A 141028-nucleotide genomic window follows, 5' to 3' on the forward strand; every position below is an offset into this window, starting at 1 on the left:
TGGGGTATCATATAATATCTCATTAGATGCCATCTTTTCAGGTTGAAGAAATGCAGGAGACGCGTGTTTCTTCGTCCGTCAAATATTTCCTTGCTACCGACGACTGTTTGGGTAGGTGATGTAGTTTGATGTAGGTTTGCAGCTTCAAAATGAAGGACCCAGAAGTTCCGAAAAAAAGTGGCATTGTATCTTACCCAAGAGGGGTCCACTCCAATGATTTTCAATTTTTACTGTATAATCAAACTAACTTTTCGAGAATAAGAGGGGAGCCCCCCCCCCCCTAAATCCGCCTATGGGTTTTGCATAGTGTATTGAAACATGTGTACACACATGTACATTGAACTTTCGTTCTGTTGAACCCAGTCGTAAATTTGTAGTTCAGCACAATTCATTTAATTATTATTTTAGGCGGCATCTTAGTCACACAAAAACACATATTATATGTAATTCAAGTGAATCGGGCTTCACATGAACTTCACACAAACTTAACATGAAATTGATATGATTTTCAGGGGAAATTCACGTCACATAATGAATTTGATGTGAAAACTTGGGATGGCTCAATTCGCAACTTCACCAGAAATCTATTCCAATTTTTAATATTTGCTTTATTCAGTTTCCAGTTATTTGAAAACCATGTGAAATTATTTGCCGGTGCATATAAGGGTAACAGCAAAATTACCGAACACTAATCCGATTCATAATCAAGTAAAGTCCAAAATAAATCTGGCAAAATAGATATTACACCACCGGAGATGCATGTATCGCAATGGTCCTGACTTGGTGCAGGCATTTCAAACGAAATGGTGGATTATTTTTTTTTTGGCGGAGTGGTAAATTTCGGTCGGGCGAGGAAAATATTTTCTTAACATTTTTTTTTCAGCACTAGATATTTGGTACGCAACGGCTCCAGTATGAGGCCCCATTATCAGGAAGGAAGTGTTCATTGAAATTAAAGAGTACGTGACTTAAAACAGGTACTGTAGTAGGGATTGTCCTGGATTCCAGTCAGATAAAAAACGTTATGGGAAACATTGGTCTAATCACAGGAAATCTTTCATGATTTTCCATATATGTGAGAGGTATCAGGATTAAACGTAATTTCTAAATGTTATTAAAAACACGCTATTATCTCCAGATTGATTGATTGATTGTTGGGGTTTAACGTCCGAGCAGCAATATCTCAGCTATATTCAGACGATGAACATGAAATGGATAATAAATGAAAATGAAATGATGATGAAATGAAAAATGGGATGGGACACAAGGATAACAGGGTCGACAAATTTTTATTGCCACTAGAAAAAGGGAGGGATGTGTAAGGTCGGGCAATTTAGCCTCCTGTGGCAGAGCGCAAAGGCTCCTACTCCTGTCGAATACCGCAGCAAGGCTCTTTAACGTGCAAGGAACGTGGCATCTTTCCCAACACGGTGCACTACTATGGTTTGCGGTCAGGTTTTCCGTATTATAGCCTGACAACCCCAGCATGTAACACGCCAAGGGTATCCCATTCCACCACCTCAGGCACACATCCCAGTCGCTCTGTGGGCAGAGCGCGTAGCCCCGGCTAGGTATCTGAGCACTATTTAGTCGCCTTTTACGACAAGCTTAGCGCTGCTGCAGGCCTATTCTTTTGACACCCGGACCTGCATATTATCTTCAGTAATACCACTGTTTATTTCCATATGTAATTATTTGTTTATAGCAATTTCGTTATTTTTTTTTCAATAACGCCCTTACTATTACTGTAGACCTAGTCATCGGAAAGACATTTCGAAATGTTGTAGATTAAGATAGACAATCTTACTTGTATTCACATTGTCCGTCCATACGTCCGTCCTGAACCTTAAAGAAGAAGAATTTTCGATGGATTTATCTCAGTTTCTACCATACAAGTGATAATATTTTGGAACCCTTGCTTTCATGAATTGTTAATACATATCTATACGTGTATTATGTCAGATTCGTATAAAAACATTCAAATTCTCAACATCGCGGGCGGCATCTTTTGTATCGGCGATCCTTTTCCTTGTTTTTATTTTTTGTCTACGGGCATTTCCACTTCGCGTTTTTTTTCTGTTCTTTTACACAATTTATTTTAATAACTTAAGTCTTTGTTCCTTTTTATTCATGTTGCAAGTCCTTGGGGTTTTTCCAAGCTATATATATATATATATATATATATATATATTGCATGGAATATTGCCACGAAAGGATATGGGTTTTGTGAAAAAGTCGACCCCGTCAAATGAAACTTTTATAACTGAGGGGACCTGCTTTATGTAATAATGACTTAATTATAGTATTTTTTCTTAAACTTCTATAGAAACATCTACCCACAAGTTTTGCAGTCAATGAAATTTCTATATGAGTTGCTTAATATCGGTTTAATGTTTAAATCCAGAATAAGTCAGTTGTCATAATAATTGATATAGTTTACAATACAATAATTATTCAAAAGTATGTTGTGATCTCTGAGCGTATAAAAATCACAATTTAATAAAACATAAAGCCTGTTTTACATTGTAAACACCAACTTGCTAGACACACGTGCTGAAACATATGTAAACCTGTTAAAAAGAGTGTTTTATTTATTGATTTGTGGCATCCTATTATAGTATTGATTTCAACAACAGGGGGCGTTCCTAGAAATTTTATATATCGCCGTGGAAACCAGTCTTTTACGTCAATAATTCGATTTTCTGCCATATCCAATAATTACCAAAATGTGAGGAAGAAAAACTTCAAGATTGAAAGGAAACACAACACGAACTTGAGAAATTGACAAGACGAGTTATCAATCACGTTTAACTTCCTTATCAGAACTGAAATTGACAAGAGGAACACATACACACATAAATAAGGTAAGAGATTACATGTTTATTTCAATAGGGATAGGAATTGTCAAATTATGATTTCCAGTATAGCTTCGCATTGTATAGCTTTCTAATCTACTTCCATTGTCATTCAAACTAGGATGCCATATGGTAGAAATGGGACCAATACATTTATTTATATATCTCATATTTTCAATTTATGTACAAAAGACTAAGTTTGGATTACAGCGTCTTCGCTATTTGATATTAGTATTTCATATAAGATTTAAAGGTCATTTTAAAAATTAGTCGTGTCTTTATTCATTATGAACTTATGCATGGGAATACTTCATTCAGTGTATACATGTACTTGTAAACACGACCCCGGTGGCTTCTACCGGTGTGCGAATTATTCATGTACAATGTACCTAATAACATAATTCGGCTGATAAGATATAAGGGACATGTTATGACCGCTATGTACACATTTTTTTCCTGTCATTAAATTTGATTTATGTCTACGTAGAGTTTACCTTAGTCCTCAATATTAAAAACTAAGGAAAAGGGGATGTATACGATTCTCGTACTGAACTACATCCGTATTTTTCTCAGCGTTCTAAAGTTTGATTACATATGATACCACTTCTTGTTATCATGATTGTTTTTAAACGATCAGGATTAACATCCGTTTTATTCGGATAACACTGATTATTATCAACTTTGTTGTATCATTTTTCAATTGCATTGTTGACAATTTGCGTTTCCTACACATGAAAAAAGAAAGAAAGAAAAACTGAGTACGCGTATATACATAAAAACAATAAATAAAATATGCGGTTATAAGATACGACATTTGTTTGATAGATGACATGGTCCCTTTAATTATATCTACAAGCCACGACACTCTTTCCCTCGGGATACAAGCCATGATGGCTTTATCCTCGTTGCGAATTCTATTTTTGATTGATTGATTGATTGTTGGGGTTTAACGCCCGGTCAGCAATGTTTCAGCTATATGCAGGCGATGAACATGAAAAGGATGATAAAATGAACATGAATGATGATGAAATGAAACAAGGGATGGGACACAAGGATAACAGGGTCGACCAATTTTGATTGCCACTAGAAAAAAAAGGGGGATGGGTAGGGTCGGACAATTTAGCCTCCTTTGGCGGAGCGCAAAGGTTCCTACTCCTATCGCACACCACAGCAGGGTTCTTTAACGTGCGAGGAACGTGGCATCTTTCCCAACACGGTGCATCACTATGGTTTGCGGTCAGGTTATCCGTATTATAGCCTGACAATCCAGCATGTAACACGCCAGGGGTAGCCCATTCCACCACCTCGGGCACACATCCCAGTTGCTCTGTGGGCAGAGCGCCTAGCCCTTGGCTAGGTTACTGAGCACTATTTAGTCGCCTTTTACGACAAGCTTAGCGCTGCTGCAGGCCTATTCATTTTACACCCGGACCTGCACGGGGCTCTATTTTTGAATTGCAATGCGCTATTAAGACATGATTTAAACCTGATTAAAACTTGTTATATTTGTAAGTTGCATGTACGATGTATCGTAGACAGGAAGAACTGATTCTATGCAAAGTTTAAGGATCTATTTACATTAAAAGGGAACCTTTGAATATGGCCTCTGTTTATAAAAAAAATAATTTTTTTTGTTAAATTTTTACGTTAACCCAGTATTTTAGCTTTCAGTGGTATCGTAATTGTATGCGATAGAACTTACGATTTTTTAATTAAATGAAGAATAGATGGTACCCCGGATCATTAAAAAAAATCGCTTAAATTGATATATCCCTAGAGAGTATTATAAAGCATCCTTATTACTACACGGCATGAACAAATATGACAATGTTGTCTTTGATGTACCAGTTCTTTCCGTTAAACTTGATGCTATACAGATGTTATAGTAAGTTCATTCTTATTATGTCTTTGAACTTTTTCGTCAATTCTATCTCGATTTTTGTTATACTTAATTTAATTACTGCAATAAAAGCAACACAAAAGATACCTTTTTGTAAAAACCTTGTGCAGAGAATGCCCGTAGTCTTCACCAAAAACAGCTATGACTGCAATAAAAGAAAATGACTTCTCGTTTTGTTGTTTTTTTCCATCAAAATGGTGTAAGATCTAGAGACTAGTTAAAGTTATTTTGATGCTTTTCAGAAAAAAAATAGAACCTGTCTTTATCATTGTTTTCACAAGTACATTGCAACGTTAATTCTCTTGAATGAAACTGTTTTGTACTATTACATGTACATGTAATTTCTTCTATCTGTCAACAAACAAAGACATCAAATAAAATGCATTTATTCTGAGATGAATGTTGAGTATTCCTAGGGCACAATTAAAGACGGCAATTTGTGAATTATTTTTCATCTACTGATCCTTACTGAATGCTAAGCCGGCTTTTTTCGATCATTTCGATGTCCTGATCCTGGTATATAAAAAGTCTAAAATGTATGCATTATTTTTCATATATTTTATCCGTGTGAACGAGAGGATCTGAGGTGCAATATTTTTTTTCTTTTGATTGTGTTAATATTGTTTATATTTCAGACAAGTAGATTATGGGCCTACTATGGGCCTTTTCGACGATTATGACCGTTTTGGCGGTCCATGGGTTCGAGACGAAGAAACTTGACATGCTGATGCCGGGAGTCTCCCCGAAGAATGTGAGTGAAAATGGTTTGGCAAATAATATACCTTGTCATATTTATCTGAAAAAGACTTAACTTCATTTTATGTTTTGCCCGATTGTCTGCAAATGTTATCCTCTTAAAAGGATATACGACTCACAACATTTATTCAAAAAATGGTATTTCAAATTTAATGTCCATGAACATAAATTGTGTATAGGTTAGAGACCACCAATTAAACCAATGAGCATTTGGAACGTGCGCAAAAATAGTCATGCGCACATGCCATTCTGAGGATTGTGAGCTGACATACGTAGAATCATGCTGATATATAGTCCTCTGCAGGTTAAAGTTAAGGTAAAGTCCAGAGAAGCCATTGAATATTGTGAAATTAGCATAGAAGCATAGAAGTCTATGGGAAGTGGAATTAGTGGTTTCTAACCTATATACATCACGTAATACGTATCATCGGGTGGGGGGAGGTGAAACTTCTAAGCTCGGTACTGGATCGGACCTTGTGTTTTAAACACATATCTTCCCATTCAATTTAAAAAGTCATACCTAATCCTGCATTATCAATGTAAAATCAAATACCATAGCTATTATTATACCCTCGGATTATACACCGATATAATATATAATATATTTGACTACTGCCTAGATTTTATCAGTTCATTTTACCCTTTATTCATATTTAATTTGCATGTATAATCTGTAGTGGTAATAAAACCTTGATATTATCACCTATAACAGTCGCTGTAGAGTAAAACCCAGGAAATCGTGATTGGAACTAGGAGCAGGATATCCAAAATCTGGGGACATACACTAGACCAACAAACAAACAAAAAATCACTATAAATAAAAATGTACACAGATTGTCCCATGAATAAGTCAATAATCCAGACCCCACAAACACCTGGAAATATAGACCGGGTGCATGGGTAGGGTAGCGAGTCTCTCAGGGATGTCAAATCAGGGTTAAGGGAGATGGCAACTACTACATTGTGAACACACCTGACTCATTCGTATCAACATATATTAATTTGTAGATAACTCAATCATCTTTTCTATCGACTTAAAAAATATCCTTTAGGTATATACATTTTTCATGTGTCTACGAAGCAACACCCAATATCCACCCACACCATCCAACCCTTCCGGATGGTCAGTGTATGCCGCCTTTTAAAAGAGCTGCATTTGTACATATTTCTAATGTCCGTTAGTTATAGGCACAATCTCTCTGTAACATTTAAGAGTCATGAAAAGAAAGAAGATTCCATTTAAAATCAAAAGAGGCAATTCAGGGACAAGGACCACACATGGCAACCCACACACACAAACACACACACACACACAACAAAGAACATAAAAATGTTATGCGGTTTCCCATAATAAAACTGAAATTTTTATTTTACTTCTTTACAACAAATTGTTTTACATCATTTATCATATAAGATGGATGACACACACACATGTTATAACACTTGTTTTTTCTCCCATTTTTTACAGGCTGACGCATATTTATGTATACCTCTGAAAATGTCGGATTTGAACACATATATAGGTACTTAAATATTAAACATTTCTTGTTTTGGTCGTTAAGGCATTTGTAAAGGCCAGGGACTAACCATTTGGGTTTGTAAAGGCTTGGGAACAACCATTTGGGTTTGCAAAGGCTAGAGATAAACCATTTGTGTTTGTAAGAGTAATCAAGGGAACCAAGGTTATAGCGGTAATCAAAAGAATGTAATCCAGGGACCAAGACCAAACATGGAAAACAGACAAACACAACAAAGAACATAAAGTAATTAAAATCATACATACAAAGTAACAAAAGTAAATGAGCAACTCGGACTCCACTAAAAACTGGGAGCATGGACCAGGTGCACCGGTAGGGTAAGCGTCCTCTGCTTTTCTAGAAACACCCGCCGAATTGCCCATAAAAAGTAAAGGCTTGGGAGCAACCATTTGGGTTTGTAAAGGCTAGGGAGCAACCACATGGGTGTAAGAAGGTGCGAAAGCATACATATTCGAGAAAAGTTTGCTCAAATTTTCATGGGGGTGGGGGGGGGAATATCAGAATGAGAAAAAATGTAGAAATGAGAAAACCATAATGAATAGGACATAAAAGTGAAAACGATAATAAATCCAGAAAATATAGTAAGATCCGCACCACTAAATTAAATGCAGCTTCTTTTAAGAAAATCAAATATAAAAATATATTGCCCTTTTATATGAGAAAGGGGAATATTCTTTTTTTGTTTTGTTAATATCAAATGTATGCTGCCTGAAAATTTTATTCTTAGGTGCATCTTAATGTCACGCAGTAGAGATGTCAATTTCCGCCCTTAAAATCCGACAAAATATCATTAATGAGTTTCTTATCCATATCAACTAAACAGATCTTCAGATATCATCCTAAAATGAGACCTATTGTGTTTGAAAATTAGATGTGATTTTAATAACCACTACCAGATACCTCAGGCAATCTGATAAAAACACTCTCTCACTTTGCTGCTTTCACTCAGGTGTTCCGTAGTCTAATATCTGGAGGAATTGAGAAGTTAGACTTAATCTATTATAAATATTAATTTATATCTTGCACGAGTCATAATTGCTTTTCATTATAACCATTTTTTTTTCGTCTAACTATTAGACATCTTTAGTTTTGTGTATACATTTAAAAAGATCAATAACAAACACGTCTCCATGCAGAGCTATGCACAGACAAAAAGATACGATTATGTCATAGAATTTTCTTCAATAGGCAAGTATTCTCTGAAATGTATTTGTTAAAAATAGAGATTTGATTTAAAAAAGAAATTCTATGGGCAAAAGTACTTTTTAGTAATTGTTGCTTCAAGGTGGTATTCCGGTTTGCCTTTTCTCTGACTGAAGATTTTTTGTAACGTTCTTGACTTCCCTTTCAAGTCTCGCACGGACGGTCCTTTCTCTAAAACAATAATCATTTTATATGTCTGATATGCTGGTCGTATTATATGCATTATATGCGTTTTTTAGTTGGTTACGAACCTCATGCCAACAAAAGAGTTGCTCACCACATGTTATTGTATGGGTGTGAGGAACCCGGAATACCAGGAGCTGAAGTTTGGTAAGTACTGTAGACAGTTCCCATAAGTTTTATATATTTCAACTCCACTAAATTCTTATAAGCAGAAAAGAAATTGGAGTGTTTGTCTGCAGCGAATTCTGGAACTTTAATTTTTTTACATTATATACAGGTGTCTACATGTAAATACATATTTACTACAGGGGTTTTTCGTCACTTCACTATGTCGGCCTTATTTTGACAGTGGGAGCATATTCCAATGAAGTACGTTAATCAATAAGGGAAAAACAAAATTGCCGAACACTAATCCAATCCTTAATCAAATCAAGCACAAAAATAAATCTGACATAGTAGATATGACACCACCCGAACCGCAATTGTCCTGGCTTGGTACGGACATTCCAAACAAAATGGTGGGTCAGATCTAGGTTTTTACCTCCCTTTTCCACTGCGGGGTGAATTTATTTCTCTCTTATACTCTTAACAAAATTATTTTTTACAGGAACTGTGGTGGAATGGAACACCCATCATATAAATCAGCAGGCACATGCAGCATGGGTAATAAGGGTATCCTCTACGCCTGGGCCTACGACGCACCCAGTCTGACGCTTCCTAAAGGTAAACGATTCATTTCTTATAGTTAATTTTCCATCGTTTACTTCATATATTAAAATAATAAGATGATAGTATCTCTTGCTACTGGTGATTGTACCATTTTCAAGTCTGAACAAAATGTGATTCTAAGCATACCATGTTACTGTGGGCAATAAGAACCTATAACGTGTTAAATGAACGAATGCCCGGTTTCATAAAAAAAAATGTCATAATGAGATTTTCCTCAATCCTTCCTCAACTCAAATTTCGACCAATCGGATTACTTGAAATTGAAGATTTGAGGAAATTATCAACTTGAGAATTTTTTTTATGAAACCCAGGCCAGTTATATAATTTTGTCTATACCACAAGATTCTATATAGTATGGTTAATACTAGAGCCATGAACATATTATTGATTAATCTTGTTCAATGTGGCCAGAAACATCACCAACATATACAATATAATGCACACCGTATACATGTTATATGATCGATCTAAAGTAGTCATGTAACTAATGCTGCAGGGGATGCACCATATGTTTGATGGTTTTACTGGTAAATAAAATGTCAGCGTTTCTAAATTCATGACTGCATTGTTCTTTACAGGATCGTTTACAAACTGTTCAATCTGATACAGTGGGTAGTAATCGATTTTGTTAAAATTTGTTTAAATCCTGTTTTGGTGTTCCTTATGTGTGTATTTATACATATTTTCTGAATTTTCATGTACAAATACATGATCACGTACACATTCTAAAATGACGACTTCCGGGAATGTAATTTATATAGAAAACTCGGCCTATGGCATTCTCGGATGGAAACCAATGATATTCATGTAGTTTTAATTAAGATTGATTACGTTTATAACCTGGTTCCAGGCTATTGTTTCTATTTATCCACCCACGCGTGCTCCCAGAGAAACTAACCAATCGATAATAATGGTTTACGATAAAAGAACGTGACCAAGCGTAGTTAAGCGCCATTGAAGTTCCTATATTGATCAAAACCTCTAGGTTCCATAAATAGACTTCTTGTGGAACAATAGAATACATTCGGACTCTTATAGATTTTCGGGGGTGATGTTGATAGCAATGACGCCACAATTTATCTTAATGAAGATGATTATAAAACTAATTGATTGAGGATTTGTTTTCGTGTAGAACAACTTTACATGATTGAATACACATGTGGCTATTCCGACGAGCTACTCTTCAATTTTCCTGGATGTTTTATCATGAATAATTAAACAGAACCAAAAGCGTTATTTTGAATCTCTTTTGATACGATTAATTTATATTACCCTTCATTCGACTTTAAGTCACAGAGTTGAAAATACAATAATAATAATAATAATAATAATAATAATAATAATAATAATAATAATATTCAAAATTACTCAAGTCTTGAAATATTCAGAAGATACACGAAAGTACAAATACAAATACAAAATTGAAATGGTAAGGCCCCAAGATACTAGTGATTCTTTTCTTCACTAACACATGAAAATTTCTGTTAATGGAAAAAAGAACATACTTGTTATATCTCCTAGCTCTTGATGAAGATATTTTCTAGATTTTTTAAAAGGTCTAGTCTTGGGTTTTTCATATACTAGTAAAGAACACATATCTGACTTGAAGGGTTAAAATAAAATTTGGAAGACATAAAAGTGCAGGACAAGAATACTGCCGGAAACATGCTTAAATTGTTTCTACAATTGAAGTGAAGGTTCAGAAGATTAAAAGATATTTACTTATACTCAGAGAAAATCGTTAATATCTAGAATAAAAAATTATCAATAATTCAGAATCCACATGTTAGAATGAGGAATGGCATGTGATAATTAAATAACATTTCCTGTAGTGGCGGCCATTTCCTTGCAACATTCGATTTTTACGTATTACGACTACCTGTTATTGCCTTTTAGATGACTTTCTGTCTTGCATGTAACTGAATAGGGTTTCGTAATTAATTTTATGACAAAAGAACTGAGTATATTGCTTGTGTATAGCTCAATATGATAGCTCTTATTCTTGTCTCCGTTTGATATTTCATGCTTGCCCTGATCAAGAGGCATTAAGATATAACAAAAATGACAAAGAGAAGGACAGATGGAATGAGTTCATGTTCACTGTGTACAGTTGAAAAACTACATATACATATACCATGTATGAGGGGTTCAAATTGAACATACCTTTATGGGTTGTTTTATTGTTTTATTTAAATTCAAAACGGCTAAAATGCTTAAAACATAACACAATCACAGAAAATGACCCCTTGCCCCCAACATACACAGAAAACGAACATATAAAACATATAAAATGTTTGCCAATTTTTTAACACGCTCAAAACAGAGCACAATAAATGTATAAATAGAATTGACTGGATACAAGACCATCAAAGTGGTAAGTCATAAAACATACACCTACAAAACTTCCTTGCTTCATGACACTGAAAGGAAAATTGAAGAACTGATATTATAGAGTTACATGGCGTGATTAGATCTCTTCATCGTCCTAATCAGTAAACGTTTTTCTTCAGATGTTGCCTTTAAAGTTGGTGGAGATACTGGAATCAATTATCTTGTTCTTCAGGTTCATTACAAAGATGTTTCTGACTTTTTACCACCAAGTAAGTTAATAGCCTTATGTTCAGATCATATATCACACTACATCTTCAATGCTATAGGGTTTCCTATAACGATTCTCACTCCATTATTGCTTTCATGTGATTTCAAAACAAATGACAAACATATGTTTTCCATGAAAGACACATGTTTCGACAAAAGAAAAGAACTCCTCGTGAAAACATATACACATATCAACAGGTAAAACATATTTTCCATATGGATTTTGTGATAAAAGGGATATTAGGAAAATATATAAATTCAATTTTGGTTTTTAATGCAAAAATCACACATATCTCATTGATGATTTTTAATACATATATCCATCACTGTCCATATGCTTTGATACCACTAACAAGTGGTCAGTTTGAATATATTATATATAAATTAAATATTTTTTTCAGAGAATGGTATCGACAAGTCTGGTATCACTTTGATAACGACAAAGACACCGTAAGTTAACAAGTAAATGCTTCTATAGGAAATCAACTGTTGTATTTTCCGTGGCTATGATCTAATTCGGAATAAAACGGAAAATCAGTGAGAAATTATAGCCCTATATATAACAAGGCAAATTAAAAACAAATGCAAGACGACAGAAATTCACTGTTAAGTAAAGTATAGTTGCGTTTCTTTATACTTTTAGTTACTTTGAAGGGGATTCTCATGAAATTAGTGTTTTCATCTCTACAAGAAATCAGAAAGTATTTTTTCTTTTGGATTATTTTCACTGCATATTTTTTCCTCTGTTTCTTCAAATCATATCCGTTTATATTTTTTAGTATGCCAAACAGAGCAGGAGTTATGTTACTGGGCACCGGTGGGGCCATACCACCCCATTCTGTCGGTAAGTCTGTCACCAACACTTAGTTAAGATCTAAAAAAATATCGATTTTATTTGCAAAATATCACTTGCCAGTTTGTTCAATGAGACATCAAAAAGATCGTTTGTGTTTTTATGACCGATGAAAAAGAAAATTTGATTTCGTCATTGAATCTATTTATGACTTCACTGTTCATTGAACAAGAGCATTTTTCATAAAAATTCACACGTTTCATGGTTTGAAATAAACCTCAAAAGTATATTTACTACGTGTAAAAGGATTTAAACAAAAATACAATTTAACAGATGTTCAAGTACATTTAGTTTAGTTTAAGCAATATATTATATAATTACAGGAGCACTACCAACTAGCATATGCATTACATTCCGATAGGATTAAGAAACCTTACATAAATCTTTCTCCTGAAAAGAAAATATAAGTTTTACATGATTAAAGTATAAACAGTTACAGAAAATCTATATAAATTCCCTAAAATGAAAAAAAAAGAAAGATAGCAATCCAAGGAAGACAATCTGATGGATCAATCCGTAACCACGTGATCAGTACAAACACACTTGTGCTCCCATTCTTACTGTGTGCATTTTTGTGTATTTGAATAAACAGCAAAATTAAACCAAACAAGTTTTACAAACAATAGAAAAAGGAACTGATATGGTAAAACGCAAAAAAAAAAAATACCATTGTATAACCTTTATAGAAAAAGTAAATACCTACAGAGATCACCAAAAGGTCTTCAACAAGTGTTTACACACCTTTAAGTAAGCCTTGAAAGGCCCCAATAATGAAAGTTATACAATCCACGGTAACAGAGCGATGACACTTCTTCAAAATATACTTAAATGTCAAACAGACACCAAGACACATTTATGACTGTGATAGGCACATGTATTGGTTGGGGTTAAAATAGTTTTATAAGGTCTTAGTTGTACCATGTTTAGTTCAGTGAATAGTATAAGAATAAAACACGTATTATGTTTATTTTTTAGAATACATGGAAACTGCATGTCAGTTCAATGAAGAGTTTACTGCCTATCCATTTGCCTACAGAACTCATGCCCATACTCACGGTGAGTACCGATGTTTAGAAATCTGCAATTTTTATCCTTATGAGACTCATGCCCTTACTCACAGTGAGTAACCATATGAGACTCATGTTCATACTCATGGTGAGTACTGATATTTAGAACCCTTTGCAGGTTTTGTCCTTATTGAACGAGTAGCACCAGTGTTAAGCGCATTTTTATGACATACATACAGACCGCATGCCTATTCTTAAGATAAGTATAAATTTTTAGCACCAATTTTCCCCATTTTCCTACAGAACTCGTGTCCACCCTCACGTCGAGTCCAATTGTTGAGCCACATAGTCTATCTAACCAGTAGCATTCTGTTAATCATGAGAACAGCCTTTAAAGCCCGTAAAGGTTCTGAAATATTCGTAAGTATAATGTAGTCCATGATCAACACTATCGTATCAATTGTTTATATTTTCAGGTCGAGTTGTGTCTGGTTATGTTGTTAAGGACGGCGTATGGACAGAAATCGGCAGAAAAGACCCAAGAAAGCCCGAGGTAATCTAATTATAACCTTATTTTGATGATGTGTAATACAGAATTCACGGTAAACAACAAACAAAACAATACAAAAGAGCAAACAATACTAGCAAAACAATATTTCTTTTCGTTTTGTCTTGCCCATTTCTCATTTAAGAGCGCAATATTGTCCAATTTTATAACGAAATCAATGCAAAGAACTCCTTTAATAGTTTTCCAGCTTTGATCAATTAAAAATGTACTGTCATAATGGTTTTAGTAATAAAAACAATACTCCCTATTTCACGGACGTAATAAGGGCCTTCAGTTGCCAAATGGCGTTCATATTTTTAAAAAAATGTAACGATATATATGTTTTAAATTGAAATATCTCCCTTTTTATTGTAGATGTTTTACAACGTGACAACACCGGGAATAACCATAAAGCCAGGAGATTACATGGTAAATAACTCAAGTTTACTAGAAAAAATCATATAAATCAACGCTACATACAAAAAAATTTGCAAAATATATCTGAATTTTGCTATTATTTGAAAACTATTGCGCATATAAAAATACGTGGGCCGAATGAGACTCTTGTGTTGTTACTCTAAAGTCAATTGTGAACAGACAAAAGTGAATTTTGTTCAACATAAATGAGTTCAGATTAACAAAATTTATAACAAACTACAAATTTTCAATTTTGTGAGACAAAAGACTATTTGGTGTCACAAAAGTCAATTTTGTGAGACAAAAGTCTATTTTGTGTCACAAAATATTCAATTTTGTGAAACAAAATTCAATTTTGTGTCACAAAAGTCAATTTTGTATGCAAATTAGTTACAGAATCCTTTGAATATGCAAATGAAACCTCTCATCACGATTTTGTAAGAAGGTTCCTCATTAGATATAGTAACCGCGGGTCTCACAGACGCAGATTTCCGATTACTTCGAGCAAGGACATATCATATGGGTTATGAGCTACAGGGGCGGATTCAGAATTTTAAATTAAGGGGGGGGGGCGCACAGTTAAAATTTTTTTTTAGGTTAAATTTTTGAAATATTCTTCTAGAGTGAGTGAAATGCAGATATCTTTTTGTTCTAAAATTAGCGTTTCAACCTAAAACCGCCTAAATCTACCCCTGACAATCCTTGCTTTGCAAATTTTAGTGGGGGGAGGGCGCAGCCCGCCACGCCCCCGCCTGAATCCGCCCCTGAGCTATTGTGCAAAAGTAAGTAATACATAATAAAGTATTACTTTTGCAGAGTAGCGCACCAATCATATGATATTCCCTTGCTCGAAGTAATCGGAAACCTGCGAGACCCGCGGTTACTATATCCAAATGAGATGCCTTCTTACGAAAATCGTAATGAGAGAGAATTTATTTGCATATCCAAAGGAATCTGTAAACTATTTTGCATACAAAATTGACTTTTGTGACACAAAATTAGATTTTGTGACACAAAATTAGATTTTGTGACACAGAATTGACTTGTGTGACACAAAATTGAATTTTGTCTCGAAAAATGAATTTCGTCATTACAAAATGAAGTGATCATAAAACAAGTCTGTGTAACATAGTTTTGTACGACAAAAATGATTTTGTTATGGCGGAATTCAATTTTGTGTACACAAAATTAATTTTGATTACAAAAGATCGTCCCGTTCGGCGCCCCGTAAATACTAACACGACGAATTAATATAATCGATTTTTTTTGTTGCGCAATACTTAGTTTCCCAACAATGGCGATTGATATGGATATTGATGAATATTAAAACATGGTTTGAAGAACACATTTTAAACTTAAGTTTTTTTTAGTTTCAAAACTATAAACACGGATAGGACAGAAGTTAATCAAACTAGCGAGATCGAGGCCGTATACTTACAAATTACATAGAAAACTTATAATCTTACTACTTAAGGATTAAAAAGAAGTGTGTTTATAAGAGCATGAATGTTATCGCATTTCTGGTAAAATAAAAGAAACAAAATCAATAGCATTTAAAACAAATCTATACTTTAGAAGGAATGATGAATAACTCTGGTTGATTTCAGACTGCTCGTTGTACAATGGAAAACGACGAAGACAGAACAGTTAGTGTCGGGTAGGTAAACAAATAACGTTAAATAATTTAATTTCAACGACGAAGTACACTTTTAAATGATTTTACCGAACAAATTCTTATTCCACTGAAAGGTCCTGAAAAACAAATACATATGCATAATGTTTCTCTAGATGTGTATCTCTATAAAAATCTTAGTTCATTTAAGGAATGACTGTTACATTTTTTCGGTCTATTAGAAATAATAACCTCAAGCACGTGCACACTAGATAACCCGCATAGCATGTTATTTTCAAATGTACACAACAGGCATTGAGGTTATTTCAAATAGACCGAAAAAAAATATAACAGTCATTCCTTATAATTTGATTTTAGTGTCAAAATTTAAGGAGTAAATCAGCAAAATAGGTTGATGATGTAACAGCCACATTATAAAATTTAGTCTTTGAGCTGATGGACAATTTTTCATCCAATCAGAAATCATGTTACACCTGAAATTAAATTATTTAATTTCAGGTGTAATATGATTTCTGATTGGATGAAAAATTGTCCATCAGCTCAAAGACTAAATTTTATATCAGTATTTTCGCGATGGTCAGAAAACCGCCAAAAATACTTGAGAAACTGAATTTTAACACTTTATAACACTAATCATTTTTTGAAAGTACGAAAATTGATACATGCAAATATGTTCACTTGACTCAATCCGTGACTAAATAGCAACCGCAAAAATCAAAACGTTTAGAGTAGTTATTTGTCAGTGTAGATTTATATACGCATTCTTTTTAGGTCCACTCATAACGACGAGATGTGCAATTTCTACATCATGTTTTACACACCCGGGACCAGAACAACTCATCGCACATGCTTCACTGCTGGTCCACCAAATTACTACTGGGATAAAGCAGGGGACGCAAGGAAGTTCAAACCTGATAATGTCCCAAAAACTGCAAGCATTGAACCGGAAACACGTAAAGAGTACAAGATAACAACGAGGGATCCTATCGTTAAGCAGGGAGGCACAATTGACGATAGACTAGTTGATTCAGTTGCCAGTATGAGAAAGCCAAGTGGTGATGATCGTGGCTTTATAGACTTACTGAGGAGGCTTGACAAGGCCTACAGAGAGCAGTATAGGGATCCAGGATTCTAGTCAATATAATTTCCATGAAAACAACGGGTTGTATTCAGAAGAAAATATTTATTGATTGTTATTTGTTATTTTTTCTTTGTTGATAGAATTTTTAATCGGCTTTTGGTAGTGGTATGGCTTTTATTTGTTACATATTTGAGAAAATCCACCGATGTGTTGACTATGATAACTGTGATTTGAATCATGATTATTAATATTTAATGCTAAATTTGATTAATTCTTATAAAATGATCATTATTACTTCGATTATTTTAGAAACAGATTTAAAGATATTCATAATATGTATCTTCATAAACTATACGGTTTGAGTTCTAGCCTTGGTCCATTTTGTTGTTCTTTTTAGAATTAGAAATTTTATATTTTGCTTTTTATGCTGACTAGTAAAACATTTAAGTTTTGTAATTTATTCGAAAGTATGGAAAGAAATAATTTTTTAAGAATAAATTATTTTTTAAATCTTGTCTTAATCATAGATCAGAGGTTTTCATATACTTAGTTCCAACATTATCTGTTTCTGGGATTAATAATGAAGATTAATGTCATTGTAATGGTGTGTTGTTTGATGTTTCTGATTTTTCGGGTTTTGTTATTTCCATCACGCATTTCTTTCGTAAAACACCTTTTGTGGAAAAAAAGAAAAAAAAAATTAAACACCGACGTGCCACTGTAAAGGAGGGATATCAAAGAGTGGTAATCTATGGACAAAACAAAACACGTTTGAGAACAGATAAAAATAACAGGGAGGAAAAAATAACATAACACACAGAGACTTCTTGAACTTCGTTGTTGGAAAATATATGACAAACATTAAAATACTCATTGTATAGAAATCCTTTCTTTGGAATATCTTCTAGTGCTTTTGATCACCATCTTATACCTACGTTGATAAACAGTTACAATGAAAATATCTGCACCCTTGAGCCATCCAGACAAATTCTAACTTTCTAACTATCAAAAGTTTTTTATTGTGGAAAATGTACAAGGTATTATGCTTGAAAAGTACAATGTTCCCTTTAATCCGACTATTTACGAAATGTCAAATACTATAATTTAATGGCAATATGTCCCCGCTGGGATACAATATACAAACAAAATCAAGCATAAGTTTGTATAGAAATTTTCTTATCATAAAAGAACATCTATTGTTTCAGTTTTATGAAACATGACATGTTGTGTTTATTCAGAATATTAATTATACCTCAACAAAACAAGCGAGGTGACCCTTGGTCTTTTTATATGTTTCAACTACACTTCTGGCGGAATGAAATCATGAAGCAGATTTAATAGTTCTTAAAAATTTAGATATTAACAAACAGAGTGTCTTCCATCCAAGACATGACGGGATCATACTTGACATTTCTTACCGTTCTCTGTGTATTTCTGCATTTATCCTCCAGTGCTGATACTCGTCAAATCATCAAAACTATACGAGATTCATTCGCTTGTCGTAAGAACAATCCAGGATTATCAGTAGCTATTGTGAAAGATGGACAAATCGTTTATGCAAACGGATTCGGTGTCCAGTCTCTGGAAAGCAAGAAACCTGTTAATAAAGATACTCTGTTTGGAATTGCTTCACTGACAAAGGCTTTCACAAGCACTCTATTAGCTAAACTCACCGATAAAAACGTAAAGTAAGTGTATAATGCATTTGCAATTAATATCATTGAAATAAATATGATAAACCAAATACTAAAAAGTTTTTATTCTAAATCACTGTTACTTTTCATTTTACATTTTTTGTTATGATAAGATAATGTGTCCATACTGAGCTGTTTTTATTGAGTAGTCATAATTTAATAACAATACATTTACAACCTCGTGATATACTGCCACTTACTGCATAAAACATTTTGTTGTGACGTCATAATAGCTTCAATGTTTTGAAATTGCCAGGATATTACCTGCGTCAATTAAAAAGTTTGTCTGGTATGGTATTACAGTATTAATTTTCATCTAAGGATTTGACCTTTTCTCTCTTTATAGATTTTTTTTTCAAAATGACACCGGACAGGCGTCCAAAATTTTTGCATAAAGAATGTAGAATATCTGTTATCTATCCAAATATACCTTAAAATTCTTCATTTACGACATAGCTTTAATTAGATAATCTCAAATCCTGGTTATTCTTTGTTAACATAAAATTTCATTTTGATATCAATAAGATACATTGTATTCTTGAATCTGTTTAAAGCCGCAAATAGCTAATATTTTTTTTCTCATGTGTCACACTGCGCACGCGTGTTTCAGCCATAACCAGAGGGTATAAACAAACATATGCATTTCGTGATGATAGTTTACTCTATAAACTTGTTTTTGTCATCTGGTCATTTGTCATAACATCAACCACAACGAATTTTAACGTATAAAGTCAGCTCCTAATATCATTCTATTCAAAATATTCCCAATTATTCAAATAAATCGTACGTGAATTAGGATAAATGACAACGCAGGCTAAATGGGGCCTATCTTACATCGGGACCTGCTGGTATGAATCGTCGGCCGAAGAGAAATATTCTTAATATAGCTCTGTAACAAACTTTACGGATTCATTATATTTTCTGTTTATTATTTTAAATACTGCGTTGGTAATATGCAGTATTCACTAATTTGTTGATAAAAGCGTTTGAAAACGGGAAATGCAACGCTGTGATTGAAAAGAGTCATCAAAGGGACCAAGGTTTGAGCCAAAATCAAAAGAATACAATCAAAAAAGAGAAAAAAAACAGGGAAACAGACGCAACACAATAACCAAAACACATACAAAGAAACAAAGGTATATGAACAACTCAGAGTCCACTAAAAACTGGGAGCATGAACCAGATGCACTGGTAGAGTAGAAGTTCTCTGATTTTCTAGAAACACCAGCCGAGTTGCTGATAAAATGTCAAGTCAAACGAAAGAGTAAAAGAAAACTGATACGGTGAACAAATCGGTTCTCAGTGCAGTTGGAAACACCATAACGATCCACGATTCATCATGACGACCATAAAACTTGATTACTTGTAGCAACATAATCTTGTTCAACTTGTTAAGTCATTATGTTCTGCTGCAACATTAACTTCACGACCAGGCATGCAACAACATGTTTAAGAACGCCTATACACCAACAACGAACCCTGTATTGGCGTCCCTTTCTTCCCAGAGTCAGTCTAAATTGCTAGTTAAGTTATATATTCTGTTTGTATACTATCAATTACCATAATTTTATTTATTTCCTTGAAATAAATTTCATTATGTTGATTTATTTTCTAGAACCTCACCAACTGTAAATTCTGTTTACTTCTGCAAACTATATAAATCCAGGCAAATAACAGGTATTTTAAGAATAAATGGACAATTACACTAGCATTGAGACCCCTTTACTTCCTTCCTTTTTCCCTTGAATCCCCAAACATTGTAGAAAAAATATTAAAACACAAACTACAACATACAACGAACTTTGATAATGAGGTTGTTCCATTTAATTTCACAATTTGTTGACGTAAGTTAAGTTACAAATCACAGGGAACATCGACCATGTGTACTGGTAAGGTAAGAACTGGGATCATAGACCTGTTGCCGTAGTAGGGTAAACAGTTTGTAATTAAAATGACACAGCGGGGCTAAATTATTGCAATACACTATTACAAACCTTTTTGTATTTCAGTTACAGTCTAAACACACAGGTAGCAGAATTCTATGGTAACAGCCCAGTGTTTGATGGGTACTTTAGATCAAAGTTTGCTTCTATCAAAGATTTGTTGTCACACAGAATGGGTATACCAATGCATAACTTCATCAGATTCGATAGTTCACTTACAAGGAGGAATCTTATAAGGTACAGCACCTGAATGGGGTAAAAGAAATTTATTAAAAAAATAGGATTTGGGGTATGAAGCAAGTGCGCATGGAGCAATAGAGGATCTGGTAAAGGAACCTATGGAATAAGAATTAATAAGGCACTTATTGATAATAAACAAATAATCGTAAAATGTTTTATTTATTGTAATGATAAAAATCAATTTCATGAAATGTACAATCAGAGTCTTTAACGGGCAGGGTACTACATTACAAATCAGTTTGGAAAGAGAAAAGAGGCAATGGGATATGGGAATTCGAACAAATGTGGAATGGAAAGAGTGACAGTTTTACCCGATAGAGAAACTTCATCTTTTTACTGAATGTCCTTTACATCCAAACTAAATATAAAAATCTCAATTTTATATAACTATTGCAATTTTCGGTATGCTGTTGTCATGTTTCAAGGAAGAACATCCCATCAGCAGCAAAAGAACCAAATGCCAAAGGTCATGGGAAGGTCGAAATCCAAAACTACATTATATCAGAGAATATTTTCAGTGATGATAAATGTAAGAGATGTTTATTTTATTACTGAAACTCGAAACATGTAGAAGTCTCTAGGTCCTTTATAAAACACGTTTATCAGAAAATGGGCGACTGGTATGTTTGGATTATCAATGTCTTTTTTGTTTCTTCTCATGAAGTTACAGAGCTTAATTTAAGCTTGTACCATAGGTGTATTTTATTTAAGTTTGTAATTAATATTGACAGAACTAATATAAGCAAACACATAATTTAAATTCGAATTACATTTATTATGCTACGTTGTCTTACAGATTCTTTGCTTAATTATCTGAATTTATTCGAGGACGAAAGTCTTAACAAAAGTTCAAAACTCATTTTAGGCGACTCAAAGTACTGAGACCTCGAGGAAGATTTAGAGACAGTTTCTACTATAGTAATATCATGTACGGTCAAGCAGCACGAATAGCAGAGAAGATAGGGCGAAAAAAATTCGAAGATTTAATTACAGATGAGCTTTTTGTACCCATTGGAATGACCAAATCTGGATTCTTTACTACTGCCAACGAAAGTATGATTGAATTAGCCCAGGGTTATCTTGACGTTTACGGCGAGCTTCATCCTGTTCCCTTTCAACTATCAAAGTAGGTATTTATTAGTTTAAAATTATAATTGCCATGTTTTTTTTTCTGGAGCCTGTAGAACCACAATCATTTCTAGTTGGTCTGCATTGGGTAGTGATGTGTTGTTCACATAATCTCACTTGCATTGACAACTTATTTTTATACAAATTTACGGTTTCCCACACTCAACGTAGGTTCCCGATAGAGTAATGATCGTTCACCCAGTTCGTTATAATGTGAACCTCTCCATACAAGTTTATATAAGAGGATTACCACATATTGACGTAAATTACATATTTATAAACTTCTTCGTTTAAGAATCAAACAAAATTTATATAAGGTGTGGAAGAGTAATCAAGGGAACAAAGGTTATAGCGGTGATCAAAAGTGAAGGAAAAAACGCAGAGATTTTATTGCACTATCCAAGTATTTACACCTAATACCATTAAAAAATACCATCAAAGTGTTTGTAAAGTTTTCCTTTCTAATAAATTGATAGGTCAAATTTAGTTGAAATGCATTGTTAGAAAAATGAAGGGGAAATCTTCCTGCACAATTCTCTATACAAGCAGTCAAAAATATCTACTCACAGATGCTTCGGAGAAATTAAAATAGTTTTTCAGTTGTTTTCTAGATGTATTGAATATATAGTTTAGGCAAAAAGACCAAATTGAGAATTATGATGTGCCACCCACTGTCTGATTCTTACACAGAATGGTAGTTAAAACTATTCACACAAACACTAAAGTTTCTGCAATGAAATATATTAGGATTGTCTTTCTTTTACCACAAAAATAAACTATTTAGGTTCAGCTCGTAGGTCATGTCAATAAGTAATTATTCTCTTTTTTGATGGCAGTTTTCGTCTTCCTTACATGGCTTTATTCGAAGAAATCTGAGAAAACACACTTACTCAGACATCTGATTACCTTTTCTGTTGGTCGTTGTTTGTCTTTCCTTATAAGCGCTTTAAATGGCTATAACATGTCAACTTTATAATCAATACATTTACGTTGTTCGACGCAATGCAGGACTGCACTACAATTACAATTTTCATCGTAATAGAATGCCCTGTCTGGTCTACCAACTTCGTGATACTCAGTTCCAAAGATTCCGTCGGACATTGTACAATATTTCTGCAGTATAAACATGAATGATAAATCTGAGTGTACGATGGGGAATTTAATTTGCATTAATTTACAAGTGATTATGCGGTTGTAACATTAAATATGTCAAGATCACAAATAGCGCTGATCAATTTTATTAGCGGAAAAGAAAATCAAATTACTGAAAAGATTATACTCATTTTTTTTAAATACATATATTTCAATCTTAAAAGGACATTAGTTATCTAGCGTGTTAAGTGCGTAGATAATAAAAGCTGTTTCATATGAAATATTCTACGAGTCGTTTTGTATACCCAATATAGCAGATAGATAGGGTGGTGACATGAAAAGCATATGTACAACATTGCCAAAATTTGGACATTTTTTCTATTTTCAAATTTTGGATGCCCTGTAGAGTCCTGCCTGTGTTCAGTGCGTATTTGCCTTTGTGAGAAGTTAAATATTCGGTCATCGGTACCACAGAAAGGTACTTAATGATATAGCATATCGATGAAAAGTATAGGAAATTAAATGGTCATCTTGTTGAAATATGCACGGTTATGATTATTAAATACTCATGCTAAACTTGAATCGCTAAATATTTTAGAAAGTGGAGTGATCTTTGTGGAGCTAACTGCATTTTAAGCAGCGCAGTTGATATGGGTAAATGGATGATGTTTCAACTTAGCCACGGTAAAAACAAAGATAACAAGCGGATAATGAGGGCAGATGCTTTGGAAGATACCCACAAACCGGAAAACGTCCTGTCCCAATCGTCCTTGTCCAAATACTTCACCAAACCAAAAGTCCCCGAGACGTTTAGTCAGACTGGTTATGCCATGGGCTGGAGAACAGGACACTATAGGGGTATGGTAAAAACTAATCATACATTTTAAAGCCTAATAAGTGCACTCGTATTGAATTTTGATACTAATCAACTGGTGTAGTGTTCCTATTGATATATAAAAATATAATTGCGCTTAAAAATTTGATAGCTACTGTCCCCTATTACGGTCATGAATATCGACAAAAATACGGAAGTGTTAGCAAAGGGATGATTCAAATACGTCAAAATAAAATAGTATGGCCTAAACGTAGACACAGTTCCATAATTTGTGGTAAAACGGGTAAAAAATGATAGTTTTACTTTGGGAACTTAAGAATTTCGTTTTGGAAAACCTTCAAGAGTTTTCAAGAGTCGATTTTTCCTTGTTTGTTTTCCTTTGGTTCTTATTGTTTTGATTTTTTCACGATGTTGTCTGGTAAAAGGATTTCTCCTCGTGTACATCATCGGTGGAACTCTTTTTTCTTGTTCTCCCTATTGAAGACGTTCAGCATAGTCTTATTATTAAAGAGCTGTCAACTTAAGACAAATTCAAAATAAGAATTAAGTGGTTCATTTGAAAAAAAAACACATATTTTAATTTTTGAAGCAAGTTTGATTGAGGCGTTTTATTTATGGAATTTACACTTTTTTCATACAGACCCTCTAATAAGATGCTTGAGATGTAATATATGTTGACCGTCCTTAAAAGTCTACGCCGAGAGGAAAAAAGTGATATTTTTGCCCATAGTTAACTGACTGCACAGTACTTAAGTGGACGACTGTTTGTTTCAAGTTCCTGTTTCATAAACTTAATAACAGACCACACGATTTATAATTTAATCCAATTATGTAAAGTTATATTTTGCAAATTCTATTGTTGTGGCAGGTGATTACATTGTTTACGGTACTATTCTTTGATTTTTACTTCAGGATATAATATGCTGACACATACGGGTTCTTCATGGGGCTACAAAAACATGATAACAATGTTTCCTGACACGAACCTTGGTATCTATACCGCTATGTCCGGTGATGATGAAGACTTCTTCTATCGGTACAGCCTACACCAGTACTTAGCAGATATGTATCTTGGAGAAACTCCATGGCTTAATGCTACAACAATTTGTTCATTCCCAAGTCCTTGGTTTCCACCCAAACGGAATAGAACGAAACCAAATATAAGTAGAAACCTTCAACCTCAAAGAACTCTTGATGAATACTTGGGCGTCTATGAAAATCCGGCTTATGGTAAAATAGAAATGTTTATCCTTGATGAGCCAGACGCAAACAATAAATTGATTGCTGAATTCGGCTATGTTGATTTAATTTTGTATCCGAAGAAGACAAAAGACGAATTCTTCTTCGAAACTGATGGAATTGCAGCAAAATTGATTAATTTCGGAACAGTTCAATTCAAGGAGGAAAAAGGTATTATCACAAAGATGAGAATACCGACATTTGAACCTAAAGACCCTCCGATATTCAAAAGAATACATACACCTCAACCAATACCAACAGAACCAGCCAATCAAGCAGGGACAGTTCCACCACAACCAAGTCCCCCAGAAATAACAACAACACCTTTTGAACCATTAAAACCAGTGAAGCCGGAAACCGTTATTAAAAGCTCACCAAAATCTAACCCAAAAGTAATAAACCAAACGCCACCAGACCGACAAGAGAGGCAAAAGGTAAACGATAGACAGCAACCTGAAACAGTAACAAAACCAAAATTGCCTGCAAACCAACCTGTTGCTACAACCGAGGATCTGACAAAGAGTTCTAAGCAAGAGGCAGCAAATTCTAATGTGAACGCGCCTGGCATTGAAGAAGCTACTGTAGCAAAAACCGAAGAAAGAATTGTAGAATCTTCTGCTCCTCTAAGTAAAAGACAAATTGAGAACATTCCTAAAAATGCGGCACAGGAAAATCCAAGAAAAAGCGTCAATACGGAATCAATAATAGATCGAAATCCCGAAACTCCCTCAGAACCAGAGACTCAATTGCAGAAGGCTAGCGTAGTACAACAACCTGAAAATGTCAATCCAGCACCTGTGACTGAACAAGAATTGGCACAACCTACAGAACAACCAACACAAAAACGGACAAAAACAAGAACTTCAAGGCGAAGAACTAAGACGGCAGTTCCTATGACAGAACCTGCAGCTGAAAATGTAAATGTGAACACAAAAAAAGAACCTACTGAGAAGAAGAGTGATACGACGTTCGTAAAATCGAAAAAAAGAACAAGAACCAGAACAACAAGAAAAAGGAAATTACCAAAAACTGAAGGAAATCCAGCAGTATAGCATATAAAATATAAACTTAAGTAATAAAAGCCTAAAATTTGAAGGTATTGAATCGCATGCAGCGTGTTCTGAACCATATTTAAGCTTCCAGTTTATATCCTGAGCAAAATACACTATGATATATATATATATATATATATATATATATATATAGAGAGAGAGAGAGAGAGGGAGAGAGAGAGAGAGAGAGAGAGAGAGAGAGAGTCTAAATCTGGTATGTATGGACAAATAACTAAAAATGAACCAGCACTTGAGGGTCTTGAATTTGAATATTAGGCAACACAAAACCATTCAAAAATGAAACGACCAAGATGAGTAAATCATATATTATTCTAAAAACCGACCAGCTCATTAATTACAACCAAAGCATATATATATGAAAACAAAATAGATATATACTGAAATTGTTCAATTTGATTAACCAAAATGCATATCTATTGGTAAGATACAGTCATTGGCAGTATATTACACTTCAGCTCCGCCTACTTCCCTTCCCTTGCATGAAAATATGTTAATCGTTTCGTCACTATCGGGGCCATAGGTGGGGAAGAAATGTACCAAACACGTCATATAAAAATCTAACTTATTTTAAAATGATTAAGATAGTGGTATAAAAACAATAATAGTATATTGACTAGAAATAAATATGATAGACGAATTTTACACTAATAAAAATAAAACGCTTGGCAGTATCTCGTGTATTACTCTGATTGTAAGCCGTATCCGTATGTCGTTTTTTTTTCAAGTCAATACACAATCATTGTCTGTATACAAATGTATGGTGATGGTAAGCTTTTTTGGATACTACCGAAATACCAGTTTAATTATATCATACATAGGGGCTTTCCCTTAGATACCCTGGATCCAAGGGAGGGGCAACACCTTATACTCGCTAATATTGGTTTTATTAGAATTCACTGGAGCGGAGCCACTCTTAGGCCAATCAGCACCCGTGACCTTTCGGAATATCTGATTCTGCAACTGCTCTATTTAAGTATTATGATGAGTAGTTTGCATGGAGACAACAATTAAAACAAATTGGATAGGTATAAAAAATTAACTGGAACGTTGACCAAAGAAGAATCTCAATGATAAAATGGAAGATAAAGAACTTGATGCAACAATTTATTATATAATACAAGACATTTGTGTATCATTCTGGTCTCCAAAACAACATTTAAACAAACCATAAAGGATACAGCTTTCACACTCTCATTTTCTCCATCATTCGAGTACATACATATAACATTTCACTAAGACAAGCTGTCCAAACACAACATTACTCTACGGTAGATCGAACTTGAATTGATTAGGGAACGTTAAGTCAGTAAGCAAGTATACGCAGTGTTATAGGAACGATCTACCTTATATCAAAAAATTCATCAATGTAGACATCACAATTTTACACTTTCTTTTATAAAGGTAAATTGATATTATTTGTTTGAAATACTATTGCACGAAGCGGGCTGGATTTAAACCTAACTTCTTTAGCGTTGTTGGTACCTTACTGAAAAAATATCGTATTTAACAATTCTGAAGGCATTTCCTACTTTACCAAGTTTTATAATATATAGTGTACGTTGTAAGATTGTTCAAATAACAACTTAACATGATATTAACTTGTATTTAACTTATTTGTAATTTTAAATCTCAAAGTATTTTTCTTTGATCATTCATTATCTGGGTTAAGCTGGCCACTAATTTAGAGATTGATCTTGTTCTTTTCTTTAGTAATCTTCATAGTATTGATCGTCGTCGGAAGTAACATTACTTTTGTCGGTCTGGTTGTACGTCACGTATTGCACTGGACACTTGTCGTTAAGTATCAGTGACTGAAAAACAAAATGAGAGAAAATAATATTGATCGACAACTTTGTTTACTGCCTGATACTGATTGATATCGGCAATTTTCAATGACAACGACTATGACGTCGCCAATAAAATGAATAATGTAAGCTTTGATAGTAATATTTACTAGGACTTCAGAACTGCCGTTATTTTGTTAATAATACGCTTCCTAAACTGAGTAAATGGTTATTATTACATCCGTTAACGTAGGTATGATATATGGAAATGTCAATGGGTTTTGTAAAACGTTCGACATACTCCTGGTTGCTAACGTTTCAAATAATACAAAGATGCATTTATGACAAATCAGATAATTTTGACAATATTGTTTTTTTCATTGTCCATTTTACGTTTATGAATAAAATAGTCATATAAATTTGATATGCAGGTATGTGTAGAATTGATTCGGATTCGGCATTACCAATATTTTAAATACCATTTTGTTAAGTTATCTTCAGCTACAACTTTTTGACACAATATTGATTAATTATTCATAAAACAAGCAAAAATTTAAAAAAAGCTTGGTATTCTGTTTATAATTTGATGCATATAAAATATTTAACAAAAAATAAGGCAAAAATACTGGAGAATAAATCTTATTCTCTATGTATTTGCCATCAAGACATTTTGACACCTTTTTTTAAAAGATTACTCATTGGAGTTATCTGTCTTTGCACATACAATATTGACAACTTACCATCTTTTCTTCTCTTCCGGGAGGGTTTCTGATAAATATCAACAACGGTGCATAAAGCAAATTAATAATTGCAATGATCCATAACATCCTAAAATAAAAAACAAAAAACATATGCAGCGACATTAAATTAATAATAAAAAAAAAACCAATATTCTGATTAAATTATCCGGTCCTCTGATATTAAACCTAGAAGTTATTGATTGTTTTGGTTGTGATACTGTTGTGAAGATGTAAGACAAAGAACGAATAAAATTAAGGCAAAACAATGGGTGCATGGCTATATAAATGATTATGTAACTTTAGTGGATCTACAAGAATATAATAAATTTCATCATCGTCATGCCATTTTACGAGAGAAAAGTGTTTTTGTTTGTTCCATGAAATAAATACGGATTGTCTTTCTTTTAACATTAAGAATAACTAATTTGAGTACGTTTGAAAACAACGATAAGTCCCCGTCTTAACTTAATTCGTACCAATTGAAGCCCATATCTTTTACTATAGTACCACTTAAAGCTGGTCCTGAAATAAAAAAAAGTAAATTTGTGATGCAAAAGTATCAACGTATTATGGTAAACGTACTCCAAATACAGGCAATACTTAATTCTACTAAGAATCAAAACTTTTACATGACAAATGTTCAAAAGACTCAAAGTACACGTTTTCAGGGCGGATATTTAACTTAACGGTTATGAAATTTTGGAAATTAAATGTTATTAATGTAAAACATAAAAGGATTTTGGTGAATATCTGATGAAAGAAAACTAAGAAATAAGACTTTTATATCGATAAGCACTGACTGGTATTCAGGATACAAACAACACTGAATTTTTTTTAACATCAACTATTGATAAAGACGTAAAGAATTTCATAAACAATTGTTTTCGTCACTAACAAATCCATTATCTTCAAAAACTGTAAATTTAAATACTATTTAGTGCAAATGCTACTTCAATTTTGTTATTACAATATATATGCGATTTTCAACTTGATAACGTGACAAAAACACACACCCGTCATGTTAGAAATGTCAACCTTTTTCTGTTTTATCAAACAAATCAACTTTTCACAATATAAAACTGTCGCAATTAATTCTGAATAAACTATTTCATTGTAAATTCCGTGTCATTTACTAGTATTATACATCACACTGACTTACCTACAGCAAAACCTACACAGAAAGCAACATCTGCAATAGCATAAACACTGCCATACACAGAAACATGTCTCAAATCTACTAAATATCCCATGTGAGGCATCATGGTGGAATCAACCATACCTATAACGAGAGAAAGAGAAATATAAAAAGTATAAAAGGTGCCGAGAGCCTTTGACGTCCTTAGCTTGGGATTCTTTCGAAACGTGACTGACAGCGGACATTAGCGAAGAAGAACTGCAAATATACAAGTTCTCAAAACAGGAATAAACTTTCAATTTGGCAAGCATAAATGAAAATGGGAACGGTTTATTGAAACCTACATGTATTTGGACAGTATAACACGTTTAGTTCATATGATTCAGGTGTTGGATTCTTGTCTTCCATGCAATGCAAGGAAGACAATCTTTTTTGTCATGTAATGCTATATTGTGTATAAATTTCTCGTATTTTGTAGCATACGATAACAGCATTAAAAGTGTATTTTCTTGGAATTTCAAATTTACATAAAACGTAGCAGCTAGATAAGAATTGAATATGTTAAATACTAAGTTCGGTTGTTATCTAACTTGTGCAAACAGTCCTCTTCAAACAGTTTAACCTAAGAAATAACTGTAATCTACTGACGGAATTTACTGCTACATTATAACAATGTCCTGTAAGAATATGGTTCACAACAAATATCACGGAATTTACTGCTTCATTTACAATTATAGATTTTCTAGATACATTAAACTTACCTATGGCAAAACCTAATCCAAAATTAGGTGCTATTAAATGATATATATTTTTAGAGAATGGTATCTGAAAAATAACAAAGAAGATTTAAATTAAACCTTATTATTCACTTTAATAAAGAAACGACATTTGTATTTGTCTCACGTTTTACGATATTCTTCCAATCTTGAATATATGAAATCAAATTTAGATGATAAAATTGACCAATTCGGATTAATTATCTAAAATTTATTTATTGTTGGATTACGACGTATCTATTTTTTGTCAGTTACATGAACAACACATTTGACATTTTAAATAAAAAAAGAGTCCCTGCTTCGAGTCCGGATGATTGTCCGATACCTTTCTTTTTTTTTAAATTGTCTTTTGTTTTAGAATGTCCTTCTTTGTTTTGTCATGTCTATCATTTAAGGGGCTTTGATGTTGAAATTTTGAAATGAAATATTTTTGGCAATAATGATTAGATGGCGAAGTCTTTAAAGCTATTTGTACTTACACATATAAGAGATATTCCGATTACAATCATACCAATGAGGGCAGATAACCACCTGAAATAAAATGTAATTTTATACAATTATACATCGAAAATAAAACAAAATAGAAATACGAAAGAATGATCAAGGGAACCAAGATTCTAGCGGAAATTAAAAGAATGTAATCTAGGGACAAAGACCAGACATGCAAAACAGACACACACATCAAAGAATAAAAAATGACCAAAATAGTACATACAAAGTAACAAAAGTAAAACTCGGACTCCACTAAAAAAAAAGGCAGCTTGGACCAGGTGCACCAGTAAGGTAAGCGTCCTCTGCTTTCCTAGAAACACCCGCCGAGTTGCTAAATGTTAAAAAAGTCAAGACCAGGGTAGACGAAGGAGGAAAGGAGAACTATGGCACGTGGAACAAATCAGTTTTCGTTATGCAGATTGATATACCGTGACGATTGATGAGGGGCTCATAATGTTATAGAAGCTTTATTATGAGAAGTCTTGAGCGGTACAAAAAGTCTGCTTAGTTACCACAAGCTCTGGCATAACGTATGAGTTTTAGTACGAAAACTTCATACACAGGTGATGAAGGGATGTTGCCACAGATGAAAGGATAGTTAACAATAAGGAATGAAAAGTCATCGCGTTTCGTATAATTTGGCCAATAGTTTTCCTTTACCATCGATCTTTCAGTGAAGGTCGGTCAAGACATGAGGCTAACTTCACAGTGTTTGTAGTATCTTTAACTCAAGTTCTTTGGGTAGATGCAATATAGTAAATTTCCGAAACTAGGATTGTTTAATTATAACACGCCAACTATATAGTGGAGACTGAGATTAAAGATTCATGCTAAATGATTATCCTTCATTTGGATCAGATCAGCTATAGGAAGCCTCATAAGAGTGAAGGAATAGGTCAGCAACTAGAGAAGCACATTTTTCCCATTGGAATGCCGACCGTTTGTTGTAAAATGCGTCCACCACACTGAAAAAATATGTTATCAATAAAATATTTCAGCATTTTAAAAACTTCTTCGGTATGTTTGGAAGATTATTTGGAATTATTTTTACAAATTATGAGAAATCTCTACCAAGAACGTTTTTGTATCTTGGTGTACCGTCTTTTTTTTAAGTAACAGCGATGAATAATATATAATAATAATGAGATTAAATTATTTCGTACCTGCCAATTTTGTGGCCAATTGGTCCAAATATATTTGTTCCTATTAAGTAAGAAATACTAGCTGGTAAAAATGCAATACCTGTAAAAGAAGTAAAGAAATTAAAACAAAATTAAACGTAAATAAACAAATTTTTGTCTACGTAATAATTTTAAAAATGGCAGACAAATTAGATTAGAAGAACTACGGAAAATACGGAAAAGTTTCTTATTGACAGTAGAAAGCAGATGGAATAGAAGAGAAGTAAAGTAATCAAAATTATGACCAAAAAAAATGAAAACCTCTTATCATTACTATATATGGATCTGGTTAAATGTTGACCTTTTATACTAAACTGTAGATGGTTAGTTATTGGTAAAATCGTGATACATCTATAAACCGGAATCAGCCCACATTAAGGTGCACCAATAGCATGATATTATTACCGGAATCTACCTAACAGCTCCCATTAAGGTGCACCAACAGCGTGATATTATTACCGGAATCTACATAACAGCCACCATTAAGGTGCACCAATAGCGTGATATTATTACCGGATTCTACCTAACAGCTCCCATTAAGGTGCACCAATAGCGTGATGTTAGAATACTGCTATTTACTAAATTTATTGTAAGAAGCTCACAATATAGACTTTGCCAGGTCTTAAGTTTGGTTATCTATCTCTGCTGGCATCCATCAATAAATCCATTTAATCATATGCGATACCGAACATCCCTACAAAATTTCATCAAAATCTACTACAAGTTTAGCACACGAGAGATGTAGACGACATAAGTTCAATATCTGATTTTTAATGCTTACATAATCGTAGACTTTTTTATACTGACCCTGCTGCAATTCATCTGCATTCATCGTGTCATACATCCATATGGGTAACGATGGTTCCATCATGGCAATACCCATATTTGCGAATGTGATAGATCCTAAATAAAACACATTATAAGCTTATAATCTGTTTAGATTGAAAATGGACTTTCAATACACCTTATGTAAAATTTTATAATAATACCATGCAGTTGTTATTGATAGAAGCAGAGATTATTTTCAAAAATTAACAAATGCAGATATGTTATTCTTTCAATTATATATTATAACGTCTGTTACATATCATCAGGCACATTGGAGTAAGGCGAAACGCATAGTTGAAAAGAAATCGGGTGAGTTGTTTTTACCAAAGTTATTCCTGAGCAGTTTTTGGAAGCAGGCAACATCATTTAGTTTAAAGATAACTATTTTAGGAAACCAAATATATAGTAATTAAGTAAAATTAAAAACAAAATGTTGCCACGAACGACTACGATTTAACTAAAATTATTTTCTTATTTCTCGACAGCAATCAATTTGGGAATGCTCAACAAATGTGAACACTTCCTTGTGTACATGATCAACGTATGATTCTTTGAAAACACATCTTGTATGAGCTTTTTGGCCTTCTTATGTTATTTCTTCGAATAAATTGTAAAAAAATATTAAAGTTAATCTTACCAGCAGCTATGAGTATATACGGATCTTTGATGAGTGTTCCGAGAGACTCCCCTTCGTGAGACTCTGGCTTTACTGATGGTTGTAACGCAAACATCTGAAGTACTACAAAGAAGATCGGGATATACAATAATAAAGAGTGGTATTATTTTTCCACTCACTGAAAGAACCCGCTTAGAATATGATAGAATTCATGCCCATAATTCGCATAGTAAAAAATGAAATGTACCAAATCAGAAACATAGTAGCATCTTTCATTTGTTCGGTTTTTATTTATTTGCCATTCCATATCATATACTACTAAAGTAGCACTCCAGCTTACTTAAGTGTCAGAATTTTGCTAAATATAACGGTTTTGGAGATAATTGTGAAAAGCTTCTGTCTGACCCCTATGTTTTATTTTTAGAACCGGCAGCTATGTTTTGTCAACGGATCAAAAATCCCCACATCAGTTCTTTGCAACATACCCTAAAGACCATTCACACAAAGTTTGGTTTTAATTGGTCAAGCAGTTTCAAAGTTTTGAAAAAATGTTAAGACGACGGACGCCAAGTGCTGTCAATAGCTCACATGGCCCTTGTCCAGGTTACCTAATAAAAAGTAACACATGCTTTGAAAAATAAATAAAATAAAAACTAAACCGTAGAATACCGAAAATAAAAACTAAACCGTAGTATACCGTAAATAAAAATACTCAGTATCCGAAATGAATTAATTCATAAACTGAATTGGCTATCCTAGAAAAAGAAAGTAGTATTCTCTTATTTGGGCTTCAAGATCTTTCACACAAAATAAATGTAGCAATCGTTGAAAAAGATTTTACATTTATCACGAAATCAAAGCCTTTCCTCGTCGTTTAAAATACGTTGAATCGTCGGGTTCGAAAATGAACTATTACATGTCATACTTATTGTATTAGTTTTTATTGTTACATTTAACGTCTGTTAGGTTGTTTGACTTTATATCCCATAATTGTATATTCTTGTAGTATGTGATATATTATATTAAAAAAAAACATCACGGGAGACTTAATAAATTTTACTAACTTGTGTCCTTTTCCATTTGCTCCAGTTGTGCAAATCAAATTGTTATAAAAATAACCCAAGTTCAGCGAAATGCATTTTAATATTCATTCGTAATCAATAACTTCACCAGAATATCAGAAACGTCGACTTTATCAAGCCTTAACTTGCGTTATGTAATTAGTATAATTATAATTTTTATAGACAAACCATTTAGTTTGGACCAAAGTAACATTGGATAAAACTCAACGTATCGCGATAATCGCTGAACTCAGATTGGTTTTAAATACCGAAGGTTACACGAGATGCATTGAATTTCATGATTTATTATACATATTCCGATGGAGAACATCGAGGAAAATGCAATTACCGTTAAGAATTAAAAGCAATCTTTTCCAAATCGGAAGTTATATGTTAGCTGTTTTAGTAGAGAATCTCAAATGAAGAGAGTTTCTAATGCGATCTGTCTATGCTATAACGATTGAATCAATATTGTGAAATCAAATATCACCCATCGAATCAAATCAAATAAATAAACCGCTTCTTTCAGTCTTATTCATAAACATTTTCATTAAAGGAGTTTGTATAATTGCTAAGGTTGAGTAAATACCACGCACATCATCGCAGTTTATATGTGGTTTAGGGACACATATGCGTTCAAACAAAACTTCAGGTCGAATTCTAACGTTTGTAAATGTCAGCATCTGCGGATTTAAAAACTTGAAGATTTCGTGACAAACTTTTTTGTAACTCAATTAAATAAAAGGGTACATTCACGCAACTATTTCGGAGAAGTATTTAAAGAAACTGTTTTAAGGCTAATTTGTACTTTTCGACACCCTTATCATTTCAGTGCGATATGATAAATATTTAAATAAACAGAGTGCTATTTTATCCTTTATAACAATATTCCATTTAAATGAATCAACATGTGCAGTAAAAGAATGATTTTAGTGTGTTGCTTGCCCTCGCATACATTTTACTTGGGCTAAAAAATATTGTATTTTGTGAACTTTCCTATTAAAACCTTATTTTGTCTAGTTGAATATACAATAGTTATATTATCAAAAGGCATATATAAATTTCTAGATATGACATAAGTAGTCATGTACATGTATGAAATTACTTTGTGCACCTAGAGCTTCAACTCCATGACACCATCGATAGCAAAACATCATTTCAAACAAACATTTAAGCTTTGTTATAAAAAAGATATTTGGATGAATATTAGGGGAAAATAAATACTTCCAGGTAACTTCTCCGGATCAGATGGTCATGCATTAACGATATATTATAGAATTGTGCCACTGTACAGTTTTCCAAGCTGTTTTAATTGTTAAAATCACTTATGGATTGAAGTATTAATTTTGTGATTTAAATCACACTTGTTTATCTAATGATAACTACACTTTGACTACAGGAAAACAAAATGATCATTTGTGGACAGAAATGACTGCAGTTTCAAACTGTATAATTTCATTAATTTTTAGAAACCAGAGCTGTTTTACAAAGACAACCACTAATGGAATAGGTCTGAATCAATATTTTGGAATCAAATATCTTTTATCAAATGAAATCAAATAAATAAAATGCTTCCCTTGCCCCACTCATAATTGTATATGAGGGATAAATTTACATAAAGCTTGGCAGATCCCTTTCATACCAGACAACCGTTGTTTTTATCCATTAGGTGTCGATCCTTGATTTACGTATACCATTTAACTTTAGAATCAAATGTCAAAAAGGGACGAAGTCACTGTTTAAAAATATTTGTTGAATTTTATTGCTTAAATTGAGTTTTCTGTAACTTAAGTAATTGATAAAATTTACAGTGATATTATTTGCATTTAAATTAACCGTCCGTACAAAGCACGACACGTGTAATTTTGCCCACAAGTAAGTATGCAATAAAACATCGATATTAAACCTTTAAAGGTGTGTTTGTACTGCATATTTTGCGACTATTCATATAAATTTATTAGTGTTCCATCTAATTTGTAAATAATGGTATTGTGCAATATTTTAATAGTGTGTGTGTGTGTGTGTGTGTGTGTGTGTGCTTGCTTTGGTATACGCTTCATTGTGTGAAACAAACAGACGTTACAGTACTTATTGATAGGAGTAAAAATGGAGGATAGTACCTCATTAATACAATATAACTGCTTTACTTGCATTTTGGCGAAACGGAATATTTTGTCAGCATTTTTAATATATGACATTTTGTACTTAACCCTTGTCTGTTCGTGTATATTATTGAAATAAGAACGACAAAAGAAATTAGTTCCGAATTTAACGGCAATTAGGGACTGAAATAGTATGCTGATTAGTTTGACAAACTTTCTCTACACGAACATTAGATAAATATTAGATATAAGACTATTAGATAAATAACTTTAAGTTGAACTAACCTCCATCTAATAAAGCAAGCGCAGCTAAAACTAAAAATGGCGCTTCCTTTCCGGCAAACTCATACATAAAACCTCCAAACGTTGGACCAACTGGAAAACAGACGTAAAATAATTTTTATAATATGAACAAAGTACCAAAATTAATAATTGCAATTCCATTTATGTACATAATGTTTTTGTTGTTGTTCTGATTGGTCAAGTGGGTGTTAGGGACAACATTATATATAGTTTATATGCTGTTGCTGGTCAACACAATATGGCATCGGGAAAATAAAACGCTGTATATTAAGGCTGAATTATGATATTAACGCCCCGTACATATGAACATTACGTACTGAACTCAATTTTCTCGGAACTTATCAACTTACAAAAATTACAACATTCACCTAAAAACTGAAGACCGTTCGATTAATGTCATGATGAATGGTTAAATGTTGTAAATGAAGAATATAAAAAAAAGCATTTGAAGTTAAAAGAGTTCGTTTTAAACTGCTTTTATTCATTGAGATTTGTTCCATTGATATACTGCAAAAAAGAAAGTTACTATTTGAGTTTAAAAGATATAAATTAAGCTGAGTAATTTTGCCTAATTCATCAAACGCCATCCCTATTTGACTCACATAATTTTACGTTTTCTGCTTTAAGTTTTCTTTTATTGCAAATTGATTCCATCAAGTTAAATTTGTCAATTGATGTTTACATTTGATATAAAAGACAACCATTTTGCAAGTTCGTAACATTTTCTGTAGTAGAGCAATGTCATTTTTATATATTTAGCTCTAATGCAAGTACGATCGTGGGTAAATTGCACGATATTTTTACGTTTACGAACCATTTGGACTTACTTATGCACGATACATGTAAAAAGGTTTGTAAACTATTTATGAACCCTAACTGGATAAACATTGCAGTATGTAAGTTGATAATTTGTTGTAGAAATTTGAATTAAACATATTTCCTACTCAGTACAATAAACACAATTTCCACGATCGTAACAATGCCAAAAAGCCAGTGTCAAACGCCGTAGACGCCATATTGATTTGATCAGCAACAGACACTCTTAGTTGTGTTGTAAAAAACCAAAATATCATCACTTTAAAAATAGAAATTTACTTTCAAAATGTTTTATCAAAAGTATAATTTGATAAAAGTGTGTGCATTACCGAGAACTCCCATTGCAAGACCACCTAGAGCTATACCCATGGCATTGCCACGTTCTCTGTCATCAGGATATCTCTCAGCTAACATTCCCATACCTAAAATGAAGAGAATTTATTACATTTCTGGGGTAGCTTCTACATGGTTTAAGTAACTCTCCAGATTGACATTTGACTAACTCAATAAACAGCCTGCTTCTTTAATATTGAAAACCTGTGCAATCTTTAAGCCAAACATCAAAGCTTTGTTACGATCACTTTTTTCCAAACTTAGTAAAAGTATACACAGAAAAAAATGTGCCCCATATGATAATCATATGATGCTCAAGTCATATGATAATTATATGATAATCATATGATAATTCACATTAGATAGTCATACTATAATCATTTGATTCTGGCTTGAAACCATACAATACTAGTAATCATATGTTTGATAAAAACATGATTCATATCCACGATAAACATATGTAAACTAATATATATATATATGTGTGTGTGTGTGTGTGTTGTAAACCATCGGATTCTCATGTGTAGCATTTTTACTGTTTTCAACCAGGAAATAACCAAATTAAAGATTAAAACAAAAAGACCATTGGTATTCCACAGCACAGAATCTACAAAAAAAAATGGACATCTATTTATATTCAAATTTAAATAATTGTAATATAAATACATAAAAAAATATATATTGTGTGCTTCTGATGAAATTTGACTCGAAATTTGAATTATGTAAGAGTAACCAAGATTCTAGCCGAAATCGAAAGAATTTCATCCAATGACAAAGACCATACATGGAAAACAGACCCAAACAACAAAGAACATAAAATAACCAAAATAATACATACAAAGTTACAAAATTAAATAACTCGAACACCACTAAAACTGGGAACATGGACCAGGTGCATCGGTAGGTTAAGCGACCTGTGCTTTTCTAGAAATACCCGCCGAGTTGCTCATAAAAAGTTAAGTCCAGGGTAGACGTAAGAAAAGGAAAGCCGTGACTCGTTGAACAAATCAGTTTGTGTAGATTGATACACCGTAAGTTCCACGAGTTCATGATGACGACCATAGACAAAATAAGCTCATAGAATAAAGATATTGTTAACTTTGGAAGAAATTAATATCAACCATGTTTTCGTGGTGTTTTATCACATGGTGGAATGTAAGCCGCATGATTATTGTACTTGGAAATTATAAATCGAACTTTAAACTTGTAGATAAATGAAATATATATGTCATTTTAGGCAATGTATATGTGTTTAATTTAATGTAAATTTAAGTTCAGCATCAACGTAACGAATACGTTAAATAGTGAACTGATGCATGTTTTTGGTGATTATATACTTTGCAAAACCTATAAATTACTTAGAATATTTGTTCGCTACATATAACCTAATCCCAGTGCTTCTATGTATAATTTTATCATTTATTTGATTAAAATATTATGCTTTAAGATTATAATTCATAAATTCGATGTATTTTCAAGTTAACTTCAAGCTAGCACGTCTTTCTGAAATGGACGCAGATTCTAAAAAATGTTACGAAAATAGCAGAAACAATACTTAATTAAATGGTGAGTAAAAATATGAAGATATTTTGTATTGTTTAGAAAGCAGAGGACGCTTAGTATACCGATGTACCTGATCCATGCTTCCAGTTTTTTTTGTTTTTTTGTTGTTCATTTATTTTTTTATTCTACGCAAGTCTATTTGTTATTTCATGTTTCTTTTTGAATGTGTCTATAGTCTTTTCGTCTAGTTGATTATGTTCGGTTCGACCCTGGTGCTCCTGATTTCCCTTAAAAATGAATTGAAATAATGACCCATAGGTACGTAAAAAGGGGTATATATAGACTATGAAGAAAGGAAAATGAAAAACAAGGTAGGACAACTAGTTTAATGCTTTTTCTTCCAAAATCTCTTCGTGAGCCAATACACGTGTGTGGAAACTCTGAGTGCATTGACACTTTTGCTGATACAAATGCTAGTAAGATACCTGCTACACTGGAACACGATGATCCTATGCCTTGGACAGCTCTTGCTATAAATAATATTGTGTAATTTTCTCCAAATGCAAATACTAAAAAAAAAAAAAACAGAAACAAATAAAAGTTCAATTAACTGAAAACGCACCTTTCATGTGATTATTGAAAGTTATCATATAAGGACATTTTTATTATACTTTTGGGCATTATTTTGTAATGACTTTGGAGGTGTACAAACAAGATACAACTTATTAAAGAAATCAAGAACCGCCAATAGAAAAAACGGGTATGGTGGAAAGCAACAAATGCACCAGAGTTTTAACTTAAATACAAAATAGTAAATACTTTCAAGATTGTTATCAATATGAAGCAAAACCGAATGGTACTCGGACTTGATACTCCTTTTGTTTAACACAAATCCAGATTGTAAAAAATCACGTTTTATCAGGATTTCTTTGAAGGCTTTTTTTTCATACTTAAATAAGTGTTAATTTGGCGACAGTGAAATTGAATGTTAAATATAACATGTATAAATGAATTGGATTTTTTGCTAAAAGTTGCTAGAATAATAGGATCATTAATTCAACAGAGTGAATAACCACAAAATTATCACGAGTGCCGAAGAACGCCTAGATTTCACGAGTTAAATCCTCACGCGTTCTTGGCACGAGTGATCATATTGTGGTTATTCACGATAAACAATTGATTATCCTATTTATTATACCGATTTTCTTCATAATTTATCCATATTTTCAATATGAATTTTAAATTCTGTGATTGGCGGATTGATATCAAAGTTGTGACGTCTTGGCGGGAGAAAGTCCGAGAGTGAAATTACCGAATTTATTTCACAGTGTGAATTATCGAAATTTATTACACTGGGAATATTCGATAAAACACTGCTATAATAATACTAGACTATTACATGAAGACGTCTTGATATTTTTTACAGGGATTTCAATAGTATTTTGTCTTTACATTAAAACTGTAATAAAACGCATTACAACAAATGTCTGATTAAGACAGTAATTAAGTGTATAAGCGTTTGTAAGAATCGGGCAAAATGGGAAAAATCAGAAACATGCATGTTATAACTCCACCGATGTGACAATAAAATATCACTCAAGGATGCTTTCTCTATTTGAAAAGACCACTTTTTGATCTCTGCATCACTGGATTTGCTCAGAAATTGTTCAATAGAATGTTAGAAAAAAATGAGTTTTTGACAGTTATCTGCCCTTGAAATGTTTATTTTCAGTGCATTTCAATGAAATTATAACTCAATGGTCCAGCATGATAAGGAAAATCTTGTCTGTTCTCCCTCATTCTGATGGTGCAAATAGTCAAATTACACTGTTTTTAAACCTTGTTTCACCTACTGCCTGATTCTTACGGGGACTGAAACTTAAATATTTACTGTCATATGGTAAAAGCATTTAAATTATTGACTATGCAAACACTACTGCCGCAGCGCTCATTTAATATTGCAATTTTGTCATTTTAGTCTGAAACGCGATTTAATTCGAGATAACTTACGCATGGATAATGTTGAGCGTTCATATGCTAGATGGGTAAATCAGAGAATAAAAAATAAAAATCTTCGAATTTAGAATATACTTACTAATTGTGGAAACAAACATAACAAAGAAACCGGTAAACAGTGGTATTGTATATCCGATCCTGAAACCAAAGATTAAAAGAAACTGATTTTATATCAATGAGCACCACTTTTATCGGTGTGACATGACCAGTTTCATGTGGAAAACAAACCAATAACGCTGTCTTTATTGTTGCATTTGGCCCTTTTTTGTATGTTTAATTGCAGCTCAAATATCTTATTTTCATTTTTGGAAACTCTTGCTTTAGGTGTATATGTTTTATGTTTGCTTAATGTTGTATCTATGCTCTGATGTTATATACATTTCTACGAAGTAGTTATTGTTCTTCAGTGGATGTTGTAAGTCCAGAATGCAACACACCGGAAAGATAAGTTTTTGTCATCAAACTTCGATTACTCACCTATTAGTTAGTGGTCCAATGAAAGGATTGGTTACCAACTGAACTATGGCTTTAGACGCAAACATTAATCCCACACGAACATTCTCATTACCTAGCTCAGCTTTTCGTATCATTGTAACAGTTATAGTTTCGTACGTAGTCAATGACGCTGATGTTGAATTTTCACACAATTCTATTGGCACTGTTTCATTTTTACATATTTTTGTAGCATTACTTGGAAGCGGTCGTGATACATTCATGTATTCAAACGGGTAATCTAGTTTCCGTAGGAAGTTAGGTACTATTGGTACTGAAACAAAATAGATGTCAGATACAAGACGGGAATGTCGTGGTGTAACAAAACAGTGCCACATCTTTGCATTCGAAATTTTATAAAAGGGATCTCTCAATTTTCCAGTGATACAAACCAATATATGTCAACTGCACAACATAAATATTTAAATTGGGGAAGTGGTGTTTGACCGTTAAATTACAAAGTTGATGGGTCTTGAGTGCGCAATTCAAATAATTAAATACTAAATAACGTTTTGATTAAGAAAAAGAAAATAATTCAGACTATAATCTATTACACTATATGAAATATTCCACACTTTTTTTAACTGCTTTTAAGGGTAAAGTATCCGTTACCAGGTTATTTCCTGTAACCCTTTTCAAAAATTATGAATATACATTAAATCTTATTAGATCTTAATTTGAAAGTTAATCTATGAGAACTTACACTATAACAAATGTTCCAAACTTTCTGTTAACCGCCTATAAATGTCCTTAACCAGGTTGTTTCGTATAATCTGTTAAAAAACACCGAATTTCTAAAGATGGTAACAGCTATAATTTATCACCATGTACTTACCTACTGTGGTAAGAAGCATATTATCCAGGAACAGAGCGATGAAAACTATAATAAGGACCAGCTTCCGAGACTGTCGACATTTTGTCAAACATCCGGAAAACTTGGCTGGTGATACAAAATCTTTGATGATCATAATGTCTATGTATAGTCACTGCTGCTGAAAGATAAGAAAATGATAAAAAATGGAACACAGATTGGTCTTTAAGACTCAGTGTCTTACTTATTTTTATCTCCTATGAACAAGGGTTCTATGGAAATCCACATGTAACTGTCTGTTTACTTAAACATTTAAAAAAATGTCATAATAAAAATATGTATACTTTCCAGCCATGATTCTTAGCCGGAGTGCTACTTAAATAACTATGATTTGTCCATTTTATTCTCTTTTTTCAAATTTATAAACATTATGGATATCGGTTGTTGTTGTCTGTAGACCTCATTTAAAACTAGAATGGTCTTTGGTTTTGGTTTTATATTCTTGGTATAATTTTATTTTATTCTATGTGGTTTCATTTGCCCTTTTCACGGTAAGTCCACTTTTTCCATTGTTTTTTTTATAACAAGTGTGGACACAGACTGGTAATGCCCGAGTGGCAAGTATGGACCCAGATTGGTATAGCCCGAGGGGAAAGTATGGACGCAGATTGGTATTGCCCGAAGAGCAAATTAGAACATATATACGTTTTGTCTTGAATGTGTTTTCATTGTCTAGAAAACTCCTCCATTTATTGATATCAATAATTGAATTGTGCGCATATTCATAAATATCCATTAATATGTGTTACTAAATAAATATCAATAAATGGGGAACAAATTCCACAATGGCTTGCCATAACCATAAGACAAATCATATACATATTACAATGCTTCTTCCTTGAAGATGTACTTACATGGATATGTTGAACTCGATATGCCATGTTAAAGATTGACCATTTCACTTTTTGTTGGTTAGCTTGGTAAAATTCTGGTCTCTTAGTTTTTTTTAAAATTAACAGAAACTAACAGTGTGTTATCTGTCAGTTACATGGAGGGCCCTGATTTTAAAATGGAAGGGGTCATAAACTCAAATAGGAGCATTCCTTTGGTAGTTAGTAAAATCATATCAACATTTCATGACAATTGATCAACCATAACTATAAAGTCATCACACGATAACCGTGTGAATATGGACAACGACGACACGGACGCCGCCGATGACACTATTATATTAAATATAAACATATATATATATGCAGATTCGGGGTTTGGACATGCTCCATTTGCTTTTCCCTAAAGGCCTGTCGATTACTCTTCCTTAGGACCAAATTAGTAGTTTGTGATTTGCTAAGAATTAACATCTATAAGGTCTTTGGTTTTACACGAGTCCTAGTTCTATAGGAAAAGATGATAAAACTGCATAATGAAAAAAAAATTCCCACTTACAGCCGCCATGTACTCAACAGAAAACATTTTTGATTGAGTGTATGTTGTTACTCGTACATCTATGATCATACAGTAAATCTAACTGTGTAATTTAATATCAATGTCTATTAAATACTCGAAGGAAAACATCTGACCTCACTATGGGTATAAAACATCATCTGACATCACTATGGGTATAAAACATCATCTGACATCACTATAGGTATAAAACATTTTTTAAGAACATTACGTGTGCAATGTATTTTAACTAACATGCATATATGTGTATAATATCATAATAAAATGAGCTCAGAAAAAGAGATTACTACAACCTCATTTTTATTTCCAAAACTATTTCTCCACTTGTTATGCAAAAGCTCAGATGTTGAAAATTAAATTTGACCATTTCCAATGGAGAGATAATATTAAGGGAGAATCTTGAGTAATTTCAAAAGCCAGTTAAACCTTTATGTACTTTTGTACATGTATAAAACATACTTAGACTTGACGAACCCGTCGTACAGTTCATAAACTATTTACACACAATAACGTGTACATAAAGTCACGTCGAAAAGTTCATATACATGATAATTTATACGCGTACTGTATGGAACATAACCTCCTAAAAGATATGTAAAAGGAAGGTCCAAGTTTTCCCTGCAGCAAAATGTGAAGAAATATGGACCATATTCAACTTGTGTTCTTAATAAAATGCAATTTGAAGAATCTACATACCTCATGGCTTCATGAGCATTTTTCCATTGAAAAAATATTTAACAATTTGAAAAAAAAAATCGATTTAAGAACCGATTTGGATATCCAAAACCCAAACTCATATTATTTGTATATATTTCGTCAATTCCTCCATACCCCAACTAAGTCAGCAAATAGTTTGCCGGACAACCTCTAGCACTGCTGTAGAGACCATCCGCTTAGGCCTGAAAAAATGTTATATTTCCGGTAACCCTACCAACCCTCTTTCACACCTCTACCTACATATTTTTATTTTTAATTTTGAAAAAAAAAATAAGTAAAAAAATTTCAGAAAAAAAGACGAAAATAAGGCCAAAGATGTCTATCGTAGATGAAAAAAACAAGGAGTTAGAAATATTGGTTGTTTATATTTAGAATAGATTGTAAACACATATGCCGTAAGTATGCTTTTGGTCGTGGATAATCCATTTGGGATTCGGTACTTGAGATTGTTTTTGACCACCACCGTCAAAGCAAAAAAATATATCAAGCGCCGAATTCCAAGATGGATTAGTCCGTGCACTAAGTCTAGTCATGTTTAGTCTTAAAGTTTGCTTATTTTATTTACGTTGTATTCTGAGTTTGGTGTCACTATGTCTTATTTCATTTCAAGAAATGAAAAAACAAAATCCCTATATCTACCAACCCTACAAAATTTGAGAATGGTGACCGGAAACCTTATTTTTTTCGGCCTTGGAGATTTTTCATCAATTGGGTGGCATGTATGCACCAAGTTGTCTTACACGCACTGAAAAGTGTGGATTTTATCCCAAAAAGTATTTCGCTGGATCAAAGATTCGGCAAATGCTGTAGGCTGTACAATACACTAACATAGCGTGCAGATCACAAATTGGATCACTAGATCACGGATCGGCATTAAATCGCGTGATAATGAATTTAACAAATGAACGTGGTCACATGACAACTAATTTCCCCGAATACACCATGACCCACATTCACGGGTATGAATATGCAGAGGGTCTGTGTAAACGCTTTCAATTGATGCTTTACACAGTCCGTGTGGGACCCTAAATGATAGCCAATGACTTAAAAAAAAACCTCTCAGTCCGTCATATGTTACAAATATCACATACGTGTGCAAACCGGGGCTAACAGTATTGAGTATATATGTTAGCACGAAAACGAAAATTAAACCAAATATAGGAACAGTCAGTTGATGGTCAGCGTCACTCATGTCTTGCAAATGATTGGTTAATACTGTATCACGAAATTTTCGGGGAATTTTTGTGGTTTATATCTACGAAGACAACCGAATTATCGGCTAGAAGCAACGATGTCCTAGCTTTATAATACACGGAATGAAGGGTGTTACGGATATACGGAAAGTGCTATCTTTTTCAACTTTGTTATCGTGTTGTTTAAACATAGCGTCTATCGACTCCTAGTCATTTGCAGTACTGTTGTATTTGTAGTGAAAGCTAGCGAAGCAAATAAGGCTAATTAGGGATAAAATGATGACGTTTACAGCAAACGACCTGCCACCTTTTGAAACGTGTGTCATATAAACATTACTGATCAATTATTAGTATCATTCGAAATAAACGTTGAAAACTTTGAAAGGAGATTAAACATATTAGAAACACGTGATAGAACCTGAAGAAAAGTATCAAAACATTCGGAAGCTAATTGACTTATTGATTGGTCTGTTTAAATGCAAATATTCCTATGTTGAATATATAAAGTCAAATATCGCCATGTTCCATTATTTTATTCAAACATCGAACCTTTTCTTCGGCGCTACTGACGCAAGTACTGCTTATGTCCACTGAACAAAATTGTAATGAAAAACCGGAAGTTCTTAAAAGACGTTCGGGGTGCAATATTCAGTTTGTACTTGGACACCCTCGCATTTAGTAAATTGAAAATCGATACCTCTTCGGATAGGAACATTTAATGTAAGCTATGTATCACGGGTAGATCAAAGTCGAGATTGTATCATTTAAAAATACCGCATCATTTCAGTTCATATGAATTTAAAAGCTCTGTGTTGGCTGAACATTTTCTCACATGTTTGATTTAAAAAAATCAGAATCAAGTTGCACTTTGCGACTACTTTTGATGAAGAATTTAATTTTAAATGCATTATGCATTAGACTGTACGTATTTATAGTTAAAAAGTCATTAACATTGATCTTGTCAGAGAAATGCTTCCATTGATGCTATGACTTCGTATCAATAAATGTCTTGTATAATAGCGAATAACTTTAACGTTTTACATATTTGTCAATTAAGAATACGTCGCAAAGACAGCATTAGACTGAAACCCACAGTTTCGTAGATTTTTACATCCTTTCTTATGCTCAAACATTGCAGTAATAAGTCTGTTAATAAAAGGCATTGACCAACGCAAACAGCAATTAAAGGGTTAATTTCACATCAAATCGACTTATTTTAATTTTCATTTGAAACTTATGTCTTTTGGTAGCATATTCATTTATAGTAACATGAATTGTTAAGTTTTAATAAAAAGGAGAAAATATAGATGTAATAAATGGATCACGTCAAGTTTGTTTAATCGAGCACTGGCTAAAATTTGTGAGTGTGATTCTGTATATGAATACTCCCTGATAACTTCATTGACAAAAATGTTCGGTTTGACTTTATTGTTTTCAACACATTTAAAATTTATATATTAGGGTTCATACGGGATATAATTTCAAATGAGTCTATTATCAAACAGATCAAGGGAGAATACTTTTGTAAATTCTTTTTGTCGTCTCAGATAAGTTGAACCCTCGTAAACACGAATGGAAGAAATAATGTGTTCATGGCAAAAGTGACCGCTGTTATTTAAAAACTTGTAAATGATTACCGATATTAAAATGAAAAAAAAAGATAAACGTACAAGTGAATCCAAGACCGTGTCATTTAATTTTGTTGTTATCCTAAAACATAGCCGTATCTTCTTTCATTATGTGTCATGAAACTCAATGCTTTTCATAAAACAATTCATTTTTTCTTGTGTAACAAATTAAAATCAAAACTGCCTTTTTCCTTTGAGAGTAATATTATAAAATAATGGAATATGACATAATAGAAAATGGCCAATGCTAAATCTTCCTTCTACTATCAAAACTGAATCTTCCTTCTACTACCAAAATTAAAAAAAGAAACATTCCAGTTTAATATAATGATCCTTTATTTTTGCTATTCTGTTTTTATCGGTGTTATTTTTTTCTATCTTGAGGTATAATGTGCCTCTTTTTGGCCAATGCCAATGTCTGTATCATTTCATTAATTTTATCTTGATATTTTTTTTAAACAATCCAGTAGCAAATTTCGAAAGAGGAAACTGAATTGCCAAAGAGGTACTCGCTCCAGTGACCAAACTTTCAAACAAAAAAGAGGGGGTTTGGCTACCCCTTTTGGACCCACCTATGTAATCTCTCCAGCCTAGTTCTACACTATTTGCCTTTGAGTCTGATTTATTTTCTCCCGTCATGGAAACATTTTTGTCGTGATTTATAAGAAATTATTCATTTTTTATATCGAACAATATGCTCGACTTTATTTCAGTTTCGGCGACATTATTTGACAGTGATGGACGATGTCTACAACTAATTCAATCTTTCATGCTTGTGTTTTATACGTCTTTTACCACTACGATCGAAATCATGTATATTAAAGATTCCTTGCAAAACACTCACAACGGATTTGCATTGCTCTTTTGTTGCTCACATTAAAACACAGACTGAGTTAATAAAAATGAGATGACGACATCGCTATCCTCACATTCCTATACCAAATGCGGTTAATTGGAAATTACAAATAACGATGAACAAAAGCTCACAAATAAATAAAATACAAAACCATTGAAATAAAACAATAACGATTAAAATCTCTTTCTAGTGTTATGTAATAAAATCATATATATATATATTTTTTTAATTTTGAAATTCCTACATTGCTTACTGACAATGATACACGAGTTTAATGATATAACTTACCGATTCAAGGAATCATCTCAATAGCCATTACAATATCTGATATATAAAACACTGTTTCAATGTTTACATTCACACCTCCACGTGTTACTATCGCTATTCATTAACAAGTATTTCTATACTTATCAAATAACTTCTGTATTTGTTTCAGCCAAACTGCTGCGAAGTCAGAGACCAACAGTTTTTACAAGTCATTGGTTATAACAAGCAAAATCAATCAATGTATAATTCTCGTAGAAAGGTTCTGCCATTTTACGCATAACGCTCTTTTTTTGTTTGTTTTGGCTTGATAAAATTAACGCTTAGAAGACGTAGATAAAATTAAGGTTTAGAAGACGTAGATTTGTTTTGAAGTTTAAGAGGCATGTTAGAGCAGTTTAAAGGACAGTTTTGACATTAAAAAAGCCTTGGATTTTATTAAGTATAATTTTACATATGATAATCATACTTATATGAATAAAATACATATTTATCTATAATATGTATTTTATTCATATAAGTATGATTATCAAATGTAAAATTATACTTAATTAAGTATAATTTTACTTATTAAGTATAATTTTACATTTGATAATCATACTTATATGAATAAAATACATATTTATCTATAATATAACGAGACTGGATATGGTGAATATTTCAGAGTCAACACCCCCAAAAGGAGGAAAATGTCAGCTCAAGCCACCAGTGAGTTTTCAATGAACGACGAGGAAACCCTCACACCACGGGGCATGGTGCAGCTGGCCCCAAACAGCATAATACACAGGTACAGCGAAATGGTTGACCTATTGACTCTAGCAATATAAAAGAAAACTGAAAGTGAAAACGAAAACGAAAACGAAACACGTCATGCAAGAAATTTGCTCAAACACTTCGGTTGTATACAGAATTACATATTTATAAATTTACAAAAATATATATGATATCACTATATCGTTCTATAGTTTGAAATTTACTCCAAGGCACGTTTTTAACAATGTTCAAAAGGTTCGCATAATTGAGTGATGTGTTATGCTTGTTTTTGGACTTGAAGCATAAACAAAACTACCGAAAAGGCTATGGGCTCACTCTGTAAATGAGAGAGAAGAGAATCCGATATATATTTTATTGTAAACCAGAAGTCATTGATAAAATAACAATATATATATAAATAAAACAATAAACATTTCAAAATAACTAAATGTAACATAAAGTTAAACGGATTTGATTTATCATTATTTGATCCTCTGACCTAATAACTGAAATATTTTCATTCAATAATTAAGATACGATTTGTAAAACTACTTATAACCCAACCCAACGATGTACTAAGCAATAAGGATTAAATTGTTTTCCTGATAAAATGAATTTACTGAATAAAATCTAAATTTCCTCTACTGTGAAATCGTAATAATGTGAATAATAAATTCAAATCATTACGATTTCACTGCAAAGAAAAAAAAGGAATTAAAAATCTATTGGAATTAAAGTCCACCATATACCTGTAAGTGAGAGAGAAGAGAATCCCATATATATATATATAGTATTGTAAACCAGAAGTGATTAAACTGGCTGCGAAATTTGTTTATATACCGAATTATCTCCGTCTCTGCAGCCCGTTTATAATCCACTTATTGATAATCTTATTCCTTAATTGACGTCTTCATAAAAAATCTTTTTGAGTTGCTTAACGGATCTTGACGACTTTTCTAATCCTTAGAAAATACAATCTTTAAGTGAAATTTGATTTATATAGTTGATTTAATAAAATTGACAAAATGTTTAACATGAAATATTCCCTAATATGAAATATTCTCAAATATGAAATATGCAAAAATATATCATCGCAGATGCTTCACTGAAATATTATATCCTATAACGTATTTTCTTAATACCATACATAGATGAACACTCAGATGAAATGAATTCTATCAAATACTCGAATTTTTATTTAAAAAATATATGATTTTGTTTCGGAAACGAATAACTCAATTTTGAATAAATGTAATCAAATATGACAAAGTTTGTCAATCAATAATCATTATTTGCGTTTAAACGAACATTTCATTATAATTTTAACAAGTACATCGTTGGCAAAACATTCAGTGTTTCATTAAAGGTAATCGGAATCTATAAAACTATGGTAGTAATTTTATTCTATAAATTAGAGCTTTTTATTGGAAGGGTTATTATTGCATGTACTTTTAAGTCTATGATATAAATTGTATCTTGTAGCATCATTTACCGTATGGCGTGCAATTTTCGCCAGTGCAAAATTTCGCGGTCATTATTTTTCGCGTCTTCAGATTAAATGGAATGGGATCTATAAGTAAAATATAAAAATAAGAGATATAGTACATGTATGATTGCCAATGAGACAGTCGTCCAACAAAAACCAAGCAATGAACAATTAAACTTCTACAGGTTACCACTCGGTCTTCAATGATTGGCAAAACCTATACCATATAGCAAGCTGTGAAAGGCCCAAAAATAAAGTGAAACTATTCATAAAAGACGAAAATTTACCTAATCTATAGATATTAAACATAAAACGAATAACAATGAACATAAATTACAACAACAATCACTTGACTACAAGTTCCTGGCTTTGGGATAGGCATATACAGCGTGGGGCGGGGTTAACATGACTGAGCGCAGTGAGCAATAAAAAAGAATAAAAATCTCTTGAATTCGGATTTAACTCTTGAGGTCGATGCACAATACAAAAACTTTAATAAATATGACAATAATAAAAAAAACACAACAACAAACTGTATCTACCTCGAAAGAGTACTTGCTTTTTCTGTAAGTCCAAAAGCTACTGATAAGCACACCATGTTTACCCAAACAAAAATATCAATAAAAACATGTAAAAAATGTCTGGTTTTAAATCTGGCGAGCTTTCATTTTCGCAATTCCTTTGCGAATATAGCGAAGATTAGAATCACCTGAAATTGTCTCATTAAATGTTATGTGTTTGATTCTTTTTTTCATTGCTCTTCTTGCCTGCTGTATGAAAAAGTTGATAATGATACATGAGAACTCCCAGAGATTTTCAAAGAAGGAGGGATTCCATTAAAATAGGGGGGTCCAAGCTAATATATGCTCATTTTGCCAAAATTTTGCAATTTTCCAATTCCCGGAACCATCTCCTGAGTCCGCCCCTAAATTCTATTTTATACCTCTTGAAGCACTTTATGTGTAATCTTGTGTTTTATTGTCTTTGCCTAATTAAGATTGTAAAGTGATCAATTTGTTTGAAGATATTATTAATTGCGGCGTATGAAATTGGCAGATCCAGGAGGAGGCCTCCGGGGGTTGGAATCTCTCCTTTTTGTTGAAAAATTTGTTCTTGAGTAAAGTTGGAGCAAAGATGGGCAAATTACAGTGTATAGTCTGGACCCCATCCCTTTTATACATTTCTGCATCGGAATACCCGTATAAAAAATTCTTGATCTTCCCATATATTATGCAAAAATCCTTTTAAAATACAAAATAACTGCCACGTTCAATTTACAGAAATTTGTTTTTATCGTGAATTACATTGAAGAATTAATAGACCAAAAAAATCATGACAATCTCTATTTTCTCAGTGTAATATTGATTGTTCCGGTTTTGTTTACAAACTGTCTTGTCAATTTGTTATAACAATAGAAATCTTGTTAACGACGGATTGTAAAGCTGTCTGAGAGCTGATTCATTAAGTCAACAGGACAAGCAAATGTTACTGATACTTCATTCCATCATAGTTAAAGATATAAGTAAACACAGAATAAATTTTGGGAAAAGCACCATACTATGCTTTAAATAAAAAAAAAAACAAAAAAAAAACAGGGTGTGAACAGTGTTCTAATATTACGAGCTTCAAACAGAGCACTGCCACGGTAAAAAAAAGTGAAAGACACATAACCAACACCCCGTGCAACTCATAAGGTGCGTCTTTTCAAAAAATATGAAGCAACTAGTCCTATTAGAATCGGAATAAATCATTACTGTATCATATTGTCTCTTATTTATCTGTTTCATTCTGAACAACACCTAATGTAGGAAACAAGTAACCAGTTTTAGGGTGTTCAGTCCACGTTCAGTTATCTCCCCTGAAGACGTATACCCGCTTCCTGATTTATTATGATTGCATCACTCCGCTAGCTTATAAAGCTATGAAATAGCGAATATATCCCTTGAACAAAAGATTGCATAACATGATACAATTTGTCATCTTTTGTTGAGATTTTTTCGTTATTAAATACATTTGCAGGATAAAAAAACATACATTTACGTCGCCGGGTGTCAAATTCGCTTGTGATCTGACCTGGCCTGAAGCTCGTGCAAAATTTGTATAGCTTGAAAAAGAAAATATCGAACTTTTATTGGAATTGCATACAATGGTCCACTCGATTGCTTAGATTATATTTTTATCCGAAGCGCATGATGCATTTGGCAAAAGACGTTGAAGAGTAATCAAGGGAACCAAGGTTATAGCGGTAATAAAAGGAATGCAATCCAGGGACAAAGACCGGACATGGAAAACAGACATGCACAACAAAGAATATAAAGTAACTAAAAACATACATACAAAGTTACAAAAGCAAATGAGCTACTCGGACTCCACTAAAAACTGGGAGCATGGACCAGGTGCACCGGTAGGGTAAGCGTCCTCTGCCTTTCTGGAAACACCCACCAAGTTGCTCATAAAAAGTCAAGTCCGGGGTAGACAAACGAGGAAAGGAAAACTATGACCCGTTGAATAAATCAGTTTTCATGGTGCAGATGGATACATCATAGCGATACGTGTAAACGATACGTGTAAACGATACGTGTAAACGATACGTGTAAACGATACGTGTAAACGATACGTGTAAACTGTCGTGATGTGGGCCACATTCACATGGTCTAATAGCTATTTATCGTCATCAAATCTTTTATAATTGTCAAATTCCCTCAGCTATAATCGCAATTCTGTAATCACCGATGTCTTTTAGAATTTCATCATCAAAATATCACGCATTGATTTTTCCAAGCGATTTGATGCAAAATTAGTTTTTCATTAAACTGTGAAAAATAAAGCACATCAACAAAACGAGGCTCTATGAGATTTCCACAGTTATGAGAAGACAAACCAAAGAGGACATCACGTTAGATAATAACGTTAAGTTTTTTATAAACAAATCATATATTACTATTTTTGTCAAATCCTTTTTAATCTCAAATTGTCGTTTTCTCGAAACCTTTCTTTACTTCAAATTGGGCTTTTTTTCCCAAACCCATGACCTTTGCTCGAACCTTTGGTTTTCAGTCATTAAATTGGTCAAAAATTGAGTTGAGAGTAAATTTTGAATTCTCCCATTTGAAATATTTTTTTATAAATCCGAACTGGATTCATAGTAAGTTGTCGGTATCCATACTATAATATAAATTAAACTTAAGTAATATCCTAGAAGAATACTACCAATTTAAGAATGAGGATGGTTTTTACAAGTACGTCTTTGAGTACTCTTGCGAGTTTCGCACGAATGGCTTCAGAATTATCAATATTATATATAAACAAGAACCGGATATGACCCCACCAGAGCCTCATGTCTGATTTGTCAAACACCGTCTTCGGGATAACAGCATTTCCGCCCGACCATTTTACAAATTGTTTACCGATTAAAACTAAAGTTCAACAATAAAGAGATAATGATTTTTAGTATAAATGACAGCAGATTTTGTCTCCCAGAGATGATCGTTCTCGAGGAAGGAGGGGAGTGCTTATAACAAAGAATTTATTAATTACCGGAAGACACGATGCCATTCCAGCCTTCATTCTGTCATTTATATAGCACACATGGCTTAATAAAGCCATCTTATGTTTGGAATTAATTCGGTTCTTTATAGAAAGGCCAAAGATAGACAGTTCTGATTTTGATTGGATGGGTAAATAAATATTCAGAAATTAATTTTGAAAGTCATTCAGCAGTAAGAAGAAATAGTCAAGGGATGATCTAATAAGTAGAAATTTTGTCTGAACTAACAGCAGCCAATCACAACAGTTGTTACTTTGTCCCGGATTTAACATTTTATGAGTGTTTCTAGAAAAGCAGAGGACGCTTACTCTACCGATGCATCTGGTACATGCTCGTTAAGAGTTTTTGGAGGAGTCCGGGTTGCTCATTTGCTTTTGTTTTTTGTTAGTTTTATTTTGGTTATTTCATGTTATTTGTTGTGTATGATTATATTCTTTTGATTTCTGCTCAAATCTAGGTTCTCTTGATTAATCTTTGGTACACCTCGTTACAGTATAAATATTTGTTTATGCATCGATACTTTCGTTAATGATGATTGATATACCCAACTTATATGTAGTATTCAAAGTTAGTTGTCAATTTTGGCGGATATCTACAGGACGAATTACATGCTTATCGTACTTCTTACAGTACATGACATGAATTACATATTGGTTATAACATGATTTACATATTGGTTATTACATGAATTACTTATTAGTTATGACAGGAATTACAGATTGGTTATGACAGGAATTACAGATTAGTAATAACAGGAATTACAGATTGGTTATGACATGAATTACAGATTGGTTATGACATGAATTACAGATTGGTTATGACATGAATTACGGATTTGATATGACAGGAATTACAGATTGGTTATGACAGGAATTACAGATTGGATATGACAGGAAGTACAGATTGATTATTACAGGAATTACATAGTGGTTATGACAGGAATAATAGATTGGTTATGATTGGAATTACAGATTGAATATGACAGGAATTACAGATTGGATATGGTAGGAATTATAGATTGGGTATGACAGGAATTAGATTGGTTATGACAGGAATTACAGATTAGTTATGACAGGAATTAAAGATTGGATATGACAGGAATTACATAGTGGTTATGACGGGAATTACAGATTTGTTATGACAGGAATTATAGATTGGTTAAGACAGGAATTACATAGTGGTAAAGACAAGAATTACAGATTAGTTATGACAGGAATTACAGATTGGATATGACAGGAATTACAAAGTGGTTATTACAGAAATTACAGCTTCGTTAAGACAGGAATTACAGATTGGTTAAGGCAGGAATTACATAGTGGTTATGACAGGAATTACATAGTGGTAAAGACAAGAATTACAGATTGGTTATGACAGAAATTACAGATTGGTTATGATAGGAATTACAGATTGAATATGACAGGAATTACAAAGTGATTATGACAGGAATTACAGATTGGTTAAGACAGGAATTACATAGTAGTTATGACAGGAATTACATAGTAGTTATGACAGGAATTACAGATTGGTTATGACAGGAAATACATATTGGATATGACAGGAATTACAGATCGTTTATGACAGGATTTACAAATACTCGTGCTGATAAATTTTTCACAGAAAATTGACATTTTTTTTCATGGAGAGAAAAACATATGTTTCTTCAGACATTTTTTGTTTTACTTTTATAATTGTCCATATCGGGAAATATTGAAAACCTTTATATGATTTTAGGCTTTAACATGATAATTGCATTTAATGTTTTAAAAACCTTTTTAGATTGTTTACGTATTTTGTTTTAAAACTGCGTTCAATCAGCAGAAGGGGTGTGCAATGAATTCCGACACGCATAACCATGCTCATAATACAAAAACAGAAAATTCTACACGTTTATCTTATGGCTTAACACCTATTTTATTATAGGAAAATGAAGTTGTAACTTGAAAATAAGATGTTTCAATCGTTCCAAAGGATAAATTAGGACAGTTTTACATGTACAACTGACTTTTTTGCTTTAACCACAGAGTATTCTTTGTTCATGACCTGTATATACTTTCATGAAGAAAATTATTTTGTTCTACCCAAGCCTTACCTCGCGGGAGTGTATAACACGCATGCTAACGACCACTCTGCTGTTAAGACAAAAGGGTTCATTGTTGGCTATGGGAAGAAACGGTGCCGTCCTAACCTACATGTATGAATCCTATTAGTATATGGAGAATGTCTATGATTAACCGGTCATGATTGTTCATATGATGAAATATAACACAATGAAATGGAAAAGTATTGTGGCAAAACTATGTATTGTAGAAATAGATTGTATATACTGATGTTTGCCAAATTATCTGGAAAATATGAAATATTGCTTATATATCAGTGGTGTGAATTTAATAGGTACTTATAACGTCGAATTGAATGGAATTCATTAATGAAAAAACGCGATTGCTGCTGCGTCATCAGTTCGATTTACTGTTCACTTCAAGCGTGTTTTTTAACATGCAATAGAAAAAAAAATAAACTGTTTTCAAAGACAAAGTCTTTTAATGAATCAATTTATATTGATGTTATGAGTGAAAAAAAAGTAGCAAATCAATTATCATTACACACGTGACTTGTAAAATTGTGATGTAAATAGGAAAAGGAGCGGACAAAAGGAAACCTCAGTAAAACGCATAATAATGTATCCTGTACTCGTTACTGGAGTTCGGACACAACTAGACTGTCTACGCATGAAACACACAGATATCTTAAGAAACTGACTAGTCGTTGAAGGAATAAATTATTTTATCTAGTTAATATTCTCATAATTTTTTTTATCCAAATTATCCTAGGTTGGGTGGTTAAATTTTATGGGCGTGTTCACAACATTGATTTCTGCAATCGCACAGTTCTGTGTGGGAGCCTGAAACCCCGATCTACGAACTTGAACTTTACGAAGTGTTCTTTCATTGTGAAAAATTGTTCACACCCTTGTAAACTAGGCAAATAAGCTAGCGGAGTGATATGTGGTAAATAGGTCTGTAGAAGAGGTTGTACTCAGGTCTACACAGATGTAAAGTGTAAGTGCTTGTAAGAATCAGGCAAAATGGGAAAAATGAGAAACAAGCATGTCAACACCCCACCGATTTGACAATGTAATATCACTCAAGAATACTTTCTCTATTTGAAAAGACCATTATTTGATATCTGCATCGCTGGTTTGCTCAATAATTGTTCAATAGAATGTTAGAAAAATGAGGTTTTTAGTAGAATTATCTGCCCTTTAAATGTTTATTGTCAGTGCATTTCAATGAAACTATTACTCAATGCATTAACATGATATGGAAAATATCTTTTGTCCTTGTTTCTGATGGTACAAATAATCAAATTACACTATCAAAATCATGTTTTTTTTCATACCATGTTTCATCCACTGCCCGATTCTTACAGAGACTGATACTTATATGAGTAAGGTCTGTGCATATTCTTATGAAAAAGTGCTTATAGGCTAGCTGACTATTGAATCTGGTGGCGGAAAGTACTACGACAAAAATTGGTATATTGATATATGAGTGCATGGGCGAGATAATTTTGTTCTCACCAAGATGTTAAAAAAAACTATTTTAGCCTGAACCACAATTCGTGGGTGATAAAGGAATGAAATCAGGTTCTACTATAATAGGGTAAAAAAACTAACCCACTTCTTGGCGATACATTATTTATAGAAATTTCTTTGAAAAGTTATGAATTAAAAATTCGATTCCTTTTCAACATTAATGACGTCATCAAAACGACCAACGTAATGATTACTCCGTAGTTCACATATAGAAGAGATGCAGATTTAGAATACATTCCAGTTTAAATCAAAGACAAACTTAGAACATCAATTTATAGATTTCACAGATTTTGTTCATTCATGTCCCAGGGCACGTGATGTTGTAAACTTTGATATAAATATTTACACAGAAAAATGGGCTGGAATGAATGTATCCCACAGATGTTTATATAACAATTAACAAGTAACAGAAGTTTGTGTATTAGATTTGTTTTATCGATTAGCTACACTATGGTCGATAGTGACTCGGTTTATTGGACTAGAATTATTAAATATGGCATACCGATAGTCATACATACCGATAGTTATACATACCGATAGTCATACATACCGATAGTTATACATGTCTCATTGTGTCATTTAGGTCATTACTGTCATTTTTTTTTACTTAATGTCCGAATTGTTTAATTAGTTAAGTATAGTTAGGTCCAGCCCCCCCCCCCCAAAAAAAAAGGCGCATGCTCATAATCTTCAAAAATGAGTACGGCATCGCCAATTTATTGGTACATATGTACAAAAAAGAATAATAAAATAAAGAAAAAAAACATTGCATATGCCGGAAACCCAATTTTCCGCCATGTTGCAAAATGCTTTAAGTACGGTAGATCAACTTCATTTTTTGAATTTCTCTACCGTTTAGCTACCTTCGGACACATAAGAGAATATAACGTGAATTATTGAATAAGATCCCGTTTAGTCTTTGGAGTATATGGTAATAGTTTATTCGATGGTGCATTATATAGGAGAATGCCCACATAACAGTAATCAGACCGACGCTGACAGGAAGTTAACATGTAATACTGAGTAAGGATCTTTACTAGTTTCGTATTTTTCATAGAACGAAGTGCTCATGCATAACTCACAGCTTATTTTTTTGTTAAATTGTGAATAAACATAAATCCTAGGTAATATAAACTGTAAAAGACAAATTAAATATAAAACAAATAAAATAAAGAATATATCGTCATACAGGTTATACCAGCCTTATATTAAAAAAACTAACTTAGAAAACTTACTGTGTAAGTGTAACACAGTGTATCATGTAATGTATAATCATATAGTTTAGTTTAAATTGTTTAAATTACTTTGTAGACAACAAAATGCTGCAAATGATCAAGAAAAGGTTAACTCAATAAAGCAACGATAGATTTGAATTCAAATTTAAATTGTAAAATTTAACAAGTTTTTTGTGAAGGTTGATAATGTGACCACAGATGTTCACATTTTCCTGAAAACTGGAAAATACGAATAATGCATCACCTAAGAATTAGGCGTGGAAGATAAGTCTATACCCCAACTTGGAAAAAATCAACCAATCCCCGCTCCGCATAAGCGTCACGTCAAATCCGTGTATTTCTTCCACCCGGTGCCTAATATAACGATACCCGGTGCCTTATATAGCGATACCCGGTGCCTTATATAGCGATATCCAGTGAATGCTGGAGTAATCGTTTTTACCGTTTCGAGTCAAAACAATATGGCGAATGTGTCAAAGACACAAGTGTTTATTATTTGAAATACTCATATGCAGGTCACCGATGGGGTAAATTTGTTTCATAGTCATGTAGCGACCGAGTATGGAATTTACCCTGATCAGTAGATTTTATACCTGACTCGGCTACACCTCGCCAGATATAAAATTTACCCGGTTGCGTCTCGCCAGGTATAAAATCTACCCGGCTACGCTTCGCCAGATATAAAATCTACCCGGCTACGCTTCGCCAGATATAAAATCTACCCGGCTACGCCTTGCAGGTATAAAATCTACTTGGCTATGTCTTGCCAGGTATAAAATTTAGTGACTAGGATGAATTCCGTACTCGATCACTAAGTAAACCTGTACAAAAAGATGCGTCTTCGATTCAATGACAAGTGTATAAAAAATTATTTCGTTTTCAGCCCGATAAGTATATCGATGTCGGACTATGTTTATAGTGGGTGATTCGAACATTTTAGTTATAGTAGAAACACTATAAAGAAATGCTTCAAATATATTTTCGACTATTTTCAATTGCTCCTATTTACACTTCGCAAATGAAATCTACCATTTGTGACATTCGCAACAAAATGCTGAAGTTTTTGATTTTACAGCCATCATTAATTTCAGACGTCTGGTTTGTATCTCTTGTTGATAAAACAAAATAAGGATTTTCAATAAAATTTAATTTTCATTGTTTCCATAGAATCTCTTAAAAGAAATAGAAACTTCATTAATGTAATAATTACTGCAAATAAAAAATAATTTTCTCGTGCCATTTTTTACAGTTGCAATCTGCCTAAAAAACGATCTATATGCGCTTTATATAAGCGTTGCAATAAAATAGGGAAATGTTCAATTAGAATTCGGCATCAATATTCATATAGCTTCAAATTCCAGGACATAACGTTGATCTTAAAGCCACCAAATCTTACACAGGCTGTATCCATTGTCATCGTGTCCTTCCGTTATCTAAAATTGAATCGATTGTAACGGAAGACGAATTTGTCTGTTATGCAAACAAAGCAAAGGCCAGTAATCCTACTTGATGAGATATGGAAATTAGCGATATGTATGGGTAATATTAATACAAGTCTTTTCCGTCAATCCTGAATGCATAAATATGCATACGGTTACAAGATTTGATTGCTTTGTTAGCGTACAAGGCGACCGTTGTCGTACTCTGATTCGAATTATCGATACTTCGGTGTTTATACATATTTGTTTCTTACGAATTGGATATTAGTTTAGATGCGAAAGCAGTCTTGGAAAATTGTCTAATCAGCAAATATTCCGTTTTGAATGCCAGATCCGTAGCCAGGTTTTCATAATAGGCGAAATTTATTGCTTGATCGTGATTATAAATGCATTCATCTTAATGTTCTTTTGAATTTTGAATTTAATACAGGTATTTACCGTTAATGGTAAAACTTTGACTCAAGTTTTCAGACTTTCATATTGGTTAAATCTATGCTACAAGTGACAAGATTTTTTGCATAGTCTTTGAACTATAAAAAATGACAAGACTTAAATACTAGTAGAACTTGATTTTAGAGGTAAAATTTTCTTATTCGTGCAGATAAACTTGTGTCTAATTAAACGAGCTCAGCATCAAACTCATAGTTATGAATTTTCACAGCTGTCAAATACACATTAAAACAATTATGTTCTAGATTCCTCCATCAATAGAAATTATTTTTGCATCAATTGCTTTATTTCAGATACCTATAATGGTATGGGAAAGCAGCCATCTTGTACGTGAAGCTTCTCAGTGGTCGCAAGGAGGGTAATAAACATTAGCTTTAATTAAAGTCTATTAGCTGTTATTTAAACATTTTTCTCATACTTTATTTGCACAAAGCTCTTTAATCAAACTTACAATTAAATGTGTTCTTGAACGACCAAAATCACTAATAAACGGCAATGCTATGTTATTTTCAAAAGATCACGCTGCTCCAAGCGGAAAACATAAGATATTTTCTATAACAATTGAACACTGCTCTAACTAATGGGTGTCGAAATTTTACACAATATTTAAGGATATCGTATGAAACATAATTTGCTGCCGCTCTTTAAGCAAGATTGGTTTGCTATTGAACTTGTCAACAGTTTCTGATTTTAACGGAGATGGAACAGTTCTAGATGGCGCGTATAGATATGAATGGCTATATTGATTGTTCATCGGATAATAGTAACAGTTTCAACAAATTATGAGTGCAATTTTCGCCACATCTTACGGAGAATAAACCGTATATGATACGTCAATGACGTCACCATGCTCCCGAGGAACGCACAATATGGGTAAAATTAATCAAGGATAAACGGTTATGATCACAACACGCAACTTTAAACAAAAACCACAACATGCAACAGTAAACCAGAGTAGTATTGTAGAAGCATTTGGAACGGGCTGTATCTCACAATTCTAGGTTGCTCTTGTTTGTAACCTTCTAGACTAGTACTATTTCCGGACCAGATAACGTAATGGTTTCACATGAAGAGTTACTCCTTTATGGGTCCTTTTTAAAAAAATGTGCATAGATTTGTGTGTATTTTCTTTTTGTAAATTATATATTTAGAACAAATTCTCCAATGATGTGTGACATATTTCTCCATCCGGTTTTCCAATACGATACCATAGATTTAATCCCATTAAATGAATATGTTTTCCTTTTTTTAACACAGATTTATTACAACATTACATGTGATTTATATAGTACGGAGAGAATTATAAGTTTTGACTGTAGCTTTTATGTTGGTCACGTGGAATAAGGTAAGGATTTGGCTTCATAAAATAGATTTGTCCATTGCTTTGGGTTATGGTTATCCAGGCTTGAGCTTACATAAATTTCATTTTGAAAAATGCTTATCCCGTCATCATGAAATAATGGAATCAATCCCAGTTTTTTTTACTGATATATAATTTTTTGAAGATCATTTACGGGCTTTATTTTCCTCCACAAAAATAACATAACAGCAAATTCACTCTGTGCATGATGAAACAGTTTTTGCTTTGTTCTTTTATTGTGTGTCACTAGCAGAAAAGTAATGATTTTAGAACCCCATCCAAACCGACTGATCGGACAATAAAATTTCACTTAAGGATACTTGCTCTATTTGAAAATACCATTATTTAATCTCTGAATCACTGGCTTTACTCAGAGATTTTTTCAATAGAATGCTAGAAAAATTAGGTTTTGACAGAGTTATCTGCCCTAGAAATGTTTATTTTCAGTGCATTTTGATGAAATTATAACTCAATGACCAACATGATATGGAAAATTTTGTGTTTTTTCCTTTTATTTTGATGGTGCAAATGGTCAAATTACTCTATCAAAATAATGGGATTTTTTCATACCATGTCTCACCTACTTCTTACAGAGACAGACACTGAATATACATGATTGCCAGAGCAGTTAAGAAGGATTCGTCTATTTTCGGCTGTTCCGGATAGATGGATTACGATTGAAATTATAAGTTTTTTCCTTATTGATATAACTGAACATTTTTTGAGTTCCTGCTTTCATAAAAAGATTTTCTACGATGTTGTTATCATTATTTACTTCATAACTAAATGCGAAACTAATACTATTCATTTAACCTTTCAATCACGCAAATAGTTTTATTTTATTTGTTGTCGATTCGTCTGAAATCTGACTGCTTACATAACGTCATACCAGGATACATCAAATATCATATAGAAATATATAAATTCAATAATGGGGATTATTTACCACTAAATTAAATTAAAATAGTAGGGAGTCCAGAACAACTCGGCGGGTGAAGTCGGAAAAACATGTTTAACATATAACAACAATGAACAATAATTCAGACAATGTTTAAAAATTCTACGATAGTAAAATATCAAATTAATTGTGAAAACACACCAAAATGGATACTAAATATATGATTTAAAAAAGAAGAAGAATTGAACTGCAAGAAAGGTTATCTCTGTATTCAGGAATCCACACTGCTTTTATTACCTGTAAATGACACCAGATCAAAATATTTTGATCTAAAACCAAAAATAATGAGATACAAATACAAACTTACGGTTCTCTGATAATCTCACATTTTACTGCCGATAAATAAAATTCAGAAAAAAAATCTGTTAGACAATTCCAATTAGATTTCCATTATGTATGTTGTTGACGGCATGATTCTAAAGTAGTTTTAATCATTAACAAACCAGAATTGGTTTCTGAGCTTTCTATCAATATTTATAGGCAAAGGACAACTCGACGTATAGTAGTACAACACCAATGAGAAACACAGACTTTGTAACAATACGACAGCATTTACTATGTATTTTGCAAAAGTTATGTTGATCGTTTAGGATTCAGTCGAGCGGATGAAGGACTTTGAATCAAATTGAATAGAATTGAATTGTAAGTTTGTAAGAAGCAGGCAAAATTGGGAAAAATCAGTAACATGCATGTCCAATCTCCACCGATCTGACAATATAATTTCACTCAAGTATGCTTCCTCCTTATGTGAAGACCATTATCTGATCTGTGCATCACCGGATTTGCACAGAAATTTTTCTATGAAATGTTAGAAAAATGAATTTTCTGTCCTTAAAATGTTTATTTTTAGTGCATTTCAATGAAATTATAACTCACTTTATCAAAGTGATATGAAAATGTTTGTCTTTTATGGTGCAAGTACAGTACAAATGACAAGAACAACCGCTGAGGCAGGCAAATACCAACCTTCGGGCAAAGATTGTCGCCATCTACCGATCGTTTCAAATGAAAGAATGACATTGCAATATCCGAATGAAATTAAAATTTATGCTTTGTTTTCATTCGATCAAGCACCCGGTATCCGCCTACTAAGTGTCGAATGCAGAAGGGCGGTGGAGAAATATTTGTCCCGTCTGAAATTAGGGTATTCTATTTCATGAAATCTTCTTCTTATTCAAAAATTAGAAATTTCTATGATGTAAATGACAAACCTGGAATGTAAAATCAAATATCATTTTAAATTATGATAAATCGATCGTAACAACTTGACACAACCATCGGCATGCGGAGTTCTAGCACGCGGACATGAGTTTATAATTTAGGTAAATAAAATCAGCAAAATTATACTGAAATCTTGTTTCAAAGATGAAAAGTGAAATGTGCAAAATCGTTAAATAACATTAGTATAATTCTGTCGATTCTATTTCCTTCCCATGAAGACTGGTTTCTGGTTGAAAAAAAAATGGTCTGCCGAGTCAATAGTTAAATCGGTAACATTGTAAATTATTGGTGGTCGATGATTTGCTATTAATAAATGCATTAGAATTGTCCTTCTTCGTCAATAGATGTTTTTGCATTCGATTCTGGTAATGGGCCATTCATTATGAAATTCTTGTACAAATATACGGCCCATTTCATACTAGTATCATTACATCGAAAATTTAAAACAAAAAGTAAATAGTGCGGGCAGATACTCTAACAATTACACATTAAACTGGCTTGCTAACTGTCATCGAGTTTTTTTGTTTTCTTTTATTTATTGTGTTTGTTCTATAATTACTGATTAATTTCATAAACGATTTGTTACATATCCAATAACACCGCTAAAATTGTCATAAAGTCATGGAACGGAAATTGACTGTTTAGTGATAGCTCTTTTATAGGCAACAATTCATCGGGAAAAAGTGAATGGTATACAACATTTAAATAAAAACTGGAACATTGATGATAATTACAGTACATCAAATTCACCCACGCAATATTTATGGTATCTGGAGTATGTAGAGTTCTGGGAATCCAGTCCCTACCAGGTAATAAAAAAGAAGAAAAATACTATTTATAACCTGTAGTTTTCTCAACTGCGTATAGATGGACGATTGTGTGTCTCTGATCCAGACTAGTGTGTGTGTGTATGTATCAAAGAAATGATTTTTTAAACTTATTTTGGGGAGAGGGTGTGGCGTGTTTGCTACCGAAAGCTAAGTATGAAAATAAAGTTAGCGTGCATTTTGTGCAAAATAGGGTTAATTCGATTGATTAAATGCCATTATAGATCATTTTTTTTCTAGACCACTAAAACAAATACTTACAGCCGAGGAAGCCCATGCTCTTTACAGAAAACAAACCACTGTCTTTAGACATAAGAACATGAATATTTATTTAAAATAGAAAATCCTGTGGTCTGAGAAGACGCTTTGAGGGAGAGCGAAAGCCCTTACCAAAAAAGGGGAAAAAAGATAATAGTTTCACCTAAACACATCTAGACAAAATAGGTAAATAACAGTCCTCTATAGAAAATTTTCATGTCGATTTTAGTACTCTTGAGGACAAGTTAAACACGCACTGTCTGATACTATCTGTTTATACTTATATAATGACCTTCTTGCATATGTGCAAATGAACTTAATATATACTTAAAGTGAAGTGACCTGTTTTACTAAGGAAGACTATTTAAATCTCAGGCCTATTGAAAGGGTTTTTTTTCTTTGTGATATATTTCTTGTGTGTAAACGGACGGACATGCAAACCGAATATCCGTATTATTTGGCAAAACAGCATATAGTAAATCAGAAGCAGATCAAGGATGTCAGTTTAAGGGAGCGTTAATAGAGGTAATGAAAGCAAGGCAATCAGGATTTCATATAAAAAAAAAACGTCTTAGGAGGACGTACGCTCGGCACGTCTGTTCTTGGATCCGCGTCTGGAATTTGACAGAAAGACTTATTTACACTTGTGTTATTCATAACTATCAGTCCGAGTTGCTCATTTACTTTCGTTACTTTGTATGTATTATTTTGGTTATTTTATGTTCTTTGTTGTGTGTGTCAGTTTTCCATGTCTAGTCTTTGTCGCTGGATTACATTCTTGGTTCCCTTGATTACTCTATCAGAATATTAACTATCAAAAACATAACATAAGAATATAGCGTAAAGTACATGCATGTTAAGATAATTGATTCTCATGGGACCGATGTTTCGACCGATTCGTATTAATTTAAAATGAGCTATAATTTTGATTCACATTAATTGTGATCGTCAAGTACAAATTACGGACATAAATTTTACACTGCATTTTTATATGTTGGAGTGATGCATTTTTATTTTTTAGAATTAGTAAACATGGTTGTTAAAAATCAAAAGACACACACACACACACACACGCCCGCACAGCTAGTACGGCGCCATGTCAATAACGGATAAATAAGAATTGCGCGCACAGCATGCGTCCTCCTTTGTGATTTTTTTTTAGAGAAAAAGAAAAAAATGGCGGTTTCGGAAGAATTTTGAAGCACCATATTCCTATATCTCGTTTGAAAAATCTTGAATCTAACCCAGCATATTGCATCTCTTTTGGAAATATATTGTAAAAGTGCTTTTAACATATTAGATATATCAGACATTCAGTATCCGTTTTGAGCTTTTTCACAAAAGGGCAAAGCTGAATAAATAAGAACAAAAATAGAAACAAAAATCATCAATTTGCTTATTAATAAATAGAAGCATCAATATTTTCCCGGTCATTACTAGAACACAATACGCTGGTTCCCGATCTGTTGCCCGAGACACATTAGAACAACAATATCCTCGTTCTTTATCAATTATTATCGATTTGATGATATTACATTCTACTTAATTCTAAAACCTTATATAAACACCTCGTAATTCAACATTAAGCGTCTCTACAGCTATTTAAAAATGGGTTCCACCGAGTTTTTTTGGCTTTGTACTTTAAATGCCAAATGCTGGAGGCTTTCTTACAGTAGCAAAAAGAATAATAAGCATCAAAATAATACACCATAAAATATAATAGTGTACCCCTCTAATGTATAAAACAAAACATAAAATTTACAATATGCAAATTACTATGGAAGTTCGCTATGATTCATGCCTGAATTAAATAGACTCGGACGAGTATTGGTTTTCTAGATTAAAGTAAGTGACAATTACCCATGCAGTAAAATGTTTTGAGACACTCTCCAAAACAGAAAGTTTTAATTTTTTTGTCAATAAGGCACAGGGATTCCAATAACAGAGATATGCAATATTCCTCATAGCAAGAAAAATTTGAAAAAAAAACAAGACACTACAAATAAATTAACGTAAATAAATTTAAAATATACATAAACAATTGAGCAATTCACATTCGACTGAAAACTAGAGAATGGGCAAGATGTGCCGGTAGGGCCAGAGTCCTCTGATTTTCTAAAAACACCAACCGAGTAATTCGTACGTTGATTGATATCAATCCCGTATTTAACCTAAAGAAAGTAACAATGTCAATGCGAATTAATTTGTTCACTGTTTTATTTTAATGTTTGTTTTTTGTATATAAACCTTAGTTTCTTAACAAAAATCATTTCCTTTTTCACTTGTGAAATTTTAGATGATAACAGATAATATATTTTTTTCCACAATAAGATTACAACACAAGATAACTTACTGCGTTATAAAAGCCCATAACTCGTTCAATGTATTAGTATGAATCTTGTACCTCTGAATATGATAAATTTGTTCATTTTCTAATGAGTACAACTAGAGCGGTTGCAGCTAGTATAAACTAGATAAAAACGCAAGCAAAACTCACCGCAGGATACCACCCATGAGGCCATATGAATAAAGAATAAAAATCTTCAAGTCGCTCGGAATTGAATCTCATGTTTAATAGTACAGCTTCTATCAAAATGGCAAGTGACTGCGATAAGTAGTTGTAGAGAAAACCGTAACGAAAAGGGTGCGGACGGACGGACGAATTGATGGAAGACGTCACGTACACGATGATCAATTTCAAAACTGGAATATAAATATCATAATGTATATGTAGGTCTCGTAATAAAGAAAGCAATGTAAAATCATACATGTATGAATAGGTCAATACTGGTCCATCTGCCACCTTACAATCGAAGGAGATCACAACATGTTTTCCACTTTAAAGTTGAAAATGTCAAACATCTGTGTATGGGTCTTCTCACATTTAATGTAATATCAATCTTGTAGGAGGATTTATTTGTTTGACTGATTGATTATCATATACTTTCAGATTCAATTCATGCTTTTTAGGTCAAGAATTTTAATCACATTCGAACTAATTTGACCGACAAAAAACGTTTGAACTAGTTTACAACACAGAAGCCACGGCCTTGGGCAATACCCGTTCGTGTTAACTCGATTAGTATACGTGACATATACTTCCGCGATTAAATAGAACAAACGAATTTTCCTCGGAAGTGTATATTGAACATGCGTGGAGTATGATCATCAACTATTCCACAGTGAACACGAAAGGACCTTTTACACATGCCAGTCAACGCATTTCTCAGAGACAGTCGCTAGTCAGTAAGTCTCCTGTCATTCACACGCATCTTATAGTCTGTTACTGATTAATCTGTCTGTCAGTTCGTTTGTCTACAATGTTGTTATCTAATGAGTGGAGGGTATAATAACAAAACTACCGAACTGATAAAATATATGCGATAGTCTAAAAGACTTTTCCGTATTACAAATGGCAACTTCAAGAAAAAAATCTGAAAATTGGAAACCACCGTAATGGTCCTGACTTGGTACAAAATTGTAGATTAAACCACGAAGTAGCAGTCCTCCTAAGAATCATGCTTATCGCTAATTAGTGCCACCGGCTTTACTTAGAGTTCGTACTTCGGCCTTCCTAATTAAAGCCAGAAAGACCTACTGTTATGGCATATCGGAAACGAAAAAAGTGTCAAAATTGAAGTAACTATTGAAGACCATATAATAAACGTATTTTAGTGAAGAAGATACAAACAAATTTTGTTCCGTATGAAAAATTCCGCGGAATGTTACTTCCGGTAAGACTAAAATCAGGCTCTCGGTGCTTCGATTTTGCATTGAAAACAATTATGAAAAAAATTGTCGTCTATTACCTTTTAGTTTGAGTGTGATAAACTTATCGTTCTGTTACCATGTTGTTGTCGGGCCTTTCAAGAGCTTGTTTTAAGATGTGTTTAGATCTGTTTAAAACTTAAAAGAATTTCTTGGTTTTTTTATTCAGGTTAAACAATGGTACATTTTTGTTTCGTTTCTCCATAACCGTTCTTTTTCCATTGTACAACGAAAATATGTGATTTTCCGACCCAGTAATCAAACCATGCATAACAAAGCTCTAAACCATTGAACAACCAACAGACACACGAAGACCATTGAACAGCCAACGGACACACGAAGACCATTGAACAGACAACGGACACACAAAGACCATTGAACAGCCAACGGACACACGAAGACAATTGAACAGCCAACGGACACACAAAGACCATTGAACAGCCAACGGACACACGAAGACCATTGAACAGCCAACGGACACACGAAGACAATTGAACAGCCAACGGACACACAAAGACCATTGAACAGCCAACGGACACACGAAGACCATTGAACAGCCAACGGACACACGAAGACCATTGAACAGCTAACGGACACACGAAGAGAATCACACACAATGCACATTCATCATATGTGATATTGTTTTTGACCAAAATGCTCTTTTTGATACGCGGAACTTATCCGACAACTGAAGTCCAACTCCTACCTTCCCATTGGCTGGAACTGTTTAAACGAATAAGAGAAGTGGCGAAGGCGGGGTTCTGGCGCCTTAAAACCAGTGCTAGGAGAAATAGAAGGAAAACTCTAATCTCAAACCCGGTAATGAAAACCGTTAGTTGTGCTCAACATTCATGTGGATAAACAGGACTCATCAGCCATGGTAGGTAACCAGTCTAGGAGAAGGAATCTCTGAAGAAAAACCGAACTCGACGAACCTCAAAGTCAAACCCTATATCTACGATAAGGAGTCTGTTGAGTCAAAACTAAGGGATATGGTGAAACTGGGTAGGCTTATTCCCCGCCCAGTGGGTAAATTGGATTACAGAAACACAGACCAAGAATACATATATTAGAGGCAACCAACGACAGAGGGCCAAGCGTGTTGGAGCTATGACACCTAAACGGCCGAATATCCTTTAGGTACGGGAACCTATCAGCGTAGGTACGTGGAACGCGTGCACCATGTACGAAGGAGATAGAAGTGCAACTATCACAAAGGAGACTATAAACTAGATATCCTGGGGCTTTGCGAAACTAGATGGAACTAAGCATGGCAAATTAGATTAGCCATTAGTGATACCATCATTTATTCAGGGCATACAGATTAAAACGCAAACCACACAAGAGGAGTAGCCATCATTATATCACAAAAAAGCAGCAAGATCGCTCAAAGGATGGGAACAAATGAACGAAAGACTCATACTTGCAGAGTTTAGTACCGCACACAAAACGAATAACACTTACAGTAGTCATGTGTTATGCACCAACGAATGATGCAGAGAAAGATGAGAAAAACAATTTTATGATCAGCTTGAAAAGATCATTAACGAGAGAACAGAAATGAAATCATTCGGATGATGGGAGACTTTAACGCCAAGGTTGGAAATGATAACACCGGCTATGAAGACATCATGGGAAAACATGGAGTTGGAAAGATCAATGAGAATGGAATACATCTGACAGACTTTTGTGCAGAAAACAAACAAGTCATTTGAGGTACAATTTTCTCCAAAAAACAAAATGTATATCATCTGATCATAACACCAGAAACCAAATGGTTCATATTTGCATTAACATGAAATTTAGAAGAACACTTCTTGATGTGAGAGTAACTAGAAGGGCAGATGTAGCATCAGACCATCAACTACTAATAGAAAAGATCCAATTGAAACTCAACAGATATGGAGACAATAACACAAGAACCAAATACAATGTGGATAGACTAAAAACAGGCAAAGATCAATTCTGGTATCAGCAGACACTCCCAGAAAAGCTGAAACATCTACTTCTTGACAATGAGAGCTCATTGGATGGAAAATAGGACAAGATTAAAGAATCATACATAACATCATTAGAGACATGTATTGGGTATAAGAAGACCAACAACAAACCATGGATACAGAAAGCTATCATAGACACTATGGAAAACATATCAACATTAAGCAAGAACAAGATCATAAACAAATAGGCTACAAAGCAAAGTACAAACAGAGGTCAAAAGGAAGGTTTGGCAGAAAATATAAATATGAGAGATCTGTACAATATCACAAGAACACTGTCAGGAAAACGATCTGCACCTGAAAAACCAATAAAAGATACCAATGGAAATGTCCTAACATCAGCTGACGAACCAAAGTCTAGATAAACAGAACACTTCGAACAACTTTTGAATAAACCAAGACCAGATACAACGGCAAAAACTATCGTGGTATCATGTTATTGTCAACACCAGGAAAAAGTTCTCAACAAAATCATTTTAGAAAGAATGAAGATATCAGTAGAAAAATTTCTGACAGACCATCAAGCAGGCGTTAGAGAAGAAAGATCTTGTACATACCAAATAGAAACTCTCAGAATCATCATAGAACAATCACTGGAGTTGAACTCACCACTTTACATCAATTTCATTGACTTCGAAAAAGCCTCCGGTAGTGTAGACAGAACAGCACTTTGGAAAACCATGAAACACCAAGGCATACCCGAGAAATATGTAGCAATCATTAGCAATACACATCAAGGTATGCTTGCAGGGTACTTCATGGAGGAATTATAACCGAAAAGTTTCTAATCCTGAAAGAAGTTCGTTAGGGATGTGTCATTCCACCTTTCTTGTTCTTGTCAGCAATCGATTGGATCGTGAAAGAAAGTACTAACAACAGAAGGAATGGAATCCAGTGGACCCTCCTGGACCGGCTCAAGAATCTTGACTTTGCCGACCATCTGGTCCTACTTTCACGCAAGCAAAGCCACGTTAAGGTAAAAAACATCTAATCTGGAAGAAACAGCCGCCAAGATCGGCCTAAAAATAAACAAAACAAAGGTAATGAAGATTGATACAAACGCCACCGATCTAATAAAGCTAGATGGCGTAAATATTGAAGAAGTAGAACAGTTCACGTACTTGGCAGTAGTCATTACCATAGGCGGTACATATAATGACATTAAAGTAAGAATATGCAAAGCAAGAACAGCATTTAATCTATTGAAAAAAGTATGAAACGCCAAAAAGATCAGCAAAACACCAAAATCAAGATATTCAACTCCAAAGTAAAGGCCTTTCTTTTATACAGATCAGAAATCTGGCGAGCAACAACAGTAGCATCAGACAATACCATCCAGTCATTCATAAACAGGGGCCTTCGCAGGATTTTAAACTGGCTCAATTACATTATCAACAAGGATCTCTGGGAAACAACACACCAACTACCTCCTCCTATGCAGACCAAGAAAAGAAAGTGGACCTGGATAGGACACCAACTCTGAAAGGTCCCAGAAAACATAACGAGTCAAGTAAGTCAGATGTGAAAGAAATAAAAAAGAACACAATCCTAGACACAAAAAAACTCCGATAAGAATGTGAAATAATCAAAATAACACACAAATAGAAAGTAAATGAGCAACACGTGCTCCACCAACACGTGCTCCACCAACCCGTGCTCCACCAACCCATGCTCCACCAACCCGTGCTCCACCAACACGTGCTCCACCAAAATCTGAAAGTATGGACAGGTACACCGGAAGGGGTAAACGTCTACTTCTTTCTTAAAAACATCCGCCTACTTGCCCATAAAATGTCACGTCCGTGGTAGACGAAAGTAAGGAAAACTGTCACAGTGCTGCGGTGAACAAGCTTTCATGGTACAGATGTATACACCATAACGGTTCATGAATTCATGAAGACAACCATACAACTTTTCTGGCGATCTAAATTGTACATTGCAGATTCTACATGACTGATGCATGAATTTTTGTTCGATCAGATTACCAGAAGTTCTACAAATCAGTTTTAGCCATGTTTGATAAAGTAGAACGTACTTTCTAGATAAGGCCATTCAAAATAAGAACATAACATTCAGTGAAAGAGTACCAAGACAACCAAGATTTTAGCGGAAATAAAAATAAATGCAATCCATGGATACAAAACTAGACAATAAAAATATACAAAAACAACAAATGACATGAAATAACCAAACTAACACGTACAAGGAAACAAAGGTAAGTGAGCAACCCTGCCTGCACTAAAAAATGGGAGCATGGAAATTACAAAGTATCAGATTAGATCTAGAGATGAATCAAATATTTGCTGTTTGCAGTTTGGCTTGTTTTTTACCATTCTCCCTGAAAAATAAGCGAACTTCAAACTATTTCGAGAAGTTTGGAAATTTCGATTTTTTTATCAAATTCAATGATTATTTTTTCAAAGGGTATGTCTGCTTCAAAGTGTTAATTGCAAAAATCGTTTTAGGTTTTGTTTGTCTGAAAAACAAATTAGTTATATGAATTGGCCTTTCTAAAGACTTTGTGTTACTAAAACCAGAATGAACCAGACAAAAGGCACTTGTAGGTCCATACACAAGGTCACATTCTTATTTTAATTCAATTTGAATACATGTACAATGCTACATGTTATTTAAGAGGTGTTCGAACAAACCAGTACTACTATTTATACTGGGGGAGATGATCATACGGATTTTGCTGGTATTTGGATTTCTGGATTCTGTTCCAGCTTTCCTGATCGAAGGACTTACTAAAAATAAGGATGTCGATATGACTTGTATGTTGACACATTGTGGGATGCAGATGACAAGTTGCATTCTGGATAGCAATTGTCAGAAAGCCTTGGGTTGTCTAATGAGTTGCGGATTACAAAACCAGACATGCGCATATCAATGCCTCTATTCCCACGAAAATGCGATATTTGATACTTTCAACCAGTGTATCTTTCAGGACTACCACTGCATGAAGATGAAACAACCGACTTCACAGACCGTTTGCAAAAGACCGCCAAATGTAGCTACGACCTTTGACATCCAACAATTTATAGGAACATGGTTCATTGTTTTGGGGTCGAATCGTGTATTTGATTGCTTTGACTGTCAAAATACAACCTTTTGGAAAAATTCAGAGGGAAGAATTTCAGCTGCAAATTATTTAGCACATGAAACTCAAATTGACACTGTGAGTATGTGGAATGCTTCAACTCCCGCTATTTTTAGATATGAATCTTTCCAAATGGGACGGAACACAACTTCCGAATGGCGAATTTTGGACTTCGGAACGGACTACTTTTTTACGTATTACTGCGGTTCGGTATCTGATAACTCTCATTTCGAAGGATCTGTTGTATATTCGAAAACTAAAATACTTTCGGAAAATTCCTACTCAAAAATACAGAATGCAGCAAGGAAAGCTGGATTAGATCTCAGTACATATTGTGAGCCATCGTTTGACATTTGCTGAGAAAAACGCGTTCAGTGATGTACTAAAGTTTGAATTAAAGTTTGATCGCAAAATCTAATAATCTTATTTTCAATTGCTTAAAATGTTAGTTGGTTTTTTGTTCTTGTTTGGAGGAATTCTTATTTTAAAAAAGAAACATGTTTAGAAACGTTATTGTTAATTACTATTAAACAAAAATGAACAAAGAGTAATTGAGTCATAATGAATTATGATAACAAATACAAATTACCATTCGCAAGAGATAGAAACACGGGCGGATCCAGAATCAGCGGGATTGGTGTAACTTGTCGTAGAGCGGAAACCATTTTTATTAGCTCAACTGGTCAATGTGAGCTATTGACATCACTTGGCGTTCGTCGTTAACATTTTTTCGAAACTCTTCTTCTCTGACACTACTTGACCGATTAGAACCAAACTTGGTATGCATGTTCCTTTGGGGTATCATACATAGAACTGATGTGGGGATTTTTTGATACGTCCAAAAACATCGCGGCCTTTACTAAAAATAGAACATAGGGGTCAAATAGTTATGTAGTTTTTCACAAACATCTCCAAAACCGTTAGGTTAAGCCAAATTCTTACAAAGTAAAAGTACTCAGCATGATGAGATTTATCAGTGATTATTTATTTATTTATTTGGACAAGTCAAGCACATATAATACAAACATAAAATACAGTATACATATACACATAGACATAAACGTACACAGACAAAGACATTACATGAATAAAAATTAGCATTTATATGTAACCTTGAAACATGTCATGGATAGCCCATAAAGCCATACTTAAATAAAAAAAGAAGCTTATTTCCAATAGGGTCCTGAAAAAGAACAGAATACATGAAAAATACTTGAATCTGCTCATGAAGCATTTCACATTTGCTAAAATATTAACAATTTATGTAAATAAAATTTATTGCATTAAAAAGTGACATTTTGTAGTTAAAAATAAATAAATTCATTTTCTGCTCTCCTTTTGGCTTCTTCCCTTATAAAGAGTTTAACTTCAGTTTTGAAAGAAGTTTTGTTTGTTATATTTTTATAACAGTAAGTGGTAATTTGTTCCAAGTTTATATAGCATGATATGTCAAACTAATTTTACTACAAAGTTTACAATTAGGTATACTATAATTTAAATTTGAAGCACCCGTTGTATTTCCTTGATTCATTTTGAAATTTTCACACAAATATTCAGGTGCAGTACCATGGTAAATATTAAACACATGGTTAACTCTAAGTTGGTTGATTAAATTTTCGTTTTAATCTGTTCAGCCATGTTGTAGTTATTGCACCTTTTCGACATTTTTTTGCTAACATCTTCTCTGACATTACTTGAACAATTGGAACGAAATTTAGTATGAATGTTCCTTATGGTATTCTGCATAGAACTGTTGAAAGAATAATCAAGTTTATAGCCAGGGGCGGATTTAGGCGGGGCGTGGCGGGCGTGCTCCCCCCTAAAATTTGCAAAACATGGGTTGTCAGGGGTATAGATTTAGGATGTTTTAGGTTGAAACTTTAATTTCTCGCTAATTTTACCACAAAAGATATCAACATTTCAAACACAATAGAAGGCTATTTCAAAAATTTAACCTCAAATTTTTTTTCCTGTGAAATTTTAACTGTTCGCCCCCTTAATCTTAATTCCTGGATCCGCCCCTGATAGCAGTAATCAAAAGAATGTAATCCAGTGACAAAGACCAGATATGAACAGACATACACTACAAAGAACATGCGGTAACTAAAGTCATACATGCAAAGTAACAAGAGCAAATGAGCAACTCGGACTCCACTAAAAACTGGGATCATGGACCAGGTGCACCGGTAGGGAAAACATGGACACCGTTACTAAAAGTAGAACATAGGGGTCAGACAGTAGTTTTTCACATATTTCTTTAAAAAAATCGATATGTTTAGCCAAACTTTGACCAGGTTAAAGTATTTTCAGCATAATGAGATTTATCTGTATAGTGAATGTTTTTGTTTAAATCTGTTAAACCATGTTGGAGTTATTGCCCTTTTTCAATGGTTTGTCCCTATTCTAATGTTATTTCTTTCAAAATTCTTCTCCTCTGAAACTACCAGGCCAATTCCTATTTTAGTACGAATATTCCTCGGGGTATTTTGTATAGATCCTGAAGTGGGGATTTTTGATCAGTGAGAATTTTTTCTAATAAATCTCGAAAACCGTTTAGCTAAATTCTTTTAACTGACGAAATTATCCTTATTATAAGTCTACAAAAGTATGCAAGGGATCAAAGTTGTTCGACTCGTTGTTCTTGCTCTTGAAAAAATGATGTTTTTAACAGTTTTCAGCCAATGCGTTGAAGATTGCAATATACAGAAAGAAACTTTCAATTGATGAAATGATCCTTAAGAAAAGTCTTACCAAAGTCAAAACTGTCGGACAAGCCCTTGTTAAAAAAGTTGTTTGCCCTCGAAAGGCAAAAATTTAAGCAGGTGAGCGATTCAGGCTCCTGGGAGCCTCTTGCTGTAAATATAGAACACATTAAGATGGTGTCGATGGAAGAATCAGGCAGTGGATGGCAAAACAAAAAATGTTCATTATAAATCAGTTACTCGGGTTTTCTATAAAAAATAACTGCTGGTTTACAATGTACTGTAATGGTAAGAATGAAATAAATTACATGGAAAGTACCAGAAAACGTTGAAATACGAAGAAATAACTCTTTGTCCACATAGTTAATTAAGGAGGTAGACCTAGGGTAAGGGATACAACTCATGAAATCAGTGATATGTTTGTGTCATATTCAATTTCACCAAAGCCTATCCAGCTTTCATTTGAAACAGAATGAAATCAGTCCAAGTTCATTTGATGCTTATATGAGATCGATGTTAAATGCTGAATACAAACTTTCCAATGATTTGTAAGAGTTGTGTCCCTAACCCTAGGTCTATCTTCTTTAAGTTGATTTGTTATAATATTTAAAAATATTCCGAGTCATGCTTCTAAAATGACAGTACAAAGGCGGAGCCAGGCACGCGCCATTCCTTTTTTTTTTTTGGAATAAAATGATTTGGAATGAAGGAAAACCACTGAACATAGCATGACGGTGCCCACATCTCTTTTGGTCAGCCAGCAACCCCCCTTCTTTATTTCTTGTATCCGCCCCCGTAGTCTCTGGTGATAACATTTACATTGAATTTCTTATCTTTGTAAATGTTGAACTATTAGTACTATGCATACACTACAAGGTCATAGTTCACAGAGGTTTACTCCCATGATTAGTATATAAACACGAAAATACTAGTCGGAATGCATATTTAATAGCGGGAGCAAGCCCCGACGGTCAGTTATTACGAATTTGTCTAGAAACCTTACATAGGGTCTGAATTGTTGACCTGGAACTTTTAATATTTGAAAGAATGAAAAAAAAAAAAAAAATACCACAGACTGCGTTTCTTAAACTGTGGGGATGTCTATTTTTTCACCGTTCATGGGCAATTACGTGCGTTACCATTACCTGGATGATTAGGTTTCGTTCACCCTTCCGACACACGAGTTCACCTCCCGTTTTAAGTGACGTTCGTTCATTTGTGTGTATCTCTGGTAAACGTGTATTTTACGTTTCATATTCGAGTGTTTTTAGTGCGATAACTTCATTCATATATTGAAAGAACATTTCTATTCAACCATGCTCCTGTTTGTTTGATTTTTTTCTCAATGCGTCATCGAAATAAAACAAGTACTAACTTTTAACAAAAGATAGCCGACGTAGTAAAAAAATGGTTCTTTTTACTTATAATTTTCTGCATTTCATTCGGGAAATAACACACGGCACGCAATATCAATTTCCGATACAGTTTTTCGAACGTCACTAAGTTATCAGTATTTGGTCAATCTGGAAACCGAATTTCGATCAGAGGGCTTGCGTTTCCATGGAAGAACGTCTTTAAGGTGAAAAGGTAAAAAGCGAAACTACACCGAAATTTTTTTTAATTATAATGTAATAAAAAAACAACAAAAAGTATATGTGATCTGTACACGGGCTCTCTCTGGAGATTGCGGAATATTGTCAAACAAACTACTGAATCTGAGTACTTTCAGCCTCTGTTAAATACGATCATCAGAAATACCTGATAATCCGCTTTACTGAAAGTGATGAGCAATCCCGTTTTTGTTTTGTTTTGTTTTTGTTTTGTTTTGTTTTGTTTTGTTTTGTTTTGTTTTGTTTTGTTTTGTTTTGTTTTGTTTTGTTTTGTTTTGTTTTGTTTTGTTTTGTTTTGTTTTGTTTTGTTTTGTTTTGTTTTGTTTTGTTTTGTTTTGTTTTGTTTTGTTTTGTTTTGTTTTGTTTTGTTTTGTTTTGTTTTGTTTTGTTTTGTTTTGTTTTGTTTTGTTTTGTTTTGTTTTGTTTTGTTTTGTTTTGTTTTGTTTTTAACATCACCGCGTGTTTCATTTCACTTATACGTCTAAGGGAAGTGGATGCTTCATTCACTTTCTAACTTACGCTGCAATCATTAGCATTTACAATATAAATTTCCCCTTCATATCATCACTACTTTAAAAGAGTAACGGTCGTTTAATTTAATTGACCGATATGAATTTTTTATCTTGCAGATGAGACAAAATATCTTCAACACGATTCCAAGTCTTCCCGGCCTGAAATCTATCGAACTTGACATTTACTAGCTGCAGTAGTGTAGCTCCTTTGACACAAGTGTATCGGAGTAAGTCAAAGGATTCAATACGGTATTTTGTAGTTACATGTAGTAATCACATTATTTATATGAGAAAGTTGAAATCACACAAAAATATATTTCATTTCCTTTGAAATATTCTATTAAATTCTTAACACGAAGTTATTTGTACACGATTTATTGCTGTTTTACCAAGTTCAAGATCAAATCATGTTCCGGCGCTTTTACATATGTATTTAGTATTGTCCCACGTTTTATGGTGATTTTTTTATCATCTTAAGTAAACTTGTCTGTTTTGGATACTTACTTCATTGAATTGAATGATATCACCAAAAAATGAATTGTTTTTGATAGGACACCTTAGTGACTCGGAAGCTGCATTATTTTTGCTAGATATTAACGATTTTTGTGGGAGTTCATATTGCTAGAACTTTTGTTTTTTTTGTTACGTCTTGTTTTCCTACATGTTATCTACTTCACTCGATTCACTACATTGTGTATGTAGATCGTCATTGTTTCCTGCTTCCACATTCATACATTGTATTCGGATTTTGACGTATTTGAATTGTCCAATTGTTTACGCATCGGTAATTTTTGCCGATTTTAAGATATTATACGCTACCTACGGGGGAATGAAGTTTGTATACACACACTTTCCCACCCCTTACGTAGGTTTTTCGGTTTCGTCGCCCCCCGTGCAGGTCCGGGTGTTAAAAGAATGGGCCTGCAGCAGCGTTAAGCTTGTCGTAAAAGGCGACTGAATAGTGCTCAGAACCCTAGCCGGGGGCTAGGGCACTCTGCCCACAGAGCAACTGGGATGTGTGCCCCAGGTGGTGGAATGGGGTACCCCTGGCGTGTTACATGCTGGGGTTGTCAGGCTATAATACGGAAAACCTGACCGCAAACCATAGTGGTGCACCGTGTTGGGAAAGATGCCACGCTCCTCGCACGTTAAAGAACCCTACTGTGGTAATATCTCGGAGTAGGAACCATAGGGCTCCGCCACAGGAGGCTAAATTGCCCGACCCTACCCACCTCTCCCTATTTCCAGTGGCAATCAAAATTTGTCGACCCCCCATTGTCCTTGTGTCCCATCCCTTTTTCATTTCATCATCATTTCATGTTCATTTTATCATCAATTTTATGTTCATCGTCTGAATATAGTTGAAATATTGCTGCTCGGACGTTAAACCCCAACAAACAAACGGTTTCGACGCAGTCTCGTTCTTTCTATAGCGCCAATTTTTGTTAACATACAAAAATCGTTGGTGGCATAAGTAAGTTACTCTGAAAGGATATTTGAAGCAAAAGCAAACAGGGTATATTATAAGAATATCCGGTTTGTAGGGATATAGAAAACTTATTGATATAATTGGAGGACATTTCTGAAGCCATCAGGGGACATACAATATTTGCGGTTTTGGAGAGATAGGATTTGGACTTGACTTGATTATGGGTCGGATAAATGTCGGTAATTTTGTTGTTACCATAATTTTATTCCAGTCAAAGGATATAAAAATACCTTTCTGACGAATGATGAGGTAACCTTGGTAACCTTGTTAACCTTGTACCTCTGGAGAAAGGTTGTTCAATATATAGATTAAATAAGATGCTCATTCTTTTCAGATTAATTTACTTGAGCTGTCTATTACGCATTTTCTCAGGAAATGAAATAAAAAAACAAAACAAAACAAAAACAAACAAAAACAAACAAAAAACAAACAAACATACATACAAACAAACAAACAAATATACACGCGTTAGTAAAAACTCAATTCCGGTATTGATACTATAAAAACTTCGAATGGGGACACTGTGAAACATGTATCAACAAATGTCCACACTTATTTATATAGTGCAAAATGGTGTGTAACGTACAGCATAGCACTTATTTATATAATGTATAATGGTGTGTGGCGTAGAGTACGCATCATGAAAACTAACATTTGCAAATTTCGACTATCAGAAAATAAAATTACCATCGCGATCGATAATTCCCATGTTAATTGCATTTTAGTGCTATGAATACATTTCTTCCATTGTGCAAAACAAATGTTCATACTATGTACAAAGTCATTCTGATTACAGCAAGTATACGATGCCTTTAATGAATCCACTGCTCTAATTCGTGTCCCGTGGAAAGATATTTGAAAATGTTCACTAAGAAAAGTGAATTCAAATTAGCTGAATTTTACCATAAAATATTTTTGATTTATTTTACCACGAACGCATTTTTTCATTCATTCTGAAATGGAATATGTTCGATTTATTCAAATTTTGACATTAATATCTGCTATATACAGAATGCTCTTTAAGGCGGGACGATACCAAATGGACTACACACAGATTTGTCTTATTCTTTGCATATGGCTAGAATGAACCAAGCTTCATTGAAATATGAAATAAAAAATAGGAGTCACGATTCTCAATTTTTCATTATTTCGCTTTTCAACACTCATTTTAGGCGGTAAATTAACAAAGAAATAAAAAAAGGAAATCCATTTTTCACAAGATATTTTTCGAATATTTGTTCTAATACACCTAAAATATTGACATTCTGTCTAAAAAAAAACACGATATACCTTACAAAATTTGTGCAATATTGGTGTAAAATTAAAGGCAGTTGTAACGGTACCCGTGTCGATTACAAACATTTGTCATAACCAGGTTTACAGTAAGTTCTTAAATCCAGTCCGGCGGCGGTTGCAGTCTTTTCAATTTTAGCCATCGAGTCAGTTGACAGTGAGGTAGTTCTAGAATACACAACTGATCCTTCAAAGAAGTAGTTCGCCGAAATAGAACCACAGTAATATGTGAAGATATAATCAGGTCCGAAGTCTAGAACTCTCCATTCAGAAGTTGTTTCGTGTCCCATTTGAATGCTACCGTATTTTAGTATACCGGAAGTGGTAGCATTCCATAAGGTGACAGTGTCAGTCACAGTACGATGCTTTATAGATCCATCAATAGTATTTACGTCAAAATGTTCGATTGCAGAGAAACTAGCCCCTTGCCCTTTTACAAAAGTGGTATTTTGGCAGTCAAAGCAGTCGTAGATCGGATTTTTTCCTAAAACGATAAACCATGTTCCTGCGAGATGACTGATATCAAAAGAAGTCGCTACTGTGGGTGGTCGGTGGCAGACGACCGGTGGATTTGGTGGCGGAATCTCCATGCATTTATAATCCGTCACAATACACTTCATAAAACTATCGAAAACGTCATCTTCATACGAATACAAACAATCGAATTCGCATGTTTGATTTGACAAACTGCAACCCGTAATACAAACCATCGCTTTAGTACAGTCCGTATCCTGGACACAGTCTTTCATCTCACTGCTACAGTGCCGAATCATACAGAAAACGTTAGGAACAGCACATTCTGTTATTGAAACAAAAAATGTTATTGTAATTAAGAGAAACATTGCCACTTAAAACTCTGTCGAAAGAGATTTCGTTAAATTTCGAATGTGGAAGTCGGTGTCCGGCATTTGAATAGAATTACATAGAGCTATGAGGTCCAATTTATGTTATCTTGGACCGGTCAGGTGATATCCAACGTGAGACACAGCTTACACAAGTATAGCATATTCTTTGGATTAAACGTTGACTTACGGTTGAAGTATTTAAAACTTAACTGTAATAACATTATAATGGAGAAAGGGAAATGCATTATATGTTGCTACATATGTTTCAAAATATTGTTTGTTTGTTGTTAGTTGGGGGTTTAACGTCCGAGCAGCAATATTTCAGCTATATTCAGACGATGAACATGAAATGGATGATAAAATGAACATGAAATTAAAAAAAGGATGGGACATAAGGATAATAGGGTCGACATATTTTGATTGTCACTAGAAAAAGGGGTGATGGGTAAGGTCGGGCAGTTTAGCCTCCTGTGGCGGAGCGCAAAGGTTCCTACTCATATCGAATACCGCAGCAGGGTTCTTTAACGTGCGAGGAACGTGACATCTTTCCCAACACGGTGCACCACTATGGTTTGCGGTCAGGTTTTCCGTATTATAGCCTGACAACCCCAGCATGTAACATGCCAGGGGTACCCCATTCCACCACCTGGGGCACACATCCCAGTTGCTCTGTGGACAGAGCGCCTAGCCTCCGGCTAGGTTTCTGAGCACTATTTAGTCGCCTTTTACGACAAGCTTAGCGCTGCTGCAGGCCTATTCTTTTAACACCCGGACCTGCACGGAGGTCAAAATATTGTCCGTGTGGGATAAGGTCGTGAAGACGGTGTACATACACAATATGGCAAACAGAATAAATGCAATTATATATAAAAACTAAAACAAGGCAACACACACACAAAATCAATTACTAGCTAAATGAACTCCCACAAAAGAAAAACAAATACAAAAAACAAAACAAAAACAAAAAACAAACAAAGCAAAAACTGCAGTTGACATCCGGTGTTGCGGAAAGGTAAGCACGTCCTGTTCTACCGGAGGCAACCCTACCATAATGTTGCTACCCGACGCCCTGTCAAGACAGTCACAGATGGATCCCATCAAAAACAGCGGAGAGATTCATACTTAGACGAGAACATTAGATTGATGTAAATAACGGAAATGATATGGAAATGGTTGAGGTTATCCATCAACGGAATTAGGTGTATTATTGGGTGAATTTTATGGTAATTGTATGTTGATTCATTACATTTTTGACCCTTCAATAAATTGAGATGGATAAGGCCTTATAAAACTAGTTTTATCCCACCACACATTCCATGCACACAGTTAGATGTTTTTCATTAATGTGTCTTTGTGTTGTAATTTAACTTTCAGTTTTTTTAAGATATGTCATCGGTCTTTCACAGTATATTTAAATACTTTTGTTGTCTTGGCCTTTCGTAGCTTACTTAAAGTTGTGTTTACACTTGTTGAATACCTTTTGGTGATCCAGGAAGGTATTTACTATTTTGGTTTTTTTTAGGTTATAGACCCTTTGACATGCTCTCTTGTAGTACCTTTAGCATGCTCACTTGTAGCACCTTTGATATGCTCTCTTAATGCATCTTTGACATGCTCTGTTGTAGAACCTTTGACGTGCTCTCTGGTAACACCTCTGACGTGGTCTCTGGTAACACCTCTGACATGCTCTCTTGTAGCACCTTTGGCATGCTCTCTTGTAGCACCTTTGATATGCTCTATTAATGCACCTTTGGCATGCTCGCTTATAGTACCTTTAGCATGCTCTCTTGTAGCACCTTTGGTGTACTCTATTAATGCACCTTTGACATGCTCTCTTGTAGCACCTTTGGCATGCTCTCTTGTAGCACCTTTGATATGCTCTATTAATGCACCTTTGGCATGCTCGCTTGTAGTACCTTTAGCATGCTCTCTTGTAGCACCTTTGGTGTACTCTATTAATGCACCTTTGACATGCTCTCTTGTAGCACCTTTGGTATGCTCTCTTAATGCATCTTCGACGTGCTCTCATGTAGCACCTTTGGCATGTTCTTTTGTAGCACCTTTGGTATGCGCTCTTGCAGCACCTTTGGCATGCTCTCTTGTAGCACCTTTGATATGCTCTATTAATGCACCTTTGGCATGCTCGCTTGTAGTACCTTTAGCATGCTCTCTTGTAGCACCTTTGGTGTACTCTATTAATGCACCTTTGATATGCTCTATTAATGCACCTTTGGCATGCTCGCTTGTAGTACCTTTAGCATGCTCTCTTGTAGCACCTTTGGTGTACTCTATTAATGCACCTTTGACATGCTCTCTTGTAGCACCTTTGGTATGCTCTCTTAATGCATCTTCGACGTGCTCTCATGTAGCACCTTTGGCATGTTCTTTTGTAGCACCTTTGGTATGCGCTCTTGCAGCAACTTGGGTCAACTGTGGAATGTATACTCTGTATGCTGGAGATGTTTCTCTGTTTTATTTTTAACGTCCTTACATGTACGTGATGATATTGTGATTAAAAGCACCTTTGGTATGCTCTCTTAATGCACCTAGCTTGCGGAAACTACGCAGACTCTTTGTATCGCGCTAAAACTCTACCAATTAGGCTTCTGGAACGGGGATATGTTGCTACTAGATTGAAATCATCACTATAGAAGTTTTATGGTCGTCATCATGAACTCGTGGATCGCTACGGTGTATCCATCTGCGTCAAGAAAACTGATTTATTCAACGTGTCGTAGCTTTCCTTTCCTCTACCCCGCACTTGACTTTTTATGAACAACTCGGCGGGCGTTTCTAGAAAAGCAGAGGACGCCTACTCCACCGGTGCACCTGGTCCATGCTCCCAGTTTTTAGTGGAGTCGGAGTTGCTCATTTACTTTTGTATGTATGATTTTAGTTACTTTATGTTCTTTGTTGTGTTTGTCTGTTTCCATTTCATGTCTGGTCTTTGTCCCTGTATTGCATTCTTTTGATTGTCGCTATAACCTTGGTTCTCTTGATTACTATTTGACACGCTTTCTTGTAGGACCTCCGGTATGCTCTCTTGTAGCACCTTTGACATGCTCTCTTGTAGCACCTTTGGTATGCTCTCTTGCTGCACCTTTGACGTGCTCTCTTGTAGCACCTTTGACATGCTCTTTTTAGCACCTTTGGTATGCTCTCTTGCAACAACTTGGATCAACTGTGAAATGTATACTCTTCATGCTGGAGATGTTTGTATAGAAATTTCACAAAAAGTGTACTATTAGATAATCATAATCATCACGTTTCTCTGTTGATTCCAAACCGGAATTAGAAGAAGTGTATCAGTTGTGTCTTTAATTTCAAGTTAATTTGAGTAGATTATATGCAAGTGATTTTCGAAACTAAGATTATTATTTTTTTTTGTAGTAGCCCTTGTAAAAATCTGGATTCATGCAAATAAAAGAATAGACTGGTCTAGAGTTGCGCATATCTTTTAGTGACCTGCTTAGAAACATTAACGAATGAATTCAGGTAGAATGTAAAGTAATCAGTCAGTGCTTAACGTGAGCGGATTGTAATTTTGAAGTTGTAGATGACGTCTAATGTGCATAGAAGTGCTTATCAGGTGACTTTTATTAAAAGTACAAACACAAACAATATGTACTTCAATTTCCTAATCAGAAACATTACAGACCACATATTGACACTCAAAGGTTGCACGTTTGTGATAATCATTACATAACTGTGATACTTTAGGCATAATAATGCATACAGAATGTTCGGCAATAGGTTTTAGATAGGTTTTAATGTGATTTTCACGTGAAATTCAGTTAACAAGAACCTCATGTTACAAAGGTCATTTGAAAGTATTCTTTTTCAAGGTCAAAATTTAGACTTTTGTATTATCTTAATATATAAAAAACGAAAATAAAATGTTACCTATAAATTACCGATAAACAGAGTATAAGACAATTGGTTTTTGATACTGGCTTCCCACTGGAATCTCCGGCTGGTCTTAACGGGCTCGACCTGAGAAAATTTTGGCCCATAACTCCGTATTATGTGTAAAATATTCCCACCATTCGTGGGGAACTGTTATCATTCCAGACGTTATACATATTCTGAATTGGACTCACTTAATCTTAAAATGATATAGCCGGAGCTGCCACTGCTCGTAAAGTTAAAACTGAGGGTTCAAAATTGCTGAACCTCTTGATGCTCGCTTCTATAGGCAATGCATATGCCTACATTATATTTTTATATTAATATATATATTTATGTGAAATATCTCACAAACTTTATAAGATATCTGATAAAACTTATGAGACAATTTTCATGTTTTAAAGATGGAAGATATCTGCTAAATTATACAAGACATCTACAAGTTAAAATAATACCGTTACATAACGCTCATTAACAAAGAAAAGCTGTGAACCTTTAAATAAGTCTATCACTTGACCGTCCAATGCTACAATTGTACTGAGAGTAACGCTTAGGAGAAACGTCACAAAATTCTAAATGTCCAATACTACAGACAATGTGAAGTCAGCTTCATATCTTGATCTGCACTTAGAAATCGATGGTAAAAAAACTGTTGACCAAACTTTACGACAAACGTGGTGACTTTTCATTCAGAATTGTCAACTTCCCTTTCATATGTGACAACATCCCTTCAGCACCTGCGTATGGAGTTTTCATATCACAACTCATACGTTATGCCAGAGCTTGTCGTAACTACGAAGACTTTTTTGTATCGTGCTAGACTTCTTTCAATTACGCTTCTGGAACAGGATTATATTGCTACAAGATTGAAGTCATCACTACAGAAGTTTTACGGTCGTCATCATGGACTCATGGATCGTTACGGTGTATCCATCTGCACCAAGAAAACTGCTTTGTTCAACATGTCATAGTTTTCCTTTCCTCTTTCATCTACCCCGCACTTGACTTTTTATGAGCAACACGATGGGCGTTTCTAGAAAAGCAGAGGACGTTTTCCTTACCGGTGCACCTGGTCCATGCTCCCAGTGTTTAGTGGAGTATGAGTTGCTCATTTACTTTTGTTACTTTGTATGTATTATTTCAGTTACTTTATGTTCTTTGTCGTGTTTGTCTGTTTTACATTTCATGTCTTATATTTGTCCCGGGATTACATTCTTTTGATTTCCTCTAGAATCTTGGTTCCTTTGATTACTCTTGGAACATGTCATCGTCAATTGTAATATTACAATATAAGCATTCAATATGTGATTATCGATATCAACATGTTAACTGACAATTAAGCACACTAGTAAAATGGTATCAATAAAGACATTTTTAATTTCTTTAAACATATCTATAGCAGCGTAATAGCTAGTCACAGGTGGGATATCAACTACACCAAATGAATTTTTTTCAGACAATATTTCATCGTGCCTGGATTCACTTTTATCGGAATTCCTATGGGAAATGATTGTGCACTTTTTATTTTTTACCTTGGTTAATCTTATGAATCAATATCACTAAGTAGCCATACAAAACGTATTTGGTGCAGAAATTTAACTATCTTTTTAGATATTTGATTAATGATTTGGCCCTTTAAAATTACTATTTTACAACTAGTTCCAAAGAAATGTAACCATCAGAATATTGCTGAATCAAGCTAATACTGAAAATGAATGCTGATCCTTTCTAGATCTTGGAGTTCAAATCTTTTTTTTTTTTTGGAAAAGTGAATACTAACATGTATGACAAAAAGATAATTTTACTTTTCCTTTCATTAATTATCCATTTTTGACGTGCATCGGCTTACCGTATTACAAGTTCCCCCAGCTTTCGCATGTAAGTGCAACATTTTAACTTTAAAATTCTATATAACTGAAAAAAAAACTATTACATCAAGGTTTTTGATTTCATAAGCCTGTCAATTTTATGTTATCATGTAATTTTCAAGCCATACCATTCTTTAGAATGAATATTGATTCCCTCATGAGAGCTTTGCGTCGAAATTAAGCACAGTATTCTGATACATCGTTGTTAACATGATACTAGTTATGCTCTTCAGTTATAGTTTACGATGCCTTTATGCTTCAGTTACATTTATACACAACACAATTCTCTAGTTTGTAACAAAAAAAATATGAGATTTTCATTTTATAAGATTTGTTTTGAACGTTACAAAGTTTTGTAATAAAGAAATCAAGATCATCAACGAAAATCACTTATAATAGGTGTTATTTGTATCAAAATTAAGCTTAGTATTTTGAACCATGCAATTACTTGCATGGGACGGGTTTTACTGTTTATGTATCATATCATTTACAGAACCTTCCATTAGAAAGTATTATAATAGTGAATAACATAAATCCAGAACAGCACATGTAGATACTTTCCGAGATCACAAATAGACCTTCTACTAGGGAGGTCGGTAGTGCGTCTATCGATATTCTTGCGAGGACAAACTTTTCAATTTTGAGTCAACTTTAACACGTTAGAAAATGGTCAAAAATCCATTGCATGACAATAAAAAATATATGTAATTGATCTTGAGACATTTTTCTTTCTAAATATACAACTTTCATTGTTATTGGAGTTGTTGGTCATTTGGTACAAACATTTGAAGTGACGATACGCCGGAAAAACTATGTGTCAAAGATCATACCTATTTCAAAATTCATTCCGCAAGCTGTTACTGGACCGATTTTCTTCATTTATGGCTTAAATGTTTGGAAATATCTTCATTTTGATAATCCGGTTGTCAGGCTAATTTTTTGGTTCATTAACATATTTTTTACGTAATTTAAAGGAAAAATCATGTTGAAAAAAAAATATGTTTTGCGTACTCGGAATGCACTGACAGTCGGATTCCGAAAATTTAATCCTTTCAGCGTCCATCCGTAACCTTGGTTTCAGAAGAAAAACAATAACAGCTTGTGGAATCGATTGAATATTAGGGTGGTCAGGGCGTGGTTTTCACAAAAATTATAGCGGGACCGGTTCTACATCATTCTGTTAACACACCTTTAAGGAGATAGACCTGGGGTATGATGCATAACTCTTGAAATCAGTGATATGTTTGTATCATACTCAATTTCACCTAAGTCTTTCAAGCTTTCATTTGAAACAGAATGAAATCAATTCAAGTTACTTTGATGCTTACACGAGATTGATATGAAGAGCCTTAATACAAACGTTCCAATGATTTTTAAAGAGTTGTGTCCCTTACCTTAGGTCTACCTCCTTAAGTGATATCTGAAAGACTCTGACAACAAAAGTAATAAAATTCACGGCAACAAAACGATGACAATTCTTTATAATCAAATTAAAAAGTAAAATAACAACACTAAGACACATTAATGAACAGATTGACTATAAATAGGCGCATGAAATTTGCAACGGGGTTAAACTAGTTGTTTATGGCCTTAACCACCTCTTTTAAAGTAATGTCAAAAATGAAATGTAACAGACAGACACACCATAAAATTCACTTATTAAGCTTATAATTATCTCCATGAAATACCTGAAATACCCTTCAGCACCTGGTTATGGAGTGTTCATATCACAACTCATACGTTATGCCAGAGCTTGCCGAAACTACACAGACTTTTTGTATCGCGCTAGAACTCTAACAAATAGGCTTCTGGAACAGGGTTATGTTGCTACAAGATTGAAGTCATCACTACAGAAGTTTTATGGTCGTCATCATGAACTCGTGGATCGTTATGGTGTATCCATCAGCACCATGAAAACTGATTTATTCAACGGGTCATAGTTTTCCTTTCCTCGTTTGTCTATTCCGGACTTGACTTTTTATGAGCAACTCGGTGGGTGTTTCTAGAAAAGCAGAGGACGCTTACCCTACCGGTGCACCTGGTCCATGCTTCCATTTTTTAGTGGAGTCCGAGTTGCTCATTTACTTTTGTTACTTTGTATGTATAATTTTAGTTACTTTATGTTCTTTGTTGTGTATGTCTGTTTTCCATGTCTGGTCTTTGTCCCTGGATTACATTCTTTTGATTACCGCTATAACCTTGGTTCCCTTGATTACTCTTTGTATGGATTCTTGTGGAGTTTAGGAATCCAGTATATAGACGGTAAATCACAATCATCGTCCTTCGTAGAGAGACCAAAAGAGGATAGCACAGATTTATGGTTTTCCACAATCTCTTCTTTGGACAGTGTGGTAGCAGTATAGGTCTTATCACTGCTATTATTTTCTACATCTACTTCTGATAATAAACATTGGATGTAAAACGTTTTGCAGACAAAAACAATGTTGTTTTGGGCTTTGTCTGCTGGTACAACATATTTGTCATGTATAGAAGACAATGTTTTTGCTACATCGGGGTCTTTGAAAACTGATGTAGCCTTGGCACTCATTGACCTACTTAAAACTTGCATTCGTTTCAAAATTAAAGACCACACGGTCTTTAACCTCTCTGGCAGAGAATCAATGTCTTCTTGTTCTAGTTTTATCCATTTTCTTGCATAGTCCTCGACGGCATCCATAAGAACTTTAAAGTTATAATTCCAATTTATGGAGCGTGGTTCACGGTACTTGGGACCTTTAGAAAGGATATTACGCAGAGATTCGTTTTCGATGATAGTGACCAGAAGGACCATATTTGAATGGAGAGACTTTGCAAGAACAGTCAGGTGGTTTAGCCTTGAAGTCCTCAATCTCGAGGTTCTGCAATAGCCTTTTATAATTGAAAAGTTTGGATGCAATGGGTGAAGTATAGGAATATGAAATAATTGGTATGGATTTGTCTTTGAAATGTGGTGGAATTTTGTTGGTAACGTTTTTGTGATGGAGGATGTTAGCCAAATTAATTGCATCTATGCTTTTGTTGACAAACTGTAGTGGAAGAAATGACCGTTTTTCTTCTACTTGACTTTTCACACAAACTGGTTTAAAGAGTCTGTGGAAACGAATATCCAAAATGATGGCAACAAGTCTGTATAATGATGAGGTGGGGTCAGAAACATGAGTGTCAAGACTTGTTTTGTAAAGGGAGTGTAGTAGAGTGAGAGGTATAGAATAAAGTTTGGTTCTAATGTGATGAAGTCAAAGAGGTTTTTGTAGGAAAGGAAGGAGACCATCTATGGAGACATCATGTAACTTAGATGACGTATAGTGGCGATGGCCAAGACTCCTTTCCCGTCTTGGATTTTTGTCAAATAAATTCATCACATTTATGCTATTGTTATATTGGCTTGAAAGGTTTCCTATATTTTTGATGTTGTCATTGCATCCGTAAGGTATTGCAGTACCTAGTCTGCGTATCCAGTACTCCTCTCTTTCCCTACGATAGTTATTACTTAGAACGGGACTGTTCGTAGGATGGTAAATTTCTTCTAAAATACGAACTTTCATGGAGAAGATTGAATAATCTTGTTGATTAAAGTGTTGATAAACTGTCGGGAATTTGGTGGTGTTAATTCCCGAACGATGACCGCACATTCTTTTGTTTAATCGTTCTTGCGTTTCTCCGACATATACTAAACCACATAAGTTGCATTCTAATCCATATATTACGTTTCTTGATTTGCAACTTAAGTCATCGTGACTTCTTGTATCATGGAAGGTTTTGTTAGTAAGGGAACTGGAGAAGTAAGGGTCGGTTATAAGAATGTTGCATGTTTTGCAATTTTTAATACCACATTTTGATATGGTACAATGTGCTTCGTCATCGTTGTAGTCAAGTATATCGTTTTAAGTGATGGAACATGGTTTGATAGTTTTGAAATAGTCAGAATTTTTGTACTGGAATAGATGGTCTGCGGACTGAATGTGTGATTGGGTACTTTTAGTTGAATTTCCATACCACTTGTGAGTGTGCTAAGATTCCAATCTGGGGACACCACATACTTACAAGACAACAGAGTGTCCGATCAGGCTTCGTGTTTTTTAAATATTTTATTTTTTTCCCCAATATCAGGTTTCATTAATATAGCAAGAACTCTCAGTTGCGGCTAGCAGGGCACTTGGATCATTAACCTCCAAATATCTTCATATGGGTAACATGGACTATGCTACATTCGCAAAGATATACGAAAATACTGTCATCCCCGTAATGGACTATGCGTCAGGCGTTTGGGGTTTGAAACGATATGATGTATTAGAAAGACTTCAGTATCGGGCTATTCGTACTTTCTTAGGTGTTGGGAAAACTTGACCGATTCCAGCAATAACGGGTGATATTGGATGGACTCCAGTACATATAAACAATCAGTGTAACGCAATTAGATTGTGGTGTAGACTTATGAACTTACCGGAATCCAGAATTTGTCGAAAAGTGTTTAGTTGGGATGTTGAGATTTCGGCACGATACAAAAATACATGGTTTAATAGTGTTAAAACAATTTTGAACAATAGTGGTCTGGCAAATTTACTTAATCATACAGACAATCAAGACTTGATATCGACAAAGTACATTATTGACTCAGTAAAGACTACACTTATAGACAATTTCAAAATCGAGTGGAATACAAAAGTTCAAGACATGCCAAAACTTAGAACATATAAGCTATTTAAGACCGATTTTAGTACTGAAGCGTATGTGAAAAACTGTTTATCGAGGAAACAGCGATCAGTTATTGCCAGAATACGATGCGGGACACTACCATTAGAAGTGGAACAAGGCCGCTATCGCAATATTCCGTTAGACCGTAGATTCTGCAAAGTGTGTAACTCTAACCTCATTGAAGACGAAAACCACCTCCTACTTTTGTGCTCTGGTTACGCAATTAGGCGAAATGAATTTATACAACAACTATCTTCCATAAATTTTGACTCTCCTTTAGATGCGCTAAAAGAACTGCTGACGAATAATTCCAAAATTTTTGCAAACTATATCATAGACTGTTTAGATATACGACGAGGTGTTATATAAAAACTTGCTTATTCAAACTTATTTCACCTATAACAAATGACGTTAAATTTATAGAACCCTCATTTTCTACTTAACTTAATGTGTACATATGACAGTGCTTCGTAAGCCTATCTGGCTGGCTGAAAATATATCTGTAATCTATGTATTTGAACATGAAAAATTCAGGTTGCATTTTAATAAATTATTTATTCATTCATTAATATAGCAAGACCTCCAAAATGTCTTCTATAACGTTTACTCAATTAGCTGCAAATTGGATGATAATGGAAAGGTCCAATATTGTGTTTCATATCCAACATATTTTTGGCCCGGTGTTTTTTTTCCTTTTGTTTTATTTTGTTTTGTTTTGTTTTTTTGTTTTGTTTTGTTTTTTTGCATCTTGTTTCAATGCAGAATAATAAGTTATTTTCTTTTTGCAGTTTTTAAAATAAAAAATAGCAAGGGGAAAAAAACGGTACCTAATATCTAACAATTGTGCAAAATTTAGACGCTTGGGTTTTTTATGCAATAAATTTATGATCAGTGAGCTACCTATTTATTTTTTATATTTGCGCATGAAAAAAAATACAAAATAACTACATTTGTGTATTGTCATAATTAAATTTTTACAATATTTTAACTTTTCACATATAAATATCTGCCAAGTTGTGCTGTCACTTTTACGACTGACCTGTCTTATGTTGTGGTCGTCTGGTACGAGACATACTTCTTGTTCGACGCTGAGGTGCGGGCATGTTTAATGCGGAGTGTATGCAACGTTTTGGGTTAATGGCCTCATCTATGGGTTTTAGGTGTGTATCATGGTGGGATTCTCCAACGTGTGAAGCCTCATATATGAGAGTTTGCCGATCTCATTAGTGATGTTATATTCACTAATTTGCATATCATTAAATGTCAAATTGGTTGGCCAACAAACAACTAAATAAACAATCGACAATTTCATGATTAGAATCCCAATTTTCAAAACTTTACAACTTTGTTATTTTATATCCAATTTTGGTTTTGTAAAATATTTTATTTTGATAAAATAATTTACATTTTGTAAATGATTTTATAACTCTTTTATTTGAAATTTGAAAAATATAATTAAATGATATTAATATGTAAACCTCCATTTTCATATAATTATTTTTAAAGTTTATGCACATATAGTCTACTTACTGAATATTTATTTAAAATTCCACGGATAGAAGTGCTTTATTGGCAGTGTAGGGAACCAAAAGAATTTTTTTCAATTATTTCAAAAAAAAAAAAAAAAAAGAAAACAAATGAAAAAAGTTATGATGATAAAGTTTATGCCCCATGCCACTCAATGGATTTTTGCCGACCAAAACCAAATCACAGGCAAGTGATGACATCACCAAGAACTCTCCCATACGGACTTCGAGTGTATATCGTGGTGGGATTCTCGAGCATGTAATGCCTCATATACGGGCTTTGAGTGAGTATCTTGGTGAGATTCCAACACGTGAAGCATCATATACGGGCATAAGGTGTGTATCACGGTTGGATTCTCCAACATGTAAAGCCTCATATACGGGCTTTAAGTGTGTATCATGGTGGGATTCTCCAACAAGTGCAACCTCATAAACGGGCTTAAGGAGTGTATCATGGCGGAATTATCCAGCATGTATAGCCTCGTATACGGGCTTTCGATGCTTTACAGAGGAGATCAGTTCTGTTAGGAGAACAGTTCTATGGCAGATTTTGAACAGTTCTAGGACAGATTTAGATTAGTTCTCAGACAGATTTAGTACAGTTCTCGGGTAGTTCTAGAGCCAGCTCTTCTAGAGATGGCTCTATTACTAGAACTGTTCTCATAGACCCGACTGCTAGAACTGTCAGAAGACCTGGCTGGCTGTAGACAGAGATGGGTCCGATTACTTTCAAAGTAATTGATTAAATTACAATTATTTCGTCAAATGTATTATTAAATTACATTAATGATTACAGCATTTCTGAAAGTAATTGATTAAATTAATGATTACATTGGAAAGTAATCATGATTACATCTGATTAAAATGAATTTGCAAATAACTATGAATTAATTGAAAGGTTTGGAACATTTTGTTTATGTCATTTTCCTTTTTCATATGGCCTTAAATTCTTTGACTTTAACAGGTAATATTTTTTTTAAATATAGTAGAACATCAACCATCACCAATTTATTAAACCACATAGGTCTATAAAATATATACAAATTCAATATAACAATTTATGACTTTCACTTTAATTTTTAAGGACCATTGCACTTGATCATCATCAATCTTTGAAATGTTTTAAATTTAAGTCTGCATCGGTCTGGTTATAATATGGCATTAATATTTCCACGGTAATCACAATGTAATCATAAAGTAATCAGAATTACAGGGTATTTTGAAAAGTAATTGATTAAATTAAATTACATGAAATCAGATTTTTGACTGATTAATGATTATATAATTATTTGAAAAAATGTGATCAGTTAAAGCTGATTAACGATTTCAATTTCAATTACCCCATCCCTGGCTCTAGAACTGTTCTATGACACTAGCCGGATCTTCTAAAAGTTCCCCTGAGAGGTTAGAACTGTCCTAGAGCCGGATCTTCTAACAGTACCCCTGAGAGGTTAGAACTGTCCTACAGCCGGATCTTCTAACAGTACCCCTGAGAGGTTAGAACTGTCCGAGAGCCGGATCTTCTGACAGTACCCCTGAGAGGTTAGAACTGTCCTAGAGCCGGATCTTCTGACAGTTCATCTGAGAGGTTAGAACTGTCCTAGAGCCGGATCTTCTGACAGTTCACCTGAGAGGTTAGAACTGTCCTAGAGCCGGATCTTCTGACAGTTCACCTGAGAGGTTAGAACTGTCTTAGAGCCGGATCTTCTGACAGTTCACCTGAGAGGTTAGAACTGTCCTAGAGCCGGATCTTCTGACAGTACCCCTGAGAGGTTAGAACTGTCCTAGAGCCGGATCTTCTGACAGTACCCCTGAGAGGTTAGAACTGTCCTAGAGCCGGATCTTCTGACAGTACCCCTGAGAGGTTAGAACTGTCCTAGAGCCGGATCTTCTAACAGTACCCCTGAGAGGTTAGAACTGATCTCATCTGTATATGCTGGCTTAAGGTGTGTTTCATGGTGGGATTCAACAGCATGTGAAGACTCACGGGCTTAGGCTGTGTATCATGGAGGGATTCTCCAGTCTTGTGGCCAGGATTTATGCTTGTTGCTTTACTTATAATGACAGGGTTCGATGTTAGTGAGTTAGATAATATCAAAAAGCCAGTTAGTTATTATACTGCAGATAGGATAACAACCAATCAATACACATAGGTCTATACACTTTAATGGTTGGTCTACACTGGAAACGAAAGGGAATGCAATGATACTAACGAATCATGTATATCTAATACTCTCACAAAAATCCTTTGATTAAACCAGAAAAGAAATCAAGGCAGCTAGAATTCTACCCCTTATCATTGGATAAATTGTATGTTGGAAAAACTTCACATTCGTTCTCTCAACTTAAAACGCCTAATTTTCTAAATTGTAAGCCATCTCATCTCGCCTCGACTACAGACACACAAAAGACGCATGTATTGTGCTACATGAATACCATATAACATGCTATGTCTCTATATTGTATTATTGTGTCACGTCTATTATGTCATCTGATGGATATTAATTTTGAATATAAATGCCCTCAGAGGGACCATATGATTGAACTAATGAAAAAAATCTGAACAATTTGTTACTATAAACTCTCAATGATTGTTTCCTTGTGGTTTTTATGAAGAATGCTATTTTGTACAATATATCGTTAGTTTGGTTCTTTATATAAAAAATATTGATTTCAGGCACTCTGTGGATATTTTAGGGTTGTGTGCCCATGATTTTGAACCAAAATCTGACATAGTGTAAAAGTGTTCCCCATGAGTTCAATCTTTGAACAGATTTTGGTGAATTTTTTTTTACCCGTGTTGAAGTTACTACCCTTTTTGGATGTTTTTTGCTGTTTTCGATCTTATTATTTTCAAAATCTTCTCCTCAAAATCTACTACTATTTTTAGGGTATCCTGCACAAAATGACCGTTTTGATTTTTTATCGGTGAAAAAAAAACGGCCGCTGTTACTAAAAATAGAGCATAGAGTCGAAATACAGTTTTTTGCAAATAATTCAAATCCGTTGAATTCAGCAAAATTCTGATGGAGATTAATATTGTTCACCATCAGAAGATGGAACTTCGCCGAAATTTTCAAAACGATTTTTTGACTGTTGTAGGATTTATGGCTCCTGAAACAGATTTTTTCGTCGTTTTTCATGTGTACAACTCTCTGAAACAAATTGCAACAAAATTTAATAAAAGTTGGCATAATATTTTTTAGGGTTTCCTCCATAAACTGATCATTTAAATTTTTTTTCGGTCAAAAAATATGGCTGTCGTAACTAAAAATAGAACATAGGGATCATAACTATAGAAGAATAATGAAAATGAAAGCTACTCATAAGATCATAAGATAAACATGATACTCTGAGTTGACTGGCAGTATTGAAATTATTTTTAGGTGGCTATTTTCAAAATGGCTGCCATATTTCGACCATTTTCATCAGTTGCTCAGATTCCAATGATTTTTATACTTGCTTAGATTTCAATGACATTTTGCTTATAAAGTAAACATTGTCTCCTGGTGTAAATGGTGATGGTGAAACTGTTGGATAGCTATGGTTTAACTTCATTTTATGTTCTTGTTCAGCAAATGTATACTGGGCTAATGCCCCCTCAGATCCGATAGAATAACAGGGCATAGGGGACCCCTGCCAATTTTTTTCCAGGAGTTCTAAAAACCTTTGAAGGCATTTCCAACATTTAGCAGTGCCTTAGGTACTCTTCTGAACTTACAGCATTCATCAATATATGCTCTTTTCCAGCATTTTGTTTGGGTCAAACATGGTAACAAGGCATGATACCTTTACTTATTTAGTCAATAGAGCATGGTGTGTCAGGTGAGCGATTCAGGCTCTTCGGGAGCCTCTTGTCTATTGGACTTTTCAATTTTGTTTTATCGTGTGTTAATCATGTGTTGTATTCGATTTTGCATTATCCAGAGGTAGGGGCGGTAGGAGCCATTCTAGTCCAACCTTGCCAAATCGTAGGTCTCAATCAGGGACCTCTAGCCGAACAAGCAAATCAAGGGTTATTAAAATAATATAATCAAAGGATAGCGTCTTAAGATAACACATGTACAAAGAAACATAAGTAATTGAGCAATCCGGACTCCACAAAAAACCAGGAGCATGAATTTAGTGCACCCCAAGTTTTCTAGAAACAACAACAAAGTTGCTCATAAACTGTCAAGTATCTTCTGTGATTTTTACTTTGTTTTTTACGTTTTCTGGATATAATATGGTGCAAATTTCGCTGAAACCAGGTATATGATTAGTTCCAGGGGCCAGTCGAATGCAGATTCGGATTGAGGGAAATTTCTCACCTTTTTGTGAAGTACCAGACTGACCGTGGCTTCGACTGTTTTCCTGTCTATTTGGTAGGATTCGACAAACCCCACATTTTAATATTTTTCTCTTTATATGAAGCTCAACTACTCTCAGATAAATTTTAAATGCTAGTTTAATTTGCTTTTTCTTTTGGCAAAGAATTGAGTACAAAATTTAATACATAAATAAGGACGTATACTTGGAACCGAACGTGCCACTTTATCTTTTTTTATGATAAAATGATGCGTATTCTATAATCAAGCAAAAATAGAATTATACAAATTAAACACTCTGGAATTTAAGATGCATAAAATTAGAGACATACAAATTAATGTATATATATGCTCGTTTTAAAGTTGTGAAACGGTATAAGTAGTAACAATGTATTACGCTCCCGTAGAGAGCGTTTGTGGTTGTTTTATCAACTTGGTTCTGTATACTGATGGCAAGAAAAAGCATCAATATCCGGTTTGTACCTGCATTTTCAGGAGCTGAAAAATAGCTTAATGGCAGCTTCATTTGCGTATACTTGTACATGTGCGATTGAGAGCCAAACCAGTCTCGGGAAATATTTGCTAGTTTCGATAATGAAATACAAATCGAATCATAGCTTTTCCAAGATAGGGTTGCCCTTATAGTCTGCAGTATGGCGCCCAGATGTTTACGAAAATTCGTAATCAATATAGGTTACAGACCACCAATTCAACCAATGAGCATTTGGAACGTACGCAAAAATAGTCCTACGCAGAAATTACCCCTGTTCCTCATAGTGCTGTGAAAAAAGTTCTCATCTTATTTAAAAAATTGAAACAGTTTCTGAAAGGAAAAACATTTCTGTACATTTTATAGGTGCATTTTGCTTCTTGTGATGTGAAGCCTAATCTCCATAATGATTTTTAAATATACCCCTATCTTGTGAAAACACTTGGATTTCCCATGCTATTTATAGACCCTTCACTTCCGGTGACCAGTACTGCACTGCAAGTCTGCTAACCCCACATGCCATTCTGAGGATTGTGAGCTGACATATGTAGAATCATGCTGATATATATAGTCATCTGCAGGTTAAAGTTAAGGTAAAGTCCAGAGAAGCCATTGAATATTGTGAAATTAGCATAGAAGCCTATGGGAAGTGGAATTAGTGGTTTTTAGCCTATAACCAATAATTCTCGGGTCATAAAAATTGCGAAACGAAAACGAACCAAAATGAAACGAAAATAATCGATGAAAAAAAGAATCGACACGAATCAATTCGATAAAATGAATCAAATAGTAATAAAGACATAATTAAACTATACAAAATGAAACAGAATGGAGTGAAACTAAATACAATAAATAATATCATTTAAGACGTTTCGCAAATTATAAGAACCATAATGTTAACCAGTGCCGGACAATTCGACCCAAAGACATATCAGACCATGACAATTAGTAATTACAAAATTTACCATACATGTACTTGAAGGTTATAAGTACATACTGGGGTACCCCCATTCCGTTGGTCAAAATAATATTCTTCCGATCGAGTTACTGATTTGACCAGACGACGGTAATATTAAAATAAAAATAAAATTCAGACATTCTACTTTCCACTTCTGTAAATTATGTTATTTGCATGTCTTTATTTAATTATTACACCAGTGGGTACGAGAACACAATTAATTCCCCTTGGTTTTCGTTGAATATATAGTTCCAACTTTGGTAGTAGGTACCTTCCACATTTTTTCATATTTTTACTGGAAACTTATTTGCTGAAGTTTTGCCTCTAATTGGTAGAAAATAGGTTAAAATTACATGGGATTTTTTTTCATTAATCAATTCTGACCAAAAGTTGTGATTTGGTTCAGTGGAAGAAGGTTAAAATTTAGGACTTTTAACTCAGTTCATTTGTCATGTTTACCCCATCTCCGAATTATATGTATTAATTTCAGAAAATTATGGTAAAATTTTCTACAATTTATATATAAAATCCTGTTTGTACATATCTTTAGGCCAGAGATGTTTTATTCAGTTTGCGCTGGTGGAATTTTTTTAATCTGCTCAAATGTGTATATTGAAATGCACTTGAAAATTAATTGCGGTCTCGTGCCAGTGACTGAAAATCGAATGTCAATCATCCGCCATTATTGTTGTCGCACCCCAAATCCGTGCATTTCCGGTTCAGAGATTAAAATAGTATGGGGAGCCATATGGGATACAATACATTTCAACTAAATAAAAAGAAATATGCTTGTATTGGATTTATTTAATAAAAATATATATATAGTACTGGACAAAAAATAACTTTATAGAATTTATTTTTAGTCTATTTAAAGAGAAATATTTATACGTGAGAATTTAAACACTTCATTATTTAAGGCAAATCATTTCAAAATGATGTTTATCTTATTTCAATTCCTATTCAAATAATCATTTGATTGAAATTGATTAAGAATTGAAATCATTTAGAATATTTTAGATTACTTAAAATTGATATACTAGGTGATCTCAATCATTAGATTATTGAAACTTGCTAACTTTTAATTGAAAAATATTTAAATATTCTTATATAAGTATTTCATATACCATTTTTGTGCAACTTATTTTTCATTTGATATAATTCTAACTTAGGAAATTAAATCATTTATACATTTGAACAAATTTAATAAAATCAACAACAGCAAAAAAAAATTGTAAAACAAAAAATAATATCCATTCTGTATTGCATTGAAGGCAGATTTCTAAGCATCAGGGTGATACTGTTTTTTTTCTTCATTTCTATTATATATCTGTAAATAAAAAAAAATATCTCAAATTAGCTTAAATTTATTAATTGTGAAAATTTTCTAGTGTTAAATACCGCTTAACTATTAATATCTATTGAATTTTTCTAAGCAGAATGTTTTTAAGATGAGGGAAAATATGTAATTTGTCAAATCCTCAGAAAATGTTCATTTTTTGTTAATCTGGCTTTCCATAGTTAATTCTTATGACGCATGACGTAATTTGGTCACGTGATTGTTGTTTGGGAAGCTTTGTAAATGGCAGACGATAAATCAATATCGATTGATTGGTTTCATGCGTGTTTTCTACATTTCTAAAAGGGAATAAATAATATGGCATAGAGAGGTTTTGGAAAAGTTGAACATACACTATGTTGAGCTTAAAACTTGAAAATTACCTGGTATATCGGCAATCTGATCATTCTTGTTTTCATGAAACAGGCCTTGTTCAGTATCGGCAACCTCTGACCTCTGACCCAAGCACGTATAATCAGTTCCATACAAAAAGGGATATTAATAATACATCGGAACTAGGTATACATCGGAAAGAGGGTACATCAGTATAATATATCAAATTGAGCTGACAAAAATTATCAAAGTTGTTTTTAATTAACGTTTCTTCGGAAGCGTTAAAAGGTTTCACCTTCAACATATTAATTTATGTATTTTTTTTTCAATTAGCCCATTTATTTTTACCTCTTAAAAAGAATAAGTTACAAAGACACTACTCTTGATTGGAATATAAAATTGTAACGATACTGTTTTAAGTATGTCAAAATAAAATGTTATAAAATTCCAGACATCAGAGAATACTGGTTTTTACCACTTGTTGATCCCTTTTTCCCAAACGGCTCAAGTGACAACTCCCAGATTATTCCCAAAATCCTTCTGCTGTATGGTGCATCGTGTTACAAATCATAAACTCAAGTGATGGTCTGGAAATCTACGAACGATGATGACAACGAAGATCGTAAATTTCCTTTCAATCGTGAAAAATTGTTGCTTCTTTAATACTTGCAATACAAAAACATTCCTTGTAATACATATCGACAAAAACATACCAAAGTGTCAACAATGGGACAATTCACATACAAAAAAAAATCCATGGCCTGAACGTGAGTGACATGAAACAAAGACAATCTACACAATGAAGCGAACATAATAAAATAAATCACATATATATGATTGGATACGAGGGTAACAACAATATGAACTAGCATGCATGCACACAAATAATCCTTACAAAACTTAAATAATGGGAACAACATCATATGCTCTGGAGGGGTAAACATGTCCTGCTCCGCTAGCGACAACCACCACATTACAAATGAGTATAATCCAGTAAGAGTCTAATTACTATAATGTTGCTCCCCGACTAATGATAAAAAAAATTAGGAAAAGAATCGCATGCACAGAAACAACGATACTTCAACATTGAAATTCTTGGAAATTCTGAAAATATTAGCACTGAATATGACAAGTAACAACAACAATTTTACAATATAACGAAACACAGACTGATTTATACAATGTTTAAAGAATATATTTAAAATATGAATTGGTAAGTCATCAAAAGGCAAGATAAAAATGTGAAGATGTAAACCATGGGAATAAAACGCAGTTTGACACGACCACCGAGGTCGAACCCTAAACAGTTGGGACAAGTATGGACACATCATTCAAACTTGATACAGCACCGAATTTTGATTCATTTTGTAGAATGGAACCTTGTTGTACAATTTCAAAGAGATCCCGTCAATCAAAGTCAATTTATTGTGTAGATATCATGAAAAAAAATGCTTTCTGGTGCCTTATCCATACACAGTACGTGTAGCAACCCCCTAAAACAACCTTCCTTTTGCAGTATGGCACCTTGTGGTACAATATCAATAAAATATCTTTTCTTTTACCTAAGTAATTGTCCGGAAACCTACATGTAATTCTCTACGGACGCCGCACGACGACGACGCAGACGACAACAACAGAATGTTACCATTATACGACCGCATTTTTTTTGCAGTCGTATAAAAATTTAAAAAATCTATTCATCACATATGACGAAGAATTTTTTTTTATTTCCAAATGTATTAACCAAGATACGTGTCACATTCGTCGAACCTCGGTTTACAGAAACCATCTAAATTAAGACCAACCGAAGACGCTACGCTCCTCAGATAACTGTATGTGTCATTCTTAAGATAAGGGGTCCTTGAAAGTACGACAGAACCTTCAAACGTAAAGTTCCCCGTGTAAGTCCCACAATAGTAAGCGAAAATAAATGTATCGCCAGACACAATCACTCTCCATTCCAAATTGGAGCCATAGTCGGAATCGTGAAAATCTAGCACTCCCGGTGTGGTTGCGTTCCACTGGGATACGGTTGACTGATAATGGTAGTGCTCTGTAGAGTCATTCAGTTTAAGAGTACAATGCTCGTCAGCCATGAAAATATCATGATGATCGGGGAGGAATGTCATGTTATGACAGTCATAGCAGGAACTAAACATGCCCATAGGATCGAGTCCTCTCACTACGTAGAAAGTTTTATCGGCAATGCTCCCTATATCAAATGTTTTCTCCAGTCTATTAGGTCTATTACAACAAACAACTGTACTGACTAGTACCAGTTGTAAAATTAGCGAAAAAATAGTCATCTTTCGTGTGTATTATGAAATAGATCCAGTTTTATAGTAATAAAGTAAACTAGATTCTATCAATCCAATCACTTCACTAGTTGCATATATTAATTAATATTAGTAAAGATTTTTAACTTTCGTTCATATCTATATTAAACGTAGACCATAGTGGTCCTTATACCATAATGAAGATTTAGAAATAATTTGTTTACTTGGTTATACATGTATCTTATCAGTCCAGGTCTAAGATTGAGTTGATCATAGATAACACGACTTGAAATATGACTTGTACTTGGAATAATGCTTGGCTGATCTCAGATTGATACAACCGTAAATCATTGTTCGGATCTTTCTAACTGTTTGTATATTCATTTTGTGCTTATTCTGTTTTATCTTCGGTTAACGGCATTGTCTATGTCTTAAGCATTTCAACACCAAACATTTATCACTATCTCTTTCATACTAAATGGAAAATCCAACAGGAAATGTCTGTAAACCTTTCAAGCCAATATAACAATAGCATAAATGTGATGAACTTATTTGACAAAAATCCAAGATGGGAAAGGAGTCATGGCCATCGCCACTATACGTCACCTAAGTTACATGATGTCTCCATAGATGGTCTCCTTCCTTTCATACAAAAACGTTTTGGACTTCATCATATTAGAACCAAACTTTATTCTATACCTCTCACTCTACTACACTCCCTTTACAAAACAAGTCTTGACACTCCTGTTTCTGACCCCACCTCATCATTATACAGACTTGTTGCCATCATTTTGGATATTCGTTTCCACAGACTCTTTAAACCAGTTTGTGTGAAAAGTCAAGACGAAGAAAAACGATCATTTTTTCCACTACCGTTTGTCAACAAAGGTATAGATGCAATTAATTTGGCTAACATCCTCCATCACAAAAACGTTACCAACAAAATTCCCCCATATTTCAAAGACAAATCCATACCAATTATTTCATATTCCTATACTTCACCCATTGCATCCAAAATTTTCAATTATAAAAGAACCTCGAGATTGAGGACTTCAAGGCTAAACCACCTGACTGTTCTTGCAAAACCTCTCCATTCAAATATGGTCCTTCTGGTCACGTCGTTACGGGAGATTTAACCATCATCGAAAACGAATCTCTGCGTAATATCCTTTCTAAAGGTCCCAAGTACCGTGAACCACGTTCCATAAAATGGGATTATAACTTTAAAGTTCTTATGGATGCCGTCGAGGACTATGCAAGAAAATAAAACGAGAACAAGACATTGATTCTCTGTCAGAGTGGTTAAAGGCCGTGAGGTCTTTAATTTTGAAACGAATGAAAGTTTTAAGTAGGTCAATGAGTGCCAAGGCTACATCAGTTTTCAAAGACCCCGATGTAGCAAAAACATTGTCTACTATACATGACAAATATGTTGTCGTACCAGCAGACAAAGCCCAAAACAACATTGTTTTTGTCTGCAAAACGTTTTGCAACCAATGTTTATTATCAGAGGTAGACGTAGAAATTAATAGCAGTGATAAGACCTATACTGCTACCACTCTCTCCAAAGAAGAGATTGTGGAAAACCATAAATCTGTGCTATCCACTTTTGGTCTCTCTATCAAGGACGATGATTGTGATTTACCGTCTATGTACTGGATTCCTAAACTCCACAAGAATCCATACAAACAACGTTTCATTGCTTGATCTGCAAAATGTACCACCAAACCTCTTTCAAAACTTTTAACTTCTATACTCACAACTGTCAAAGAGGGTCTGCAGTCCTGCCACAACACTTGTTACTCCCGTAGTGGTATCAATTCAATGTGGATCCTGAAAAATTCGAAAGATCTTTTGGAGACAATCAGTTCAAGACTATTCTCTGAATATAATAGCATTAAAACGTATGATTTTTCAACACTGTATACTTCTATTCCCCATACTCAGTTAAAATCCCGACTTAAAAACATTATACATCGTTGTTTTTCCAAAAAAGATGGTACACCTAGATACAAATATATAGTTCTTGGTAGAGATTCCTCATACTTTGTAAGAAATAATTCCCAGTCATCTTCCAAATATACAGAGGAAGATGTGTACAAAATGCTGGAATTTTTAATCGACAACATATTTGTCCAGTGTGGTGGACGCGTTTTTCAACAAATGGTCGGCATTCCAACGGGAACAAGTTGTGCTCCTTTACTTGCTGACCTATTCCTTCACTCTTATGAGGCTGACTTTATAGCTGATCTGATCAGAAAGAAAGAATACCGTTCAGGGGCGTAGCTGCCTATACGCAAATACGCAGTTGCGTACTTTCGGAAAAAGTAACAAAAATAAAAACACACATTTTAAAGATGAAATAAAGGTTATTTATCACATATGCATACCATGAACGTAGTATAGGCTCTGAACAACTGGCTCCAAAAACGTTAAAATTCAGGAGTTTCCCTCAGGGCTTTGCCTTGCCGGACTCACTGGGGGCCTTGAGCGACCACCACCAAGGCCCCTCGCTTTAATTTTGCGTACAACTAAAACAGGCCTAGCTACGCTCCTGCCGTTTGGCTAGATCCTTCAATCCCAGTTTCCGCTATATAGATGCCGTATTATCTTAAAACAATCTTAATTTCGGGGATTTGATACATTGCATCTAACCAAAAGAACTTGAGATAAAGGATACTACAGACACTGTGAAGTCAGCCTCATATCTTGACCTACACTTAGAAATCGATGGTAAAGGAAAACTATTGACCAACGTGATGACTTTCATTCAGAATTGTCAACTTTCCTTTCATCTGTGGCAGCATCCCTTCGGCACCTGGGTATGGAGTGTTCATATCACAACTCATACGTTATGCCAGAGCTTGCCGAAACCACGTCGACTTTTTGTATCGCGCTAGAACTCTAACAAATAGGCTTCTGGAACAGGGTTATGTTGCTACAAGATTGAAGTCATCACTACAGAAGTTTTATGGTCGTCATCATTGATCGTTATGGTGTATCCATCTGCACCATGAAAACTGATTTATTCAACGGGTCATAGTTTTCCTTTCCTTGTTTGTCTACCCCGGACTTGACTTTTAATGAGCAACTCGGTGGGTGTTACTAGAAAAGCAGAGGACGCTTACCCTACCGGTGCACCTGGTCCATGCTCCGAGTTTTTAGTGGAGTCCGAGTTGCTCATTTACTTTTGTTACTTCGTACGTATGATTTTAGTTGCTTTATGTTGTTTCTTGTGTATGTCTGTTTTCCATGTCCGGTCTTTGTCCCTGGATTACATTCTTTTGATTACTGCTATAACCTTGATTCCCTTGATTACTCTCTTACATGTAATGACTTTGTATTTTTACATGTGATACTGATAAATGATATGCCTTTGTCACATATCCTAGGGCAGATATTTAATGCATTTCAGGATCAGAACAGCTTACAAATCGAACAGACCATATTTTGTACTGGTCCTACATGCTAACTATTTTTTTATTGTGCTAGCTCACAGAAGCAACAGCCAACAGGTACAAATGCCACCCCAATTGGGACACATTATTCTGATTTCGCGGCAAACCAGTCACCCTTAATACTATGTGCTTAATGGAGAAACAGTGACTATGAGTTGTATTTCGTGTGACTCAGCCAAACCCACAACCTTCCACATTTGATCATGAATGGTGAGCAAAATTATTTTTACCTAATAAAACACTCACACAGAATAGTGAGCAAACATTTTATACATTCTCCATTATGATTTTAGTCATGAACATTATTATTTGATTAGGAAAAATCATAGCAGCCATAAATGTTTTTTTTTTGGTTAAAAATTGACATTTATACATAATCTATTAAAAAAACACATGCTGCATCATGTAAAAAACAGAATGGATATGGTATTAATGAAAGGCAACAAATGCACCAGTGTATAACCTAAATACAAAATAGTGAATACTTTCAGTGATCTCAAAAGGTCTTCAACAAGTTAAAACACACCCTTAAGTAAGCTCTGAAAGGGCCAGTCGACAAAAGTAATAAAATCCACAGTAGGAAGTGGAAAAAAAGGAGATCAAATCCAACTGAGCTTTACTATACTCGGCGTCACATAAATAACATACTGTTAAAATTTGAATAAAAATATTTTCTACGACTTTATTAACACCTACCGTCATTTAAATTGTCTTAAATGACTTGCTCATTGGTTCAGCCAAACGGCTTCTCCCTAAACGAGTCGCTTATTAGCTTAAATCATGCGTAACAAATCCTTACGGGAAAATCCCATACTAATATCCGCCATGTTGGTTTCTACGGGACGATTTGTTTACAAACGAAATTCGTAAGTCCCTGTCAAACTCCGGTGACAATCGTCTGCTTAATTAACTTCTCGATATTGTACGTTGTTGGCGTAAAATAAATCCGAGATATCTGAAATAACGCCGAAATGCATTCTGGGTTCTTCGGTTTTTGGACCAACCATTTAAACGTAAACAACATCTCCTAGCAACCCGATCACTGTAAACATGGCCGACTTTTTACAATGTAAATATTGGCACCAAGAATTAAAATCTGACCGGAATTTAACGATTCAATGTTTAGGGAGAAGCCGTTTGGCTAAACGAATGAGCAAGTCATTTAAGACAATTTAAACGATGGTAGGTGTCAATAAAGTCATAGAAAATATTTTTATCAAATTTTAACAGTATGTTATTTATGTGACGCCGAGTATAGGTAATAAATCAGAAACAATTTTACGAGGTGAACAAAATGGAAATTGGCAAAAATAAGAAGTACATATACTGTAAAAAAAAAAAAGAAAGAATTCAGCAGTAAAATCCACATTTGAAATAGTGGAAGTCTGCTAAAAAGCGGAAAAAAAAACATGTTTGCTAAGTACAAAGAATTATGATAAAATATGAGATTTATTTACAATCCTGATCCATACAATACAAATAATGTTCAATGCCAATTTACAATCAATGCAGATAATGAAAATCATAAATAATGAACACATTTAACATGAATCTCTGTCTCTCAATCACATTTTTCATCATTGATACAACTTAAACAATGAATGTATATTGAACAGTTTAGATAGTTCAGTTTATATATGAATCAAGGAAACTTAAGCTAATGTATACAACTTGCAAAATAACGGTGTTTTATTTTTTATTACATATATTTTTTTTTCTCATGTTCAGTGATCTCAATGTCAGTGATAACATGTTGCTGTATTTTCCATCATGTAACTGTGTTCTCTTACACAATAAGAATGTTCACATGAAAACCTCACATTGTTATCACACTTCCCGTCTAATCATTTGTCAGGACATCAATTCCACTCAATATTGATATCACACTCCCTGTCTAGTCATTAGAAGCACACTATCACGTCATCAATGTACAATTGAATTTCACCCTTCAAATCCAAACTCCTCGTTGCAGTTGCTCATGACGCCATCACCATCAGCCTGGGAGCTATACTCATTGACATCAGCTCCTGGAACAATAACTTACAGGCATAGGGAATCCTGATCTGAGAAATCTGAAAAATAAACAAAACACATGCAGAAATATAAAAAAACTAAAGATAATGAAAAATCACACACCACCAAATACATATTTAAGTTGTTAAACATCTAGATTATGACCCACTTAAGTTTTCTTCACTTTTGATTTAGCAAAATAATTAAGCTTAAGTGTTTCAAGAAACTTTTCTTAACAAATGTGAAAATCCATCAGTCAGGAATTGAGATAATTGCAATAAAATTTGAAAAGTAAGAATGAAAGACATGGTGATTCCAATATACCATCCACTCATTGAGCAGGGGTATGAACTCTACAATAGCATCATTCATGTAAAGAACCTAATTTAAATGTAACATACATGTGTTTTGTTCTTACATCCCCTGCATTCAAATGTCTGGCTCCTGAGATTGGCAATAGATATGAGACCACAGAAATTACACACATGGACTCGGTATGGATCAGAGGCCTCAAACAGTCTTTCTCTCAAAAACTGAGCAGCTCCATGGGCAATCTGACAATCACGTTCCATTTCACCAAAACGTAATCCTCCATCCCTGTGATGGAAACAAATATCACAAAACTGATCGCCAATATTTCAACAAAACAGTATACAAATAATATAAGTAATTTAAATACTGGAGATCAGCGTGAGGGCCAGACTTGAACTTAGAAAAGAGCTAAGTATAAAAATCTATGTACATTGATTAATCAAGTCAAGAAGTCTGTAAAATTACTACACTGGACAGCAGATTTTCTAGCAAAATTCAAAGAAGGAGTAAATTAACTTTAACATACATGTAATATATTTCTAGGGGACATATTTATACCAACAACTGTTCAGTGATGTTCACAGGAAGAACAAAGACAATTATATGAAAATCGCATGAAATTTACAGAATATTTAAGTTTACCGAGTTCCTACAGATAACATTAGAAATCCATAAAAAATACATTTTGTTCTCAACTGACTTTAGATATACCTGCAACATATGTTTTTCTGTGTAGTAATCTAAATGAACTTAGTTCTCAGAGATAAAGAAATATTCTTCAAGGGTTTTGAAGTAAGGTATAGGTTATCAATTAAAGGGTGACAATTTGTTTGGAATTTAAACTTGTATTTAACCAACAAAGATTGCCCCCCTCAAGCAATATTATGACAGTTATATATAGAGTTATATTACCTGGCTCTTCCTTCCATAGGCTGTCTGTTGAGGATCTGAAGTGGACCTCTGGCTCGGGAATGGATCTTATCATCCACCATATGCTTCAATCTCTGATAGTATGTAGGTCCTAAGAATATCTGGGAATTTAACTTTCTCCCTGTGAATCCATTAAACATCACCTAAAATACAAATATGAACATAGTCTATGTACATGAACAGCATCTTCAATAACAGATGTAAAATTTGACAATGTGATGTTATTGGCATAACGGAAATAGGAACATTTTGGTAATCAGTACAATCCCTCCTCTTATACATTTACAAAAGAAATGAGGAACAGAACATGAATACTCTTATCTAAAACATCAATGAGTTCAAGCTGTCATCTGGTAAAGAATGTGTTCATTGATACAACCTTTCATGCTGAAGTTCCACAACCAATTTTAATCGAAGTTTTAGGTGATGAAAATTTTATGATGTATGTATGAGCAGCAGCAAACACTCATTCTCCTTGAACACCTATAGGGCAAGACAAGGGCACAATGATTTATAATGTACCAGCCATTACAGGGCAATTGATAACAGTGAGTTAACCAAGGAAATTATTACTTTCAGTTTAACAGGTAGATTTCCACTGTTGAAAAGTTGATCTTGGAATCAAACTTTTCTCTAAAAACCAGAAAGTATTTTAAATTAAAGACAAATGCTATTACTTTACATTTTCTCAGTTTACAGACTCTACACCTTGCCATTCCACATACATATGACATTTGCAACCTATTTTTGTTGTTTCATACCTCATTTCCTCTGAGATGGTAGCCATACTGATGGAGAAGGTTAGAAATCTTCTGTACATTGACAGTATCATTGAATGGTGTAGCATCTCCAATTTCTCCCTTATTGGCAGCGACTTTACCCTGCACACACTCGATTAAATGGCCAATTGTCATTCTACTGGGGATAGCGTGAGGGTTAATGATAATATCTGGAGTTATACCTTCACATGTAAATGGCATGTCCTGAAATAAAGAATGGACAGTACACTAAGGTGAAGTCAAAGTGCCCAGAATTCACAGTTATTGCAATCTTGTTGTTATCACAAAAACAGTGACTGACTTAAAATTGTAATAACAAAGATTTGCATTATGGAACCTTTACCAATAACTGGTGTGGAGTAATTCATAATCACAAAAATTGAAATTAAAATTACAAAGTTACAATAATAATTGCACACAAAAAATTTGAAATTGACAGTATTTATACTAATTTTGCAAAAATGACAACCTAAAAAGATGTTAGATGCATGCTTGCAACATTATAAAACTATATTTCCATTGCATGGTGAACAAAAAATAAATTAGACTTCAGATAATTTTAATCAGAACTCATCAGCAGTATTGCATTTGCTCAAAATTACAATGTAATCTTGTATACCTTATAGGATACCTATGGACAGTTTCATTATATATCACACACAGAATTCTTAATTGAAAATCACTAAAAATTAAAACTTTGACTGGGGTAAATTTCAATTTGAAGTGAGATGAAACCATGAAACCAGGTCCTACCTCTTGTCTATAAGTGATACCACAAGTTCCTTTCTGTCCGTGACGACTAGCGAATTTATCTCCAATCTGTGGTGTCTTAACTGTCCTAACACGGATCTTACAGAACTTATAACCTTCCTGGTTTAATGTCACCATCACCTGAAAACGATAGTAATTATATTTTCCAGAAATGTTAAAACAGTGATAACAACAAGTTTCATTAATTTTTCAGTGGGTCCAGGGCAAGGCATTGGTGGGGGTGTGTGGGGGGAAGCTCCTGGATGTTAGCCTTTTTGAGATTTAAATTTGGACTTGCAAATATGGGATTAAGTCTGCAATATTTGCTTCAGTTTTGTTTAAAATATACAAATTTGAAATCAAGATATATGATGAATCATAACTAATTTAGTCTTAAAACCCGGAAATCCAGGAGCTCCCCATGATTCCCACCAGACATTTCTAGGCTAAGGCTGATAAACTTTGTTGATTATTTATTACTATGCCATTTTATATGAAATTTTGACAAATGTCATATTTTGTTCTAGGCTTTTATTTACTTGTTAAAAAATTTGAACACTTACACATGGAAATAAAAGCATAGGAACAAAACTAAACATTTATTAAATGAAATTCCATAACACGTGGTGATTCTTAGTGCTGATTAAATAATTTTCATAATAAAACTTCATTGTTGTTTATTGCCTAATTATTACTATGATATGTAGAGCAATTGCATGTGTCTTATTGTGAAATGTTGGTCTAAAAATTATAGTCTAATAAGAAATTCTTTGCTTCTGAAAAAGTACAAGGCTGGCAGTTTTAGTCTGGTTGACTTTTAGACAGAATTTTTGATCTGTATTTATTTTCTAATATTATCTATAGCAGTGTTGAATCTCAGATCCAATATTTTTTTATAATCTTGAGAGCAAAGGCCAGACATGTTCTTTTCACACTTAGGGTTGCCAGAATATTTTTACCAAAACTCCCCCTCCCCTCCCCTCCCCTCGAATGGTCGTCCCTTAAATCATATTCTGTAAAAGTTTGTTTCACGTATTGACTTGTTGTCCACACTAAAAATTCCTGCTCTCGTCTGCACAAATCACAACAAATATCTGGAAAAATGATGGGTATGGGGCAATACCAAATACGATCAGCATTTTTTTTACAAGTTTCACAGAATCTTCACCCGTGTTAAGCTTTTTGTTCGGCACAAAATAATCGGGGGTTAAGTTACCATGTGTTTTCTACAAATGGACACTATGTTAAATCGTCGTAGATTAAAGTGCTTTACCGATTAGATTCCGATGCGGACCTCAGCGAAAACACCAATATAAACAATAATAAACACTAAAGAATATCATTTTGGAGACATAGCCTACAGACAGAACAATCTTAGATATCTATTTACTAGATTTTTCCTCATGATTTTTTTTTGCTTTTATTTTATTCTGCCGGTACCAGACTCTACTGTAGCCGGGTAAAAGTACCGGGTACCGGCTCTTAATGAAAGCACTGTATTAGATAATTTGTTGTGAATACTTGAATGCAATGACTCACTAAAATACCTCATTGTGCACTGGTAGAAAAGGAACCAGACAGATGTACTATGAGAAACTTGCCTAAACTGTACATGTATTTATAAACTAATGTTGTAATAAAAAAACGAAAAAACCAAATTAATATTTTGTGAACTAATAACATTATGAAGAGTTGTACTTCAGCATGATAAACATGCATGTACAAAGAATGAGACAGGATATAGCAAACGATGCCCTACATCCAGCAACTAATCTCTGATATTAATATTGTCCACGAGGTAAACTTTCCTGATTAGCCAATCAGAAAGCATTAAAGTGGACTGATAAAAAAATATTTAATTATTTTCATTAACATATTTCATGGTTGTGCAGATACATACGTGCAAAAGGGATATCTAAATGTCACACACTTTGTTGATGGACCTAAAATCACACCAAATGCATTTAATTGCATAGAGAAAATTTAAATGTATTAAGTGTTAGTCCCTATAAGAATCAGGCAGAAGGTGAAACATGTATGGAAAACCCATCATTTTGATAATGAATTTGACTATTTGCACAATCAGAATCAAGGAAATCAGACAAGATTTTCCATTTCATGCTGGACAATTGAGTTACAATTTCATTGAAATGCACTGAAAATGAACATTTCAATGGCAGATAACTCTGTCAAAAACCTCATTTTTCTAAGATTCTATTGATAACTGATGCACAGATCAAATAATGGTGATTTCAAATAGAGAAAGCATCCTTGATTGATATTGGGTCAGATCAGTTTTGATATGCATGTTTCTAACTTTTTCTATTTTGCCTGATTCTTACACACATTTACACTTAACTCCTTTTCCAATATCAGGTTTTCTCAGAAATCACTACATATGAACTCTGCATATATCCCAGAACAAAAATATCTAACAAATAATACATGAACATTTCTGCTTTTGTCATACATAGTCTAAGGCTAAAAAAATATGTGTTTTCTAACACACCAATGAAAAAAAATAAGGATTAAAAAAAAATATTTTACTGCTTGTTTCACATTCAGTGTAGTGATAAACATTCTGACTTTAACAGAGCTTATTGAAAAATGACTTTAAATAGGGTACACTATTTTTAGCTGAAAAAATAGGGTGGATGGGATAATAGGAAACATACACATTTTTAATAATTTGACACAAGTCCATGTCTTGCAGATGGAAACTCCAAAATCTGAATCCAGTGCAAATGAAGGTATTAATTTTGTACCAAGTTATGTCCAACTTTGGGTCAGGTAAGGCCTAAAATTAAGATTTATGAAAAAATCTAAATATGCCTGATTAAAGATTGTACTAAATAACCATACAATGTGACATGCAGGGCAGTCTAACGAGCATAAAATCCACCACAAAAATTATTATTAGCATTTTCATGTACAGAAATAAAGAAATGATATGAAGGACTGCTAATAATCCAGTTCTTAATCTCTGTAAATTGATATTGTCCACGAGGTAAACTCCCTTGACTAGCCAATCAGAGAGCATTAAAGTGGACATTGCAAACTCTACGGCCAGATCAGTTAATATCATAGCCATAGCCTTGTAAGAACTGCTTTTTCATAGAGAGAGCAGAGACTATATTATTGAGAAGTGTAAAACTACTGTTTGACTAGAAGACATATCATACATTGCAGGACACTGTAAAATAGCTAAGACGATAATAGAGCAGTTTGTTACCCTGAAGAATTCATCATGTAATATTTTATATTCCAGGGTGGAATTTTAAGAATGATGAAATGACAAAGCACATTGAACCACATCTTAAGCACATTGATGTGACAGTCTGCAGAAACTTATTCCTTCCCAGACACAATTCTTACTACTAGGTTGATCTCTATTAACTCCTTACTAAAGGTAGAAGCAGAGACTTCCAATTTATAATTTGTTTGGTATGACTTGGCTCCAGATAATACCTACAACATAAGCAAGTATTCCAAGAGCTGATCAACAAAGCGGTTGGGGCAATGATTTAAACCATCTTTACCTGATCAATAATGCCTGTTTCACTTCTCCTCATGAATACACTAGCATCTCTTTTGGTAAACTTCTTAGCTGTACCTTCAAGCTGTAAAAATAAATCATTTCGAACTGACAAAAGAGATAGTAAACAGAACACTAAAGGTATTAAAAATTAGATCAGGACTTTTAGACGAAATAAAACTTTTACACTAGATTTACTATAGAGTAAATACTTAAAGAAAAAAAAATAGTTCTGGTTAAGGGGAGACAACTGAAACTTTACCTCATCCTCGGTAGAAGGCATAGTGAGAGTTTTACCAATCAACACATCATCTCCTGAGACTCTCACACCAGGGGAAATAATTCCATCTTCATCTAACTTGTCATAAATAGCAGGTCGCATACCTAAAATGTATGTAAGGGAGATGAAAGAAAAATCATACTGGACAAAACAGACAGTAATCAATTCTATGACTAACATGCTAAGCCAATACAGCTAATCTGTTCAGAGATCAATAAAGGATATGAGAAATGTGAACACATCCAATAGTCAATCTCAAATAGTTAATATTGTCCACGAGGTAAACTTCCCTGATTAGCCAATCAGAAAGCATTAAAGTGGACACCATTCACAGAATGTCAGATATACATGTATAATATCATCTTTTAACTGTGCATTTCTTCTTTATATAGTTATATCATATAAGGACAACTGAACATCTGAACAGAAAAAATGAGCCATTGTAAAAAAAGTAATTAACTAGAAATTATTCTTACAGACCTTGTACATTTTCCCTGGTAGGTTTCTCAAATATTTCTTCCTGGTCCAATCCTTTCTTTGCCTCAGAATCTTTGTAAGAACGGAAGAAGAAGGATCGGAAATATCCTCGGTCAATGGCAGAAGAGTTTATGATGACAGAATCTTCCTGATTATACCCTGTGTAGGAGGCAATAGCCACTACAGAGTTGATACCTAGAGGATAAACATATTTTCCTCTTTATTTAGCTGGATGAAGCATTACATTATGTGGCATCAAAAATTTTATAATGAATCAAAACAAGACCAACTGAAATTAACTTGTAATATTGAAATGATTATTGTTGAAATCATTAACCAACAAAGTGAGTGATGAAAATTGTATATGTAATGAACATCATCAATTATCCTGTGATCCTAAAACAGCCAAATTTATCAACCAACTGCACACATGTAAGCATTCCAGATTAAAGATTTGACACAAACATGCAAGTTAAAAAAAAACTACAGATCTACCTGGACTTTGGTATGCTTTGTTTCACCTTTTTTTACCTACAAAGATCCCATCCTACTGTTACCCTGTCATACAAACCTGCTGGTAATTCTCTGAATCGGAGATATTCCATAGACCTTGTTGTGACTAGAGGTTTCTGTGGGTACAACAGTCCGTGGGCCAAGGTGTCCATTCTGACATGGAAGTTGGTGATATACACACCCATAGCTTGCTTACCCATAGCACTTTGGTAAGTATTACGGGGGGACTAAAATAAAACAAAATAAATCATAATTTTTCATTCCCTTCCAGTTTTCCAAGTTTGGAATATAACATATGCATTTGATTTTAAATTTTTGGTTGAATTTTATTTTATATCTGGTACTCGGTTTCAAAGACTGTTTCAGTTTATATCTGAATGACCTCATTGATTGATACATCTCACTTAATTTTCACAGACCACAACCAAGATGTATAAAATTTAAGAAATTCAAAAGATATACATGGTGATCTCACTTGATTTTTGATCAATTGCTGTTTGTTTTACCTGATTGTGATCTGGGAATGGAATAATGGAGGCACAAACACCAAGAATCATGGCTGGATGAATTTCACAATGTGTATATGTTGAACAATAAGCAACATCCTTTTCTGTCAAGTCATCAGGGGTCATTGCCAACATAATAGACTCCTCCTCCAAGGGGTCAATGTACTCTACAACACCACTAGCAACCAAATCTTGCCAGCTATAGTTATTGTATTCTTTCTGCTTCAGTTGTTTGATATGGCTGTACTTCAGCAACAGTTTCTGATTTTCTACAATGAGTAATGGTCGACAGATCCTCCCAGCATCTGTATAGATCCTAATCTCTCTGTCCTGTATATCTCTAATCATAGATACCTGAAAAAGAAATTAATGTTTTTACTTTGACTGGTTGATTGTGGTTTTAAGTCCTAATTTTGAATTATAATTAGACCTTCTGCATTAACCAAGCAGTTTTTAACTTAAAAAAAAAAAAAAAACATGGCAGGTGATGAGTGACTAAAAACATTTTGATGAAACACTGTTCCTCTGGGACCCACTGGATTCTTATAATAATCTGTACTTCACCCATAGTTTGGCTAATGATAAAGATTCAAACACAAAAGGTGAGGTGGCTTACAACTTCTTATATCACACCTATGAATCCAACATGAATCTACTGGAAGATGCCATGGATGTTAATCCTCCCATATTAAGAAAGATTATCCCACAAAATCAATGAAAAACTTATAATCATTTCCATAAAAATGTAAGATTTGTAAGAGGATTTTAGTTAAAATTATTAAAATAATTGAACTTATACAGAAAAAATTTGCCTTATATAAAAATCTCCCACATAGGACAGTGTCAATGGGAGAGAACCTAAACTGTGCCAAAGATTAACAGGTATGAGAAGATGAATAAAATACAATCAAATGATTTCAGGATGAAAGAAGGTATGAATGGGCAAAGTTACTGCTATATAGCCCTTACCCTTAAAGTTGAGATATAATACATTATATTTGCGATGATTTTGTTTTTAAAAACCACTGGGTCAATGCTACTACATATACTGGTGGACTGTAGGTCCCCATGAGTATTCACTACCCAAAATATTGAAAAATTTCAATACTAATAAAATAAGAATTTTGGTATATTAATATTCATTACCTCAGATACAATGATATCCATTTCTCTCCTGAGTTTCCTCAGGGTACCCATCAACTGTTCTGGATCTCTGTGTATACCAACCCAACAACCATTTACAAAAATCTTTGTAGCACTGTTAAAGACAAACAATCATTGCTAGACTGTGGTATTATTCCTTAAGAAGTGCTACATTTATATTGAAGTTAAATTAGCTTAGTTTAAAAAATGATGAAGCTAAATGTAAAACAACTTCCCCTATAGAACTTTGGTTTTTGTTAACTGTCTTTGAAGAATCTCCAGTTTTTATAATTTTCAACAAAGAAACACTAATCTAAGAAATGGCAGACAAAAGTACTCTCTTTCAGGTAGGAATTATTAACATTATTTCTTCACATCATTCCATAAAATATGGATTTTCAATAAGTGAGACTTCAAGTATCAGTAATCAGTTCCAAAGCCTTCTCACAACAGCTTACCAGACTACTGTATAAACTTACTCCTGAATGGCTGATGGGGCCACCTCTTCCAAATTTTCCATACTCCATTCCTCCAAGAACTCCAGAATTGGTGAGGGTTGAGATCCTACAGAAATGTATGCCATTAGAGCCAGATTCTTCACCAATCCTACAGCAGCACCCTGAAATATAAGGTCAGAAATTATGATGGAAGATCACATTGTCATGTTCTAGGTAAGACATTTACTTATGGGGTTTTTGTCCACACATTCCCTGTTTTAATTTTTTATGAATAAAAAGGCATAAACACACTGTTTACATGTAATTATGGAGGATCTGATTCAACTGCAGCCTTTTATGTTATGTACCACAACCATTGTTGTACCTTCTCTATGTAAAAAGAAAGAACTAATTACAAAAAACTTCCTGCTGTATTTAAGTTCAAGCTGACTTCAGTCCTTTCATATTCCAAACGAAATTGTAATCTTTTCATGAAATTTTGTCAAGGTAAAATGAAACTGTTTTTAATGTTGAATTCTGATATGGAAAAACAGTTTTCCAGCCAAACTTTCTAGTGGAAAGCAAAAAATTAGTAACATCCTACTGCAGTGAGATTATAGCCCTGACACTTTGGTAACATCCTACTGCAGTGAGATTATAGCCCTGACAAATGAGTAACATCCTACTGCAGTGAGATTGTAGCCCTGACAAATGAGTAACATCCTACTGCAGTGAGATCATAGCCCTGACACTTCAGTAACATCCTACTGCAGTGAGATTATAGCCCTGACACTTCAGTAACATCCTACTGCAGTGAGATTATAGCCCTGACACTTCCATTAACATCCTACTGCAATGAGATTATAGCCCTGACACATCAGTGACATCCTACTGCAGTGAGATTATAGCCCTGACACTTCAGTAACATCCTACTGCAGTGAGATTACAGCCCTGACAAATGAGTAACATCCTACTGCAGTGAGATTACAGCCCTGACACTTCAGTGACATCCTACTGCAGTGAGATCACAGCCCTGACACTTCAGTGCCATCCTACTGCAGTGAGATCACAGCCCTGACACTTCAGTGCCATCCTACTGCAGTGAGATCACAGCCCTGACACTTCAGTACCATCCTACTGCAGTGAGATCACAGCCCTGACACTTCTGTACCATCCTACTGCAGTGAGATCACAGCCCTGACACTTCAGTAACATCCTACTGCAGTGAGATCATAGCCCTGACACTTCCATTATTAAATGACATACATATATTCTTATTGTCATAATTAATAGCATATACAAGTACATTGTACACTTTTTCCTATTCATAACTGTTTTCATAACCAATAAAATATTTTCTTCTATCATATCCCCCAGTTTTACCTCAGGCGTCTCAGCAGGGCAGATCATACCCCACTGTGTGTTATGTAACTGTCGAGGACGTGCCAGCTTTCCGTCCCTTCCAATTGGGGAATTAAGACGTCGTAAATGAGACAATGTTGAGGCAAATGTTAACCTGTTCAACACCTGCATTAAATTGATAACAATGATAAGGCATTGAATTATACATCATGGTTGAAGAACATATAATCATGTACTAAGTATATCAATACAAAATGACTTCAGAAATCAACAATGATTTTGTTGTAGTAGATTGTTTTGTTTGTCTGTTCAGTAAATAACTACTAAAACACATGATACATGTATGCTGGTACCTCTTTTTTTTAGAGTTTAAAACCCCATTACTTTGAAATTAAACAAGTACTATAGCTGACACAGTAAAATTTGTTCTTATTACTTATAATTTTCTACATTTCATCAGGAAATAACACATGGCACATAATTTCAAATTCCACTATAATTTTTTTGAACGCCACAAAATTATCAGTATTTGGCCAATCAGGAAAGAGAACTTTGATCAGGTGAATTGCGTGTGCATGGAAGAGCATCTGTAAGTTCAAAGGGTAAAAAGCGAAACTATCTTGACTGTGTTGGAAAAAGCAATGAAAATGGAAACAAAACTTCTTCCTTCAATGACAAACATTGTACAAAGGAATTATCAAACTCATATCAGCCTTTTTGTACAAAGTGTGGGTGACATACCTTAACCACATGTTCCTAAAAAGAAATGCAAGTATTTATGAAGCAGACAACTGCAGTTTTATTCTTGTTTTGGAGAGATTTTTTTGTATATTGTGATTGTGTTGCAATCATATAAAGAATCTTCTGAAATCAACATTTTACATGTATTCACAAATACCTGAGACACTCCAGCTCTGGCCTGATGGGCTTTCTTCTGGTCTCCCCAATTACCAGTAGCCAAAGAGTACTTCAGACCATCTGTAATGATTCTTGTCTTAATGGCTAACTCTAAGTTAAAGTCTTTTCCTCTGTCAATAAACTTCTGTGCATACATTCTGACTTCCTTCATTAAGTTACGGAACAACCTAAAATGGAAATTAGGATGTATACTCAGCTTCAAAGGCATATTGGTAAGAATGCATTCTGAGCATTTCAAATTTCTGGAATGAACAAATTTGAGTATTCTAAAACTTTATAATTTAGTATAGAAAGGGAGATAACCACAATTTAACACATTATTGGTGAAAATAAAGTGAATCTCGTCTGATCTCATCCCTCTTACCCAAAATTTATCATCTTCAACTTTAAGTATATCATTCTGTTGATAAGTTCTATAGAACCAGTATCAAGACAAATGTTGTTAGAGAAGTCAAGGGCATATCAACAGATATAAAAAAATATCAATGAACATTTCCCCCTTCATACAAAATTATATCCACTTAGATCTGGGAATGACCAAAGGCTGATAAAACATGTCATCAGAATGTGAATATTCTTGATACAAGAAAAATATGACACTGCTTGACAGTATATGAAGGTTTTAGCTTGTTCACAGTGTTCACTTGCTTAAAACTTTTGAAATATTCCAGCTTGCATACTGATACCTTTTTCAATTAATCAATTCACATCTCTAGGACATGAAAAAAAACCTACCCCCTGAAGAGGAAAGCCAATAAAGGCCCTGCCAAATCAAGTCGTTTGTTTCCATAGTGATCTCTATCGTCCACTTCTCTCCGACCAATGGCTGCAAGCAGTAGTCTGTGGACCATGTAACTGAAAAATAGATACATAAACATTATAGTAATAAGTAAGAAAATTTGATGAGAGTTCAAGGTGCCACAATGAAATTTTTTACAATACTTAATTTACAAATCCTTAACTAGTAAATGGTCGATACACTGTTATCAAAATTAGAAAAAAAAACTGCGAGGTTTACTCACTGAAGAATCTCAACAAACCATATAATTAAAATATGAAAAAAACTTTCAAACAGTGATAGGAGATATGGTATGATGAAGCCAAGCAACAAACAATTAAACTCTACAGGTCACCACACAGTCTTCAGTGACGGGCAAAACCCACAACATACTAGAGACTCAAGAGAGCCTCAATCGCTCACCTGGTCAAAAATAGTCTTTTTAGCTTTCTAAAGCTAGACTCTTGACCTTACTGTACTATTGTCACAAGAATCATTTAATCAATAGAGAGCATTAGTTTTCTATTATAAAATAAATCGCTCATTGTCATTTTTTGTCACTTCAACATTGCTCAACAGATCTTTATGAAAATTTCAGCAAAGAAGGGTCTCACAATGCTGATCAATTTTACCTTGTCAGAATATGTTTATGAGTTTTTTTTTCCAAAATTCATCAAATTGACTCCTATGGTCTATTTGAAGTAAAATTGGCCAAGGTTTTTGCCAGATCAAAAGTTTGGTTACATTCTATCAAGTAGTTTCAGAGAAGAAGATGTTTGAAAAAGTTAAAGAACGACAGACACATAGCGGTGGCAATAGTTCATCTTGCCTTTTGGCCAGGTGAACGTGTAAAGCAAGTTGTAAAAGGCCCCAAAACAAATAAAGTGAAATGTCACTTCAGTCTGAAACTGAATCTTATGATGTGACATTCCTACATACAGTTTTGTATAATTATCAGGTTGCTGTGACAAGTAATTGAAAAAAAAATCTGATGGACATAAAACATTAGTATATACCTCCCACTTTGTAACAGGGTATAAATATAATTACCCTAGGAAATAAGCTTTCTTTGTTTCACAATAATCACTGACACCAACATGGGGTAACATTTCTTTCTGTAGAATTTCTCTTGCGTATTTGATGCGTTTTTCTTTAGTGACACCTGGTCTTGCTCCACGAGCTCCGATAAAGTTTAGAGCAACATTCTGTTCCTGTATAACAAAGGCTTCGTCAAGTGATGGTTTGACCTACAAAACAAAAACAGACTGTCAAGATCTCCATACTCCTTTACTGGTGATTTTTGCCTATTTCACCTTTTTTATCAGTATCAGACAAAATATTAGATTGCCAAAGGACATTCAACCATTTAAATCTGAATTTACATTACAGTGTAAAATAATACAAAACATAGTTGATACTTGCTATCAGCCTTTGTATTTTTCATTATATCATATCTGAGATTTTATTAAGTGTGTGTTAATTCAACACAGCTTCAGGTAAAAATTTTATTCTTCTTGAAGGTAAAAATTTGCTTCCCTTGGTACAGAAAAAACGAAAAGAAATTCCAGTACATGTGTGCCTCTTGTTTTGTGGGAACCCGCATATTATGTAAATCTTATTTCTTTACACACTGTAGAGAAAATCAGTATACAGCAACATTCTTACAAGGATCTAAAAAATTATGTGTATATACATGTACACAATGTACAAATTGTCAGACAGACAGAAAAATATAATATTCATTTTGTAAACCAATCTATCTACAATAAAAATAGGGTAAGGCCAAAAAAACAATAACATGTCTATTTCCAGCTGCCCTACTTTTTTGTGATTACCCTTGACATTTTATTGCCATTTTAGATCTGGCACTGTATAAGTCAACAATGTTTCCACATTCACTCATTGTAAAACATTTTTTGAAAGATAAAACAATTTCCCTACCTAACTACACTTTTATTTTCTTCCTGGTAACATAAAACAAACCTATTATTTTTTTGGCCTAACAATAATACATGTTAATTTACCATCTCCATCATTTCAGGATCATCAAAGTCATAAATTATATGTTCTAGAATATCTCTGTCTGACACGAATCCCAAGGCTCGGAACACAATAATTATTGGGATCTCTTGTTTGATGTATGGTAGAATTCCTATGATTCTCTGTCCTATAGCACTCTTCTTAGCACCCTAAACACATACATTGACATTAAATTGGTGTGTCAAATGAGGAACAAATCATCAAACTAAAAAACTTTAAAAAAAGAAAGATTAAAAGAATAAGTTGGGAAAATACTCACTGCAACCAACATTCTATTCAATAACTTTCCTTTTTATGACTGAAAGAACTCAAAAGTGGTGCACATATCTGCCAATATAATTTATGAGAAGTAAGAGCTTGTTTCACAGTTGATAGAACTAAAATGATGAAAGTATAGATTTAATGTTAATGATTTGAAGGTAATTACATGTATTTTGTCAAAATATTCTTCTAATTCTATTATGTACAACCTAATGCAATATGTGAATGACTCAAATAATCTTTACTGTTAAAAGTTCATTGGCTGTTTCATTTACTTACCCCACCCCCTCTGGCCATCATATTGACCCACAGTGTACTGGTAGGTCGTGAAGAATGTTCCAAACAAGATCTGATTTCTGTTTTATAGGCATACTTAGAATCTTTCTGCTGGAATACATACACTGTAAAGAAACAAAATTACAAGTAATTACTAAGAAACCTTATTTTTACTTCATTATAAAATATACTGGAAACTTTCTCTTTCAAAGGAAAGCTTGAAAGGCTTTGGTGAATTGAATATAATACAAACAAATCACTGATTTCAAGAGTTATATTCCTTACCCTAGGTCTGCCTCCTTAAATGAAGTTAGTTAAGACACATGTACTTTAACAATTGTATTTTTTCCCACAAGTAAAGACTGATAGTCATAAGCTGCAAATAATATAATTAAATTACATAATACATGTGTACACATGGTGAATTAAACACACTGACATACATGTACAAGATTTCATTGGAATATATGTGCTTACATTTTTGTACATTTACATTCATGTAGTAGTTTTCCACTTTTTAAACAGTACTATTCCATTACCTGTGTTGGTAGCCATTTTCTCCTGTGCAATTAGCACCTTTTCTGATCCATTGATAATAAAATATCCTCCTGGGTCAAGAGGGCATTCATTCAACTCTGTCAAATCACGATCGGTGAGAGCATTTAGTAAACAGTAGGTGGATCGTAACATGATTGGTATTTTACCAATAAATGTCTTTTGATGCTGGGTTTCAACAGGATTCTCATGCTCCTTCACAACTGTTTTTGTGATGTCTACATACAGTGGAGCTGAATAACTACAATAAAAGTGAAAAAGTTACTTTAATTTCATTAATGATTTAAAACATTCAGTTTACAGCTCTGATGTGTCACTAGTTTTTTCCTTTCTTCCCCAAATAGTTCATGTTGAATTGGACAGGAGACATATTTTTTCCTTTCTTCCCCAAGTAGTTCATGTTGAATTGGACAGAAGACATATTTTTTATTTGATATTGTAGCAATTGTAAGGTTTTGTTTTGTTTTTATCAATACGAGGAAGGTGAAACCTTTAACGCACAGGAAGAAACAACTTTCATATTTTTGTCAGCCCTGATATAATACATTATTGTTATTAACTTCCAAAATTGATATGATATATAGTTTTATTGTCCTAATGCATTCTCCAAATTGCCATGGTCTAAAATGGCTATGGGCCAAAATGTCCAGCATTCATAAAGAATTATGGGTTATGATCCAAATGTCCTTGGGTCGAATGGTCTGGTATTGATAAGCTGATTATATCATTTTCTTAAACATTTGGGTGCCATGTTTTGACCATTCCTGTCTAGGAAAAAGCTTATATTTGACTAGTAATTGATCTTCAAAGCTAGCAAAAATTTTCCAAGACTAGTGTGGTTCTAAGTATACGAGAATGATGCTATTTTAAGCTCCCAATTTCACATGCACAAACCAGATAATGATGGTTTTCCTGGCAATAGTAAACTGGACTAAGTTGATATTACAACCATAGACATATACAGTACCCAGTGTCTATCACTGATAATCAGACTAGTAGTTGTCTTCAAACATTCACTTAAAAGTGAAAGTAATGCCTATATATATAACTCACGTTAAATTCCTTAATCTTGCTTCATTAGGCATCATAGGACTTGGTGCACCATCTTTTTCCCAATGTGTTGGTTTAGACAAGTAAATCTGTTCAAACTTTAATAAGTATCTAGGCTAAAAAGAACAAACGAAATAGATTTTGTGGGGTATCGTTGACATACATGTATATGCCATACCTCTTCTTGTTATAACTGTCACTATAAAATATAAATGTCAGCCCACTTGCCCATAAAACTTCAGAATGAGACAACTTGATGTAAATCTCTACAGTAACTTTTGGATAAGTCATAATATCTGATAGAAGTCAAGATTGCAACCTTAGGAAAAACTTTTAAGCTCCATTTAGTTTTCTATATGAAATATGTACTTTAAGACTAGTTTGGTATCCTGCAGTTTTTAAACATTATAACATTATTCTTGTAATGGCTTTAAATCTGGTTTTCAGTAGCTGTTAGAGATCTAGATTTCTTACAGAAAGTCTCCATGAGTATCAAGGGCCAGCATCCAATGGCTTCTTAAACTTTGTTGGTTCCTTGCATTTTGCAGAAATACAAAAGATTCATTTTTTGCAAATTTGGCTCCTATCAATTTGTAGCCTGAAAATGTAAACACATGTTCCCAACTTCTGATAATTGTATTTCAAAGTGCAATAAAAATCCTACTGAAGAATTAATGAGTGATGATAACATACTAACAGGAGTTTCAACTTGTCCTGATTTATGTTGTGCTTCAGCCTGAAGATCGATCTGTGGAGAATCTTCAACAATTCGCTGGACAGACATCTGAATAAACTCGTCAAATGAGTCAAGCTGTTGTCGAACCAAGCCTTTTTCGTCAAAGTATGAGCTGATGACAATCCAGCAAGCTTCCTGCCAAAGATCGGGGGTGATTTCATCTGAATCATCATCCCCCTCGAACATGTCTGTAAATTTGAAATAAGATAGTCACTGAACACATAAAAATGAGTTTGTCCTCCAAATGTTGATTAATTTTTTTATGTCCAAACTTAGTACTGTAAATGTGTACAGCAAATACTTGTCTTATACCATTACATACTGGACAAAGAGAGAACCATAAGCATACCTGGTAAATTCTCTACCAGTATTTTTCATCAGATTTCAATAATTAGACATTAATACAGAAATAGTTTTGTGCTTATGAAATTGACAATTCCTTTATAACACAGGTACATGTAGGAGGCCAAAAACTAGTAATATCATAGTTTTACAAGGTTTTCAGTACAGGTTAAGTCCAAAGTAAGTATTTCAGATTTGCTGAATTTAGAAGTTGTGAAAAGTGTGTGAAGTGAAGTAGTGCAGTCACAGGAATCAAAAGTTCTTTCAATTAATATGGTATGGAGTCACACAGAGGATTGTCAACAGGGTTCTCCATGGCCTCTTTTTGCATGGCACTGTGCCATGTGTTACTTTCCTTGCGTCATGCATTGCAAATCGGCACTGTTCCCAATTACTCGTTTATTGATCACCTATACCTGTCATAAATCTATATGATGGCGCATGTGTTTATTCTAATGACAATTTCAATGTTTTGATTGGTAATTTCCGGGGGTTTGATGTGTCAGGGAGTGAAACGCGTGTGTAAAAGCATCTCGAATCTGTCAAATTTACAATTATCACTGATGGCAAAGTCATTAAGATTAAGAAAAGCTGAATGATTTTTACTGTTTTTTCTTAAATGAACAAAATTTGAAAACTTCATTTTATAAAATATCGAAAATATCAATAGTTTAATTCAATTTGATAAAGATTGATGTGATGGGAGAGGGAGGAAGACGATCTTAATTTATATAACAATGTCTTAACGACTCCGCAATTATTTGGCAGATAAAAGCAGTTCAATTTGCCTAACTTTTATGAAAATGCAATGGGTCGACTCCCAAAAGTTCTAAAGGATATTGTTTAATGACACAATTTGGATGAAAACGACGTTTTACTGTCTAAGTTCTTGTGGTTAAATTATTAAGACTTGTTAAATGCACGTGGTTGTATGGTATCAACAAAATGACCATACCTACCAGTGGTTTTCATTTCTCTTGAGCTGTGGACGTATGGTCAAGTTTAAGGAAGGTAAAACTTTACCTTGGTATAATTGAAATAGACAATACAGGCAGAAAAAATACCATTGTTGATTTCTATGTTGTAGCTTGTGCTATTAAATATGTCACATTCAGCCTTATCATACTTTTTGGCAAGTTATTTTCTGTGCAAAAGGACACGCGCCACAATGAAAATTTGTCCAACCAGAGAATGAGCCACGTGTTCATTTTGATCCAAGAAGATCCCCAGTCTAACATGTTTCCACTCCCTATGTATGCTCCCCTATACCTACAATATTGACAGAATTTCATATTCCTGTGGTTTACCAGTACTGTTGGAATAACATGATATAAACATTTTTTAGGAGAAAAGGGATGCATTGTCCACCAAAGTTGAAACTGTCTTCCTCCTACATTGAGTGCCTTTATATAAGTCTAAATCAAGTTGCACAGAACATTAGATAAACACCACTTCAGAAGCTATTAATGAAAATATCCCCTCAATCAAAATCTTAACCTTGCTGTATTATGGCAAGGCGGGCGGCCTACCTGCATTGCAATAGGTACTGGGATTTAAATTGCCAGTTAATTGACGAGGCAAAAGGAATTTGATTCTTTAAAACAATTGGTTTCTCACTGGCTTGTCCACGAGGAGTCAAGTATTCGATCCTCAGTGACGGAGGTACATGTATAAATTTGTGACATGAATCATGTTCCTTCCTTACAGTATGAATTCAGTTTTGAACTGGATAGCCTTGAATACAAACCAATGGAGATTGCATAGCAAGATCTCTATGCTACTATAAGTACATTAAATGTAGGAGAGATTATTTAGCTTAATTTTATGGACTATTAGTAACAGAATAATAAAATATTGACCACTTACATGTACATTGATGGCAAAATTTTCATTTTCAAATGGAGAAGGAAAAACTTGAACTGAAAGTAAGTTTTACAACTATTGCTTAATGTAAAATTTTCTCTTGAACAGTTGTCAGCACTGAAGTATAAAATATTAACTATTGCTTAATGTAAAATTTTCTCTTGAACAGTGGTCAGCACTGAAGTATAAAATATGAATGCAAGAAAGCGATATATGCGTAGAACCAAATCAATTCTTTCTTTCAATACAAATATCAGAAATAAAAGTATAATCCTAACCTTCCTCTTGGGCATACATTGTTGTATATTAATCAAAAATGCTCAAGGATGAAAATCTTATGTATGTTTCATTGTTGTAAAGTCTTATTTCACTTGATGGCCATGGATTATACAACCTCCCGACGCTATCAGTGTGCGCCATTAAAATGCCGACCAATCGAGCTATTTATAGATATAAACAGTTTTTCGAGACTCTCGGAGCTTTCAAAAAGTCAAGAGAAATAATGATAGAATTGAAGACCAACAAAATAATTAGAAAAGAAAACTTCAAACAATAACGAACTAAAATAATCTGAAACCGGTACTATTAAACAAAGAGTGGTAGAGAGCACAAAAGTCTGGTAAAGACAGGTATCGTAATTTTGAATTATTTGAGTAAATAAATGTTTCTTAGTATCTGTATAGTGTTTATTTTTCTATGTGACTATTGAAAATAATATATCAACTACTATTCTGGATATTTATTCATAGATCTGCATCTAGACACTGTCGCGCGATCAGTTCGCAAAGTCTGGTGATGTGAAGGAGTTAAATAGCTATTTATTTGCATTTAAATAAACAAAAACAATGATGTATGGTATATAACTTGTTATGATTCAAAGTTATTTTATTAAATCAACGTGTCTTTTTATATATGACCTGGCCTCCACTCAGACTTCTACCTACTCGATCCTTTGTTTACAACGAATCTGTCGTGACATCTGGGAGTTATAAACGAGTGATAAAATACAAGATTAAAGACTGAAAAAGTTTTAAAAACATTTGAAAATGACAAAATAACATGATTACACTACAACTCACATAAAAACAATATTGCGCACTGAAATTGTCACGAATTGTGTACTCTAGATTTTACGGCCGCCATGTTGGAGAAACGAAAATGTTGAAGTCGTGACCGTATGTAAATAAATGTATACAGAAATGCACCAAAACATTTATTTTAGCTAAAAATAAAAGAATATCACTATTTAGATACAAAGAAACTTTTATTTAATAAAATAAGTCAATATTTCGGTACCAGTCTTTACCAGACTTTTGTGCTCTTTACCACTCTTTGTTTAGTAGTACCCTCTGAAACTGTAGGCACATCAACAATCAAAATATGGAGGTCCGGGTGTTAAAAGAATAGGCCTGCAGCAGCGCTAAGCTTGTCGTAAAAGGCGACCAATTAGTGCTCAGAAACCTAACCGGGGGCTAGGCGCTCTGCCCACAGAACAACTGGGATGTGTGCCCCAGGTGGTGATATGGGGTACTCCTGGCGTGTTACATGCTGGGGTTGTCAGGCTATAATACGGAAACCTGACCGCAAACCATAGTGGTGCACCGTGTTGGGAAAGTTGCCACGTTCCTCGCACGTTAAAGAACCATGCTGCGGTATTCGATATGAGTAGGAACCTTTGCGCTCCGCCACAGGAGGCTAAAGTGCCCGACCCTACCCACCCCTCCCTTTTGTCTTGTGGCAATCAAAATTTGTTGACCTTATCATCCTTGTGTCCCATCCCATTTTTCATTTCATGTTCATTTTATCATCCATTTCATGTTCATCGTCGGAATATAGCTGAAATATTGCTGCTCGGACGTTTAACCCCAACAAACAAACAAACAAAAATCAACACAAGGTAAAAATAACATTCATTCATCACCCATTCAATGTTTAAGGAAAAATGAAGGGTAATAATAAAACAAGCAAACTCTGATAAACCACCGCCATAGCCCTGACTTAGTACATACATTTCGAAAATGATTTAAACCGTGTTTTTTTTAATGCGCTAATCCCCCCTCTTCCATTACAGTTCATTATTCCGGTATATTTCAACACAAATGGACAACATCCAAATTTCCGCGAGTTTTAAATAGTCTTGAACTTTTGGTGGAAGGTGCGTCAAGTTAAAGTTGAAATAAAAAATATACATTATGAAAATCCATCATCTATAATATGAAACAGAATATTTTTCGTAAAGATATGGATATCGGAAATAAAATATTAGGAAGCGTATGAAACTATTTTCTCATAACACGGTTCCAAAAGCCTGTCTGTTAGGCAACGGTGGCGTCTTAAAGAGTCAGAATAGTGCCATGCCCCCCCCCCAAAAAAAAAAAACAAAACAAAACAAAACAAACAAACAAAACAAAACAAAAAACAAAAACAAAAACAAAAACAAAACAAAACAAAACAAAACAAAACAAAAAGAAAAGAAAAGACAAAACAATAGTTATCAAATCTGCATTTTAAGCTTAAACCAACATACAAGTTAAACTGTGTGATTGTGTTGTCTCCACCTTTTTGGAAGGGCTACGTGACACGCACAGACAATTTTTGAACAGATATAGCTTAGTGAGCGTTGTTGGTTTGAATGACTCTAGTATATTATGATGAATGATCCATTTTCTTATAAAGCCATAGTTCTTTCACGGTGTGCTTTTGTATTGTATCATACACTAATTTTGTTTTTACATGTATATCAAAGATGAACGATCATAATAAAAAATAACTTGATTTTGACCTGATAACATGCATAATGCACCATGATATCGAACATTTTGTAGTAGTTGAAAAAAAAAGTTATATCCACAAGAAAAACCGTTCGTGAACACATTTATATATTGACATAAGACATTGAGAGAAAAGGTTTGGAAGATTTCTTCGGATCAAAATATTTGTTTTCAATATGTTAACGGTTAGAATATTATTATTTTCGCATACATCGGATCAAATCATTGATTTTTTTCTATATCTAAATGTATACTGGTCAAAACAGAGTTATTTGAAAGGACAAATATATATTTTTCTCTCATCTTCGAGATCAAAATTTGAGTCAAAATATTTATTTTAAAATTCTTCCAAGCACCTCTAAAATCAGATCGTCGCCAAAGAGTAACAACAAGAAAAGTAAAAAAAGACATAATATTTTTACCAGTGTGAAGCTAGCCGTCAACACCAGCCCGCATGGAAGCTAGCAGTCAATAACTTAGCCGTCAATAATATTCATGAATATTCATAATTCATATTCATGCGTTCAAACATTTTTTAAATTGAAATACGCGAATCGATTTAGTTTAAATATATTTTATTTCATATAGTCGTAAATGTGATAACATACATACAAATATAATAGATATAGGATCCAGAAACAAGCATAGTTATGCTTTTATAAATCTGTCTCCATAAAGCGAATCGATTTCGCTATTCTTAATATTTTGCGTGCAGAAAATAAGAATAATGATAGAACATACGTGTAAATCTGTTCTAAATGGCGCACTTATACATGTGTAATGATGTTATGAAATATAAAAAAAGAAGTTAAGTGTAATAAACTAAGGTATCGAATACGCAATAGGGCTGTATCCAGGTTAGGGGCGTAAATAGAACGTTAAGTAAGAAAATTATTTAAATATACACAAAAAAGATCAAACACAGACAGTGATCTTTTGTACTTTAGTGCAAAAGCAAAACGGCCAACTTCAGGTTACAGACCACCAATTCAACCAATGAGCATTTGGAACGTATGCAAAAATAGTCCTATGCAGAAATTACCCATGTTCCTCATAGTGCTGTGAAAAAAGTTCTCATCTCATTTAAAAAATTTAAACAGTTTCTGAAAGGAAAAACATTTCTGTACATTGTATAGGTGCATTTTGCTTCTTGTGATGTGAAGCCTAATCTCCATAATGATTTCTAAATATACCCCTATCTTGTGAAAACACTGGGATTTCCCATGCTATTTATAGACACTTCACTTCCAGTGACCAGTACTGCACTGCACTGGAAGTCTGCTAACCCCACATGCCATTTTGAGGATTGTGAGCTGACATATGTAGAATCATGCTGATATATAGTCCTCTGCAGGTTAAAGTTAAGGTAAAGTCCAGAGAAGCCATTGAATATTGTGAAATTAGCATAGAAGCATATGGGAAGTGGAATTAGTGGTTTTTAGCCTTCATTCTGTATTGTTCTACCCCGATACCCATTATGTCACGCCCGATTGGTCATAACAGGAATGAGAGTGACCAAAGGTAAACTACCGTAGACAGTAATATACTACAAATTTTAGAGGTGTGTGGCCATTATGAATCAACGCCCTTGCAGTTACTGTTTTTCAACATGTACAAGTGCATTGTACTCTTACAATTATCTTCTAATCCTAAGAATTAGACTGTTAAGTATAATAAACAATATTCAATATCTTATTACTTTTTAATGGTAATAAAAATACTTTGACCCTGGGAACTATGATAATGTCGCTTATTGTCTTCCTTGAAGATCATTTTGTTAATAGAAAAAAAACTTTGTCACTAATAATAAACTTCAAAATTTCTTATAAGACTATGAAAATTAGTTCGTATTAAAGATGTAGGCATGCCGGTATTTTCAAGATTTATAAATCTATTTCTCTTTGAACTTTCCTACGGGTTTAAATTGGGAGAAAGGGTAAATAATACCAACGCTGTGAAAAGTATTAGGTGTTATCTGAATAGAAAAAATGCCTAGTGAATAAAATTTATGAAATAAAATGTTACATGTACTTGTCACATACATGTAAAAGGCAGATCTTTGAATTTAATAATATAAGGCATATGAAATTGCATGGTAACTATTTAAATACATCGACTATTTAAGATACTTTCCAGCGCTATCAATAGCATTTCAAACTTTCCGTTGCACATGTATTGATAGCGAGGAATAGATTTTGACAAAAGATACAAATTTGCTACCAAAATAACTCCTTGTAGTATCCAGTTGAAATTTCGACCAAGACGAATATAATGTGTAGCTTTTTTTTCAATTCTTTTTTCTAATACAAACCTGTATATATTTTCTCGCAGTCAAAATAACAAATTGGCCCATTCTGATATTTACGTTTATTCAAAATATTCAAATTCAATTTACATAGAGGCCTACAGTAGGATTTGACCCCTGGGTAACTGTAACTACAAGGGCTAAGCCTCCACATACTGGTGACCTATAATGCAATCAAAGACACATGTACCTCGCCCCGTTTTGTAAAAAGGAGTAAGATCTAGTAGTGCTTCTGCAAAAAAAAGGTTGATTTTTTAGTGTGGCTCCCTTGACCCATTAAAAACATAAGAGATACCTCAATTTTCTATGCTAAATGCAGGCAAAGATTTTTATTGAGAATCCAATAAAATTTTATTTTTGGAAATCGGACCAAAAATAGAAAAGTCGACTTTTTTCGGATATGACCCCTTTTGCCTCTTATAACTCAAAAACCGTACGAGATAGCTTAAGGACTAGCGATTCCCAGAATATTTGCAATTTTCATATCTTCGTTTTTCGTTGAAAAAAATTAAAAAAGGGGCCCCTTGCTATTTATGCACCAACCATTGGCTGGGAATTGAAAGTCCTGAAGTAGGCCCTAAAATCTCATCCCACTCAAAAGATGGACTAATTGACCCTGATCCCAGCCACCCACCTCGAAGTTGGTACAGAAATGACCGTTTTTTTTTTAAAGAACTTTTGGAGTTGTTTTAATCGGATTTATAATTACTTCTTTTAGGTTTTCCGTAAGAGAGTGAAATTTTTGTTCTTCCGTTCAGATTTTTCAATTCATACTTCTGTTATTAATAAGTTTTCTGAATTATTTCTGATAAAACCGCGCTGCGAATTAGAGAAGGTCAACTTAATTTTTAAAAAATATAGTTTTAAATAGGGATTTAATTCGAAAATTACTGCGCGGATAAGGATAATACAAAACCTCAATTTTCGAATCTGTATTTAATTAGAATAATGCAGTAACAATAGATTGCTAGTTTGACTTGTTTACTATTGATAAACAATTTGAATGCACTGTACATTTTATTTCTCCATGTAAAGACTATGTTGTTGAATGAAAAACTTCTCATTGAAAAAAAAACTCAGTACCATTAAAATGGTAACTAATAATTGTTTATTAAATCAAGAACACAATCAAGCGCGAATCACTCTTGAAGCTCCAAATATCCACAAGGATTTGTGGATTATTGTAAGGAATTTACATTATCTAAATATCTTTGTAAGACATTCGTTTATTATCTTAAATGAATCATAAAATGAATTAATTTACAAGTTACCGCTTTCTATATGTATATCTAATTTTATTGTGTGCATCAAAACAATCCTCGCTGTGGTCTGATCTAGTTTGATTCTTGATGTACATTGTGTAAAAAAACTAGGAAAATTAAGAAAATAGCGGAAAGATTTTTGCGATTTCTTAACTACTACACAAGTGATTAATAGATCTCACACGGACAATATAAAGCACTGATACAATTTACATGTATACTGTACATACTTCTATGAATATCAATATGAATTCCTAATTTGGCAAATTTAGTATACTATCCGAAAGTATGGAAGGATTGATTAAAAGAAAATACTAAAAATAATTCTGAACAATTTGGATATTTGATTCCACACTTAATTTGTTATCACAACAAGTAACAAAAACAAGGGAAATTAAATCTTATAGTCATTAGTAGATCCACAAGGCGGAGTCGAATCCCCCTTTTTGTTGGAGAATTTTGTTAATTCCGTGCAAAATGTGTCAAAATATAGCCTGGAACCCCTTTTTCGGGAAACCATCTAGAACCCCCTTTTTCAAAATTTCTGGATCCGCTTCTGCCATTGATACATATGGCACTTTTGAAGACAAAAAATATAACAATATATATAAATTCCTATTTAACGTTTCCATTATATGAATAACTTAGTTCAAATTTTGAACGCACCGCTCTTGAATATTATTGACGGCTAAGTTATTGACGGCTAGCTACAATGCGGGCTGGTATTGACGGCTAGATTCACTGATAGAGTTAAGCAGAACGAACTCCGAAGAACAGCAAGACCGGATGAATGCATGCGCTCTATTAGGGTTAGCAGTTCCTCCTTCTAGAAAGACACGCGCTGTGCTGCCAGGTGAAGGTCATATTCGGTAAAGATAAAGACCCACTACAGAAATTGCTGTTTACAAGTCATTCTGGAAACACATACTCTATAACGATTTTAGTTAAGTCATGGTGACGATCGTAGGGATTTCAGTCTTTGGACAGCATATTCCTTACAAAAAATACTAACAATTGACCTGTGAAATGAAAGCTTTTTTCATAATTCGTTCATCATCGGCGAATTTGTAATTAGAGTGAATTTGAACAACATTTCCTTATCTCTATAAAAATGATACCTGTATAATGGTGTATTGACCATTTTCTTGAGAAAAAAAACAGCATTGTATTTAAGTCTTCAATCGATGAGGAATAGCCGGTAACATAGAGGTGAAATGCTGTTGCTACTATGAAGACAGGCAGTTGTTAAACGTGGTTTTTCAAGTTATGTTGTTACACCACTGATAAATAATCTTTTAACAAAACACATAAAAGTTAACAGACGAAGAAAACCAGATAGGAAACATAATGTCAACAGACAAAGAAAACCAAAAACACTTAAAATACAATAGACGAAGAATACCAGAACACCCAAAGGACAACAGAAAGAAAGAAAGAACAAAAAAACACAAGAAACAGGCAAACAGCATCGGGAACACCTCAAGGACAACAGACGAAGAACAAGACCAGAAACAATCACAGGACAACAGACGAAACGTACCAGGAACACAAAAAGACAAGAGTCAAAAACAAAAAACAAAAAATAAAATATTAAAAAAAAACGGGAAAAAAGACGCACAACACCAGGAACACCCACAGAACAACAAACGAAAACTATTAGGTATACTATAGGAATATTACCAAACATCACCAAGACCTCAAGGACAACAGACAAACAACACTAGCAACACATATCGGATAATGTACAAACAAAACCAGGAACATTTCAATTAATGAAAACAGACGAACAACACCAGGAAGAACTCAAGGACAACAGACAAACAACACCAACATTTCAATTAATGAAAACAAGTGAAGAACACAGGAACAACCACTGTACAACAGACAAACAACACTATGAACACCTTCAGGACAACAGACAAACAACTCTACGAACATAATCACGACAACAGACGAAAAACACCGGAAGTATCAAAATTGCAACATACAAACAACACTTAGAACACATGAAGGACACCTGGAACATTTAAAGGACAACAAATGAAAAACACAAGTTAAGAACACAAAGAACACAACAGACAACCAACTACAGGGAAAATGACAGTACAAATAGACAAATAACACCAGGAAGTCCTACGAGAAAGCATGCATGCAACACCAGCAAGATATTTACATGTAAGACAATAGACAAACAACAGTAGGAGCACATAAAGGATAACAAACAAAAACAAGAAATACCTACGGACTAACACAACACCAGGAACACCGTAAGGACAAAATACAAATAACACAAGGCACGTAAAAGAACAACAGAAGAACAACATAAGGATCACCTAAAAAGCAACAGACAAAAAAACATCGGAATACCTACAAGACAACAGATGGACAACACTAGGAACACAAACTAAACAATACATGAACAAGGACAGCAGGCGAAGAACAAGAAGACCTCAAAGACAACAGGCGAACAACACAAGTTACATTTTAAAACATGTTTAAGATAAATGACAAACAACGCCAAGAAAATCTAAAAGACAACAGAGAAAAACACCAGGACCACCTAAGAACAACTGACGAACAACACAAGAAGCACATAAAAGACAACAAACAAAAAACTGTAGAATATCTACAGGAAAACTGACGAACAACACCAGGAACACAGACAGGACAACGGACGAACAAAACAAGGAACATTTACTGGACAACAGATAAAGAACACAAGGAACACCCAAAGGACAACAAAAGTACAACCCAAGGAATACCTACAGGACAACAGACGAACAGTACCAGGAACACCTACAGAACAACCGAGGAAAGACACCAAGAACACCTACAAGACAACAGACGAAAGACACAAGGAACATCAAAGGACAACAAATGAACAACAAGTAACACATAAGGACACCAGACGAAGAACAACAAGAACACATGAAAGACAACAGGCGAACAACACAAGTTACATCTTAAGGACAAATGACGAACAACTCCAGAAACACATACAGTACAACCGACGTAAGACAACAGGAACACCTACAGGACAACAGACGAACGAAACCAGGAACTACTACAGGACAACAGACGAACAACACCAGGAACACCTACAGGACAACAGACGAACGACACCAGGAACGCCTACAAGGCAACAAACGAAGAACATAAGGACTACCCAAAGGATAATGGTCGAAAAACTAAACAAATACATATTGTACACAGAAAAATGAACAATAAAAATCCACATAAAACCAGGTTCCCCGGATGGGAGAGTAGTTCCTGTTACTTGCATTACTCCAGCCGTCCTGCGCCATGAATGTCAAGTCCGGCAAAAAAGGACAACTATCTATGACAGATGGATGTTGTTTGTCATATCGGAAATGGAGACTTCATATATGTCAAACAGGCCATGGTGACAACCGTTACCTCCATACCGGATCAATCATGCCATGATGACGGCCGTTATCTCCATATCGGTCAATTAGGCCATCATTACGACCGTGATCTTCATATCGGTCAATTAGGCCATGATGACGACCGTTATCTCCATATCGGTCAATTTGGCCATGACGACGACCGTTATCCCTATA

General features: G+C 34.0%; 5 protein-coding genes and 1 long non-coding RNA gene across 9 annotated transcripts; 3 read left to right on the forward strand and 3 right to left on the reverse strand.

Moving 5' to 3' along the window:
* Positions 1-2670: 2670 nt before the first annotated feature.
* LOC148620565 (putative peptidylglycine alpha-hydroxylating monooxygenase 1) lies at positions 2671-17410 on the forward strand. The gene is made up of 13 exons (XM_088574227.1): positions 2671-2864; positions 5391-5506; positions 6980-7034; positions 8492-8582; positions 9043-9158; positions 11675-11764; positions 12164-12212; positions 12542-12606; positions 13591-13671; positions 14099-14175; positions 14545-14598; positions 16194-16243; positions 16991-17410. The coding sequence occupies exons 2-13, from the start codon at positions 5402-5404 to the stop codon at positions 17352-17354; spliced, it is 1197 nt and encodes a 398-aa protein (XP_088430353.1). The 5' UTR covers positions 2671-2864; positions 5391-5401; the 3' UTR covers positions 17355-17410.
* Positions 17411-18517: 1107 nt separating this feature from the next.
* Positions 18518-26570, forward strand: LOC148620566 (uncharacterized). Its single transcript, XM_088574222.1, has 5 exons — positions 18518-18988; positions 21004-21174; positions 22043-22303; positions 23996-24255; positions 25145-26570. Exons 1-5 carry the CDS (start codon positions 18690-18692, stop codon positions 26521-26523), a joined length of 2370 nt encoding a protein of 789 aa, XP_088430348.1. The 5' UTR covers positions 18518-18689; the 3' UTR covers positions 26524-26570.
* Positions 26571-27635: 1065 nt separating this feature from the next.
* On the reverse strand, positions 27636-69297 carry LOC148620567 (synaptic vesicular amine transporter-like). 4 transcript variants are annotated; one of them, XM_088574226.1, is made up of 16 exons: positions 69279-69297; positions 43558-43711; positions 42708-42996; positions 42310-42368; positions 40700-40783; positions 38708-38800; positions 37545-37634; positions 34118-34219; positions 33460-33555; positions 32635-32713; positions 31459-31510; positions 30965-31028; positions 30228-30347; positions 29545-29590; positions 29069-29156; positions 27636-28355 (listed from the first exon to the last, which is right to left on the reverse strand). In XM_088574226.1, exons 2-16 carry the CDS (start codon positions 43688-43690, stop codon positions 28251-28253), a joined length of 1500 nt encoding a protein of 499 aa, XP_088430352.1. In that variant the 5' UTR covers positions 43691-43711; positions 69279-69297; the 3' UTR covers positions 27636-28250. The 4 variants fall into 4 exon arrangements, with proteins under 4 accessions (XP_088430352.1, XP_088430349.1, XP_088430350.1 ...); XM_088574223.1 differs by lacking the exon at positions 69279-69297 and adding an exon at positions 64783-64921; XM_088574224.1 differs by lacking the exon at positions 69279-69297 and adding an exon at positions 64783-64914 and having other exon boundaries at positions 43558-43714.
* On the forward strand, positions 64955-80817 carry LOC148620568 (uncharacterized). Its single transcript, XR_015920911.1, has 3 exons — positions 64955-65117; positions 66359-66505; positions 80591-80817. It is a non-coding gene; the product is annotated as an uncharacterized LOC148620568 (long non-coding RNA).
* Positions 80818-83086: 2269 nt separating this feature from the next.
* LOC148620569 (uncharacterized) lies at positions 83087-84191 on the reverse strand. The gene has a single exon (XM_088574228.1). It carries the CDS (start codon positions 84095-84097, stop codon positions 83315-83317), a length of 783 nt encoding a protein of 260 aa, XP_088430354.1. The 5' UTR covers positions 84098-84191; the 3' UTR covers positions 83087-83314.
* A 26492-nt stretch (positions 84192-110683) lies between these two features.
* Positions 110684-131572, reverse strand: LOC148620570 (DNA-directed RNA polymerase II subunit RPB2). Its single transcript, XM_088574230.1, has 22 exons — positions 131388-131572; positions 128866-129092; positions 128172-128284; positions 127103-127359; positions 126567-126688; positions 126011-126175; positions 125037-125233; positions 123944-124063; positions 123189-123375; positions 122312-122455; positions 120971-121110; positions 120495-120606; positions 119349-119702; positions 118901-119069; positions 118333-118524; positions 117835-117956; positions 117577-117657; positions 114041-114178; positions 113270-113491; positions 112491-112651; positions 111668-111863; positions 110684-111325 (listed from the first exon to the last, which is right to left on the reverse strand). Exons 1-22 carry the CDS (start codon positions 131404-131406, stop codon positions 111230-111232), a joined length of 3534 nt encoding a protein of 1177 aa, XP_088430356.1. The 5' UTR covers positions 131407-131572; the 3' UTR covers positions 110684-111229.
* Positions 131573-141028: the final 9456 nt, after the last annotated feature.

This window comes from Perna viridis, chromosome 3, assembly GCF_037379345.1.
Source record: "Perna viridis isolate PV_CMFRI_1.1 ecotype Kerala chromosome 3, ASM3737934v1, whole genome shotgun sequence".
Taxonomy (NCBI): Eukaryota; Metazoa; Mollusca; class Bivalvia; order Mytilida; family Mytilidae; genus Perna; species Perna viridis.

Excerpts from the sequence above, each read along its gene's own strand:
- LOC148620570 (XM_088574230.1), bottom strand. Across the intron at positions 126,689-127,102 it reads GAAAATGGCTACCAACACAG|TGTATGTATTCCAGCAGAAA; the intron begins GTAATGGAATAG and ends GTTTCTTTACAG. Across the intron at positions 111,326-111,667 it reads GATGTAAGAACAAAACACAT|ATTTCTCAGATCAGGATTCC; the intron begins GTATGTTACATT and ends TTTATTTTTCAG.
- LOC148620569 (XM_088574228.1), bottom strand. The coding sequence starts at position 84,097 with ATGTTTCTCTTAATTACAATAACATTTTTTGTTTCAATAACAGAATGT.
- LOC148620567 (XM_088574226.1), bottom strand. The coding sequence starts at position 43,690 with ATGATCATCAAAGATTTTGTATCACCAGCCAAGTTTTCCGGATGTTTG. Across the intron at positions 42,997-43,557 it reads TATGCTTCTTACCACAGTAG|TACCAATAGTACCTAACTTC; the intron begins GTAAGTACATGG and ends ATTTTGTTTCAG. Across the intron at positions 34,220-37,544 it reads GCTTGCTTTATTAGATGGAG|TACTTCAGATGTTTGCGTTA; the intron begins GTTAGTTCAACT and ends TCTTCTTTGTAG.
- LOC148620565 (XM_088574227.1), top strand. The coding sequence starts at position 5,402 with ATGGGCCTACTATGGGCCTTTTCGACGATTATGACCGTTTTGGCGGTC. Across the intron at positions 14,176-14,544 it reads AAGACCCAAGAAAGCCCGAG|ATGTTTTACAACGTGACAAC; the intron begins GTAATCTAATTA and ends TTTTTATTGTAG. Across the intron at positions 14,599-16,193 it reads TAAAGCCAGGAGATTACATG|ACTGCTCGTTGTACAATGGA; the intron begins GTAAATAACTCA and ends GGTTGATTTCAG.
- LOC148620566 (XM_088574222.1), top strand. The coding sequence starts at position 18,690 with ATGACGGGATCATACTTGACATTTCTTACCGTTCTCTGTGTATTTCTG. Across the intron at positions 18,989-21,003 it reads CTCACCGATAAAAACGTAAA|TTACAGTCTAAACACACAGG; the intron begins GTAAGTGTATAA and ends TTTGTATTTCAG. Across the intron at positions 22,304-23,995 it reads GTTCCCTTTCAACTATCAAA|AAAGTGGAGTGATCTTTGTG; the intron begins GTAGGTATTTAT and ends TAAATATTTTAG.